We start from the raw sequence: 101056 nt of genomic DNA, 5'->3' as shown, positions 1-101056 counted from the left end.
CTGATGGATGGGAGATTAAAAAAAAATAGATATATATTAAAAAAAAAATCCCTCCTCCTCACAGGTGGGTGTGGTGGCTTAGATGTCTGAACAGCAGAGCCTCCCTACCCTCCGGAGCTTACACTCTGAGGCCTTGAACCTGAAAAAATAAAAACAAATATGCTTAGCAGTGTGCATGTGAGAACTTGTGTAACTGTTCACAGGTCTGGAGCCCGGGGGAGCTCTGAGAACTGTGCAGGGATGCAGAGCAGCACTGGCTCTGGGCAGGCTCCAGTGAGGAGTAGACTGTACCCTGAAACTGGTGCTGGCACTGAGAGAGGGGAGACGAGGCCTTGGAGCTCCTCTTCTTTTAAAGACTGAAGCTGTTTTCACTTTTTTATATTTATTTTATGTATTTACACATGAATGTGCCTAAAGACCACTGTGTGCATATTTTTTGCCATCTCATCCCTTTGCAGGCACCAGGGGAGGAGCACTCAGAAGGGGTGAGAACATCACCCCAGGGGGTTCGGCAGAAATTCGGGGGGAGCATTTTGCTGTGGTTTATATGATTCCTGGAACTGCTTTTTCAGTCCCTACAGATGGGAGTGTGCCTGCACTCAAAGGAGCCCAGGGCTGAGCTGCAGCCTTGTCCTGGCCAGCCTCTGGGATGCTGCTCATCACCCTGGGGTCACCTCTGGAGTCACTGGGGTGTGTCTGGGGATACTTTCCTGAGCCAGAACGCATCTGCAGCTCCTTGGCGAAACCTTCTGCACAACCTGCTGCCAATGCTGTGACAAGGATGATTTCATAGCAGATAGCTCCCAGCTAGTTATTTATAGCCCTATACAGAGCAGGGGCTGGCCCTGGTGCTGTCTGGAGGGTTTCACCCCCAGCGCATCCCCTACAAAGGCCCCCGGACAAAAGCAGAGATATGAATAAGGGCCAAGGATCATTACCTTGGGCAACAAAAGCTGTCCTGGAGAACAAAAATAGCACAGAAAGAGCCCACAAAAGGCAGAAAATCCTTCCTTCCTGCCAGCTCCTCCGCGGGCCTTGCCTCCAGCGCAGGGGAGTGCAAGGGCAGGCGATACCCTGGGCTGAGGAGCCCCAACAAAGAGCCCGGCACAGCCCAGCCCTGACTGCCCCCACAGCCCCTGAATGCCACCCCTTTGTGCGGGGACACAATGCAGGAGAGCCCCACGGTGACACTGAATGAGCGACAATGCCAACATCTGTGAGACAGTTTCTCTGGGGTGATGGAGAGCAGGCCGTAAATCGCTGATGGCCTGAGGGAGGGCGGTCACCCATGGCAGGGCCGCGTGTCCCCAGCCTGGAAACGGGGGTCAAATGCTGCAGCACCCCCTGACAGGGAGCTGGGGAAAGTCAACAGAGAATTAGGGACAGGCAGCAGCCACCAGGCCATTTAACTCATCCTCTTGTTGCCGTCTGCTCTTTGTTCGCCTTAATGCGAATTGACCCAGCGATTGTTGGACTGTCTAATTCTTCAAGCTGCCTGTTTTTTGGTTTCTTGTGTGTATTATTGTGCTTTTTTTTTTAAATGAAATTACTTTCTTCAGCTGCCTCATCTCCTCTAAAGGGTGAAGCAGCCTGCAGGGGTGATAGGAGGTATTGACAGCTGGATGTTTGAGGAATGTGGGTTGAATGAAATTAAATCAAGTTAGGTCTGGCCAATGCAGATATCTGAGCTTGCTCGTTAGGGTACGTAGCAACAGGAAAAGGATATTTTCTATTTAAAAAACACCTACATGTGACCTTAAAATTGTTTCTCCTCTTAATACAGCCTATTTGTCTATCTAATGTAGGTTGTCTGGTACCACCCAGGGACTCCTGTGGCCAGGCCATTCCACCTGGCTGAAATACATCAGGTCTCTAATAAGAATGTCGAATTTCAACTTTGGGCTGAGATAGTATTTTCTTTTCCTGCCAGATGTCCAGCTATTCATTATCAAAGATGAGTTGCCTACTAAAAATAAGTCCTGGCATTTATGTTTCCTAGTTTCCTGAAGATCTTGCAAAGGACACAGAAGCGCTGATTAGCTATCCTGCTGCTAATTAATTATCAGACTTTTAAGAGGCCATGGATATCCATATAGCAGCATGATCCCATGTATTTTTAAACATTCTTTCTGCTACATTATACATCATCCTCTTGGGATGACTCCCCATCTGACTTGGGAAGCGTTACAACTTTCAGCTCTTGTTATTTGCAAAGACCAACCTCTCTTTTAATGGCTGAACCTGTATAAACTTGTGGGAGAGCTAAAACAAGTTTCCCTTATGAATTCAAACGTCAGTATTTAGTGATGTGCAAAATTGTTTTTGGCAAAGTTCCTCTCCAGTCAACACACTATCTCAAGTTAATTATTATAATTTGACCTAAAACTGTTACATGTTCTGGAAACTCTCTGAGTTTTGAAGGGAAATCCTTTGAGTTCTTAATCCCTTAGTATGCCATCTAAAACCAACTAAAAGCTGATGCATTGATCTGTCTTTTGATCTTTTCTCTCTGAGACTATAATAAGACTGCTGATCCATGATACCCTCAATTTGTCAGCAAAAACACTGCATATTTGTTTATTTGTTGTTATATGGATCTTTAATTCAGCTTTGTCTTCCTAAATCTCTTATCTCCCAAGAAAGATGCAAAATGAATTGCAGAGGATCTAAAAATAAAAATCCTTTCTAAAAAGTCATTCACTGATGGAGTTACAGCCAGTAGGACCAGGAGGGCCCATGAGATCATCCAGTCTCATCCCCTATAAAATACAGAGGGCACAGAACTTCATCCCTTTACTTTTGTATTAAGCTCAATACTTTGTGTTTCACTGAATTGTATCTTTCAGAGAGGTATGCAGTTTTAATGTTAACATGGAAAGAGAGACATAATCCCTTTGGGTAAAAGGCTGAGCATGCACAGAAAGTGGGGATACAAGAAGGAATAAGCCCTCCATTCCCTTCTATTAATACGACAATTTATTTAATGTATATTTTGTCTTCTTTCATCCAGTGTCAATAAAACCTTCTGAAATGTGACTTCTTTAATTTCCTCTGACAAATTATTCCATTATTAAGGAAACTGTGGAAACAGCAGCTGATATTCAGACTAAATGAGTTGTATTTCATTCTGTTTCCTTAAAATGGCCATACTGGCTGTTATGACTCTCATTTTATTGCATGAGTGCTTATATTCACCAGTCAGGAACAGTGGTCCCCTGTACTGTAACAGAATTATGGAATTATAACCCCTCAGAGGAGCTGCAGCCCCCCTGCACAGCAAAGGATAAAGATGATCCTTTAAACAGCTCATGCTGCATCATTTTTCTCATTCAGCCCCTGTAAGTTTCTTTTGCCTTGTCAGAAATGAGAATCTCAATCTGCCTGCTTTGTTTCCACCATGTAGGCACTGGAAAGGACTGAGCCACACAAAGGCCACAGTATCTAAGGGCTTGTTCAGTTTTACTCTGGCAGGTACAACTTGCTCAGTTATGCTCTACAAGGCTCATCCTGCACCTGGGGTAGCTTGCTGTGATAACAGAGTTTGCCCCTTCTCATGTCCCAAAGTGTTGGACAAGCTGCTTTGCCTGGACACAGCCACAGAAATGACACACTGGCTTTGTCTTACCCCTCCACATATTTAAATCTGTCCCTGCATGACTCAGAAGAGCCATGCAAGGAAGAGCTCCTGTTGACTGCTTGAGTCACTGGACTTCTGGAGGACCAATGTGACCTCCAGTGGGGTTGGTGTTTGAGCTGAGTAACAACCTCCCACCATGGATTGTGGTGTGAAGCTCACCCTCTGTATGGTGCATTTAAACTAAAAACTTGGAAACAGGGGCTCTCTTCTGCTGAGAATATATTCAGTGTGTTTGAGGCTGCCTGGACTGAGGCTGAACTAATGCAGGGGGTCAGAGTGTCTTGTGGTGCTTGGGAGGGAGGTGGTGTGGGACTTTTGTCATCATGAATGCATTGATGGATTTGCACCTGGCTCAGACTCAGATCTCCCTGTTCTGCAGGGTCCTGCATGCTGCCCTGGATCCATGGCTGGGCTTGCTCTGCTGAGTTCTTTCATCTGGGCTCAAGTTGATGGCATGATCCTCCTATACCATTCCTCCAAAACTCCTGAGAACTTTTCCTATGTGGAGAAAAAGCCATTTTGGCTCAGGGGTAAGTGCAGAGTTTTTTCTCCTCTCCTTCACAGTGTCACCAATGGCCTGTCCAGACTCCCAGGGGGTCTCAGAGATGGGATGCCAGCTGTGGGCAAAGGAAAGCCAGCATGTCCAGCCTGGCCCTGCTCTGCTGGTCCCCATGGCCACCCTGCTGTGCCCCTACAGTGACACTGCTGCCATTGCAGCTCTTTGAACTCACTCCACAGTTCCAAGAAGAAAGGGTTTCTTTGGAATTGGCTTAATTTGCTTCTGAAAACTACTTTTTACTCCTAAAAACAATGGAAATCAGATCTGCTGAAAGGGGTTAAGCACCCAGTATACTCATTGCCTGTTCTTTGAAAACTGTTCCATTCATTGCCTTTCCAAAATATTTCAGGGGATTTTGGTGTCTGTCTGGGTCATTCCATTAAAACCACCATAGTAGAGAATTGAGGGTATGTTCCCTAAGGGCTGATTTTTAAAACCATTTTGATTTCTCTTTTCTCCAGGGCTGAGTGCTGTGGTCAGGAGGCTGCAGGCAGCTCTTTTTTTCCTGCTCTCATTTCTGATGGTCACTTGGAGCTTCCTGGCTGCAAAGAGGTCTTGACTCCTGGAATTTTCTCCTTTAGGCTTTTCCTCAGGGTAGTGGTTGAGGCAGGCTCATGGAAGCAGTGTCTTTGAATTCCCTCACCCTGAGGAAGCAGCTGAATCCCAGTTTTTTATTTCTTGGCGTGGTGCTGTGACTGCCATGGTGTTGAGAGCTTCCCTTGGGATGTGTTTTTGGTGAAGGTGCCAGTGGCTGCTGTGCATCATGGTAGCACACCACATTCAATTGGCCCTGACATTTCATGCTGTTAGAATTCCCTGCTCAATGAACTTGTGTATTCCAAGTGGATTTGTGCAGGAAATTGTTTTTTCCTGTTTTATCCAAGGAGGAGGCAGCTCTGGGCATGCACAGTAACAGAACTTTGATCACCCTCTTAAATACGATGAAAATGTAATTGATTTCAGCAATTGTTTTTTTCATCAAGAAGGAAATTAAAAACAAGTTGTACCTTCAGAGTCACCCTGTTGTTAATCCAATGTTGTGGCAACACAATTACAGCTGCCCCAGTGTGGGGTTGGCACAGCAGGATCCGGATACTCCTGGCATTGGGGATGGAGGGGAGGGTTAGGAAACCTGGCTGTGCAGAAAAACAGGGAAGGCTGCAATGCTTTTGCTAGGGAAACTGTGAGATAATGTGCAGACCTGGAGGGAGAAGCTGAACTGGAAGCTGCCATGACAGTAATTAGTGCTGTGCTAATAATCAGAGGACCATCAGGACTAATATTTTCATAGTTCTCTTCAGTCTGTACTTGAGTTAAATATTTCTTCCTGTTTTTGTGGGTTGGGATATAGCTCTAGAAATCTGTGCTGGATACTGGGATATTGACTTTAGCCATTTATTACTTGTAACTCCATTCAGACTTCAAGATGTGTTTAATTATCCCCTGCTTGATGTGTTGCTCTGGATTTGCTATGATGGGAGTGGAACCATGAGAAACAGAACAGAAATCAGAGCATCCCAACTCACATTGTCTTTGCTGCTGGTGTCTCTGTGCCTTGGGTTTATATTCATCTTTCTGTGCCACAGAGACAGATAGCTCAAAATATACAAAATCTGGTTGCAGGCAGCAGGTTGAGAGCTGGCCTGGGTATTCGGGCAAGTCTGCACAGAGGCAGTGTGGATCCAAGATAGTAGAGCTGTTTTCTTGGAACACTGTCATGAAAGTAAATATATCTGAGTTCCTCAGGGATCAGATTAACTGATCCCTTGTTCCATATTAAGTAGAATTTGTACATTTCCCCTGCCTTTTTATTGTGTCTCTTCGGGGCTGTATGAGCAGCTGCTTGGGCAAGTTCCAAGTGAGTGGGGCTATGCACAGAGAAAATCCAGCCTGTGCTTGAAGTTCTGCTAGGGATATTGATGGGGGACATGAAGATGCCTGGGCTGGGTTTTGCTGTGATTGTGTAGGATCCAAAATGCCAGCTTGGATGTCAAAGGAGCTACAGCAGCAGGATCTGCAGATACCACTTTGGACTCTTGAGGGGTGACCCCTCTCCTCTCTGTCTCTGGGTCTGGCTCCTGTACTATTTCCTGTAGTGGAATATGTTTCCACTGCTGCAGAACCCAGTGGAATCCACAGCAGCATCAGCCTCAGGAATCCTAATGCAGAAAGATCTCCATGTGCCCTGCCTCAAACAGGATCCTCAGGCTTTGCCTGGGGAAAATTTGTAAAAATGTTGGCAGCTGTGAATTCCTAAATCCCTTGGTTTTAAAAATGCTCCCATTAGAGGGTAGCTGTTTTCTCTCTCCTCCCCAGAGTACTGCAGCACTCGAGATGTTCCACCTCCCTCTCCTTGTTAGTTCAGCCATTCTCCTCCTCCAGGGCTTGTCCAGACTTGGCACAAAGGTGCTAACACACTCCTACTGACATATTTCCAAATGAAAGATGACATATTTTCAACTGAGCAGCTTTATCTTTTCCTGCTAACACCTGCTAAAACACAGCTCCTTCTGCCCACATTGGGATTTGAAAACCTGCTTGTTCAAATATTTTAGCTGCCACATTTCAGAAATGCTCTTTTTGCTGCCATCAGACTAGGCAGTGTGCTGTGGGCTGTGTTCCTCCCCACCTGGGAATCACAACAAAGCCTAGCTGCTTTGAATAGTGCAGGATCAGGTTCAAAAAGAGGGAAAAGCCCTGTTTGCTTTCACTTAGCATCCGGGCTGGGGTGGGAGAGGAAACTTCACAAGCAAGCCCTTAGCTGCAAGCACCGACCTCCTGCAATTTAACACCTCTTTCAGCTGAGCTTCCACATGAAAACAATTTGTCCTGACATCTATCTTCCTCTTCTACTCCTTTAGGATGGTGTCTTCAGCTTTGACTCATTTCTCCTTGCCCATCTAAGGGTATCTAAACTTAATCAGAAAGATGATTATTTATTTATTTTCAAAGGAACTGGCATCAGGTATCTCTGGCAAGGTGCACTGCCTCCCAAGCCAATTGGATTGAGCTCCTTCCTCCTGCTTTACGAGTCAGGTCAGGTCAGGATTACCTGAGGTCTCATCCCAAAAATCCTCCAACCTCATCCACACGTGGAAGTGCTTGTGTAAGTAAAGGAAGAGCTGTGGAAGTGATGACTGCAGGCCTGGGCTCAGGAGTTTCAGCCTTTTGGGGAAGGATTAAGTGTTCACAGTTTTCTTCACTGCTCACACAGGAGCCAACCGGCAGAATGACTCTGCTGGCAAAAGGGATGAGTTAAACCTCAGTAATGATGGGATGAATCCCCCTGAACTGAGCTCACTGGCAGCACCTCAGCTGATCATGTTTTATGTAGCAGGTCCCTTCTTGGGAATAAGGAACAGCCCAATGTGAAGGAGATTGGCAGAGTCCTGCCATTGGTTTAGGAAATGAATAACAAGGCCTCCACTGCTCTTCACAATGCATAAGGAATGTAAAATATGATCCTAGATCCTGGGTCCAAAAATTTAGTCAGGGCTATGTCAAGATTTATTTCAGGGAACAATCTGATAGAACCTTGTGCAGTCTCTCAGATTTAGCAACACCACCTCTTACCTTGTCTCCATTCATTGGTCTCCAGCCCAGTCTCCCCAAGCCAGCCTGGAGCTCCACAGAACCTTGTTTGGGGAGCTCTGTGAAGATGGAAGCCTGTGCTGGGAGGGGAACACAGCCAAGTCATAGGGCCACAGAATCTTGGAATGGCTTGGGCTGGAAGGAACCTTAAAGCTTGTCTGGTGGGTTAGAACAGGCAGGCAGGGACACTTTCACTGGACCAGTGCTCCATGCCCCACCCAGTCTGACCTTGGACCCTTCCAGGAATGGGGGTTTCACAGGTCTCAGGGAAGGTGATGGATAGGTGGGGGTGTCCCCACGTGGGGTTAGATGTCACTCATCACTGCCAGAGGACAGGAAACCTGGTGAGCACTCCTTCCTTTAGGCCATGCTTTGTGTTTGGTGGTGGGATAAAAAAACATTCCCTGTGTATAATCTAGACAGAGGACTTTGCTTCCCAGTATGTTTCCTTGAAGATATTAGTGTTCAATAGTATTAATTGGGAAAGGAATGAGGGAAAAACCCCTCTCTAGTTACAACTGCAGTGAGAATTGACTTGCATTGGCTGGGTTTGTTGGTTTTCTAACATTGTCCCCTACAGCTACTGATGTAAGCAGATAACTCTGTTTGTTTCAGCTTTCATAGCTTCAAAGAGAGTTTTCATTTTGCATAGGAGCAGGATAGAATTGTTTTAAAGTGGTGTCCTAAAATGGAATTTTTAAACATTACTGGGTTTGGGTCAAGAAGTTCATTAAAAGAAATCTACAAAATACCATTACATTCCTCTGAGATAAAGATTCCCCCAGCTTCCAGAAAATCTCCCCCAAATATATTGTCAAACCTAAATGTCTTCAGAGGATGGCTGTGCTTTGATGTGGGGACACATTTTGAAAAACTGAAGATTTTCAGATGTTTCCCTCACTGCTTGAAGTTGTATACAACATTTGAAACCTCACATCCCAAACCTCTATTTCTGACAAGTTTATCCATGGCTCAGCAATCCCAGTAAAGATCCTTGGGTACATCCCCTGACTAATTTCCTCATTAAGAAACAACTTCTTCTCCTAAATATATATGTAAGACTGTAAGTCCACTTTAGCCATTAAAAGCAGATCTATTCACAGAACAGATGCATTTTTCAAAATGATTAATCTTTAGGGGGATGGTTGTGCTCAAATCAATGGAGCTAAGCCAGTTTGTCCCCATAGGCCCCTGTTTTAAAATGAAGTGATGAAAATGGGTGACACAAATGATAATTGCCTGATGATTTTCATTGCCTTGAGCTCACTGGTTGCTCTGTGTGTTTTGTGATCAAAGTGAGGCGTGGAAGGGAATGTTCTGCTGTTCCTCACTACATTTCTCTCATGGTTCCTGTTCTCCCTTGGTTTGTTGCAATTGCATCTTTGACTATTCACACATCATTTCAGATCTGGATGTAACTTCAAGTTTTTATTTGATGTGAGAAAGAGCAGCAGTCACGGTGCTTGGAAGCAAAATGCTCTGTTTGTTTTGTGATGCTCACAGGGATTCCTGTTTTGCAGCTAGAACGTGCATATTTCATAGCTGTGCAGACAGCTCCTGTCAATTAATGTGAATTATGGCTCCAGAAGCATTCATTCACCATAAACCTGCACTGCATTAACTCTTGAGTTTCAACCCCTGCCAGTGCCAAATTCATTGCAATGCAGATAGAAATCATTTTGAAACTTCAGCCTGGAAAGACTTTTCTCGTATGGGAGTGCTGTTTCTGATGCTGGGGGACACTTTTTGATGTCTCCTGGGGATACTTTCCATATCAGATTCAGGCTGCAAGCTCCTCCTGAAGCTGTGGCTTCTTGCCTCTCATTCTGTTCCCAGCTAGAGAGGGAAAATCCCTGCCCCTGGCATGGCAATAGTGGCACAGTTTGGTACACCTGGCCTGTCCCTGAGTCTGCCCTAGGCTATGTGGTCTCCTGGCCCTTCCTGAGCTCTGGGGTTTGCCAGCCCTGTCTCTGAGCTGTTCACTGCTAGCCCAGCAGGCTCTTTGAGAGGTAGATTAGTCTTCTGCTGGTCAAGTGCATTGAATAGGATCATGGAATGGCCTGTGTGTGGCTAGAGATGGGATAAGGGTTTTTATAAAGCCCCAAGGTTGCAAAGATCATGAATTAAATTGGTTTTGTCTTCTGGCATTGCAGGCTGGGAACTCTGAAGACCTCTTGGTAACATTTGATACCTGTCAGGGGGGAGAAGATTTGCAGGTGTGAACAAGAGTTAATCTTAGAGAGCAAAGGGAGATGGTTGCCTGCAGGGGCTGTATCCATGCAGTAACTCACCAGCTCCTATCTTTTACTAGCAAGGAATGCAGGATTTGCTTATGTTGACAAGCAGAAAGAATGGAGAGAACTCTTTCTTTTTTGGGTCCACAGACTGGATGCTATGTGTAGGTATTTAGCAGTGTGCTCAGGCACTCAGCTCTGGAGGACAAATGGATTTCAGGTGCTCAGCTGGGCTGCCATCTCCACTCTGCTGCAGGCCCTTTTAGTCTGGTCCTTCATTAAGTCTTGCCTGTGTTTCAGTTACCACCTCTGGAATTAAGGCAAGGGAAAGCATTGAAAGAAAAGCATCCAGGTACATCTTTGCAGTGCACAGACATCCTAATTAGGGAATCCATGACAGCACTTGGGCTGGCAGATAAAACAAAAGTTGAAATGGTGTTTAGAAATTTCTCCCGACTGTGAGGAGAAGGTAACTTCTGCCACATGGACTTTTCAGGCTCTTAGCCCAAGTTCTTTGCAGCACCATCTCTCTGGCTTTCCTCAAGCCAGGGCAATTCTTTCTGAATCTGATGTTTTGATTTCCATATTTTCTTCCATTGTAGAGTTTTCCAAGGCAGCTGAGTAAGAGTCAGTGAGCCAGAGGAGCCACACCAGCTGCTCCATACCATCATGTCAATGCAAAGCAAACCAGAAAAACTGGCTAAGCTGCTGGGGGAAGAGTTTCCATGGGTTGGGGAATCCTCTGGTAGAGCAGAGTCAGTGTAGGACGATTCTCTCTACCAGCACATGGACTGGATTGCAAATGGGTAAAGAGCCAGTAGTGCCTTAATCCTGATGTGTGACAGGTGAACTGGTGTAGATGGAGTTCAGAGGATGAGGGAACCCTCACACACCTTTGATGGTGATTGTGTATTGACTGAGTTGGCCTTGCCATAGTCTGTAGCTCACCAAGTGAAGCCAAATGGATTTGATGTTCACAGTGGACCTCCAGTGCTGCTCTGGTGCTGCTGTGCTGACTGACCTCTGCTGACTCCTGCTGTGCCTGAAGAATCATTCCTTTCCCTTTCCTGTCCTGTAGCTTTTCCATCTCCCAGATGGGTTACAGAGTTGGGGTGTGCAATTTAGACCTACCAGGTGCTTTTCACTGGGTGTGTGAAAGGGAATAAGGAGCAGCTTGGGGAAATATCTTACAGCACAGCAAGGTTTGTTAGCTCCTTCTGACCAAGCAACTATTCCTGAGTGTGCAGCATATTCAACTGCATCATTTGCACCTCATCTATTACCTGCTTGCACAGGTAGAGTGCCTGTAACTACTGGAGAGGGAGTGTGTGCTTTGTGAGTAACAGGAGACAGCATTTGCAACTGTAAGCTTTTGGGGAAGCAGTTTGGTGGGGGCTGGGGTGCCCCCCAGGTGTGGGGATGTGCACAGGGAGGAGAGTTGTGTCTATGAGCATGGCTGTGGCACACACACAGGCACAGCCTGCTCTGGTGTCCAATAAGCCTTTTGTAGGGAATGTGCATTGCTAAATTATCTGGAAAGCAGCCTCCAGGAATTCCCAAGACAGTCTAGAGCTCCCAGCAATGGCCAATTCTGTGGAATTTTCCTGGGACTATGCAGAACTCCTGTTGATGCTGATGCCATTGCATAGAACTGCCCTTGCTTTGGGAGCTGATGTTGACCCAGCCCACACATTTATAAACTCAGAAAGATTTTCATTTACTCAGTGGCCACCAAAACTGGTTTCTTTGCTATGGCTTGTCTGTTGTGGGAGACTGCTTTGTGTTGGAAAGGATATTATCTGACATGCCTTTGCTAGCACCATGTTAAACACTGCTTTGCCCAGCTGTCCTTGCTGCTGCCAAAGGCAAAGTAAAACTGAATCTTGTGGTGATGTTGATCTAATCAAGCTAACGAATATATTTGCTAAGATGAACTTTTCCAAGATGAACTTTTCCACTGTAGACATAATCTGTAGTTCCAGACAAGTTAAAGAGTACATAAATGATTCATCTCTAGCTGGTGTCTGTGCTCATTGTGATTGTAACTACCAGCTGCTTTTACAGAAATGTTTGTTAGAGTGGAGAGAATTGGCCCATTTACCTCAACAGCACTGTTGGTGGGGAAGGTGGGGGAACTTGGAGAAAAAATTACTGCTCTCTCAATTTCTTTTCCAACATCAGGGCAGGTGGGGTATTAGGAAGATGGTAAAAGTCACTGTAAGCACAAAGTAAGGAGCTGAGAAGTGTGCTCTTGCCCTTTCATTGCTGATTTTTGCTGTCCTGACACTGTGCAATGCATACACTTCTAAGGAATTGAGTACATCTTCTATCCTGAGCCAGGAAAGTGTGTTTTGAAATTTGTTTCACCAGACTCTGAGGCCAAGGCATGCACAAGGGCCACTACTTTATCTGGAGTATGGGAGCAGTTATCACTTGGCCAGCCCAGCTCATGGCTGAAATATTATCATTCCCTGGGATGGAGAAGTTGTGCTGCCCCATCCCTGGAAGTGTTCACAGTCAGGTGGGATGGGGCTGTGGGCAGCCCAGTCTCATGATGGCATCCCTGGCCATGGCAGAGGGGATTGGAACTGGATGATCTTTAAGGTCTCTTCCAACCCAAACTGTTCTGGGATTCTGTAATTGCCACTCTGGCACTAGGGAGGCCAGAGAGATCCCATTCAATCTTACAGAGATATTAAGAATTTTATTAAGCACAGCAGAGGTGGAACTTGAGCTGGATTCAAACAACTCACTAAGTTGCTCACTCCTAACTTTCTCCTGCAAGCCAAAGTCACACATCACTTCTGGCAGTCACAGGGGATGTGCCTGACAAGATGTGTGGCTCTGAGGGTGATTGCAGGGCTTCCCTGCACACTGAGCTGTCCAGGGCAGTCCTTGGGACCACAAAGGACTTTGCATGGGACAGTTTGGAGTCTGAGGGAGGAATACATTCCCTCAGCTTCAGGCAGTGACCTGGAGCATTTCAGGAGCTGAAGATGATGAAACTGTGAGGCAATCCAGCAAGATCTGAGGTACTGCCTGCACTTATGCCTGGATGCGCTGATTGGTAGGAGACTGGAGGCAAATTTAAATAAAAACACAGTGCACAATTATGAGAGAATAAATAAAGCTGGATTTACTGCAAGAGTGAAGGGAAGAAGCACAGAGCTGCAGTTTGAGTCGAAATTACAGAAACTGTCTGCCACTGACACTGAGCATCCCACCAGAGCCAACTCTTGAGTAACCAGCTGAGGGTGGCCCAAGAAATGACCCCTTTAGCTTTACTCTGGGACCAGGTGGGTAACTCTGCAAAGGAATAAGTGAAAGGATTTGTAGATATTTAAGTAAAGGGGTGTGGAGGTAAAAGCTGAATCCTGGAGAGACTGTTTTTATTTCCTTTCTTTGGTGCTGTCTCCAGCCTGAGTTTTGATCTCAGCCTGTGCCACAGCAGTCATTTAGAGGTCTGGGGTTGGATGCCATGTGCTTAAACAAAGTAGTGCTCAAATAAAATAGTGAGACTAAAACCAAGAACTCCAGGAAAGGCTTTTTGCCCATGTCTCTTCAGAGACTGTTTGCAGCCTGATGAGAACACACAGAATCTCCAGTCTCAAAATGATGCTCTGAAGAACAACCACCAAATCACAGAATCATTTAGGTTGAAAAAGACATTTAAGATCATCAAGTCCAACCATTAACACAGCCCTGCCTAGGTCACCACTAAGCCATGTCCCTAAGGGCCACATCTGCACATCTTTTAGATATCTCCAGGTATTTAAATACCTCCAGGAATGGTGTCTGCACTGCTTCACTGGGCAGCCTGTTGCTATGCAAGAGCACAAGGTAATTTAAGAGAAATTTAAGCAACAAAAGACACCGTGTAATTAAATTAAGGTATTACTTTCTTTCATATGGCTGAAGATTGAGTGTGAATCACAGAAGTGACTGGAATAGCACCACTGAGGTTTTAGTGGCCATAACCACCACAAATCTAAAAAACTGTTCTACTTAAAGAAACCTAATTATCAGAGAGAAGGAAAGAGGGAGAAGTGCATTCAGAACTGAAACATTACCTAGTTTTGCAAAATGTACAGATATTTTCATGCCTGAAGATTATCTTAATATGTTTACATTATCTTAAATGTGAGTGAAGAGCAGAGTTGTTAACTGTCATCTTTGTTTCCTTTCTTTGAGACCTTAGGTACTGGGACTGTGGCACTCCATGGTGTTTAGCTGAATAAAAACTGTCAACATCTCTTGGGAAGTACTCTCCAAATTAAACTATGAAAATTTAAAAAAAAAAAAGGTGTCCAACTGGTGACTTGGACTGAAAAGTAATCAGAATTACAAGTCCTGCTTCTTTGGGCTGGAATAGTAAATGTGTGGGTCTGTTAGGATAGAAAATTGCTATAAACCCCATGCCCTGCATTGTCTGGCACAGCAGTGTCTTCTGCTATGCCCATTGAATCAGGACTCCTCATCTTCCATGGAAATTCACTCTTTGGTGAATTCAGGGAGGGATCACCACCAGGGAGGTTGGGAGAGCTGTCCTACCTAGCCAGCAGCCCATTTCACAAAAGCCAAGGTGGAAGCCCAGCTGTGAATCCATCCCCTGGGCTGTCCCTGAGCGTGGATTCACATGGGGAAATGCAGTTCCCAGGGTGTCTACATCCACATGGTCACTCAGTCCAGTATTGGCCTGGGTTAATTACAATAATTGCTCTTTGAAGCATATTATGGAGAGGGGATGGCAGATATTTCACTTTAACTGAATTAAGCTCCTTCCCTTTTGCAAACTCTTTCCCAAAGTACAACAGTGTTAGTTTGCTCCTCTTCATCCTGCAGTGAGAATAATTTATGTGGAACGTGTTTTCCCCCCTGCTAAACACTTTTTCTACATTGCTGCTGGCAAAAAGCAACCAGGCTTGTAGAAAGAAGAATTTCTGAAGAATGTGTGGGGTGTTTGGGTGGAGCACAAATGAGCAGATGTTCCCACAGAACAAGAGGGTTTTATGGTGAATGAACAGAGGTAAAGCCCTGGCTCCAGGGCAGCTGGATGTGTTAGATGTGCTCCAGTGTAAGAGCCACAGATGCAGCAGGACTGCAGGAAAAATGACTGCTGGGATGTGACTGAACCCTTGAAATTCAGCATCTGGGCATTTCCTGCTGAGGGAGATTATTGGAATGGTTGGATGTGGGATTACTGGGGTAATCTGTGTCCAACTCACAGCCACCCTCAGTTGACAGTGTTTGTCTTTCTGAAGCAAACTAACTAATGTGAGGTTTAATGTCAGGCAGAAGAATGCCTGTAAGAAACTTCAAACCTGAGCATTTGAAGATGGGCCACCTAAATCCACATTATTTGGAAATAGTAAAATGCCATCTTTTTTGGCTTGTAATTACTTTATTTTTGTGAGTGGTCAAAATGGTGAAATATCTCTTTCACCTCACCCAAGCAAGGTTGAGAAGCCCAGAATGTGATCCATCTATCCCTCCACTCCATGCCAGTGTGCCCCTGTTCCTAGGGGTACTGCTGCAGTGTGATCTGATAGTTAACAAAGCTACTGCTTTAATTTGCAACACATTGAATCTCTCAGCCCTTCTGAAAATATGTGCCTTAACTTCAGTGTCTGTAAACTATGGTAATTAGCTGTAGAAACTCATCTTTCAAGTTTGGCATCTTTGGCACCATCCTAAAAGATTACTCAGAGAAAGGAAAAGCCCCTCCAGTGCCCCCACTTGTCACCCTGCCTACGTCTGTGTTCCTGGGAGATGCATCACCAGCTCAACCCCATTCCTTGAGCTTGCACTGCCCTGCTAAATACCCTGTTAAATCTGCCAAATTCTTTCTTTTTCAGCACCTGTAAGATGCCAAAATAGAGAACTTAATGATTAACCTAAATGTTTCTCTGATTCTCTGATAATAATTTATTTTCTGCTGAAATTCCCACTCTCTGCACATTAGGTGCCCCATCCAAAATCTGCAGCATTGGTGCCTGAACTTCAAGGTAGCTGAGATGAACGGTGTGAGCTGTGCTCCTGGAGTGTTACTGAGAGCTTGGTGAGATCTGGTTTCCTCTGGCTTGTTTGTGCCTTGCTCATGCCTGCATTCTGCACAGAAATCTGGCAACTGTTGAGCTGGACTAAATTGAGATGTTGCACCTCATCTGATATTTAATGTGAACCATTCACACCTTTGAGGCTGGAATGAAGTGTCAGGTTTCAGTCACTGTAATTAGCAGTTGCTTGAAATGATAGTTAAACCCCTTTTCTGAGCCAAAGGTATCACAGATACTGAGGAAAGAAAAATAAACACAGATCAGATCTGAATTAGATTTGATCATTTGGAATTATGTGCAAAATAAGCTGGAAACTTTGAAGGGCAAAGAGATGTGGAAGCTTGTCCCTTTGTAGCCACAGATTCTCATTTCTCAGGGGGATAAGAAAACTGTTAAAAGCCATGGGACTGTGCTTGCTTGCCCTGTCTGTCTTGTGTAGCTGAATTCTGAGGGATGATGTGGATTTTGCATAGGAGTAATTGCAGAATCAGTGGTGGTGGTCGTGTGGTCCTGTGCTTTTAGAAAGGGGCTGCTGCCTTGATATGAGCCATCTGTGAGGAGCATCCCAGATCAGAACTACAGAACAGCCCATTCCTGAGTGAAGAATGAGGTCTCAAATTAAAATGCTGCCCTTTTTTTTTTTTTTTTTTTTTTTTTTTTTTCCCTTTGCAGGATAATCACAAATTGACTTGTCACTGAACAACCCCAGCTATAGCATGTTTCATGGGTCTTGGTTATTGCATGGAGTCACAGTGAGGTGCAAAACCTCCCTGGAGGTGTTTAAAAGGCAATTGGGAACATGGTCTGGTGGTGGGCACAGTGATACTGGGCTAACTCGTGGCCCCAAGGATCTTAAAGCTCTTTTCCATTCCCAGTGATTTTGTGATGACCAATATTTAAATACCAGGAGGCAACATTGCACCTGAGCATTCACCCCTAACACTGCATTGCTTGACTGCTTCATTTCTCAACTTTAATGTTGCATAAACAACAATTTTTCAGCCCTGTTCTACATGCTCACACATGCACAGAGACCTTGCTTCTCCAGTCCCTCCCACACAAGAAAACCTCTATTGGCTTTGCTGGAATAATTTTGCCTAACACCTGAAACGATGGTGTTTTACAGGGTTCCTTGAGGTTGGCTGTAATAATGAGTATGTGTCTCCCTTTTGGAGAGCTGCCCACTCTCCCTGGGCTCATACAGTTTGTACATTCTTCTCTGTTCATAAAATCCATGAGACTGATCTGGGCAAGGCAAATATGAGTTTGTACCCCTGACATGAGGATTGCGATGCATTCAGAAAAATTAATTAGCTGTTGATCAGGCAACCAAAATTATTTTGGATACTGTAACCTCAGAGCAACCCCTTTTGCCAGTAATTGCTTGCCCTTTCTCTACCTTGTAAAAATTTCTTAAATTCTGCTTTTGCATACAAGACTTGGAAAAGTCATGCCAACAGCAATCTGCAATGTTGTAGAGCACTTACCTTTCTGTTTTCTGAATACCCAGTAACAGCCTTGCTTTTGCAATCTCAGTTCCTGGAAATGTCATTAAAATAATTCTCCAAGAGTGAAAACTGATATTGGGGTTTTGCATAAAATGAACTTGGTAGCTGAAAGCTCTTACTGGCTCCTTAACTCCTTTTTAAAAGAAAAAAAATATGATCATCACAAATAAATAATAATTTGGGATAAAAACATGTGTACATGTATCTCCTATGGTCTGAGACCCTTTTGATGAAAAATCTCTTCACAAGTTATCAACAATTAGGGTGAACAGGTGGAGGTGGAAGGAAGTACACCCAGAATGTTTCAGCCCATCTGAGACTTTTTCCAGCTTAAGGCAGAATTGGTCTTAGTAGTAAATATCAAGAAAACTGGTAATATAACAATACTAAAAGTATCCATTTTCCCAGAACTTTTCCCTAACAACAGAACTGCTCCCAGGCTGAAATCGTACCTAACAAGCATACAGGTATCACTATATGTTAATTACAATGTATTTGTTAGCAGCAGGGAAAAAACACTTGCAGAGAAAAGAGGAGTGATGCCCACCTGGCAGAGCTCCAGGTGTATCCTCCTGCCTTCTGCACAGCCATTAATCTCAGCAAAAACATCAATTTTCTGCTGTTATTGACTGCAGGAGGTCCAGCTTCAGACCTTGGTGGTTGCTTTGCCAGATGGAAGTCCCTGGTCATCAGGGATGTATTCACATCCTCTCCTCTCTCTTGAGCTATTTGAAAGATGATAAAACTTGGAAAAGCATTACCTAATTTTCATGTGTTTTTTGTCATATTAATATTTCCTTGGATAGTTTGTGAAGGGCTTTTTGGCAGATTTTTTTTTAATTTTTATTATTATTTGGGTGTTTATACACCCCAGGCTAAAGCAATAAGGATTGTTCTGAGTGTTCTTGCTCTGGTTTTTTTGAAGAGGGAGACTCTGCACAGTCTCATCAAGAGAGTCCAGGTGTTCTCCCAGAGTTTGACCATAAATGCCTTTGGGAGGTACTTGCAGAGGTTTTTGCATGTGTAAGCCATAAACCTCCAACAGAAGCATTCCATAGGAATGTGGATGCTGACGAGGGCATTTCCACAAAAGCATTTTACAATGCCAGATCAAAAAGGCCTAAAATTTACCTCCTTCATCTCTTGTGTAGGTTAGAGTTGGCTGCATGGTTTCTGTCCAAGAAAGAATATCACCAGATATTTGCATTACATATGTAATAAGAGCTCTGAGATGACTTTGGACTACCACAACTTTGAAATTCTCAAATGTAAATGAGTGGCCCTTTCTGACAGCAGCACATTTCCAGTGAACTCATAACTAACTGGAAAAATATTGCAGCTTTCTCAGGAAACCATCTGACAGCTTGGAACTTTCCCTCCTTTAATGAAGGTGACTCAGCTTTTGCCATCCCTGTGCCCATTTCTGTTCTTCTCCTTTTTTTCCATATTGCCTTTACCACTGTGCCTTTATGCTGACATGCTCAGCACTGCCTGCTCAGCAGTTTCCTAAGGGTTTAAGGTCCATGGTCCTGTTGTTATCACCCTGCTGGGATTCCTTTGGCTGGGCCAGGAATGGTGTGGAGGAGACTGAAGCAAGAAACTGCCATCAAATGGGAGAAGATACCCCTAGAAGATTATATTAGACAAAACCCTAGGACTGGCACTGGATATCCTCTGATTCCACTGGCCAAACTGAATCAATTACACACATCCAAGAGCTGATCCTGTCCTGCTGCTCAGTTCTCATGGAAGTGCATGAAGGCAAGAATGCAATGCATGACTGAAAATACATGGGCATCATCTATGTAATGTCAGCATTTAAGCACATGTTCTTCTCCTATGGAAGATGTGTGTGTGTCACTCCAGGACAGGAATGCAACCTTGTTCTTGAACCCTGCAATGTGCAATGAGCATCTGTCAAAGCTTTTTTAGTTTGTTCCTCCAGAATGGACTCAGGCACCATCAGCCCTGGGTCTGCCATTCCCATGGGACAGACATGGATGTGGGACAGACAAACGCTGCTGGGAGGCACAGGAGGATGGAAACAAATCTCTGTCTCCTGCAATGTCAAGAGACCCCCTCTCAGCACTACTAAGCAGGTTTAATAGCAGGGTCTGCTTGAAAACTGCTGCAAAGTCAAGCTCATTTGTTGTTTGGGAGAAAATTGTTTTTTCTGCCTCCTCTATATTACTGGTGTGAAAGTGGAAAAATTGGCTGAAACCAATAAATATGTTTTCTGCATTGCTGAGCAGATTGAGCAAGTGTCTGATGGAAGGTGAGCAGAAAGACTCATTTCTTTACTAAGCTATTATATCTGTTGGGGGAAAAGATAACAAGGAATGATTTCTCTTCTGTTCGGTTTGGGCGCTTTTGGCAGGATATGAGCTACCACATAGAGTAGCATGCTGGCTCCTGGGAAAGTGGCAAGCTGCTGGCTGGATCCTGGTTGTCCAGGCATCTGTTTTGGCTGTGCAGGAACATGTCAGGAGTGCATGACAACCCTCCTTCAAGGTGCTCTGTGCTGTGTCTGTGCAGGATGTGAACATTAAGTTATTCTTCAAAGCGTGTAGCTCCTTGAGGTAGCTTCACTGAGAACATGTAAGAATTCATTTGGGTTTTTTCTCCAGTTCTACCAGTCTGGCAGAGCCCTCAGGGGATGTGCTATGTTTTATATTGCCTTTCTCAGCTTTGATTTTCTGCTGTCCATACTTCAGGTTCTGCTCCTCTCCTATTAAGAGGTTTTTCTGGTATGAGTCAAAAGTTTCACCACTCCTGCTTGTAACCTGCTCTTTAAAGCAGTTTGTAACATCTGGAAGTCTCTCATTACACCAACATCCATGTTGCCTTTGGCTCAGGGTTGGCTGAAGCCTGACCCAGTGCCCACCTGGCATGTAAGGCAGTGGTAATACCTCCCACCCATCTCAGTGAGAACAGAGGGTGGCCAGGCACCCCAGAGGTGAGCATGCATGGCATTTAAAATGCCAGCAACAAGGGCTAGGCAGGGGGTGTTATCACTGGAGAGGATATCTGCTGATTATCCATGATTATCCATCTTGTTTTGCCCACTTTGTGCTGCCTGATTTTCTGGCCAGGTGTGTAGGGAGTGCACCCTGGTGTCCTGGACCTCTTGGTCCACATTTCCTCCTGCTTTTACTGCTTAAATTTTCTGCCCAATGCCTATATGAATGTAGCATTGGGTTGGAAGATGCACTTGTCTTGGTCCCTTATTTCTGCTCTCTTCTCCCAGCTGGGGTCCTTCCTCCTTGATGGAAATGCCAGTTTTTCCTGCACTGCTGAGGAACCTGGAGCAAACCATGGATAGTGAGTGTGATGCAGACTTTGGCCTTTAGCAGAATCATTCCTGTGCCAATCCCACTTGCACATTTGATGAAATACCTTCCTTCTGCTTGCATGCTTTCCCATCACCATGCCAAACACCACCAGCTAAGAAAAAACAAAAATTCTGGGACAGGGCTGGTCTTCAATGGTCACCGTCAAAAGTGATCACCTAGAGGTGTGTAGGGGCAGAATGTCCCCACGAGGCTCTGATTGCAACACTGCACACAACAATGATTTCTGTCTTGGTTTTAGATAATAATCTTGCTGGGGCAGGGCACAAAGCTTTTTCAGCTTGACATGTTACCGACACCTGAGATTCTGTTTGCAAAAAACAACATGATGGTTATGAAACAGAGAAACTGAATGAAAGCTAACATGCCTGAGAAAGTGAAGAAAAAAGAGGGTATAAACAAGAATGACAAATCCTTTCCCTGTCTCTGGTGAGGCCATGGTCCTGGGCCATAAAGCCCATGAAAGCTCCTGGCATCTCCTCTGGCCATTCCCTCCTGTTATTGGTAGCTCTGCTGTGTTGAGCAGAGCCATCATTCATCCTTTATTCTCTTTTTTCATATAAGCACATCATATATTCCTTTTTCTGGAGGTTATATAGCCCCTGGAAGGGATGAACTTGCTCAGAAGAGTCACCAGCAGGAAACACCTCCTGTGAGAGTTTGAAATGGCACCAAACCACCAGGAAACTGCTGTTATGATTCTAGCTGCCTTCTCCTACTGACACTTGCAGGGCTTCAGACTTCTCTTCCTTTTGCCAAATCCTCCCTGTCTCACCATGGAGCCATGACCAATGGAAATAAATCACAATTTTAGGAATTTATTTGAATGTTGCTATGGAACAGGTCATGGCGGCCAGTGAGAGGCTCTATTTGTGTAGTCACCCACAGAGGAAAGAAGACATCTGTTATGCTTTGAAAAATAACTCTTTCATGTGTAAAGGGCACTTTGGGTTTGGGTGGAAGGCTGCAGCCACTGAAGGGGAGATGAGCTGCAGTGGGGTGTTCACTCAGTCACACAACAAGTAGATCTGCAAATTTTCCTTGAGGTTTTGTGCGTTCCCCAATGCACATCACATGCTGCAGCCAAACATTCATCCAGGCTTAGAACTGGATGCATTGTAGGGCAATTAAAGTGAAATATTGCCCTCTCCTCCCCAGGCCACAAGCAAACACAGCTGAGGGTGAAGGCCAGCAGAGGAAGAATGACATCATGAAACCCAAGAGGGAAAGCAAACACCAAGGCAGCACCATGTGCAGGTCAGCACTGCACCAGGACACATTTCCTTTGTCACTTTGTCACTTTGACTTCTGAGCTGTTTGCCCAGCGGATTTCTACTGGGAAAGCTTTCAAGAATGGGTGTGCTATACAGCACAGCTCACTGCAGAAGGATCAGGTTCTCTCCTGCTTTTCCAGTCCTGGTGGTGGCAAATGGAGCACACCATCCCCACCAGCCTGCCCTGATGAAGCAAGTTCCTCATGAGCCAGCAAAGGCCATTTAGCCAAACTCTGCCTGCAGCCCTGCATGGCCAGGGCTTGTCCTCCTGCAGGGCTCAGGGCTGGCCACCAAGTGTGTCCTTAAAGCATTTTAGGTAGCAAGACTCCTCTCACAACACTGTGGTGCTAAAAGAATAGTGTCTTTTCTTACAATGGCAAGGAAATTACCTAAACCCCATGTAATTTTATTTTTTTTTTTATCTAGGATGGAACATAGCTGGTGCCAGTTCCAGTGCCACAGACTACATACCATTGCATGCCCAGCTACTTAAAATACCAAGGTTTGCTACTGTAGGCAGGCTGTACACAGGGAGGCAAACCTGCATGCCAAATCCAGGTGTCTGGGATACAGTTCAAAAGGATCACTTGTAGGAACCAGAATTATATCAAAGTGCTGGAATGGTTGGCACAGATTTTCCCCAAGCTGCAACTCCCTGCATCATCTGCTACCAGCAAAACCAAGTTTTACTGAGTTCTCTTGCTCAGTCCTCAAAGTCAAAGCCAGGGTTGACATCTCTGGGCACACAATGGCTTGTGTGGCCATATATATACCCACTAACAAATACAGAATACTGCCCTTCTACAAAAACTGCTAAAAATTTATTATGAATACAAAACCTGAACTGGCCAGGACTCTCAAAGCAGCACTATAAAAATGAAACCTTCCTGGCATTACAAATCCCACTGCCTGGAACACTTGGTTTTGCAAATGACCCTCACAACTGGGAATAAACCCCAAAATGTATCAAGTTGTTTATTTTTTTTTTTCTTTTGGTAGAAGTAAGTTTCCCATGTTAACAAAAGCAGAATAGTTTTATTTAGTGTTCATCTCACACCTTGGACAGCTGCAGCTGTCAGGCACAGAAGTACAGTATTAAAATAAACTGAACAGAGTTGCTCATTGCAAAAATCACACTATGCAAACCTGTGGATTGTAACATCAACAGTATAAAATGTAACAAAATTGGAACTTTTAATTTTTTTTAAGCTTTTAAAGATAATAGTCCAGGCTATAAAACTATATAAGCATTGAATAAGAAATGTTAAAGTCAACAAGTCTACAACAGATACATCTTGTAAAAACTCAATAAATTATATATATATTTATAATATCTAGTAACATTTAAAACCATGCACAGTTTTGTACATTTTCTTTTTTCAGTACAGGAAAACTTTGCTTCGAGTACTTGGAATGTACACAATTAGCAGACATTTGTAAGAAAATACCAAAAAATTCTTTTTTTTTTAATCCCAACAAAACAAAAATCTATAGAAATCTACCTTCTCAAACTTCCATTGAAGTAACCTCAAACTATAAATTATTTATTTTAGGATAAGGATTCTGTGGCTCTAAGAAGAAAAAAAAAAAATCTTTAAATGAGATGCTGTCATCCTGCTTTCTGCAACATTGATATGCAATATGCACCAGAGAAAAATGAAAAGAAGAAATTCAGGATGCAATTTGCTTTGCCTCTTTCTGGTATATAAAGAAGTACATAAAGAAGTACTTTCTGGTACATAAAGATGTCTTCTGGACAAAAAAAAACAACCCACCCACAAAAATCCTCAGCCCCAACCTCCCCCACTGTCAGCTTGATCAATGCTAACTTGCTTTAGCTCACTCCTGTGCTTTTCCACAGTTATCTGGCATTGAGGAACAAAATAGCACAGCATTCTAAACACCAAAAATCAGGCATCACTGGCACTTTCCAATGTGTTAGATGCAAAAGAAATATGCAGCTGTAGTAGCTCTCCTGCAAACAGTGTCACTATTTTGCTCACATGGCATTTCTGAAGCCCAAAATACAACAGTACTGGCAAAGGGGAGAGAAAAAAAACCTACCCTGCACCATCCAAAGTCAACATTTCACTTTGCTGCATACTTGTTATTAAATCGACCACAAAGAATACCTTCATTTGAAAATAGAAAAATAAACACCCACACCCCCTTAATGCACAGTGGTTAAACTGATGGAAGAATTCTTGGCCCTGTTTTTCTGAAATATGTAAAAATCATCTCTCTGCTGCTATTTGTTTGGTTTTAACCACTGGTGATGTATTGAAAAATAAACTTACCTTTGCTCACTGCAATCCAGGATAAACTAATATTTTTTTAATGAATACATATATATATTTATAACATTAAATGTATTTTGTTAAAGGACTGTACATCTATACATTCTTTCAATATTTCCCATAAACACAAAGGAAAAACTTGATTAATATATTTTTTCTCCATTTTTAATAAGTTAAAAAAAACACCCTTAAGTTTGGTGAAATTTAAAGTTTACAGTAACGCTATGCTATTTAAACCAATGAACAGATATGTTAATGTCTATAAATAACTTTACAAATATACATGTTAAGGTACAATTTTTAAAACAAAACTGTGAAGATATAAAACAAACAATCAAAAACATCTTTTTTTTTTTTTTTTGCCCAGATCAGTATATCCTAGATTGCAATGCTTGTATTTTGAGACTCTCTCTCTCAGTACTGCTTTATGTCGCATTAGTATTATACATTCTTTTCTTTTAATATATTTATTTATATATATACAGGATATATTTATAGATATATACACAGATTCTCTGGAATAAACCTTTTTGATATAAGTTAAAGGCTCTTGCCTACAGGTACCCGTAACTTCTTTCTCCAAGTCACTGCCCGTGGATGGAGCCAAACCTCTGGTGTGAGGGGAGCATGGAGGAGCTGCTCCCCCCACTCACCCTTGGCAAGCAAGAACAGGCAAACCCCAAAAATGAGATTTATTCCTTTTATCCCCCCAGCTGGCTGTTCTCAAAAGTCAGGAGATGCTGTGTGGGCACCTGAGCCAGGGCTCAGGGCACCCTCTGCTCTCAGGTGGGTGATGCTCTGCTCCCCAGGGACCCCACAGGGTCTCTGCCCATGCCTGGGCTCTGCTCCTGCCCCAGCCCTGTGCAAGGGCCAAGGCGCTGACACTTCAGATGACTTGACCATCTCTTTTTACTATTTTCACTTTCATTTCTCCATGACAATATGTGTTTTACTTAGCTCTGTTTTCTCTTCTTCCAAAAAGGATTCCTTCTATGTAGCTGGATAGTACGATCATGAAGCTATAAAAACGACGACAACAAAAATATAGATATTTTTATAAATATATGAATCCCTGCAGGCAACGTGGCTTTTCAGCTCCACCAAAAAGGTTCATGTACAGATTGCATAAGCGAAAAATTTCCACATTCTTTACACCTTTTTCTTTTTTTTTTTTTTGCATGTGTTTCTTTTTTTTTTTTTCTTTTTAAAGGAAGATTTCTTTTTCTCTTTTCTTCGTATTGCAGGCACAGAATGGTTTCTCTGGCACTGGGAACACAAGCAGAGGCTGGGAGGTCAGAACCCCCCAGTTCAACATTCTGCGTGGTAAAGAAAAATCCCTAACAAAATGAAAAGTAAACAAAAAAAAAAAAAAAAAAAAACCAAACAAAAAATCATCTAGGATAGATCATCTTGGCAAGAGATTAGTTCCTTCAGGCCAAACAGTGCTTCTTGACTTTTCATACAGCAATAGGGAGAAAAAAAAACCAACTTAAAAAAAAAAAAAAAACTATATTAAAAAAAAAGTTAATTTTTTGTTGTTTGTTTTTACCCTGAACAGCTTGTCAACAACACAAATCTCCAGGCACCATCACAGAGTTCCACTGGAAGATCCTTCACTAGGGTTTCGGCGCCCCACGCTGGCGCCTCCGCGGGCACACTGCCCGTCCGTCCGTCCGTCCGTCCGTGCCCGGCTGCTCACGTCCGGATGACGCCGTTGCAGGGCGGGTGCTGGGGCAGGCAGGGCTCGTCGGGCAGCAGGTCATGTGCAAAGACCGAGTCATCCCCTGAGGAGCAGGTGCTGTGCGTGTCCTGGCCGGCCGGCGAGTACTGCTCGAAGGGCACCGACAGGTCCAGGTACTCCTGCCGGGGTGACAGAGCCATCAGCGCTGGCTGTCCCTGCTGGGACAGCCACCCCTCCCAGCCCAGCCCTCCACACTCACATCGGTGGATGTCATGGTCAGGACCCTGTCCAGGTCTTCCACCAGCTGCTTGAAGGTGGGGCGCTGCGAGGGGACGGCGTGCCAGCAATCCCGCATGATCGTGTACCTGGGGACAGGGACAGGGGACAGTCACTGATCATGTGCCTGCACACAGGGACAGGGGACACTCAGACACTCACTGATCATGTACCTGCTCAAGGGACACTCACTGATCATGTACCTGTACATGGAGACACTCACTGATCATGTACCTGCACACAGGGACACTCACTGATCATGTACCTGCTCAAGGGACACTCACTGATCATGTACCTGCACACAAGGACATGGGACAGCCACATGTGCTCAGGCCAAGTGACACCTGCCCACCCATCTATCTCCAAATCACCTGAAGGGACAGCTGTGGCAAACACAACTTCTTCCATAGCCAGCTGGGGGGAACAGGAGGGTTTTGTGGAGCCAAGGTCCTTATTACTGATATCTGAGGCATGACCATGCCCTCAGGGCAGGATGACCTGTCCTGAAGGTGACACATCAGAGCTACATCCCCAAGTGCCACCTGCCCAGCGAGGGGATGTGCTGTGTGTCACTCAGCAGCCATGGGCTGAGGAAAGTCAGCCTGAAGATGGCCATGCAATTTCCCAGTGGGGATTCCCAATTCCCTGTTGGGATGACCCAAGAGCCTGGACCCAAAGGCCCAGGGGGTGGATTTGGCCTTAAAGGCAATGGGGAGTGGAGCAAGGTCAGTCCCCACCACACACTCACAAATCATGGGTGCAGTTTGCAGGTTTGTCCATCCGATGGCCTTCCTTCAAGAGCTTGAAGAGCTCCTCAACGGGAATTCCTGGGTATGGAGACCCTCCCAAAGTGAAGATCTCCCATAGTAGCACTCCAAAAGACCAGCTGGAAACCAAAGAAAGATCTTTAAAATTCAATGAGTTTTTTTTTTTTTTTTTTCCAAGCCCCCCCATATCCCATCCCCCTTGCTTGGCTTTATTTCTGTGCAGCCATGCATAGCTAACAAAGTCATCAATAGCATGACTAATTGCCTAGGCCATTTTTACTAGTTACTTGGAGATCTCTGCTGATCCAACTCAATAGCAAAGAAATCCCAGGCACCAAGTCTGAAATTGAAATGAGCATTTAATCAGATAGGTGACAGCCCATCTATCACCGCCAGCTCTTTGTTAGGTCTTCCACCAGCTCCACTGAATGGAACAAATCAAATTATTCATGCACGACTTCACTGAATTGCAGGCTTGGAACCACAGGCCACTAATTGTGCAAGCTGATACCAAAACTTGCTTGTTACAACACTCATTTCACTGGCCAAGCTGGGGGAAAAATACTCCAACAAAAATCAGCAGAGCACTAATGTTACACACTTCAGTCCTGCAGCTGTGCTCTGGTTAAAAGTCCTTTTTTTTCAAAAACATCTCTTGCCTTCTTCATTTTCTTTCTAAAAACAGGGATTATCTGTCTCTGTTTCGCTTTCATGCACACTCACTCTCCCCTTCTCTAGCTTTGATTTATCTGTCATGCCTTCTGCAGCATTACCTAAGCATGGAAACTATGATTTAAGATTAATAAAACCCAAAAAAACTGAAAAATACAGAAATAGAAGATTCATTTGTCCAATTGCGAGCGGTGAGCTCTGGGGAGAAGGCAGGCTGGCTATAAAAATGCCATTATTGATCAAATATTACAATAAAAAGCCAGTGTACATGTGGAGCTGCTTTAGCCCTTGCAAAATTCAGATGTGTTACTGATTTACATGTAAGGAGTGCTCTGCTGTTTGCTTACTGTGCAGAGGCACTATAACACATGAGATAGGATTAGGAAAAATAAAGTAAATAAATAGCAAAATTAATCTGAGGCTGTATTTATTGAATATTCTTTGAACAATTTTAACAGCAGACAGAATATTTCAGGCTCATTCCACATCTTGACTGAAGGGTAACTGTCTGGGGTAAAGCATGGAGGATGCCAAGGGTAAGTTTTTTTTTAATGAGGTTTTTTTAGCACAATATTATTCAACTGCTGGATGAACCACTTCATCTATAAAGTGCACAAGAAATACCTGCTCCTTCCCAGTAATTTTTCAGCAGCTCCCTAGAGATCCTCAGATGAAAGCAACCAGATAACAGCAAAATAAAACCACGTGTGTGAAGATGCAGCTTGGAATCAATTCCTGTACTTTTGCATCCCCAGGCACCTCAGCAGGGAACGAGCCCTGGTCATGCTTAGTCTGTAATATACTATAGGTGTTGATTTCCCTGTAGTATTTTTTTGTTACAAGTGTGGGTTTGCTTACACATCGCTCTGGTGAGTGTAGACCCGGTCAAACAAGGCTTCTGGAGCCATCCATTTCACAGGCAGCCGACCCTGTAATTAGGAAGACAATGGGAACATCCCATCAGCATATTCCCCCAGCCACCACGGCACCATCTGAATCTTCTTTTCTAATCCAGTTTGAAACATTTTCATTAACAACCACATCTGCCTTCCCGGTCACTGGGCAAAGCTGCAGTGGCCACATATAAACAGATTAGAGCATTTGATCCCTGGATCTTCACTGACAATCTTTGCAGTAAATGCTCTCTGTAGAGGACTGTATTTCACTGCCAAGGCAGGTTTAATGTATCACTGCATCTAAATCTTTGCATGGGAACAGCATCCATTCATAGATGCAGTGAACTCTGTGGCAGAGTATGGGACAACACTTCCCATCTCTTTGTGGGGAAAGTACAGTTCACCAAAGTCCAAACCAGTTTAGGTTCAGCTTGAAGAGAAACTTCCAAAGACTGAAGGCAAGGGCCAGGTCCTCTAAGAAACAAATCCTGATCCTGCTGGAGGCTAAAGGAGGAGGTTTGATCCCATTCTACATCAGCATCATAAACACAGACTGTCATGTGAGAAATACAAGATGAGAAAAACTAGATTAATCATAATTCTCTGGGGCTTTGTTTGGCCCCTGGAGGGAGACAGAAAGTACTGTTTTGTGTTTGAGACATAATTTGGATATGGGGGAACTTTGTCCTCTTTTCACCCACTGCCTCGCTGAGGGAGACAACTAGAGATGGGATACAGGCAGGATATATGTAAATGGGATTATGCTCTCAGTTGTCCCCCACAGCTCAAATAGGGAAAAATCCATCTGATCTGTGATTAAAATACCAAAGAATTGTTTTTAATTTATGATTAAGAAATCCTGGCAATTAAGAAATATTTCTGATATGCTATTGAAGTGGATCAGTATGGATGTGGTGGGCTTCAAAGGACTGCTTGGACATTTAAACCCCTTGCAATCCCAAAACCTGCAAGGTTCTGCACTGTCCTCAGTCTTCCACTGCCATCTCCTCATTCTGTTCTAGTTAGGGTTTTTCTTCAGGGCTCAACATCTGCTGCAGGCTCTGAACCAAGACAGAGGGCCTCTCTCAGCCCCTCATTTGTAAATTCATCTCTACAGACAACATAAACAAATCCAGGCCTTGGCCCTTGTCTGGGACCATCTTGGAATTCAAGGAGCTCAAATGTAAAAAAGAGAGAAATGCATGAAAGACAGGAAGATCCAGGTACACAAGAAGTGACATTTCTCTGTGAAGGGCTCTGGTGAGACAGAAGTTGGCTCCTTGGGGCCTTTATGAATAGCAGTGGAGCAGACTGGAAAGGGCTCTATGCCTGTTTGAGACAAACTGCAGTTTCTCTTAGTCTGAAGTGCTGAGACCTCACAACCAGCTGCTAGCAGGATCAGGATCTGTCAGGAAAAAACAGATGGTGGACAGACTCCTGGGACCAGCCTATCTACAGCCCCTTACCAGGTGAAGTCCCTGTCAGATTTTTCCCTCTAGAAAGGGAGACAAGCACACCTTGCTGCAGGGATGACTGTGCTCCCTACCAGGAGAACAGCGTGTGCTTGGCAGCTCTGTACTTACATTGGTGGTTTTCTTGTAATAGTCAATGTTGTGAACGTCTCTAGCGAGGCCAAAGTCAGCAATTTTCATCACGTTATCCTCGGTGACCAGCACGTTCCTGGCTGCCAGGTCGCGGTGGATGCACTGTGGGAGGTGAGCAGCCAATAAAGAAGGGCTCGTCAGGCACCGTGTGCTTGATGAGCTGCTGCTCCATGGACTCCCAGGCTTGTAAAGCTCTGGGCACTCTCAGCTCCTGGCTCTGTGTGTGTGTGTCACCACCCCACTGTGCCTGCTCAGAGGGAGCCACCTCTTAGCAGCACCTGATCAGCAGCCTTGGAGCCCACATGGCTTTTCTCTCCAGACAGGATGCACGGATGAGAAAACAAACTCCCCTCCTCCGTGGGCTCTTTACTGGGATGTGCAGCTGCTTTTCTGTGCTGCTTCCCCCAGGAAGAGGAGTGCAGCATAATGTTAGAGGGGAAAAAGATCTTCAAATTAAGGTATCCCAAATAGATCCAGAATACATAGACTCAGAATGGTCTGGGTTGCTTGTGCTTTTATAGGGATTTTGTGGGTGCTAATGGTCCTGCAGGTGACAGCTGTGCAGCTGCACAGTTCAGGAATGCAGCCAGCACACAGGGACTTTACATATGGATGGAGCCTCCAGCTTCAAAACCCCAAGATACTCCATCCAGCAAAATCTGGCCTCTAAAGGGAGAAGCCTGCAATGTTCAGCCCACACACAGAGCATTCCCTGCCCTTGCACGTGGCTTTGACCGAGGCTTCTACCAAAGGAGATTTCTCAACTCACTTTCTGAGATGCCAAGTATTCCATGCCCCGTGCCACCTGGTAGGCACAGGAAACCAGGTCCTTGAAGGTCAGCTGCTCCTCAGGCAGCTTGCAGGTGTCAAAGGAATAGTCCATTCCAGGGGGGCGACGTGCCCTGAGGTATTCCCGCAAATTCCCCTTGGATGCATATTCCACCAGCACGTAGAGTGGTCCTGCAGGGAAGAGCACGTCAGCACCCAGCACAGCAAGAGCTGGCCACCCAAACCTCATCTGGGCCATTTTGGGCAGTCAGTGAGTAATCACAAAGGGACAGCCAAATCTGAGCCTCCCATGGCCATGTCAGCACCGGGCTGCTCTGCCACATACCGTCCTGCGTGCAGGCTCCGAGGAGGTTAATGATGTTTTTGTGCTTCCCAATCATCTTCATCATTTCCATCTCAGACACCAGGTCAGAAAGGTCTTTGTCTGTGGCATCATCTGGAGAAAGCAGAGGAGGAAAGCAGAAAAATGTCAGGAAGAAAAGAAGTGTTTAGGGGTATAGTTACAACTGCTGTGCAGCCATGTGGGGCTTTGATGGGGAAACAATGCTCAGAATATGGCTGTATTTGGCTTTATTCTACTTTGGGAAGAAAAATCAAAATAAAAACAAAACCTACCAGCATGGCAACAAGAAAGACAAAAGAACAAATAAATGGAGGTAAAAGTTCATATGGAAATCAATAATGCCTGTCATCTTCTGTTTCATCCTCACAATTATTACTGAAAAAAAAAAATTCACATTTTGGTACCTGGTACCTGTTTTTCTTATAGTTTCTGTCCCTCATCTCTAGGGGACAAGAGTAATGATGGTGGAAGGTCAGGGCTGGGAGGGAATGTATTTTTTGGATGAAAAGTTGCAATTTCTCTGCAAAAATAGAAAAACCTATCTACAAAAGTAGAAAAATTAGGGAAAACCTCCCCAAAGGAACTTTTTGGTTTGGAAAGATGGAAATGTTCCTATTTCTAATACCAACTTCAAAAAGAACTGCAGGAAAAGCAAATTAAACAAACCTGTTTCTGATAAGAAATATTACTTTTTTTTAGAGCATCCCCCATGTCACCTCAAGTCCAGGCTCCTCACTTGCTCCAGGTGAACCCCTCAGCTCTCTGTGGTTAGTGTGTCTGGGGGCAGGATGGGAAATGGAGACTTATCCAGAGGCACCCACTGAATTTCCCATTTCTGCTCTCCCTTTAACCTCTCAGGTGCCCAGGATCAAATTTCTTCAATGAAAAAGTTCCTCAATAAGGAGTTTATCAGCTGAAATTCTGCAGACTCCATTGAGATTGCTGCATAGGCTTTTGGTAGAACAGGCAGCACTGGTTAGAGGAGGAGGAGTAAGGAGTGGGCTGATTCATGGAGCTGGCTAGAAGTGAGGGGGATTCCCCTTCTTGCCAGGGATGCTATTAGAGAACTGGGTTAATTCCCAGCCCCTCTTCCTGATGGGATTTGCACTTTTGCCTGCTCTCCAAGGACAGCCCTCACCCCCAGGCTATGTGGGTAAAGGGGAGGAGAGGCTGTGCCTCTCCTGTTGCTTTCTTCTGCTGTATCTAGTTTGCACAAAAGACTTAAAAGAGAGCAAAGAGAGGAAATCTCAGCACAAAATGCTGCTCTGTCCTCTGTGGACTCCATACCTTTTAACATCTTGACAGCAACCGTGATGGCCTTGTTTGGCTTGTCCTTATCAATCCCAATTGCTTCTGCCATCACCACTTGCCCAAAACACCCCTCGCCAAGCGGCTTCCCCAGGGTCAGGCTGGAGGGAGGAACACACAGGTTTGTCAGGGGGTGTGGGGACACTGCAGCAGGCACAGAGACCCCAGCCCATGGCCCTGACTGACCGAGAACGTGTCAATTCCCACTTGGGGTCTGGAGGCAGCTCCAGCTCGGAGACGTTGGCCAGCACGGGCCCGTCGCTGGAGGAGAGGCGCGTGATGCGCACCAGCGGCGTGTTGGAGTTCATGGAAGAGTTGGACTCCAGCGACACCTGCTTGGGTAGAGCAAAGGCAGTGTTATTGCCACCTGTACCTCCAGAGCAGGCACTGCCCCAGAAGCATCACCCAGGAGGATGGAGCTCTGTGCCCACAAAGAGATTTCTGGGAATTTCTACCCGGGAAATGTCCCCACCCTTGCAGAAATCCGCTTTAGGCACTTGTGGTTGTGTTTAGCAGGTGGAAAGGAGGGACAGCATCAGGAAGTATAACCCATTCAATTTTTCTGTCTGTCTCCATTCAGTTGCTCTGCTGCATCTCCACAGCCCATACAGGCTATGAAGTGACTGATCCCATCCTGGCACTCTCAATGCCCACCATGAGCTTGCAGCCAAAGCTTGAAATCTGTACCCCTCACTGGGGGGTTTCACATGGTGTCTTTTGCTCCTTCCCCTCTGCAATTTCATGCAGCAGAACATCTCTAACTTCACAGAGGATCTTCTGCCACTTTCACAAAAACAGCTTTGGGCTCACCAGTGATATCTGTGAAAGCAGGAATGACACAACCAGTGCTTCTTCTCCCCAGATCCCCGCTCCTCAAGGGAGCCTGGACTGGACCTCCCCTGCCAGATGTGCTTTCTGTGGCACCTGCACTGCCAAAACCTCTTGGGCAAGGCCAACAGCAGTGGGGGCTGCTCATGAGCCAGAGTCAGCTCAGCTGCCACCTCAGCCAAAGCTCCAAGGGCACAGAAACAAATGAAAGGGGGTTTACACTTCTAGGCTGCAGCCAAATAATGTCCCTCTTGGACAATGTTTTTCTGGTGGGGCTTCTCACCTAGAGAGAATTTCAAAGAGAAGGAGGGAAAAAAAAAAAAAAAAAAAAGAGGGATGCCATAGGGGGGAATAGGAATCTTGTATCTACTTTCTGTTACCTGTCTCTTGAGTGGGAATTTGGAGACTTTCTGAACAGTGGGGGTGTTCATGGCTTTTTTGTTTGGCATTTTCATCCTCCAGACAATCACCAAGACCAGCACCAGGAGAAGGAGGAAAAAGCCAGTGCCATAACTGAGAATGCCAGTGTACACTGAGCCTGAATCATCAATCTCCATGAGCTCCTCAGCTGCAGGATGACAAGAGAGGGCAGTCAGGACAGGGTGGGCAGCTGCCCACACACAACTACACACATACAGCACAGAGAATTTGGGCAGGGCTTGTTCAGCTACATCAGTGTCAGTGACTTCAGTGAGGGGACTCTCCCAGGCCAGTGGTTTTCCACCTGCAGCTGTAGCTAAAACATCAGTTCAGTTTGCCCTTTTGGGGGTAATTTTACTTTGGGTTTTTAAGAACCCCCAGCCCACAGATTGAAAACCACTGCTCTAGGCTGAAGGCATCTTCACTGTGCTGTCCCTCTGACCCAGATCTTGCTCTCTCCACACCCCCACACAACGTGGTTGGATGCCCTGGATGTGCAGGACTGGGGTTTGCTGCACTTTGCTGATTCAGATTCTCCAGCAAACATTTCCACCAGACCAGTGCCTGTCCTGAGGAAACAAGGGGATTGAACAGCACCCAGCAGTAAGGCAGTGCACAGAGAAAAAGTCTGAAGAGAAAAATCTACTTAATTATTTAATGAAAACTGAGCTGTGCTGGGAAGAGGCTGGAAGGTCTGGCCCAGAGAGGTGGGACAGCCAGGAGGGTGATGGCAGGAGCCCATCAGCAGTGGCCACCTGCTTGCAAGACTTCTTAGAGAGCAGCAAAAGTCAGCTGTGTTTTCCCCTTGTTCCTTTCAGGACAGGCATGTTGACCATGGTGGGACTGATTTTCTGCCCCAAAGGTGTGCTGGGATCAGAGGGACAGTCAGCAGTGGGAAGCTTTATGATGAAGTCATGCTGGTGTGGTTAGCTCAGTAATGGATGGTTCATTGCTGAGCAGCCCCTTCAGCAAGCAGCAGGAGCCTTTCCCTGGCAGCAGCAGGCTCTGTTTCAAGCACTTGGTGGCAGTGCCCAGGAGGACATGGAGAAAGGGCTGTTGGTGACACTGAGGCTGCTCCAGCCTGTGTGCCAGATGTGAAGGGCTTGGTCCTGCCCCATCTCCCCCCACCAGACAGATCTCAAGGACCAGGTGCTGCAGCTCTGCTCCCTGTCTCTCCTCCTGTTGCATGGACAGGGCATTTGGAGCTGAGGTTCCCCAGATGGGCTGTCCCCTCTCATGGGGGCCTGCTGCTGCACAGATGGCTGTCCTTCACTGCATCTGACTTCAAAATAAAGTGCTACTTTTTGATTTTTGGTCAGTTTACTCCTGCTTATTTTTTGCTTAAATAAGAGGTGTGAATTAATAAACTGTAAAAGCAGAGTATGATTCAGATGAGACAATATTGTGATATTCTGAAAATAACAGAGACATTAGTTTTCTAACCAAAGGAAATGCTTTCTCATCCACTGGATGTCAGAAACAGAAACAGGATCAGATCAGCTATTACAGAGCTGGCAAATAAACAGGAAAGATCAGCAGATCCCACTGGCAGCAGGGTTGGGTTTGGAGAACTTCTTAAGCCCCAGTAAAAGTGATTACATCCAAATCACCTGCACAGATAAAGTCAAGATTAGAAATGCCAAAGTTTCCAGTGCCTAAACACATCCTGAGATGGATGTGTTGTGAGATGGACCCAAAAGTGGTCTATGACTGGGTGAATCAAAGTGGGCTCTTTAGGATTTTGAGTGCCTTTTCAGCAAGGGTGTATTGAACATAATTGAGGTTTGCTTTTGCACTGTCTGCCAGGCACAGTACATATGAGAATCAATCTAAATATTGCTGGTACTTGTCTGGACCATGCTCAAGCCTGCCCTGCAGCCAGAGGCAGATTCAGCAGGTGAAGGGGCAGCAAGCTTCATTCCCCCTTTTGCAGAACAGATCTCTCTGTGGCACATTCTGTGCTGGCTTCATTGTCAATAAGAGCTCTGCACATGAAAGGACCACAAAATTGAGGTCACTCTGGCCTCGGGTTTCAAGCCCACTGCAGCTTTCATCAATCCCAGCTGGAGCAGGCAGCATGCAATGCCCCTGGGACCCAGGGCTCCTGTGCTCTGCCTACAGATGACTCTCCTTGACCTTCTGTTTGAGATCACTATCTTGGCCTGCTCATCCGTGAAGTGGAAATAATGCCACAGGCAGGGAAGGGTGTACTCACACCAGACACTTATGCATCTAATTTTAGGGTAAGATATGAGGTCAGACAGAAAGGATCCTTCACAAGATGATCCACAGTTCATGTCCAATTTAGGTGTCCTGGATCATCTGATGGGGAGGTTTTCTTCTCCCACTGTCAGTGCAAGAAGACAAAGCTCCTGGCACTTAACAGTCCTAGCAAAGAGGCTGTAAATACCTCCCAGTATTAGACAAAAAAAAAAAAAAATTCTATTAGTATCATTACTGGAGTCTTAAATTTTGAGATGCAATGCAAGAAGAGTCAGCTGCAAGTATGCAACAGGGGTCTGCAGCAAATCCCTGGAAAAAACACCTGGCTCCAAGCAAGGGGCAGTCTCTGGGAACTTGGCATTTCTAAAGCAAAACCTGGAGGCATCCTGGAGAGGGAAAGAGAGGCCAGCACAGAAGGAAATACCTGGTAGCACCGTCAGCCAAGCAGAGTGATGTGAGAACCCAATAGAATTCCCTGCGAGACAAGTATATTCCCCAGCATCCTCAAAAGTAACATTTCGCAAGTACAGAATCTCTAGCTCCTTATCCGTTGTGTTAACACCTGCCGTCTACAGGGAAAAAAAACACACGTAGAGAAAGAGGGAAAACAGAATAAGCCACATTCCCAGCAAGTGTGAGGACACCACAGGCAAATTTCAAAAGCAGATTAAGGTGTTTTGTTTGGTTTTTTTTTTATTTTTCAATGGCCCATCTTCCACATTTATTTATTCATTCCCCTTTGCAACCTGTAGTCAAAAGCAAAAAAAAAAAAAAAAAAAAAAAGTTCCCTTCACCAGGTTCTTACTCTGTCCCACTAAAGAAGCATGCAAGCAAAAGCATCCAAATGAAAAATTGCCCCCACAATATGACTGACTTTGGGTTAGTGAGGTGAGTACAGGGGTGGGGAAAGAGAGATGGGAAATGAGGAAAGACAGAAAGAAAGGAGAAAGGTGGGGAGATGTAGTGGGGAAAGATTCAAGTGCTGATCAGAGGAATATACAAACATCATGGTTCATGAGTTCATTGAAAAATACAGAATTCTAGAATTTTTTAGAACTTCTTCAGTGGGCATCTCAAAGCCATATATGATTATCAGACCTCAACATTGCAGCAGAAATCTGGCTGACAAGCAGAGGCTGCCTGTAAGCAACTTTCCTGCAGTGGCACTGAATGACAGAGCAGTCAAACCCTCCAGGCTGGAGTCAATCCCCAGAGCCCACGAGACTGGTTCTCCTCTCCAGTTAATGTTTGCTTGATATTTATTTCTCCATTACTTCTCCAAGGGACAGAACTGATTAATTCAGTTTTGTAGGCAAAAAAAATCAAAACAGTTTGGTTTTCCATAGCTTGGAATATCACAGGTCATTAACATGCAAATCTGTTATCAGCACTCAATTGTAAGGAAAGGAAAGGAAAGGAATAAAAGTAGGAAGAGTTGATAGCAAAATGTGACAGTCATTTTATTGTGGGAATTTTTCCATGGCAATTGCTGTATAGGCATTACAGTCTTGTTAAAAAAAAAATTAGCAAGAAAATAAGATAAAGCCATTCAGCATCAGTTGACAGGGTATAATACAAAATGAATAGTAATTTTAATCACTAGATTCTTAAAAATGTTATAGCTCATTCTTGCAGTTGCCAGGGCCTTGGGACAGAGTCTGTGGTTTACCTGGTTTTGGTTTGCGAATGTGGAGCCAAAATGGCTTTTCGGCTATGCCTACGAAATTGTTGGCTCTACACAGATATTCTCCTTCATCTTGTTCTGTCACATTGAACAGATTTAGGTTAGCATCGGCTTCAGCGTTTTTACTGATCCAAGACTGCAGGAATAGACAGAAACCTGAACTTCAGTAAACCAAACAATAGCTGCACGGCACCTACATCAGCTAGGATTGACTGACGGCTGTGCTGACATCCCCAGCTCAGCCTGGGCTGGCACACCGAGCCCAGGACCTGCCTGCTGAACAGGAGCTGCCTTGGGCCCCCAAACCACCTGCAGGTGAGCTCCCTTCCCTTCACACATGCAATTGCTTTTTTAGAACAGACCAGTTTGCCCCTTCTCCATCTGACAGCAGTCAAAGGCTCTGTGGTTCCTTAATAACTCCCCAGACAGGAGCACCAGAGAAAGGGCTTCAGCAGAGATTTGTGTTTGCAACCCGGCTCAGCAAATACTGTTTCAATTATCAGATTCCAAAATAGAATTTGGAAACAAAATATAAGCAGTGGCGGTCTGAAACTCGCTGCTGACTTTGCCTTTCAGAAATTAGCTGTAATTTTTTCCACTGCTTATAGGAGCCTCTTCTTTACTAAATAAAGTGGTGTATATAAATCAAACAAACTTCAGACTTTTAAGCAATGGGTTTATTTCTCTTCTTCTATGCTGCCACAACAGCACATCAGCTTTTTCCCTAAACACTAAACAGTTGTTTTTATTTTGGCTAAAAATGCATAACTGTTTTAAGTGGCCTCAGAAGAAGCTTCAGTTCTGGAAATGAAAATAAAGCGATTTTCTTCTCTGTTTGTGTCTTACACTCTCCAGCCCAGTCTTGATGCCTTCCATTTCCAAGCCTGATCCTGCCAGTATGACTTGCAGCTCATTAAAATCACTGGGGCAGCCAGCTCTGATAGGTTATTAGGAACTGAACCCAGAGGAGGCACCAGAGAGGAGCCCCAGTGTCCATGTCTGGACAAACAGCAGCAGCTCTGACCTGAGCTCATCTCTCAGGATTACGTGCAAGTCTGTCTGCCCTGACTAGTGGGGAAACGTGCCTGCCTGCTGCTGCTGCCTTGTTTATAATTAAACCGGGCATGTTTCAATGCAGAATGTACAATTTAGCCTTTGACAAAGCTTGGGCACAGTGTTGCCAGCCCCCCTCTGTAACTGGAATGCATTTAGTGCTCTTCTGCAAAGAAAAAGGGTTTTTTCTTTGATCACAAATTAGCCCAGGCTTTCAGGAACTGATGCAGGTGATGGCTTGGTTTTGTCAGGCTGTTTAAAACATGGTTTGAAAGTACAGCATTCAATTCATCCATCTGGACTCTGGTGGGGTTTGACACCCCCTTCCCCTTTTAGATGTGGGGGAGAATTTCACATGCTGGGCACCTCTCTGTCTCCCTTGCTGTGATGGAGACAGGGATATTCCCTGTGCTTAAACTGCCCCATAGCAGCTCCTACACCCCACAAAATCTCCTGAAAGCAGAAGGGAAGGGCAGGCTGATTAAAAACAGCCCTATCTCCCTGCATGTAGCACAGCATGGGGCAGGGGGGCTGTGAACAGCACCCTGCTCCTGCCAGGATGCTGGGGCAGGGCAGCAGGGAAACAAATCCACAGAGCCAACAGGCCGGCCCTGAGACAGCAGCAGGATCATTTTATCAGATCTTTACTTAAAAAAACACAAGCACACCACATTTAAAAAGGAATAGAAAAAAAAAAAAAATCCCTGCAAAGCTGGGCCTGACACAGCTCTGTGGAGGCCCAGCACTGGTGCACAAAAGATGCATCCCAAAATGGAAATGCTCCGTGCCCCAGCGCTGATGCCGGCATTAACACAATTCAAAGCATTCCTGATTAACCAGAAGGAGTAAATAGACGTGTGCTGCTCCTATTCAGCAAAAAAACATCAAACCAAACAACACTCGTGCTTTCAAACGCCGGCCTGTGCTCCCCTTCGAGGAATGCGGAGCCTTTGCCGTCCACAAGAGAAGGTATTTGGCAATTCTAATTACCTACCCAGCCCAGCTTCATTTTAACACACTATTTATACAGACTATTTATATGTTCTGTGCCACGGCAAAATGGGGGCTTGTGCTTGTGACACAAGGCACTGTTCGCAGCCGCTCTGCGAACCTCCAAAAGGTAGCACTTTATCCCACGGGGACCACACACGGAGCTCAGAGCTTACAGGAGATGGCATGTGACACAACCAGCTATTCAGAGCGTGGTGCTGGGCTGTGAAACCAGGGGGAAATTCAAATATGCATAATTCAAACACATTTGGGGAGGTGGAGAGAAATAAAAAGTTCTCTAAACTCGCGAGAAGCACATGCTGCCAGTCCCAAAAAACCGTCTCCAACCATTTCTTCCAACCAATCTGTTATTTCAATCTGTGTAATTATTTCCAGGGTCTCTGGCTTTTATTAGAATGTATCTGGCTGCGTTACAGTTCTGTAGATACCGTCTGATAAGTGGTGCTTGCTTTTTTTTAAAACTTCATAGGAAGAGAAGGAGGATGTGTGCAGCAGGATGTGCACAGGCAATGTCCACACACAGGACAGCCTCAGTTTGAAGCTGCAGAGACAAAATCTGCTTTCAGCACTAACTGCAGAGCCAGAAAAACTCCATTTGGCCCTATATATTTTAATAAACACCACCACATGATGCCTTAAACTAATTTTTTAAGTATTTTAGAAGTTCAGTGTGCTCCTCACTGCCTATTCCTTATATTTATATTTACATTGGTTGAGGGGAACCAAATCCTCTGGCTTTGTTATAGCCGTAATCTGAAAGTTGCCTTTCCAGAAAACATTTTAGCAAAGTAAAGTCTTACTATGTACTTTTTGCTCAATTTCAAAAAAAAGGTTTCTCTGAGCGTTGGTAATAGCAATGTGTACAAAATTTAGTGACTGGAACAAGATTATGTTGGCTCTCAGGTGCTGGTAGTTCAGCATTATTTGGTACGTGCATGCTGCAATGTGCTTACTTGGAAAAGGAAGAATGTGTTTTAGTTGGGAGACTTTTATTTTAATAAACCCTGAAAATACCTCCATCGAAGCTGCAAAAAAAAAAGGGTATTTTTACAATTTTAGGTCAAATGCAATCTGACAGCTCTTTCATTATGCTGCATTTCTCACAACTGCCTCAGCTCTTACAACTTTGCCTATCTGTGCCACCACAGTAGTAGTGTTATCTCTGGCAGACAGAAGAATTTGGAACATTCATGTCAGGACATTTTTGCTCTATCCCCTCCAAAAAGCAGATTACTGCACTGGGCAGGCTTACAGAAGGACTGCCCTGAGGGTGAGAAGGAGCATGTACCAACCTTCAGCACTGTCACATACGGGGTCCCATCGGGTCCATATTTGCTGCCATTGACTTCCACGTGTTTCAGCCACTGGATGTGAGGCTGGGCATCGCTGTACACCTTGCAGTGGAACTCCACATTGCTCCCTACCACCACAGTCTGGTTGGCAGGGAGCCCAGCCTGCAGGATTGGTCGGTGGGGTGACCTTTCTGAAAAGCAGAAAAGAGGAGAAACCCTAATTTAGTTATTTTTCCCCAGCAAGTATTCTCTGAAACATTAATCTTCTGGCTTTTCAGGGGAAAGGGTACAAACCAGGTGTGTCCCCCATGGGTGCCCTGATCACTGCTCCACCCAGGGCTTCTCAAGAACCACCTGGGAAGGAAGGAGGCATTTCAGCCCTGCCATTCCTTCTCTGAGCCCTCTGCAGTCCCACCAAGTAATTCACTGATCACAGATACGAGCCCGAATCGTTGCTTTTAGAAGACACACGATCCAACACTTTGTGAAAGAAACCCAACTCCTGCTTCCCATATCCTACCAAGCAGCTATCCAACGCCACCACAGGTCAGCTGTGAGTGAAAACAGTGAGAGAGCTCACCTAACACATCGAGCTGGTAGGTGTGCCTAATGTTGCCATATTTGTTCTCCACCACACAGGTGTAATTGCCCCGATCCGACGGCACAACGCTCTCCATCACCAGGCTCCACTGCTGGTGTCGCAGCTGGGGGAAGAAATCAAACCATCACACTCATGATCAAGCACCACCATCACCAGACCCTTCAAATCACTGAGCTCCCACACACTTGGACCCCAGAGGAAGCCTGAACATCACAAGGATCTGTTTACGAGGATCATTAAAGTATTAATGAGAAAAGGCTTTAAGACAAGTGCAAAAACGATGAAACACACTGAGATTTCATTGGGGGGTTCTATATGTTTCCACAATAATCACAATATCAAAGCCAGCTGACAACTAAATGTGGCACCTCTCATTAGAATAATGACTTCAGTAGGCATCACATAAGATCTATATTTTATGTATATTATATATTTTAATATCCTGATCCATATTTTATGTGTGCGCTATGGAGGCAACAGGTTATGGCATCTGTCTGCACAGGTTTCTCCAATAGAGTCTCCTAAATTCCTTCTAAAAACCAGGAGCAAACATATCCAGCCTCAAATCTGGTCCCAAGGATGCCTGGCCAGCTCTTCTATTTTAGCACTGAATTTTATACTAGCTGGTTTTCTGGATGTGGCTCATGTCCAGAGCTGATGCTGGTTCAGTAGCAGAAGGGAAAGCACACCCCTGACCTGCTGCCCTGTGATCTCAGCTAGAATGATTGTTTCTAATGATTATAAAGGAAATAATGGATATGGAAAGCAAATCTTGAATTAATACAGAAAGCTACCAACAGTAACAAAGATGACTTCAGGGTGCATAGCATGTGAAAGATCTCCAATTCTCTGGATATTAATTTGATGCCTTCTACCACCCAAAGCAGAACATTTAACTTTATTAAACATTTTGAAGGTGACCCCAAGGACACAGAAGCAGGAGATTTACAATAATGCTGCACCATGGGATGTCAAGGGCTGATGGAAAAAACAAGGGTGTAATTGCTCCTGGAGATTTCTTGCTGCAGCAGGTGAACTCAAATATGAAGTCATTTAACCTCTTTTGCTACACATAAATTGCATCCACATGCTTTCTGTAAAAGGGCCAAGTTGCAATCAAAGCCAGAACTTTGCAAAGAGCAGGTTTAAAACCATAGGACTAGACAGCTTAGCTGCAAGATAAGCAAGCAAATGTCATTTTAACAATGTGTAGACCTCTGCAGCCCTGAAAACAGCACTGCTGAGCACCTAATTTTTCAGAGAATGCTGAATATAGCATTTCTTTTCATTTCAGAGTATGGGTAACAGGAGGCTGTGACCAAACACTTTGTACAGACATCTCAGCTGTGGCAGCTCTGACTGCACCTCTGCCCACCCAGGACAGCACAAATGGAAGAGCTCAAAGGAGCAGAACCAACATCCCACCTTTTGTAAAGCAACATCCCCCTTGCTGCATCTCTGTAACTGAGTGGGAATTACAGAGTAAGAGAAGCTCTGAGAACAGAAAGCCTGGACCCTGAGCCCACAGCTGAACATACCAGACTGTCAGAGAAGTTTCAATGCAAATTTGTGGCTGCTCAGTGGCTCATTTCCATACTGGCTTGTCTCACAGTTGTGTCTAAAGGCTTCTTTAAATCCACTTTTCAGTACTGCAAAACATTTGCATCTGGAACCCCCAAGGAAATGGGGGTCCAGACACATGGATGACTCCCTGGTCTGACCTATGTTCTAAAACCAGGTCCAAATTAGGTGTTTTACTAAGGATGCACTTTCAAAACCACTTTTATGACACTTTCAAAGAACTTCTCTTCATCAGGTTTGTGATGGGAACTTTGGACTCTGAATAGAGAAGAACCTAGGGGCACAGACTCATGGGGCAGAACTTGTTTGGAAACTTAGGAAGACATTTTTAGTTTTGAAAACCTTTGGCAAAATATAATAATTCTCATGTTGGGATAGCCACTGCAGTCAATAAAACACTAGAAACATGAAGTGACTTAGTGCAGGCATTTATCAAGTGGGTGAGATACTGGAAATCCCTCTGGTTTATTTGGTGTTGTCATTCTTGGCTCCTTGTGAAACAAACATTTGCAGACACACTTGGAACCTCGTGTTTGCCAGACTGGTATGCAAGTCAGTGCAATGGTCTGGGGAAGGGATAATCCTCCATCTCCCCTCCCCCTCAATCCTCCCTTTTAGGGTCATTTAACACACACAGGCTTACAATATTAGAGATTCCAACACGGATTTAACCATTAATGCTCTTTGGGAAATTTCTTATGATAAGTCATATGAATTTCTCTTCTTTACCAGTTAAGGATGAACTGTAACAAAACCAGGTTAGCCTGCCCTCATGTTTTCAACACTCTCCCTTCTCTCTTGCAGGGTTTATACTGGACAGTCTCATGAGTCTAAATGCCACGTGCAAGGTGCAGATGTGGAAGAGTGGTCAGCTTTCATCTGCTGACAACAGCCTTCTCACAACCAACATTTAAATGTCCTTCACACACTGAGAACAAATGAGAACATTCCCAGCTCAAGGATTTCTGGGTTAAGACCAGATCTCGAGATGAAGCAAGCCAACCAAACCCTGCCAGATCTGGATCTTGCCCATTCTTTTCAAGCTGCCTAATCCTGTTATGAAGTTAAGTTGTAACAGGGAATTTAAATCTTAAATACATGAGATACCAAGCAGGCTTTCAATCTCCTTTTCTGGTTCAAATCTCAGCTGATATCTCTCAGTGTATTTATATTGGATGAGATTTACACTTAGATCACTTATATCTAACTGTGGCTCGTGACCAAAAGCAAGCAAATAAAGAAAGGAAAATTACAGATAAAGATGTCTTTATATCAAGAATGGGACAAAGAACTACACCTAGACAGATAGAGAGCTTAAACCAATCTTCCTGAAATTGTCCTGACATTGCCTTCAATAGCTCTTTTAAGCATTGACTTGTTGCTGGAAGGTTCCCCCAGAGAAACAAAGCACAGTGATGCCAAAGACTCACTACCGTGTTTCAGAGGATGAAACGTGTCAATTTAAACTCAAAGTGGATTAAAACTACTGGAAAGTGGGTAAGAGAATTGCTTTCAGCTTTGGAATTTTTTTTCTGCAGGCATAATTTAGTGCAGCTGATGTGACAGTTTAGTAAAATGCTGTTGGAATGGAGCATGCAAGGCTGAAAACACTTCAGGATGATGCTCACAGCCTGCAATTAGTCAAAGATTTGTGTTTTGTGAATGTCATCTGCTGAAGAGCAGTGTACCCACAGGAGTTTCCTCCCCACTTCTTTACCCTCCATCCTTTTCAGAAGATCCAAACCTGAGCGTGTTCTCAGCCTCATCCAGGCTGGAGCAGGGACAGGACTGAGGAAGGAGCTTTAAAAGCTTCACTGAAGCCATCACAAAAGGCTCTTTCAGGAACAGGTCTGAGCTAACAGGAAAGAAACAGCCCAAAACTGTGGGGAGGGAGGACTTTTTTTGAATCCTTCTCTGGTTTCTGGAGCATGGTATGCTTTGCATGCCCAGTCCCTTTTCAAAACACTATGGATGTGGCAGGCATCAGCACACAGCTTCCTACAAGGCACCTTCTCTCCTTAGCAGCAGAGTCCAGGGATATGTCAGGGCTGGCAGAGTGCAGGGAAAAGCTGCTGTTCAGGAGTCCTTCCTGCTATGATCATTTTGTTATAATCAGCTGCACCAGTTTTATTGCCCCCAAATAAAACCAGGAAAAAAAAAAGCATCTGATTGTGACCTCAAGGGGACAAAGTAATAACAACAGCAGCAAAATCTGAGAAAAGCTGATTTTCCTTTTAAAATCCTACCATAATTCATCACATGAAGTAGCACAGGGACTTCTGGCTAATTAAATAATTTGACTGCAGTGGAGTTTAGTGTCCCTGAGCTCTAGCTGTAAACATGAGCCAGAGCATTTTCCAGAACACCTCATGGTAGAAAGGAAGCAGGGAGAAGAAAGCAGCCAAGGAGCAGATGCTATTACTCTGGCTACAAGAGAATCCAACACTTGACCAAGGGTCAGTGATTTATACCACAAGAATGTTAATGACTACCAGCATGAGGATCCAGCTCTTTGGTGAGGTCTTTCCTATACCTTCAAAGGACACTGAATAGGTTTTCTTTGAGAGCTGGGAGTAGCCATGGCTTGGTCCAACACATCTCAGTGCACTGGGCTCATCTCCAGAAATTAGGATAGAAGTTTCTGCTCCTCCTTTTTCATCCCAGTTCACAATGCAACCATAAACCCAGCCCCGTTTTCACCTACTCCATGAATGACTACTATAGACAAACTCAGAGAATTAGCCTTTGATCCAAAAGGACAGCAGTCCTTTTTAACACTTTGGTGCCAAGCAATTCCAAAGAGTGCAAGAACCACCTTCATCCTACTCTGTCAGGACAGCGCTCTCAAAACTCCCCTTGTTAATCACTGTGCAATACCAATTTTCTAGTTGGTAGAAATAATGAAAAATCAAGATCCAAACCAAGACCTTACCTTAATGCCCCCAATCCTGTGCTCCCCTTTGAACTCCTTGCCATTTTTCAGCCAGTAGATGGAAGGAGTGGGGTTCCCCCCCGCCGGGCATCGGAAGCGAACGGTGTTGGCGGCGGGAACTGCCAGCAGCTTCTTCTCCATCTTATCTGGCCGGGTCCAGAAGGGGACACCTGGGAAAGGAAAAAACAAGCTGAACAGGCCCCTTTCTGCCACAGGATATCAGCTGGTGAGCAGATGCATTTGAGGAGTCTTTGGCATGTGCAGATTGACAGTTAAATTGCTACCTGCTGCAGCTAAGATAAATGGCACAGAAATGCTTTCCAGCTAAATGACTCCCATAGACGCACAGAGGGTGTTAGCATTTCAGTTCTGTGATGAAAGGTTCATGACCAGGTTCTTGTCTTGGTAATGCCAGTATAAATCTGAAGTGGCTGCTTTTAAATCAACAAGTGGAGTTATCCCAGATCAGGATGAGAATCTGGTCTCAGCGTGTAAAAAGATACAGATGTACCTTTGGGACATTAGCAGCCAAGAAGCATAAACAGCAGAAAGATGTTAGAACTGTAAAAGAATGTTGATGGGCCAGCAAGGGAGCAGAAAAAAAGTATGAGCTGAGTGCACTGGAAAATGTTCCTCCTCAGTGAGTACAAATGTAGTGTAGCCTCCTTAAGGGAAGGAAAGAAAAAACTGAGCCAGTGCCAAACTGGTTTATCATGTTTATGTTCTTTAAGTACCAGTGATTTTAGTTTTAAAGATTCATGTTACCTTTGAACAAGGATACATTTTAAAACACGAGTGTTAGCAGGAGATACTTTTTATAATCTGCCTCAAGTACAGCTACGTTCCTTGGCTGGGTTACAAACATTACATATTAACTCCAAATTAAGGCAGCAGCAGCGGCAAACTCATTATACAGGGAAGAAAGAAAAAGTTTTTTAAAAAAGCCTCCCAAGCTTTTCTGCTTAAGGAAACACTGGAGAGCTGCACATGCTGTTTCCCCTGCCACACCAGGGCCACATCCAGCCCCACATCTGTACTCCAACCAAAGCCAAAGGCAGATGGGACAGGCAGTGTCTGAGCTGCAAAAGAGCAAGAAGGAGGGCAAGGAGTGTAAATGGCATCTCCTCCAGTTGGGTAGGAAAAACTCACAGTCATGGAGCACCAGTTGCAGTGGTATGTGTGCTTCTGGCCAAGACAAACCAAAGGCACTGCTCCTCCAAGAACTGCTTTGGAGAGCACGGTGGCCACCAAAGCAGATGGGAAAGCCTTGCTGCTGGCCTCTCCTGCAGTGGTGACAGTGCTCAGAGACACCACCCAGCATCACAGCCCCATCCCAGAGCTGCTCTGAAGCCCCTGTAATCCCCTTCTCCTTAATGACAAGGGGGTACAGTTTTCCCTCTTGTTGCATCCCTTTGAGATGCAAGGGAGCATTTCTCCAGTACTGCTTAGCCCTGATGCATTTGGCTGCATGATACCCATCCCACTGCAACTCCAGGTAAGGCAGTGACTGACCCCTTGGTGTAAATCCCCAGTGTCCCCCATGCAGGCTCCCTGCTGCATTCCAGCTCCAAGAATATTGCAGGAAAGCTCACACAGCCCAGCCAAGGCAATCCATGCAGCCACTGATTTTTAGCACCTCCTGATGTTTCCCCCTCCTTGCAAAGTCCATGAGGAGTTGGATGCCAGGAGCTCCATCCAGGATGCTCCTCCCTGTGCTACAGGCAGCCCTGCTGGGCACACCTCATGTCCCATTAGCTTCCCCACATCTGCAGAGGGATGGCTGGATGTAGGTGCCTCAGTAAGGCCATCCCAGGGAGGGAAACCCAGCACTGAGGGTTTCCATCTGCCCTCAGCCTGCCTTGCACAACAGTGTGATGCCTATCAGAGTCAGCCCCACGTATCAGAGGGATCTGTGCTCACCCATCCTGTGTACGCCTCGTTTCTCAAATAATGAAACTGCCCAAGGCCCTTTTCCTGCCAGGATGGCACCAGATCCAGCAGGAGCATGGCTGGCACAAACAACAGCAAAAGGAGGAATCTCTGCAATTCCCATAGTCCTGGGAAAATCCCAGCCACAAACTTTGCTGTGAACACACAGCACATTCAGGTGGCCTGAAATACTACATGATAAAGTGAGCTAAAATGCAGCCAGCTACCACTCCAAATAGCAGAACTGCTCAAGAATGGAGAATATTCAAAAAACATCAGAAGAATGAGTGCAACTGCTAAAGGAAGAACAGGTCTTGATGGTAAAAGGATGATGCTGTGATAGCAAGAAGGAAGGGCAGAAACCAAGCAAAGACTGGGCAGATCCCCAGGCAGCAGCAGGGGATGGAATGCAGAGCACACTTGGAGTGGTGTTGGGAAGGCTGGAGAGGAGAAGGCTCCAAAACCATGCTGGGAGATGTCTGGTCCTAGGTTTCTGAAGCCTGGGCCATTTTCTGGCTAAATGCCTCCTTTTGGCAAGGCATCCTGATTTTCTGGGGATGTACAAGAGGTTAACAGGGCTACAGGGAGAGGTATGGCAAAGTCCAGGCATGGATGGAAAAGTCCCCTTTGCCATGGAGAGCAGCCAAATAACCTGCTGTCTGTTGTTTGATTAACATATCTGCCCACAATAAATCCCATTTTATGGTGTTGGTGACAATCATCTAGGCACTGAGGTGTGATTACATCACCTGGGCAGGACCAGGTTCCTCCTTTTGCTTTTTGGGGCTCTTCCCTTTTACACAACATCTGCATGTGCTGCAGGGTGACATTTTATCACATTTTTTCACTCAAAAGATGAGTTTGAATCTCACAGGAGATCCATCAACCCACTGGCTGCAAATGCTGTCACTGAAGCCAAGGGAGATTTTGCTATCAGACATCAGAGAGGAGCAAGATGGAGCCCAGGAACGTTTCCAGCTGGGGATATTCTCCATATGGAGCAAAGGCAGGATTTGCTCCTGCCTGCTGCAATTAAACACGACTTCTTCCCTGAGTGCTTTCCCTCGTTTGGGTGCTCTTCTGTGAGATCCAGGGCTTGCCAGGGCTGGGCACCCCTGGATTATTGTGCCAAGACTCAAACAGGGCATTGCTCTCAAGTCAAACTGGAACTGGAAGAAAGCGTCTACACATTGAAAACAGTGCCTTTGTTCTCACTTGCAGGAGCAGTGAACAAAACATCCCTGCTTTTGCTTTGCTCTGCCTCTGAGTCCTTTCATTACCACTTTTTAAGGGGCTGAAAATGTTGCTAACTCTTCTTTTCAAGCAAAGCTTGCAAAGCTCCAGAGAGTTTTGGGAGCGGGAAAAGAGGAAGGATGAAAGACAGGAAAACTTTCTAGACTAGCTCTCTCTAAATTAATTGCCAGCAATGGTTTTGCATGTGCAGGTGTGAAAAAAAAACCCCAACATTATCACCAACCCTTTCCCATCATCAAACACTAAGCCTGACGGTCCGTTTTGTTCCTCAAAGACACCGGCCACCCATCCAACTGGAATGACCAATTAAAAAAAACCTGAGAGCAATACTTGGAATAATTAATACAGCCAAGCACTCATTTAGCAATTAGGAGCTGCCACCAAATTCTGTGGCAGACAGAATCAACCCTAATTGTGTAATTTCCCCAGCTGACGCCTCCAGGACAGAGCCAGATTTAATTGGAGATTATGGGGGCTCTTTGAAGGTGCTGGGGCTGCACAGCAGGAGCTCCAAACAAACAGATACAACAGGGGTAGGGAGCACTGGGGCAGAAGCACAGTGTGTGAAAAGGGAGTTTTGTTTTTGTTTCGTGGCCAGGAAAAACAGCTGTAGAGAACAGAGGTATCAAAAAGGCTCTTTCTGCAAAGGCAGATCACAGTTTGTGACAAGGCTGCAACAATCAAGCTGATCTGAAGCTGCTGGAGCTCCTCCTATTCCTTTCTGCTAAGGGATGCCCTGTTCCTGCACTGCCCTTCAGAGAGGAAACACAGTGAACAGAGCAGGGCACTCCACGTGGAATTTGGTATTTCCAACCCTTAAAATTAACAAGATTGACTTCAAACTCACAATGCTATTGGAATCAGCATTCCAAAGTCTCCTCTATAGGAGGATGAGAAATTCTGTTGATTAACACAATCAAGCCAGAAAAGTAATTTATAAACACAAGGAGCCAGGACAAAAAGATTTTCTTCAGTGATATGCAGTGAGGCAACACTCAGAAAGTCAGCCCAGGATGAATTGCCTCTCCCTAAATATGAAACACTATCAGTTATACTGACTAGATACCTTTAAGCTCTCTTCCAACTCTAACCATCCTATGAGTCTGTGGCATTTTTCTTTTGCATGAAAACATTTATTGCCTTTCCTCCTCTAACTACAGACCACAGCTGTGTCTGATGCCAGAGCAGGGGCTCATATACCCCATTAGTAGTACATCCCCCACATTTTTGGCACAGGAAATAGAGGACCTGGGTCTTTGGGCTGCCCACAGAACATGGCACTGCCTACACCATGTCTGCCTGCCTGGGATGGTCTTTCAGCCCCTGCTCCTGGTGGGATGTCCTGACAGTGGTGGTACCAGGGCTAGCAACACAGCTGCCCAGACTCAGGAGACCTCTGAGGGTTAAGGGGAGGATCTGACATCAAAGAAAGCACCATCAAACACGCTCGTGTCACAAAACACTGGGAGGTTTCACCACACTGACACATTAAGCTAATCAACCATTTTTAAACCAGAAGAGAATCCAACTTTTTATAATGAGACCTTCAAGCAAAGCCAGCCATTACCTTCAGGTCTTAAAACAGAGACAGCCTTAAAGTCAAGAAGACCCAGAAAACAGGCTATAAATACATGTGGTGAAACGTGTGTTTTCCTTTTCAGTCAAGAAAAACTTCTTTCTGTACCATAAGCCAGCTGATGTTTTGTGATACCTGTTGCTAAGAGATTGAGTTCTTTATAAACCACATTAAAAAATGTACAGAATGATCAGTTGTGCTCATCAGAAGCCACACTGCAGTGGGAAAAAGTCCTGACCAAACCAGACCTTCCTCATGTCTGCACCATTCTTCAGCAGGAACCAGGAGCCCTGAGCACCTCTGCAAAGGTGCCTGTCACCTGCCAGGATTTGTCCCCTAATTAGAAGCTATCAGAAAACCACTAACTGCTGCTGCTGGGTCTCCTGGCACTGTAACTCACCATTACTGTCCACACACTGCACACACAGCAGTGTTAACTTATTGCAGCAGCAGATCTGTTTGAAAGAGTCCTGCATGTCCAATGCTATGGGCAGGAGAGATTTTCCAGTCATGTTGAACTTCTGCCAATGTACACAGCAGATTGGGAGTTCAAATGCAAGACATTTATTTATTAAAAACACACACACACAGGCAGCTCACTCTGCAGAAGGATAAAGAGCAGGATAAAACACAACACTAACACCTCTGAAGCCTGTAAAGATCCTGATTAATGCTATTGCACTTAAAGAAAGCAGTCCTGGGATTGAAAGAGATTCACTGTGAAAGCACCAAGCACTGTCCTGGGACTCTTCCTCACAGGAGTGAAAGAAAAAGCCAGTAAAGCAAAGATAAGCTCCCACTTATGGCATCAGTAAATTTGGCCCTTTGAGTACAAATGTACTATGATCCTGTCAAGATGCTGGTAAGGACCAGATTCAGATTCAGATTTAGTTAGAAGTAAAGCAGCCAAGGTTTGAAATGGTATAAAACTGGTGTAACATCACTGTAGTAAAACAAATTATATGTATTTATTCACAGAGAGAGAGAGAGAGAGAGAGGGTATGTAAGTGGACTTGTCTAGATTTACACACAAGGAGAACTTGTAACTACTCATCGATTCAGATTCTCAGCATTAAGTCTTCAAAATAGAGCACTGCTGTAGGATTCCACAGCAGCAATACCACTCTGGCAGCTGTTTCTAAATTTTTAGATAAGTTTCCCCACGCTTCCTTCCTAAGGTCACTGATTTCAACACAAAGAGAGAGCTGCTGTGCAATTACATGAACACCCAGATGAGCTGCACTGCTTGGGAGCCAAAGCTTCTTTAAAGAACAGTCCTCTGTATCCCAGAAAAACAAATTACCTGTATCTTCTGACTCATCATCATCATCCTCATCATCACCTGACGAAGGGGAATCTGGAAAGAGACAAGAGAGAAGTGAAGCAGAGAGAGGATGGGATGTGGGGACAGGCTGCTGGATGAGGCTCCAGCAAGGGAGGACACTCAAGGCATGGCTCACCCTCCCTCCCAGCTCCACAGCCCATCCCCTGATGCTGGGCCAGGTGTCATGAGTCTGCCAGTGCTCTGAAAACGTGGTTCAATGTCAAATACTTTCCCCTGCATACTGTGAAATGCTCTCTTCATCATAAATACAAAAGAAATTCTAAACTGGAAAATGTCTCTTTGCAGAACAAGCTCTCTGACTGCTTTTTTTTTTTCCTTGCCTGTAGCAGTCATTCTGAAGACTTTATTTTCCATGTCTCAAAACTACAGGTCAGCATTTCTAATTCACTTTCCCTGCAATTTTCTTTTAACTCAATATCCCTCAGTCACGTCTCCCTCCATTAACTCCTTGTTCAAACACTAAGACCAAAACTTTTGAACTTCTTGCAATCAAATCTCTCTCCATGGTTTTGATGGGTATTCCATGAACCAGTTCCCTTTAGTTATACTCCTCCCACAGAGGCACCTCAAAACTGTAATTCAATACAGGTAAACAGGTGGGAATTTTCCATCTGTATCTCTCCAAAACATCCTGAACTGTTTCTTTTAATGCTGTCTAACATTTCACCTCCTCCAAGCTGTCCACAATGAAGGCTCAGTCCTTCTTTCCCCACCCAGAGATTACTGTAAATGTAAATGCCATTATCAAATAGCAGCTTAAAGCTTGATTTAGTTTACACAGTTCAGTTTAGAACAGTTCAGAGTCTGAAAGATTTAGCATCACTGATTACAGTTAACTCTTTTTAATTCCAATTTTTAACTTTAATTATTGGTTACATAATCTCCATGAATTTTTCTTTTAAATAAAGGCAAAATGCTAACAACCCAGCAACTTTTACGTTCTGAGACAGTGGTAAAAGAACTTGGCCTCAAACACTAAAAATGAGGAAACATTATGAGTGTTCAACATGTGGCCAGAAATGTAAAGTGCTGCTTAAGATCAAGCCAGGCAGAACATCCTTCATTGCAAGATACACTTGAGTTTTACACTGTTTTCTGACCACCACAGTGGAGGTAAAAATAGAAAAAAGAAAAAGGTGGGGAGGGGATAAAAAAGAAGGAAAGGTAACAACAAATAGGTCTTCCCTGCAGAATCTGGAAGGGCCTTCCAGGCATTTTCACCATCCAGAGAAGCAACACATGAAGCATCTCCCTGCCTTAGACTGCAGGGGCTCATCTGCTCTGCACCCTCTCCTTGGCACAGCCTCAAGAACGACTTTTAACACGAATCTAACTGCAAATCCACAGCTGAGGTCCTGCTGGCAGCACAACTAGGGAAATGCCACGGGGCTTGCTGAAAGTGAAGTGGATGTTTAGGTGTTTTGGCTGATCCAACAGGTTTGCTCAAGTCCTGGCAAAGGCAGAAACTGAGCCAAATCCCCACCAGCATCGACAGAGGAATCAGCACCTTTTCAGCTCTGCTCTCAGATTTGGTTACCCATATATTAACACATGATTATAGTTTACTTCTGCTTTCCAATGAATCCATCATGACCAGAGGAGTAGAATTAATTTTTAAATTAATTCAAAAACATTTTCACAAGGTTGAGGGAAATTTGGACTTTGCTCATTTTTAAGATGAGACTTAGACTTTAAAGCCAAATACCCTGTATTCATAGCAACTGACCTATTCAGGTTACTAAATCACCTTTTTCAAAGGGTGACTGAAAATTTTAAGCTATTTGTTTATCATTTAATAAAACAGCAGTCTTTTGCAGAAGTTGTTGAGTACTCTCACTGCTGAAAAGGGCTTTAATTATGAATGTAAAGGAACTTAATTTTGTTCAGTCACCTGTTTTGTGGCCTTGGGTCTTTTGAAAGTTCTGTTTGCTGGTACCAGCCTGCACAGTCCATGCTCATCACAAGGTGCTGCTCAGCCACTAAATCCAAAGGCTGCTTGTGCATGAAATGGTTACAGAAATGGAGCTTCTGCCAGCAGGGCTGGATATCAGTTTGGGCACGCAGCCTCTACGTGATCCCTTCCAAGTGCTCAGGTTTTAAGGGGACAGTATGTTTGTTTTTGTAAACTAGCAAAACACTCAATCCCCTTGTCTGTCAATGGAGGAATTTTAAAGAGATCAAATCCTGCTATTAATCAGCCTGGTTCTTGGCCCTTTAATGCCAGTTCCAGCATCTGACATCCCCCTGTGCACAGTCAGAGTCACTGCAGAGCAGTCAGCTTGTTGCACTCAAATCTCATGGCTCTGTGTAGGAAAATCCTGATATGCCCCCAGGACCTGGAAGTATCTATCAAAATGGAACTTACATGTGGATCAGCTATTCCAAACACACCTAACCTAGTTTTGCACTTAAGAACACACATCAGAGCAATTCCAGTTTGTTGGTACAGTTCTAAACCAGTTTAACACAGAGAATAACTCCAGCCCCAAACATCAAATATCCACATGAACACCTGACCAGATACCTCAGCTAACTGCTGGCATTACCTTTAAGAATAGGGGACACAAATCACAAATCTCTGATCACAGTCTCATCTCTGCAGTGCCAGGCTGAGCAATCAATACTAATTATGAAGAAATATCTGAGTATATGAGAGGTGCCATTATTGCCACATAAAGCAGGGCTTCAAAGTCTAAAACAAGTGCTGCTGACAGCTAAAAAGTAGGCTCCCACATTACCAGCACTTTGGTGGTAATGACAGTGGGCTAATAGAATCAAAGACTCATAATGTTGTCAGAAAGCAGGTTCAGGTTACTTGCTAGTTCTTAAGCTGTTATTAGCTATTATTAGTGAAGAGGAAAAATACAGAGGCTTAAACTTTTTAAAAGCAGAGGATTATCAGTCCTTCCACTATTAAAAACAATTTCTCACTTTACAAACTTTTGGGGCTGGCAGCTGTTTCATTTGAGCATGTAACCAGCTGCCCTCTCTTGCCTCCCCTGCTGCCCCTTGAACTCAAAAGCATTTTCATGTCACTTAGGAAAAAAAGAAAGAGTAACATTTCTAACAACCTGCAGTTCACTGGATAGCCCCAATAATCATACCTAGCTCAAGAAAGCCTTTCAAGGGCCAAATACTTCTTTAACCATTTAATTGATATGACCTTGAAGAATTCACAGCAATCTCCAGTAAGGTTCAATAAAAAGCAGATGTGCTAAAGGCTTGGTGAAATGAGCTTTTATTCTCATGACTTTTCTCTCACACAAAATTCTATTGCACGAGAAAGCTCTTTATGGAGTGGATGTGATTCACAGTCACAAACATCTCTGTGTTGGATTTTCAGACAGAGACTTAGTTTTGAGGGAACTCAGCTTCTGGAGTAAGGACCTGCTATTCAAGGATTTTCAAAAAGCTCCAACAGTACAAGGGAAAATGAAAGTTTTCTAACCCTGAGATCCACAAGGGGCTAATTCACCTGAAAATTCAAGTTTTTAACCTGTGATCAGGAGGTTTTTTATCTGCTCACAGTGATGAGTATCCATCTACCAATGCATCAGCCTGAAATAATGAAGATGACCTTTGTGTTGGTGGTTAGCTGTCTGGAAACAACAGATTTTTTTGGCACTCTGTGTTGAGTGATCCAGGCTTGGACAGCTTGTAGCTGTTCTGTTCTATGGTACTCATCACAAAGAACATGGCCAAGCAAATGACAGCATGTGCTTTGCTAACACAGCACTTGTTTGCAATGTATGAATCCCAGTAAGTAACTTTGATGAAGCACATATTTTGGATATGCACAGTTTACAGATAAGCTACCTCCAAAACAACCTAGCAATTTGTGATAACTGTGATGGAGGGCAGAGATTTATCAGCTACAGCAGAGAAACAGTTTTCAGGAATTTCCAGCATGCAATTTTTACATGCAATTTTGCCACTGATTTGTCACATAACACGGAAAACATCATTTAACCCCCGTGAGCCACAGTTCAAAAGAGCTCAAAGGCACATGTAGCATTGCATCTATTTGAGTGTTAAGGAGGATTTGAGGTTTAATCTGGCCAGCACCCTTTCTAAGTCTCTCTCAGTATTAAAAATCAAGCTTCAACATTTGGTATGGACATGCAAGCATTCTCCTATTAGTTTGTTTTGCCAGTCTAATCACTGTTCAGGAGTTACCAGGGATGCATAGACCCTCCAAGGATAGACAAGCACCACAAACCACTGGCTGTGCTGAACATGTGGAAGGGCAAAAATTTAAAAAAAGAAGAAAAAAAACCAGAAAATCAGTGAAATAGCTGTATTTCTGCACATACCTGTAACTCTGACTGTAAAGTTTCCCAGGACCTCGTTGGAATGCCTTGGCTTGCAACTGTACAGCCCCGAGTCATCATATGACACATTGATTATCTTCAACAGTTTTTGTCCAATATGAGTTCTGTTGGTAGGTGCAATTCCAATACCATCTTTAAACCAGAAAACAGAGACAGAAGAGCCCTGGGTGTTACAGGAAAGTTCAATGGTATCTCCATTTCCAAACACCAACTCTTCCAGAAAGGCGGTCTCGCTCCTCAAGTACTCTGCAGAGGGAGAAAGAATAAATAAGAGAAGGGTCAGAGACAGAAAGGGCATTTAAAAAAGAAACATGTCTTGTAAGAAAGGGTGTTTAAAAAAGAAATATATCTTGTATTTGCTCCATTGATGCTTCCACATGCCCAGATCTTCCCCTTGCCTGCCAGTCAGGTCTGCAGCTGCTCTACCAGGGTGGCTTTGGCCCTGTAGCAACCAAAACACATCCACCCCACCAGGTGCATCACAAGAAACAGCACAGACCTCTAGAAGAGTCATTGCAACACCCAGTGCTGAGGTGAGGGGTGATCTGGCAGAAATAAGTGTGTGCTGGCAAGCTCAGCCTCTGGACCTCCTTTTGTTTATTCCGGAGTCTGTGCACAAACCCTATGAGACCCAGCAAGGACAGGACACAAGAAACAGAACCAGGGATAAACCAAATTTCTTATGTGACTCTGAGTGACCAAAAGGCAATGCCTGTAGGCTGAAGAAAACAGGTGGAAGGTTGGACAGGAGAACAGGCTGGAATAGCTAAAATAAATGAAACCATCACTAGGTTCCTGCTGAAGTTATTCTGCGTGCAACAAAAGTGCAGAACCAAAGATATTCATACATTATGATTTCACTGTGAAATACCCACACACTGTGAAATACACAGCAGCTCCAGATGCCTGAGGATGTAGCACTGGCCTCAGGCTGCTCTTCTGCCTTGAGGTGAAAGAGCTGGAGCAGGCTATAGGAGAAAAATGTATTGCTTTTCTCCTCTTGTCACACACGTTTTTATTCTTGTATAAATGTAAAGATTTAAAATATAATATGCTGCAGTCAATAGTATTGCAGGGTAGAAAGAAAGGATTTTGGAGGCCTGAAAAGGTGGTGTGTCATGGGAGGTATTGTCTTGCAGGAGGCAAAGCCCACACTCATTGGGATTACTAAAAACCTTTCCCCATACCATGGCAGCAATTCCAGCTCCAATATTTTATGGTTTGGCTAGAATTTTCATGTTGTGGTGTTCATGCAGTCAAAGGTTTAGGGTGTTGGGGTTTTTTTCCCTTTTAATAGAATTTTTCCTGGAAAGCATATACTGAACTTCATGCAGAATCTCTTTGCTATCAGACCAGCCCTCATTGCTACATGTGAGTGTTCACCCATGGTCTCTTCCCAACTGGGATATATCTCTGGTGAAAATTCTGGTCAAGAAATATTCTAGTTTAACTGCTCAAGTTTTTTCTTCCTTCTTCTAGATTATGAGGATTTTTTCACTGTACCAACTTTGGCTTCAAATTAAAAAGTCCTGTGGACAGCTTTGCACTTGCAAGACTGAGTTCTGGTATAACTCTGATGGAATCTCTTGCTAATTTATTCTACAGGAAAACAAACCCCACACAACTGTACAACCCCACCACACAAAACAGTTCCACCAAAGCTGTTTGCCAAATGATCCAGACTTGTATATTTTGGCTTTTGTATTATAAACCTACTGAACAGGAACAAGCCCAGACTAAGCACAGGCCAAACTGTACTGGTTAGCCATTTAACAGGAAATAACTCTTTTTTTGAAAACCATAATGAACCTGGGTTAATGACAAAGCAACAAAGAATTTTTATAAAATGTATACAGGGAATGCTGGAATGAACAGGAAAGTAAGACTCAGCAGATGGAATGGGGTCTCAAGCTTCTTCTGTGGAATGAAGCAGCATCTCTTGTTTCTGACAACTTCATTTTGGCATCTCCACCCTCAATATCCCCAGTGGGTTTCCAGCAGATATTGTAATGCAAAGTTTGGTTCTAGTGACTTTATCCCTACTGACTGGGCATGATCTCAGGAAAGATATAGTGGTGAATTAAAAGAAGAATGCTACTAATGGTCTTAATCTCACTTCTCTTAACTGTTTTTCAAACTTTTGTTTATATACTTTTGACTTAAAAATAAGTAGGACCCAAACTGGAGATCTCTACTGAATATTAAAATGGGCACTCAAATGCTTTTAAGCACTTTGCCAACTGTGACCTTGGAGAACCAATTTTTACTCTCATTCCTTATATAGCTTTCAAGCACAAAAATAAATCTGAAAGCAGAGACAATCTCATTTCCATGCTTAAAACAGCAGGAGTTCAAAGCAGGGAACCAAAGCTCACATCTCTCCCAGGGTGGCCAGAGTCCAGCACCTCCTTCCTGCCTTCCAGCTGCCAGTGCCTGGTGCTCCCAACACCTTTTCAACCAGACACCAGGACATGAAGGAGAGATGAATCTGCTCCCTCTGAGGCCATGGGAGGGGACACAGCCAGGACAGCTGAGCCCAGCTGACCCAAGGGATACTCCAGACCCTAGGACAGCATGCTCAGCAATAAAACTGGGGGAAGAAGGAGGAAGGGGGATTGTTTGGAGTGGTGGCATTTGTCTTTCTCAGTCACTGTTTGAGGGAGCCTGGCTGTCCTGAGGATGGCTGAACACCTGCCTGGGGAAGTGGTGAGTTTATTCCTTGTTCTGCTTTGCTTCTGTGTACAGCCCTTGCTTCTCTTATTAAATTGCCTTTAATAAAAGTTTTTACACTTTTCCAGTTCTCTCCTCCACCCTCTGAGATGGTGTGAACAAGCTGCAGTGTAGAGCTGAGTTCTCAGTTGGGGTTAAACCAGGACACACAGGTATAAATTACCAGGGACTTAACTCGTGTAGGGGTTACAGGAGCCCACTCTTGACACCTGCCAGCAGAGTAGGGATTAACACATTTGCAGCTTTAACAGGCTCTTTGAGAGGAAGAGGCAATCTGGGCTGTGGGCTCCCAAGGTAGACTAAATTTCAATGAATTATTAGTTTAACCAAAGCAGTAATGACTTGAGAACCACCAAGAGATGCATCTGATGGACATCAGCACTTGCAGCACCATCACTGCTCATACAGAGAAAGAGACCATTTTTAAGCTGTTCAGAGGAGCAAAAAGGCAGCAACTGGCTGGAAACACCTTCCACAATGAGGAGCAGTTGGCCCAGCAATGCTGAAATGCTTTTGTATGTATTCACTTATAAGGATAAGACACTTCATCTCTGTAGCTGCTTGGCTCATCCCAGCAATAATTCACTTTCTGTGTGGTTCACAGCTCCAAGTTCTTAAGTGTGTTGGTATTTCCATCAGCTGTCTGCTCCTCTTAGACATCAATACTTGTTTCTGGCTGAGCCTGGAAATGTTTTATTTTGATCTTAATGCATACAGCTCTCAAATTATTTATTATACAGGCATGAAAGGATGAGGAAGAGGTGGAGGGTGGAAGGTGTCCCTGCTAAGGAGATGGAGGGTGGTGGGATATTCCCAGGGAGCTTATGGCCCCCCAGAAATCGAAGCCAACCTAGAGCCTTTTTTATTCCCTCCTGGGTGCCAGGGACTATTTCCAGATGCTGCTGGGGACTGCTCTTGGGCAGCAAAGGCTGGCAGGGAGGGGTGAGGGAGCCCCGGGGTCCCATGCCACCTCACAGGGTGCTGGGTTCTGGCTCCAGAAAAAGTCTCTCTCTTCACCTTTGATTTTTTTCCCCCAGAATAACTTCCCACAACCCTCCTTTTTCAAACACCAAAACGTTCAGGAGTCTCCTGAGGAGCTGCTCTGGTGGGATATGTGCATCCCCCATCATCATCATCATCATCATCCTTTTCCTTCAGTGGGCATCCTGCAGCAGGGCAACATCCAGCACACACCTTTCAGTACCACCACCCCACCCTGAACCCTGGCAATTCCCTAGAGGCTTTCCAGGATTGCTTCACAGCCCAGTGCTGGAAGGACTAAGGCTCAATTCTAAGGGCATCATATTTTTCCCTTTTCAATCTGGACAAGCTGCATTTGGCATGTTAACAAGCACAGGGACAGCAGCACTCCACACACTTCTCTGCTCAGGTTAATTTGAAATAGTTTCTTGTTCTATGGATTTTATTGCACCAAATCCACCGTGACAGCATACATTATAGGATCACAGGGCAACAGCCATGCCAGAGCTTTCTCCTGTTGAGTTTGTTATCCCATTCCCAGGGGGATCATGGATCCAGCCAGCAAGCTGGTGAATAATTGCTGGAGATGTGTGAAAACTTCCAGCATTAGGGGGATGAACATAGCTATGGTGGCCAAGAGCATGTAGACTATCTGGTTTATTTTAAATGAGTGTCCTAACCTGTGTTAACAGAGTATTATTCACCCAGTGAAAAATATTTAGTTGTTTTTCACAATAAGAATGTGTGGCTGTTCTTGGGATGGAGTCATTTCCCCACCTCACCTTGGGACTTCTGCACTGGGAAGAGCAAACTCCTTAGAAGAGAAATAAAGCACTTTTCTTGCCAAATATTGTTCCTTTAAGACCTATCTAAATCTAAGAAGTAGTCAGGAAAAGTGCCAAGTGACCTCAGTGTCACCTCCCCACAGGAACCATGCCATGCACAGAACCCACATCCCTATTCCCTCTGTCTCCTCCTCCCAGAGAGGCAGATCTGGAGGAATATTGAAAACCCTCAGACCTGACACAGCAAATATATCAAATACATGTGTGACACTTATATAAAGTATTTTGTGTGTATATTTTCTATTATATTTTATTTATAAAATAAAAAGGATTATATAAAACATTGTGTTTTCTCTCTTCCCCACCTCCCCTCCCCTTCTGAGGTCAAGACCCCTCTTGCACCACATTTCCCAGTGTCAGGCTGCAGCCATCCTGGGGAGAAGGGGCTTACTCTGGCAATCACAGCAGCACAGGATGCTTTGCTGAAGCACTATCACCTTCCAAAGTGGTGTTTTGCTGGGGCTCACACCCAGAAATAAAATATTGCAAAAGTAGAAATCTGTATCTTTAAACTCTGGTATAAAAATATGTCTTTAGATAATCATATCTGAAAATGGTTTGCCTCCATTTCACAGCATCATAGAACCACAGAATGGTTTTTGTTGGAAGGGATCTTAAATATCTCATCCCAGCACCCCTGCCATGAGCAAGGACACCTTCTCCTAGACCAGATCACTCAAAGGTACTGCTTTATCTTTCCTACATTGCAAGTGTTTGCTTGGGAGAAAGCAGTTCTCCTGGAAAAGCTTAAAACAATTTTAATAATTCTAATAATAATAATAATCATGCAAAGTAGACTGTTTATACTGTATTTTCATTGCATTGGCCTATGCAATTGTTACCAGACATTTCTTTCATAGACATTAACGAGTAACTGCACTGTTACCACCCCGTGGGGGTTTTCTTAGATCTGTTTTAGGAGAAAAGCAAATCTTTTTCCTAGAGAATTAGCAGAACAATAAGCAGGTTTAGTTCTGTCATATGCAGCTTTCTTTATAAACAAGAGATTATGGAAAGGAATAAAAAAAAATCTCTACTGTTTAGCTTGGCTATCCCCAACAGCGACTTTGGAAGAGCTTCCAAAATGGAAAAAGCAGATGTTGCAAATCTGCCTTATCTACAGAGCAACTGTTGACTCTGTTGTGCAAATCCTAATTTACATCTGCATGAAAGGTTTCAGAGATTAAATGGCATTCAAGGAGGAATATTAGCTTTTCTCCCTCCCTCCAGCTCTCCTTTGAATGGATTTACTACTGGCAATTAGCTTTCTGTTCCATCGGCCAAGTAGAAAACAGGATTCATCAGGACTCTACAGTATCCTCCTTTTAATGGACTATTTTCTTAGATCACCCAATTCAGGCACAGAGAGTTTAAAGAAATAAATTGTCACAAAGCTAAAACAGTTACAAAAATACTTTGGCCAGGAGGATTTCCCTCTGATGCTTGGAAGTCCTGAGGGGTACAAAAAAAAAAAAAAAAAACAAACCACCAGAGAACAAACCAAAGGGGCCTCTCCTGGCAACACCTAAAAAGATGGGAATGCAAACCCCTCCAAGAGGCACAAGGATGCTGCTGAGAGCCCAGAACTAGTCCCAGGGACAGCCTTCAGCTGGAAATGGCTGGTTTAAAGAAACAAGCAGTGATGGGGAATTTTTGCTTAAAATCTAGACTGTACAACCAAACACTTTGGTTCCCCATTCAGAACAGAGAAGTGAACCCCACTTGTAACACCTGGTTAGCCCAGTTCTGCATTGAGCATTTTTTCCATTTTTAAAGAACTGATGTGAAACGTCTCCATCAATGGTCCCCAAAGGCAGAGGCAGTGTGGGGGGCAGCAGGGGCAGGCTGAGCTCCCCTGGCCATGAGAGCCCCCAGCTCCTGCTCCCCCAAATCCCTGTGCTTTCCCCAGGGAGGGCAGCAATGAGCTGCAGCAGCTCTCACAGCCTGGGGGTGACATCAGCCCAGCCTGGCAGGATGAGCAGCACACCCTGGCAGCTGCTGGCCCACAGGGCACACTGACACCTCACCCAAGCACGGCGGCCAAACCCACAGCACTGTGCTCAGAGGGATGGGACACCACTGGGCTGATCCTTGGGGGAGCACAAGAGACTCTGCTGTCATCCTTTTGGTGTCTGCTGCCTCTGAAGAGCAGTGGCCAACTTGGCCTCAGCTTTTGCTCAGCACAGCAGGGGCATCCCAGCTTGATGGTGACAGACAGATCCCACCACAAAGCAGCTGATGTTTTACATTTCTGCTCTACATGCCCGAGGAAGTCCAAAAAACCCTCATCATTGCAGCAAGCAAGCAACTACCACGAGCCCTTTCAAAGCCAGTGGCAGCAGCTGTGTAAACTGAGGCACAGAATGAGGTTTCCCAGTGGATTGGGCAAAGCTTGCCCCAGACTCCATCAGAGCAGCACTTGGTCTGCTAAAGCTGAGCTCTTCATCAGTGCATCACAGCATCCCTCCTGCTTCTCTGGACCAGGTTACCTGCAGGGGTCTATAGGTGACACACCCCAAGCAATTAGCAGAGTTTGCCACAAGGACACAGCTTGCACAAATGACTGCTCCACAAAGCAGAGGGAAAGGACAGCAGCTCTGTCTTTAGAAATAATTTATCTTATAATGTTACTCAATGATTCTTCTGTTTGTTTTGGTTTTTTTTTTTAAATATACCTTCCTTCCTAAAAATCTTTCAGAAATTCATTACTGGTGGAGTTTTGATCTCCAGGGTGGGCTTTCAGCTACTTGGTCACTTCTATCAAAATTCACCACCTCTTAAGTGTCCTTGCAGATGAACTTTTAAGAAATATGTAAGTTCTCCAGGCTCAAAAGTTTAGGTTTTCCTCAGAGGAACTTGTCAAGGGATGCAAATGCTCCTGGTTCCCTTTCCAACTCCCAAGCCAGTTTTGCCCTGGAAGCTATTTGTGATGCTTTCTGAAGTGGGCTTTAAGATCACATGGCATCAGAAAAAATTTGCCATAAAGCCCCAACCTTTCCCCTTGGGTTCACAGCTATGCAGCTCCCAAATCCCAGGTCCTCTGCATTTCCCTTGCACTTTTAATGTGCACTCCTCTAATCTTCACTTAATGCAGGCAGCTGGCTGCAAATACCCCCAAACAATGACTTTAATCCTAAGTATCCTGAAGCCCCCCTTTCCTTCCCGCACCAAAACTGAAGGAAAAAAAAATAAAAAGAACAGCCTCAAGACAGCAAGATGGAGAAATCCAAGATATCCACTGGGCCAAAGGATCAGAAAGACACAATGAGCTAAATTTTGCAGGGTTTGCTAATTAAAAACGGAAGCTACCCCACTTTGGAGCCAAGGCAGGGAGCTGGGGGGAGTTCTCATGCTATTCAAAAAATCGGCTTCCAACTGGGACCATATTCACTCCACATTAATTGTCATTCCAACTACGAGTGTCCTAGTTTCAAAATGAAAACTACTCTCTGGTGTAGCTAGTGAAAACTAACACCAGTTTTGAGGCATTAAACAAAATTTATTGATTGCATTTTCCCACCCACTAAAACTTTAATAAGCATTAAACCTGAAACTCCTGGCCCCGTTTCCTCCCTCCAGCCTCTCTCTCCATAAAAAGGGTCAGGCTCCTCTATATGGAGATTAGGACTTAATGTTTGGTATTTGTTTATGAGCCTATCAATTGCCTTTATTTCAGGGGGGAGAAAAGCACATCTTAAAAAAAAACACCCTCTTGTACAGGGATTAAGAGAGGGCAAAGGTTTAGGGTAGTTTGGGTGGGTTTCTTCCCAACTGATTGTGAGTTTTAGATATATGAAGGATCATGTTCACGTGAATGAAAATAAGGAAATATTCCCCTTTTTGTAAGTTTCCCCTGAATAACACAAAATGCTATTTTTCAAAGATCCCTATTTCTCAGTAATAAGATGCAGAACTTCAAGTCTTCTCTGCTGGCTGTTTTCAGCTATGTAAAAGGGAAAAATAATAATAATTTGGGGGCCGCTCTGTCTGCATACTTAGTAAAGAAAACAAAGGTCAAACATTTGAAATGCAAAGGTCAGTGATTAACTCCAGAAATCCATATCTATGCATCAAAATGAATAGCCAGATTTTAAGAGTGCTTAAGTGATTTAAATGCAGAGCCTGACCTGGCTCAGCATCTTTCAAAACCAAGCTTGTTATTTCAGAGTCTCAAGCAAGATTTAGGTGCCAGGTACCCCAGTTGGAGAAATTTAACAGTAATCTCCTTTCAGGGAGTCTGATCCACTTTAATGTCACAAATGACAAATGAAGATTTTGTTATTTAGAAAACACTCCTAAAGCTGCAACACTTTGTCCTTGTGCTAAACTCAAGTCTTTATCCTTCAGCATTATTAGAAAGAGTTGGGAGAGATGGCAAAGAAAAGTAATGTCAAAAATTTTTTTATTTCTCCTCTTTAAAGAAGGGTGCTAAAGGGATTAGACAGCTTTGAGTTCACTGCTCTGTTAAATCAGCCTTAAAATATTTTTTCAGCTTGTTTGACTTGCTGTTTCTGTATACATTTGTGTTTTCACCTTTCTGCATTCAAATCCCACGCTTAGATTTGTCCTCAGCTTCTCTCAGGAAACTTGGTCAGTTCTTTATTTGTATTGAGTCTACAGGCTTATAGAAAACAGACTTGGAAAACAACCCCTAAATTAGCAGGATTCACTGGCTTCCATGCATTCAGCATACACATAGGACATCACATACCATCCAACCTGAATGCAGAGGTTTATCATTTCCACCAGCAGCAGCAGGGCATCAGGTTCACCAGGAGGGACCTTTTAATGGTCTCCTGTAACCCTATCTATTACAGCAGGGTTTGGACTCCCCTTTACAAATTAAGAGAGAGTTCAAGGAAGTCATGCGTGTCTCGATTCCCACTGCCTTCAAGCAGTTTTAGTGTTCCCAAATAATCATCTGCAACCTGCACCACGTTAGCATCCAGAAACTCCAGAAGCAGGGTAGATACCTCTATGCAAAGATATTTTTAGGATATTTTCCTTCCTGCTGTAAGGAAATGCAGACCCCCTGCAGAGGGCCATTTCCAGCTTCCTGCAAGAGGCTGTGACTGGTCCTACCTGCACGAACCAGGGACCTTCCACAGGCACTTTGGGATACACTCCCCATCCTTCTGACTCTGATTTTCTCAGCCTTTCCTTTCCCCTTTCCTTTCCTTAAACACTTATAAATTCTTCCCTGTGCAAATGAGCCTCTAAGAATCAGATGGATGCTGTTATGATGTCAAAGATGGTCAGTACAGCAGGCAAGCCAAAGGAGAAAGAAAACAGCCACTTCTTTCTGCCAGGTGGAAGATATAATGATTAAAACTGAGCCCAGCATTTCTGTAGTAGGAGGCTTCATGTTTGGGTTTCCTTTGCCTCCTAGTTCAAATAATGGCAATACTAACTGAACCTGGGCAGAAGAAAATTGAGTGTGACTCTTCTGTCAAAACTCTAGGGGTTCCAAATTCCTCCTCCAGCTCTCTGCCCTAACTGGAGCAAGAGCTGCTATCAAGATGCACCTCTGAGATACTCCAGGATGAAGGAAAAATATCTGTAACACATTTAAATTCCACAGTACTTACTGTATTTATATTATATCCCAGGAGTGCAGGAGAATGGTTTTACCCAGTATCTTCAAGGCTAATGCTGGTGTCACCCCAAGCTGGATGAACCAGGAGCCAGGAAAGCCTGAAACATTTTTTATGCTTGATTACAGATTTCAAGTGCCTGACACCAGGCCCCCACTGATTCTATTTTGACACTGATGACTTTGGGCTGAGCTGGAACAAACACTTTGCTCACCTCTCACTACATCCACCAGTAACTCAAAAGAAGGAAGGTTGGGTGATGGATTTGTAGCAACTCTGGGCAGGGATGCAGAGAGGACACCATCTGCTGTTTCTTACTTTCCCTCCACTCCCCACCCCACCCCTTCCTTTCTGTAATCAATCAACTTAGAAATCAGGAGGCAAAGTTTTCTTGCAGCCTCCTCTTGCCATCACCCCTGTGAGGCAAAGGCTGAGGATGCAGCAGGGCAGCTGCAAGGTCCAAATGCTGCCTGTGGAGCTGGGAGCAGCATTTGGGCCACTCAGTGGGAGCACTGGGCTACCAGCCCTGCAGCTGGACAAGAGAGGCTTTTGGAATTTTCTTTGGCAAAAAAAAAATTATGCTTTCACAGAAAGCTGTGAATTCATGCATAACACACTGACTGTAAAAATGAAAAGTATTTTTAATTTTTCTCCCCAACTGTATTCTGCTCTTTTTTATACAGTGAATACTGGGACAAGGTGATATTTAATGTCCAGTCCAATCCAAACAATTCCATGATTCTATAGTTCTAAATCCCAGCTAATTTATGTACCTCCATTTACCAGATCCCCTCACTTCTGCATGAATCCCCAGCCTATTAACATAACTATTTAAACTGGACATGTTTTCTTAAACATTCTTCTTTCATAAACTGCCAAGTGACAGTTGTTTACTGTCAACAAGCCTGGGTACTCCAAGACAGGGAGAAAAATGCCCTTGCAAAAGGCAGACATATTGGCTACCAAAGGGAGATTAAAATCTGGTGTTTTTCTCCCTGCTCAGAAATGCTTTTTTCGTACAGATACTCATGATACTGATCAGAAGAGATGGTACTGTGCCTAATTCCAATCATTCTTTTAATTAAAGAAAGGCTCATTGAGGATTTATCTTCACTTGAACATGCTAATTGTCAGGGCACACTCAGAACTCCTTAACCTTCTCACTGCAATTGGTTTCTGCTCTTCACTTTTAGCTGTGATACTCCCATCTCCCAAGGCACACCTTGGCTCATCTTACACAGATCCTGCTACTGGCTAGAAACAGAATGCTTTCCTGGGGGAATCTATACAGGGAGAAATTTAAAAAAAATTTAACAAAAATGAAATCACCAGTTTGTTCAGGCCCTACAGTCTCCACACAAGCTGCTGAAGTATTTTGCTGGGAGGCAATTGCTTGTACTTGAGTCTCGCCCATGAAAGCAGGGTTATTTAAAATAAAATTAAAAAAAAAGAATAATCCTATGGGATAACTTTTTCTTGTGCTCTGCCTGCCTGGGAAATGCCAGGAAAGCTTCTCCACGGGCTCCTGTGTGGTGCAGGGTCCCAGGACTCAGGCTCACCCTAGGGGGAGTATTATTATTACTATTATTATTAACACTTTCCTGGTGCATTGTGCTGCTTGCAGCTCATGGGGCTGATACTGGTGGCACTGATAAAATAGCAGTGAGGATGGGGCAGGAGGGGACAGTGGCCAGCATGGAGCTCAGCTCCTCAGAGGACCCAGAACAGAGGCACAGGGAGGCTGGGTGCTGGCTGTCACCTCTGCCTCTGGTGCTTGTGCTTGGGCTGTGATGCTGCCACGGGCTCCCAGGGAAGCTGGAGTTACAGAAAGCAAGATGGGAAGTGAAGGTCTGTCTGTGTTGCAGCTGGTTAGGGAGGAATGGGAGGTCACTGAAAGCCAGTTCCAGGGATCTCCACCCCCAAACTGGGAGCCCTTTTACTCGCCAGAGTTTCCTCTGCTTGTTAAAATGTTTGGGTCATTAGAAAACTTCCCAAACAATCCCTGCTTATGCTAAATAGCTGCTCCCACCACGATCTGTGAAGGGCTTCAGCCTGCTCTCTTGGAAATCAATGGGGGCTTTTTTTTTGCCTAGGATTCAATAGGCACAAGATCAAGACCTCATTATTATTTTTATAGGACTACAAGAAGCAGAGAATGGCAAAACCCCTAAAGAAAGCAATGACCCTCCGAACTGGGAGCCAAATTTGCTATGAAGGATCTTTACAAGCTCTGTCAAGCATCAAAATAAAATTAAAAATCTAATTCTTGGGATCTTTTCAGTTTTCTGACAGGGAAAGCGGAAGGTTGAGAAAGGCTGGCCCCATCATTTGGATCCAGAGACATCCCCTGTAGCTCCTTTTTGCTCCAAAGAAAAGCCTTGACAGATGTGTATTCCACCTTCCCCAGGGGGAGCGAGCAGGAGGGGATGAGCTGTCAGTGCAGGGTGATGCCAGTTACCCTGCAGTGCCCCGGGGAACTGAAACACCTCCAGGGCTTCACACGACCTCCTCTGGCACACACCACAATGAAACCCCATCAAATCCCCTCTGCAGAGGCACCACAGGGGATCAGACTGCTCCTGGGACACGGTCCTGCTACAAGGACTGTGCCTGCATCCCATTTTTACAGAGCCAGGGGCCTCTTGTGAGAGGAGCATCAGAGATGCTCTCACCCCCAGCACCCTCCTTGGAGCTCTCTGACAGTGAATCCTCCCCTTCTTGCCTATTACTTTACATCACTCCTCCCTCCTGGCATCAGTGAGAGCCCACCCACACACCCCATCACCACAAGGTTTGGCCCCTAGGCAATACCCAGCTATTTTACTGTCTCCCCTACACCCAACTCCAGCCAGGTCAATTCCAAAATGCTTAATAATCCATTATTTCTGGATACCAGTCCAATCCTTATAACCCAGGATTGGTCTCCAAAGCTTTACTGATTTAACTAAGTCAGCTGAAATAATTTAGTGAGATTCCTTGTGAACAGCACAAGGTAGCTCAGTGAAATCCAGGCATAGTTATAAAACACTTCACTTTCCAGGGCAAAACAGACAAACTCACTAACACTTTCATCAGTTATGAAAAAATTGGGAGGCCATCTCTGGAGGTTTCTGGCACACCATGGTGCACTATCATTGCCTGTTACTGCCCTTCCCTAAAAGCCTAATACTCAAGAAACTTAACTGATGGCTTGGCTCCTTGGGTGAGAAGGAAATGAGGGGAAAAAAATCCAAAGCAACATGCTGCCAAGTGTCAGCATGGCATTTGCAGGTGGTTCAATAGGTCAGAGTACAGCCCTGCAGAGCTGGTGCAAGCAGCACTGGGGTCCTGGGGCTGTGATGCTCCAGGGAAGAGCCCTGGGCTCTCAGCAGCCTGAGCAGCAGTGCCTGGAGCAGAGAGCCATCCTGGGCTGCATCCTGTCCTCACCCAAACACTTGGAACCCTTCTCACTCGAGTTATTAACTCTTTTAACCCCTCACAACCTGCAGAAATGGCACAGCCCCAAAATCTCACAGATGCTAAACGTGTAAGCACACGGGAATTGTTTTGCATACAGCTCTGAGTGATAAAGAGATCTACTTCCAAGTTTTAATATAACCTTTTTATTTAACCAACTCGTTATCTTGTCTTGCTCTCTGGATTTGAGAAAGCAAGGCCAGCACACCAGACCTACCTCCACCTCTGCAATAAATACCACCCCTTTCTTAGATTAATACATCTGAAACTGAAGCAGCTACTGGAGAAATGTTTTCTTACTTGACCGTGCTGCTATTCTTCAAAAACAGCTTTGCTACATTGAGTAACCTGAGTGTCACTGCACAAAAAAAATAAAATTGATTTAACTACCTCCTGGCTAGTTCCTATCCACCTGAATGCAAAAGCCCTGATAGCCTATCAGAATAATAGGGCAGGTTTACATCTGATTACCTTTCACATTTTAACTAGTAAGTTTACTAAAGGTTTTACTCAGCCCATATCTCTCAGTTCTTGTTTGCTTTTGATACTGCAGAAACTTCCTGGTCATTCAAGCCAAGGAACAGATACTTTAGGGGTAAGTACACCAGGAATAAGCATTCACTGCAGGAATGAAAGCCCTTCTTCACACATACAGAGCTTTAAATCACATCTATGACACTTGGCAACCTGAGCTCTGAGCAAGGGGACACTGGGGGAGTCATCTTTACTGCAGAGAAAAAGAGTTTTCTTAACAGGACCACCAGATAAACAGCCAAAAGTGGGGGAACTGCTAAGCCAATAAGCTATGTAGAAGACTTTAAAAAAAAAAAATCAGGCTGTAACAAGCTACTTTAAGGTTCTTTTGGCTTTGTGTGCATCTTGAGACATGGTTCCAGCCCAGCACTTGCAGAGAGGTGCTTTCAGATTTACTCTTCCTACAGTCTGGGCTGCCTGCTGCCACATACCATGAGTGACTGTGCTGAACCAGAATCCCATTTACTGAAAAAAATCCCAGTGTAAGGCAAACTTTTACCAGGCACCATCCTCTCTGGCATACAGTCTGGTGCATGTAGAATCAAGTTTATCACTAATCACTATTAAAAGAGATGAAATGGCAAACACTGAAACAGCTACATCAAACCACTCTGTTGAATGGCTTGGAGTCAGCAGGCAATTTCAAGGTTGGAGTGTTTTTTTTAAGAGTCAGGAAGAAAGGAAGAAACAGGTATGCAGAGTCAGACAAACTCCCAGGACACATGAAAAGTTACAAGCATGTAGCCCTTGAGGGACAAGACAGAAATCTACTCAAACAGGGAAACATAAGAAAAATAGCCAGATTCATTTTTTATCTGTGTATCAGGTTCAGCTGAGCTGGGAAAAACCAGGGAGGGAATTTTGACTCTGTTTTCAGTATAAACAGAAAGTCATATATATTATATTATAATAATTATTATATTTCAGTATCATCTGAATTTTTTTATAAGCCTGATGGGTCTACCTTATATATAACAAAAATTGCTACAAGTTAAACCATGATGACAACACAGACACTTCTCCATGAAACCTAATGGCTTATGCTCAGGCTCCTGCTCTGAATCCTGCACACTTCAATGACCAGTCAGAAAAAGCCACCAGCAGGCCATGCCCTAACCTTAGGTAAAATTAAGGTGCAGCAAATGCCTGCAGTCACAGCTCTGCATGCCAATGAGAGATCACTGCCAGAAACACTTTGATTCAACGTTTTTATAAACTGAAAATTTTATTAATTGCTCAGAAAGCAGGCTGATTCCCTACCCTTTAGGATCCCTAAGTAAATAGCAGATGCACACAATATGTATTCAGAAAGAACAGCTTTCTAAACATTTAGGTGGATATCAAAGTTCACTATTATTGACCATATTTTAAAAGGAAAAAATTTGTTTCTCAGCTTTACAGAAGTGGGGGGAACCCTGTTCCAGCTTTTTGAAGAATTTCAGCTTTGTGCAACCAGCAGACTGGGTCCCACTGTAAGGAAATGGTCTGGATCGAGTGGGAAAGCCATAAATCAAGACTTCTTTAGTGATCACCTAATTTCAAAACCTGTGTTCCATCAGGCTTTGGGACAGGTTCACCTTCCCAAACAGCACTGACGATTTTTTTAAAGGAGTTGTAAAAGTTAACATACCAATCAGAGTGGCTTACTTTAATTGCATGATTTAATTAGCAGATCAACACTTTGCTACACAATTTTCAGATCTACTTTCATCACGTTTCCTACTCAGTGGTTGCTAATAAAGTCTTAATTAAAAGAAAAAATCCTCAGATTTAATTGGACTGACCCTTGTCAGTATGTGTAGCAGACATCATGTTATACAGCTACTGTTGAATGCATTGAGTCCATCTCTGCACAGGAACAGGCTATTTCACTGTTTGCTAGGTAAGAAATAGATTTTTTTTTTTAAAGCAGCAATGTTTCATCATCATTTACTTGTGTCCTCTTATTTTATTGCATGTCATAAAATATGTTAGTCTCAATATTAAAGACTTAATTAGCTCTTTAGCTGCTGCTGTTCATAAGAACAAATGGATCAACTTTTAATCTCAAAACTATCCCTCACAGCTGAATCTAAAACATTTCTGGTGTAGGGCACGAAGAAATCTGCACCACCAACATGTGAGAGACTCTTTGCAGAGAGTTTGAACGCAGAAACCCCAAGGCCAGCTCCAGGAACAGCCAGTGCCATTTGGCACCCACTCCAATACCCCTATAATTTCAGGATGAACTTTGAAACGCTGAGACAGACAGAGCAGTGGCACAGATCAGCATACCCTACACCTTGGAGCCCTTGCTGAGCTCATGCTGGAAGGCTGCAAGAGCCCAGTTGCCATCAGCTGCATGAAAAACGCAACCAGCACATCACCCCTTCCTTCCACACAAAGGAGTCACAGCATTTGGTAGATGCCCTCCCATTAAACTGAAGCAAAATCCCAAAATGGTCCTTGTCCTGTTCTTCTGGCAAAAAAAAAAAAACCTGCCTGTGTAGTATTAACCCTGGGTGACAATTCCACTCATTGCACATGGAAACTTTGGTTCTTGCTCCTGACAGACTGGGAGAGCTCTCCCCTCCCCTTCCAGCACAAACCTGATCAAACATTAGCAGCTCTCTATACAACTCTTTCAATGCACTCAGACAGCCTCAGCAGCTAACTAGTGCAACACAAACCCCAAAGAGCCCAGAAATTGCCTTTTTCACATATACTGTGTGCAGACACACACACACAAGCCAGCTCCAGGAGACAGGATGGTTATCAGAATTTCTTAAAAGTTAAATGCTGCTGTTTCAGTTGTGCTGCTCTCTAAGAAAACAGCCAGCATTACTTGACATTCACAAATCGTACGAAGTAATATCTTTATCTGAATACTAATGCAAATTGGACGGGCTTTTTTATATTGATGTCTATTCTGTGGCTGCTGAATAGAGTGACCGCATGCTCAAGGCTGCAAAGGAGTTCACTGACCTCCCTAATCATCTCTGTCATAGCCCCTGAATGACATACACATTCAATCCTGCCTCGCCTCTCTTACTTTCATTCATAAAAAAAGAAAAAAAAAAAAAAGAAGGAGGGGGAAATTTGACATTGTTCTTCCTGCAGCAGTCCCGAGAACGGGAGAGAAGAGAAACTCAGCCCAGATGAGGCCCCTGGTGTTTTTAGTTTAGCTTCTATTCAGCAACAGCCCCGCCATCTGCCTCCTTCCTGCCAACAGCCGAACACCTCCCTGCGGAGATGTTAAAACCTGCACCCCCTCCACCTCCACTAATAGCCAGTATTCATATTAGCAAACATACACATACCTCGAGAATGCCTCCCTTCAATGTGTGTTTTATGTAGCTGAGTATAGGCACAAAGCAGTAGCTGTTATAGCCTTCACAGCCCCGTGTGGAGAATTAGATCACTGGGGAAAAATCCTTCCAAGCCCCTTTATGGAAAATAAGGCCTTAGACTGTAAATGCAAAGCCCAGCGAACAACAAACCTCAGTAATGAGCCAATACCCCATGGCCCATTTGACTAGGAGAAAGAATTTGCTTTTTCCCATTCAATTCAAAAAGACTGAAAAAGCAAAATGTGTTTTTACTCGGCTCTGAAGGTTTATATTCTTTACAGTTTCTTTTGCACAACCTTTCCCCCCCAGGTCGGACAGGCAGCGGGTGTCCCCTCGGTGGCTTTGGCACGGAGCTGGGGAAGCAGCGCTGGCTGCAGCTTCCCCACGCACGTGGGAGATGGTGGGACTGAAATTCTCTCTATCCCCTCACAATCCGTGTCCACCGGAGCTTTTGACACCTCCCAATGACGGGGCAACTCTTGAAGACATTGCTAGGTGTTGGGGTTGGCGGGAGCCCTCCTGGTCCAGGGAGGAGTTCCTCTTCCAGGGAGGTGACAGTGCCACCTCTGCTCTGGGGAAAGCTGACCCAAAGGTAAGAGCCTGTTCCGAGGATTTCCACGGGAGCCCCTGGAAATCCCAACCCATTACTCACTTCGCAGTCATCAACAGAGGGATGTTTCCCTCCGTATGACCTCCAAGTAAGCCACAAGTATGTTACAATTGCAAAAGCGTCCTAAAGCTTTAACCTGCAAAAGCATCTTGGAGAACGGGAGCGGTTTAGCACCACTTTAACACACTATCAACCCCAGCTATGGACCGAAGGTGACGGTGAAAGCCCAGGGACAACTGAGGCAGCCACCGAGATTGCTCCTCGCCCCCATGGGATCGGCTGTGCCTAAGTGACAGCACCAATATGCGCTTCAGGCCAAGCCAGAGAGAACTGGGGACACTCCGCGCCTGTCACTCGCACCCTGCGGCCAGCACAGGCTGCCCGCTGCCCTCCGCACACCGACCTCATCTGCTCCGACCAACTCCCTGCGATGCTGCCCCATAAATCAATTCTTTTGGCTGTGAAAAATGAGCCAAACGAGTTACACTAAGAATCTGGTGTTTTATTAGGACTTTCTTGAAAACAAACCCAACCCCCGGTGTGATTTATAGCTTTAACCAAAAGGGGTATGAAAGTAATGCCCCTCACCCCCCAGCCTCCACGAAGTCCATTTATTCCCCTGTCACTTTTTTGGCAAACAGGCTTCAAACCCTTTCCTGAACAATGGAAACTTTCTGCCGGGTACATGCAAACCGGAGGACGGGGGGCTGCGAGGGGGTTCCCTTCCATTAAAGAGCTTTGAAAAATAAACAGGGACTCAGGTAGCAGCTGAGGCGGATCAGAGAGACACGATGTTTCAAACCCGCCGTATATTACTTGGAAAGAAGAAGGAAAAAAAAGAAAAACCCAGCTTTTGTCCGACGTGCTAACTTTTTTTTCACTTGCAACTGCAGTGCTGCCTCTCCAGGGGAGATCGGCACCGGCTCCCACAAAACGCAGTTCCCTTACACAGCCGCTTATTCAGCTGCAGCACAGCTTGTGCCTACCCGGAGCTGAGGCAACTCCACTTTTGCTCCCAGCATGCGGATATAAACGACCTTTCCTCACTTTTCCCACCAGAACACACGCAGTCAGAGCATTTCCGATGTGTGCCGAAGATGCGCCGCTACACACGCACGCAAGCATCTTCCAGCTGTTACCCACTGCCCCATGCACCGCCTCGATGGGAGAGGGCTCCTGGCAGACAGGGATCCTCTTTAAAGCACTTTGTCCCTCCTGAGAGCCTCCGAGACTACCCCGAACCACGGCGAGGCGGAACAGCCCCGGCTTCGCGTTCGGAACTCCCGCGGTCTCCATCCATCCATCCATCCATCCATCCATCCATCCATCCATCCATCCATCCATCCATCCATCCATCCATCGCACTCCGCTCGCCCAGGGACGGCGGCTCCAGCGCCGACCCGGAGCCGTGCCCGCAGAGCACGTGTGTGCGCGGCCGCGCAGCCCTTACCTGCCGGCTGCCCGCCGCTCCTCGCCGCCGCCTTGCCGCCGCCCTGCCGCCTCGCCGCCGGCATCCCGCCGACGGCCGCCGCCAGGCACAGGCACCAGACGGAGCCCCAGGCCGCCCGCATGCCTCCGGAGCGGCGCCGGGGCAGCGCGGCCGCCGCCGCACCGCCCGCCTCAGACATCCCCCGGCCGCCGCATGCTGCCGCCGCTCACCGCTGCGCTCCGCCGCGCTGCCGGGACAGGAGAGAGGCGCTCAGCGCGGGCAGGAGGGCGAGAAACGCCCCCGCCCCCGGTGCCCGCGCGGAGGAGGAAACAGGAAAAATAATAGTGAAAAAAAAAAAAAAAGGCGGAAAAAAAGTGGTGGGAGCAGTAAAAAAAGTGCAGGGGCCCGCGCGAAGCCGTGCGCCGAGCGGCGGCGGGGCGCCTACCTGCGCAAGCCCCGCGGCCGGCCGCGCACCGCGCATCGAGGGACGGAGCGAGGAGGGAGCGAGCGAGCGAGCGCCCGCAGGAGCCGCCGCTGCCGCCCGCCCGCCGCCGCGGCGCTCCTGCGTCTGCTCAGCGCGCAGCGGGCGCGGAGCGGGGCGGCCGCGATGTCCCCGCCCGCCGGGCCGGACCGCCCGCCCCGCCCCGCCCCGCCGCCGCCGCCGCCGCCGCGGGGGGCCGCGCCTGCCCCGCCCCGCCCCGCTCCGCACTCCGCGCCCCACTCTGCTCTGCTCTGCTCTGCCCTGCTCAGCGCCACGTTCTACTCCGCTCTGCCGTGCTCCACTCTGCTCTGCCCCGCTCCACTCCGTGCCCGTCCCGCTCTGACCCGGTCCGATGTGCTCTGCCCCACTCCGCTCTGATCTGCCCCGCTCGCCCCGCTCTGCTCCACGCTCCGCACCGCGCTCCCCTCCTGTCCTGTCCCGCTCCGAGCCTGACCCGCTCTGCTCACCACCCCGCTCCGCGCCGCTCTGCCCCGCTCCGCGCCCCGCTTCACTCCGCTCTGCCCCGCTCCGCTCCCAGCCCCACGCGGTTCTGTGCCCGCCGGCACCCGCTTCCCGCAGACCTGAAATTGGAGTTGGCGCAGCGCTCCTAGGGTGGATCCCGAGTGGCTCCGCTTGTCCCCTTCTCCTGGCCCTGGAACAGTTTTCTGGAGACAAGCGGCGGGAAGCGGGATCCGTGGGTTGGGGACAGCTCTGTGCGTGCAGCACTTCGGCTCAGCCTGGCACTTGAGCAGCAAATGGCCCTCGCACCCATTTCCCCAGCATGGCTGTCACTCTGCACCCCGAAGTGAAGCCACCCGCTTCGAGCGCCCTGACTTCACTCCCCCGCACCCATAATCGCTGCGGTACATTGATGGGAATAATTACAGACTCCACGCCGCTCTGCGTGTTCTCCTCTGTCAACTGGGCTAGGTGCTTTAATAAAGTCTGACTGAATGGATCTAGTCACATTTACAGCTACCAGTACAATGATCTAGTCACTGTCACAGTTGTGGTTCGGGGTATTGTGGTCATCTCAAGACCCCCGACACGCCGAGCTGCTGAAGTGACACGCATCACTTACTGCTGACAGCAAGCTGAGCTGCCTCATACAGAGAAGTCACAGCTCTGCTTTAATCCCACTTGACACAGCAGCTCATGCGCTGAAAATAGACGCAAATATTATCAGAACTCAAAATGCTCTGCAGAAGGGGCCAAAAAACCCCGACCTGCGTAGGAGTGCAGGGGAGGATTTGTGGGGCAGAGGAAAGGCGGGCAGTGCGGAGTTTGGCTTGCAGCGAGGGCGAGCAGCGGGGATCGCTCCCGGCCGCCGAGCAGGGCTCGGAGCTCGCACTGTTGTCGCTGCAACCGGGATCTGTCTTGACACCTTTATCAGGCACAGAGACTGTGACATCTCAATACTGGGGCATTGTGTGGGGACGCATTGAGACGGGGCTGCGGCGAGGAAATCCTACATGTCAGCGGAGACTCTCGCCGGTGACACCGTCGGTTTGAAATGAAAACAATGGAGGGAAAAGCAGACGTATAAATAAAATGTGCTTGTTTCACCGTCACAGAGAAGGCTTGGCAGCATGTCAAGCTGCACGATGTTTGCTCTCATAACTGCTGTGCTGGAGGTGCCAGAAAATCACAAAAAATTTAAACAACAGCAGCATAATTATAACACTGAACAAGGAATTGTTTGCGTCATTATTTTGAAGACAAAATTGCAAAAGCAGAACCAAATTCTGCTCTCAAGTAAAGCCACCAGGGTAAGATTTTTGCTGTAGCATTATTATTCCTATTGCTATTAAGTGTTAGTATTGTTACTATTACTACCCCAATTTTCCAAGAGGAAAGCAGCAGAGGAGGACCAAGAGCATTCCTAAATTCACAGATAGAATAAGAATGTCCGTGAGGGTTCAGAGTGGTTGTTCACACTGTGGCTGAGTTTTAAAAGTGCCACAGTGATTGTTCCTTTCTGTCAGGTGAGGGCAAACGCTCTCCTGGAGTAACAGGATGGAAACAGCAGACCTGAACCCAGAGAGTTTTAAGGTTGCTGGGAGATGAAAAGGTCTGCACCGTGGATCAAGTTAGCTCAGCCCTTTAATGGTTTTGAACTGGTTTTCATTTGGAAAAAAAACAAGAGCTTATAACATTTGGAAGCCCTTTACAACAGGAAATCAAATGGGTATTGAGATAGTCCTGTAAGAAGGACTTCAAGGTTTGCAGTTTTCCCTACAGCAGGATATTTTTAGGTTTCCCATTTATTAACCATGCAGAACACTCCTGTGGAGTTGGGGAGCACAGACCAGATTAAGTACAGATTTTTTGATGCTGCTTTGTCACTGTGGTGGCCACCGTAAGAGAGCCCAGGATATAGTGCTGTGCAGCAAAAAATGCAGCTCTGGACTGTGTCTCAGCCACTTTCTTACTATTAAAATTAAAAAAAAAAAAAAATCCATGTACATAGGCTAGTAAAGCCTGCACAACACAATTGCATTTATTTCAGTACTGCTATGCCATATATTAGCCCCAAAGTTTTTCTTCCCCCTGAGGCTAGGAGCATGCACCCCCCCTCCTTGCAGGGATACTCTCTGCCAACATGTTTGTTCTCCTTTTACCCTTTATAAGAATTCCCTTCCCAGAACTTTATATTTGTTTATGCCCTTAATATCCAAAGCTGTCTGTGATGAAAATCAATCCCCTTGCAGCAGCTTGGGGATGGTGAGTGGTTTCCCTTTTCTGAGTGAGTGACTCCAAGCCTGTCACTGTCCCACAGCTCCATCTGCCAGACCCCACTGGGGGCTCAGCCACTCAGACTGGCTGCCCTGGGATAGGTTTTGGGGAGCCTTGCAAGCCCTGGGGGCATTTACATTGCTAAACCCCCTCCTTCCCTTTGTGCTCCCCAAAGCCCTTCCTTAGAGGGAGGCTGCTAATCTCTCTGTATGAAAGTGCAACCTGTTGATAGTCTCAAATTAAGTTTAATGAAGGCTGCTGTCAAAAAAATTGGAGCAAAATTGGCTCCAGGTGTGAATGCATCAAGCAATCCCTTCTGCCTCTGTCCAGGAGATGGGGACTGGACAGGCTGTCAGAGGCTTGTCCCAAAGCCCTTGGGACTGAGGCTCTGGAGAGGCATGAAGGGAAAGAGGTTTTATTCATGCCAAGGTCATCCTTGGTGACATTGCTGTCAGAAGGTGTGCAGTCACCTCCCTTCCCCTGCAATCCCCCTCGTGCACTGTGCAGAGCTCTCCCCTGCACATCTGAGCTGTCAGGTGTGCCATGGCAGGCAGAAGGCTCAGGCACCAGTGCTGGCTTCAACAAGGACCTTGTAAAAATACACTGGGGACTGGTGCCCTTGTACATCCAATTCAGTTCCTGAATCAATACTGAATTGGAGCAGAGCACTGAAGTAGGTGAAACTTTCATTCAAATTTTAATATGCTGGCAAGTTTGATCAGAGACTCAGTCACATGAGCTGCTGAATCGTATCGGGTTAGGCACACACAATAAATATTGCCAAATATTTCTTATCAAAACTGGGTCTTGTGAGACAGACTGAGTGTTATGGCCTCACAATGCTGTAACAGGCTGTTCCTTCAGCCCAACAGAATGCTACGAGCTCACATGAAACTGAATGGAAACACTGGTTCAGAGATCAGTCTCAGTGTGCATGAGTAGAAGCCCAAGCTGTTCACCCTTAGCATTCAAGGGTTAAACAGCATCAGTGAATGTCAGCACTGGGGTATGTTTTCCAGAGCTCATGTCACTACCATTTATATCAATAAGGTGCATTGGAATGGCTAAACCACTTTTTATTAGCTAGCCAGCCCTTAGAACTGCAATTCCAGGCTGGTTTATTGAATTTCAAGCTCAAAAGTCATGGTTGCTAAGATTAAGGATCCAAATGATTGTCAGGGTAAACACTGTGAACAGTCAAGCACCTTGAGAAGGATCTCTCTGCCTGCACCCTCTGTGAGCTGGTTGCAGCACAATCTTATCCTGTTGGATTTGTTTCCCACTGAACAGCATGGAACAGACAAGGAATAGAGGGCTCTGCAAGGAGTGAGTGGGTTGTTTAATTTGAAGTGAAATAAGGAGGAACAAGTGAACTGGAGAGGCACATTGGATCTCTTCTACAAGAGCTGCATACGGGGAGGTGCTGGCAGAGGTAAAATAATTTGTCAGCCTAGAAAGCAAAGCAGGCAATTGGAGAAAGCTGAGAGATGAAAAAAACCCCACCAAAACAACAATAAATAAACAAAAAACTGGAGCAAGCCTGTGGAGGGTGTGAGAAGCAAGGATTTAAAATCAGACCTTGAAACAATGCTGACTCAGCACAGCAGCTGTGTGTGTGCAGCCAGGGCACTGCACCAGGGTCACAAGTGGCTCTCAGAGGTGTCACTGGCCAGCTGCAGGGGCTGCCTGTCCTTGGAGTAAACCAAGGGAACATGCTGAAGGCTTGAGAGGACAAGACAGAGATCACTGCTGCCTGCCAGACCTCTTCATGCCACGGCCACATAGGATATTTCAGGCAAATGTGTGTGCAGCAGGGCTGCTCTTGTGGCTGTAGCAGGGCACCTCACTTTGAGGGGCATTTGAAATGAAGCCACAGCCTCTTTAATCCCTTAGCAGCCTGTGCAGATTGGTGCCTGCAAGGAGAAATCACACACTGCCAAGGTGAGCTTCTGGGAGTCCAACAGCTCCCCTTGAAGTCCTGTCTCCTGGATGTGGCCAGGAGCACCAAAGGGCACCAGCTGTCTGTGCTGCCCATCCACCCTGACTGCTCACCCAGCAGGGGTTACAGAAACTTCCCTGTCTGCAGCCTTTGGAGCTCACTCACATTGTGCTCTTCCCCAGGTCCTGACCCTGCTGTACTTTGTGGTGTCTCTCCTTCCTCCAGGGATTTTCCCCTGTTCTGCCCCACTCCAAGGTAGGGAAAGGGGTGAGTAGTGAGTGGCATGGGAACTTTCAGAACAAGCAGCCACATCCTAAAATAAATACATGTTCAGGTCATCCATCTGTTAGGGACAGCAGAATTGTGGTCAGTATTAGCCATTATTGCTATGACTTTCAAGCAAGCTCTTTCTCAGTGGAAGATTGACTTACCTGGGAGGAAGCTTGAATATGGGGACAATACAGTCATTCTGTATTGTCAATCTGCTTTAATACAGACTGTACACTCCCTCAAGCCAGTGCTGACACAGTGCTGTGTCTGACAGCAGCCCTGCCACATCTAGAAAATGATTTGTGTGGCTGTCTTCTTGCAATTCCCCTGGTAGTTTTATTTTTCCAAAGGGCACAGTGTAAGCTCTGCTCTGGGTGATTCTGTTGCAGAGATAGGGTAGGTGGATCAGACATGTATCAGCATATTAAATATACAGGACATATTAAAGAATTTGGTAACTCTACAGCTTTTACTGGCCTTTGAAATAAGAAGCAACAGACATATGTATTCCAGATTCAAAATGCATGTCCAGCAGATCTGCAGAGGAAAAGCAGTTGAGGGTCTTACAAACAGAGATAATCCTGTAGGGGATAGTTAAGTGTTATTATCCCTGTGGTACACTCGGTCATTCCAAAGCCCAGGAAGGCAAAATGCCTTCCCAAATATCAATTCCTGGTCTGCAGCTTGGCTTGTGGGACCATGTCCAACTCTGTCACAATGAAGTGATAAGTACCTCAGGGATCCTGTGCTTTTGCAGGAATGTGATCCCCCTCATGCAGGCTGTGCATGTCCAGATCAAACACGATGAAGAATGCAACCTGTGGTCAGGGAGGCTTGGCCTCCATCAGCCTCAAAAGGCCTCTGAGTAGTAATTGTGGCATAAATAATTTCATTCACCATTAAAGGAAAAACACTTGTGGTGTGGAAAGCAGCAGTTGCATAAGATATTGGATAAGAGGCAGGTAGGCATTGTCTTTAAGACATTTCATGGAGCCAGTGCTTTTAATCAACAAGGGAAATGTTTGAATGTTAATAGAGCTAACAATGAAACCAGAGTCGTGTTTTGACAAGTATTTCCAAACATTCCAGGAACACTGTGATGCTCTAGCAGCCTCTTTCTTAGGGAGGGATTGATTGCTTGAGTTGCAGTGCAATGTTCAAACAGCCTTTCCAGAGGAGCTGGGATGTGCCATGGGCAGGGCAGGTGGTGTCTTGGTGCTGCTGAGGGAGATGGGCAAATTAATGGTTTTAATAAATGAGTGCACTTTCTTCCTATGCTGGACAAATATCCTGTAGGCTTCTTAGAAGAGAAGTGAACTCAATGCTGGGAGCTTTTCCTGTGATAGAAATTATCTTCCTTACTATCCTTTTATATGAAAAAATTACTCATTATACATTTTTCCAAAACATGGTGATGGCTCTGTCCTCTATTGCACTTTGCCCCAGTTATTTTGTGTATACTTTTAACACATTGGCTCTATCTGTTCTGAAAGGAAGCCCTGACTCATTCAAAACATGACCAGAAAATAACTGGGGAACAAGTGTACAAGTTTCCCAGCTAATTTTGCTTTAGGTCAATGGATCAAATGAATCATTAATAAACATTTGGAAACCCTGAGTGCCAGGTACTGGTGATCCTGAGCACTTTGTAAAAGATTCACCTACAGGTCAAAGGTTTTTATTTATGGAGAAGACCCAAGGCTTACCCCCAGATTTGCCATTAACTGTGTGACTCTAGAAACTCCCCACCCTCTCTGAGCATCTCCTCTCTCTGTGACACTCTGTTGCCCATGTAGGCTGAAAAACACATGATTTCAGGTGAAGTTAGCAAACACCTGAATTAGGAATGTGATGGATCTGAGCTATGGTTGATAAGAACAATGTGCCTCCAAAATCTGACTTTTTGAACTTTTTTTGAAATTTCTTCTGGCTGGCAGTGCCACAGGTGGGTCCAAGGCAGGAGTCCCATTGTCCCTTAAGGCTTCACTTCTCCAAATTAGAGCCTTGCTGGAGGTCAGGATGTGTGGCCTTCATTTCATACAGCACCATTTCTCATTTGTGCATCATCATTAAATCTAAAGATTACAATTTCATTGCAAACCTCACCCAAATATGTTTTCAGTAATAGGGAAAGGTAAATAGATCCTTCTGAAAACATTTTTAAAGCATAACTCCAGTCTTCCTTTTAAAAAACCCCAAATAGCCAGAGTAGCCAGTGGTTTTCAGTCAGTGGTTTGCAATCTTTTTCATTTGCAGGCATTTACCTTTTTTTTTTTTTTTTTTGCCAGCAGAGCTTCAGCCCCTCATACAGTTAAATTAAAGCCTACTGACAGTATGCTTATTTTTCTTGTGAAGTTTTAGACCATTCAGAAGTCAGTGCACCCCAAAGACCTACCAACTGCAGTGAAACAGATTGAAAACTGCTATCTACTTATTCTTCTATATCTAAATAGGATGGGTTTTGCCATATATTTATGTGAGCTGTCAGCTTCAGTCTCTATAGTGTCTGAGGTTTGTGGGCTTTCTGGTTAGGTGGGACAGACATTTTCTCCAAGGCTGAAGGCAAATATTATTCAGCTATTTTTCAATTATTTAGTGATGTCCCTATGTGGAATGGAACAACAGCTGTAACTGGGAACTATTATTAATGGACAAAATCAAGTTACTCCTCTTAATCACTAGTTTCTGAACTTGTGGCAATGAGGGGGAAAAAGACTTTAAATGAATCAGAATAATAGCAATAATTGCCAAAAGCCTAATCAGAATAATAGCAATAATTGCCAAAAGCCTTAATGTACTTAACCCAGAAATTGTTTCTTAGTTGCTCATGGTGGGCTCATGGGAGGCAAACAGCACAGATCACAGATCCTGGGAATCCTGTAGCCTAATGCTGGAGAGAAATCCTTATTTTCTGTGTGAAAAATGCACAAGGCTGGGCACTTTGGAAGCAACAAGGAGGAGGTGGCTGCAGCATCCACTCTGTCTCACACAAGCCATTTGATTGTGACAGAAAATTTGTGTCCTTCTCCAAATTTTAGGAGTAGTATTAATCATTTGCCATGGTAGGACAAAAGCATTGTATTTTGCCAGGAATATATTTGCTGCTCTTTCAATTAAGAACACAAGTAGGAACTTGGTTTAAAAGGGCATATTTTCTCTGTGGCTGTTGATGCCTCAAACCATAGAAATATAAAAATATTTGTAATAGTTTGTATCTTACTACAGAGTGGAAGGGGGATAATCACTGTCAGGCTGATTTCTGTGCAGACAGCTGTGCAGCTCATAACAAGAGATATCTGCACATGTAAAAAGGATACCAAAATCAAATTATCTGAACTTTGAAAATATATTCCTTTTTGCAGCTGACAGTGCTAAAGTTAACCCGGGAGCCAAGCACTCTGTCTGCAAAGAAAATTAAAACCACTATTTGCTTCCAGCCATATGACTGGTTCATGGAGTAATAAGAAAGACAAGGACACTAGAGTAAAGTTATCATTTTTTTTTGAAGGCTGTGTGAAAAAAATCTCAGTCAGTTCTTTGCCAAAATAGTTTTGTAAATACTGGAGACGCTTGATTTTATCCACCCTGAATTCATCAAAATGTTGAAGCATGTTCTCACAGGTAGCCACAGTTAATCTGTGTAATCTTGAAATGGCTTCCAGCTTTTAGAAGTTTACATTAAGTAAAGATTATCCAATTATAGTTTTCCTTAAAGATAAGAAAGATAAGGATGACAGAGAGACATGCTAGATGACTGAAGTATGCTGCTTTTATTTCACACTTTTTGCTGTATGTTGTGAGATGATTCAAAATTAAAGCACCTATTCAACTATGCAGGAGGGTATGACATAACACAGTAATGAAACATAAACACAACAAAAAATTACAATTGTGGTCATCACTGCTGGTATCTCAAACACATTATGGCACAATGGATATCATCCAGAGTTATACATTAGCTTTCAAAATGCCTCACATCATGTTTTTATTTCAGCCAATAAATTACTTGAGGCCTGACTCAGCCACTTGAAAAATAAATGTTGACTTTTCAGGAAATTGTAAGCATTACTGGAAGGTCTGAAGTCTGATAAACAGCTGGCTATGGATGGTTTTGTAGGAGGAATATTGTGTTCAGAGAAATTAAAAGAGCATTTGGGAGTTTGGTGGCAGGAAATGGACTCATATGCTAACTTGGAGTTCTCTTGGTCTGTTACTATGTGTGAATTACACTGTATTTGCTTCTACCTCACTTCAGCTTTAAAAAAATACTCCTTTCGTAAGCAGGCTTGGACAGATTTAAGAAACCAGGTGAATATTGGTCCCAAGGAGACCAAACATTAAGTTAATATCCATTAAGTTAATATCCATTAAGTTAATATCCATTCAATTGTATCAGTAAGGTATTTTATGGAATGATTTGAAAAATCAATATTAGTGTAATGTATCCAACGGGTAATAAAAACAGTGTAAAACAAGGTACTGTGGATTGTCAGAATTAATCTCCCAGCTGAAAATCAAAGAAAAACCTACCTGCAAGTGGAAACACAGGATATACCTTAGGGAAAGGAGTTTCTCCTGAGGATGCTTGTTCCCAGCTGGCCAGGAAGGCCAGTGGCATCCTTGTACCAGCAGGACAGGAGTGTGTCCAGCAGGACCAGGGCAGTGACTGTCCCGTGTGCTGGGCACTGCTGAGGGCACACCTCGACTCCAGAGGGGTCCAGAGAGGGACAGTGGGACTGGGGAAGGGTCTGGAGCACAAATTTTATGAGGAGCAGCTGAGGGAGCTGTGGGTGTTTAGCCTTTAGAAATGGATGCTGAAATGCCAACCACATGCTCAGGCCTGAGAGTGAACAAGGAAAATTCTCCAAATCAAACATTCTCTTGCAGCACTTTTAACGTCACAAGTGTTTGGGTCTTTTTTTTTTTTTTTTTTTTTTTTTTTTTTTTTTTTTTGTGGATGACGCTGGAAAATTAGAGATCTTCAATTTAACTGGTGTCAATGAAATTTTCAGGGTGAAATTCATTTTGCCAAGACACCGTGATGCTTGTTTGGGGGGAAAAAAAGAGAGAAAGATTTGGACTGTAGCTTCTTCCTTGTCAAAGGTACTGGAGTGAGGAAGACTGAAAAGTGTTATTTTTCCTTTGTCTTTGTCTGGCTTCTTTCATTCTGTTGCACTCAGTATTTTTCTCTGCCTTCATTTGAAATGCTTCAGCCTCACCTGTGTGTTTGCAATGACCCACATGAAAGGGAATAAAAATGTTGTGCCATTTTCACACCTGCAGACTAATCTTTATTTATACAAAGGTTCTGTGTTTTTGGGACCTGGCTGTGCTCTGACACCCCAGGTCACCACTGGCAAATTCAAATTAGAAGTTATCTGTGGGGAATAAGGTGCTAGAGGGCACTGCCTGTCCTATGGCACTGAGGAGCTCAGGGATTCTTGAGGACTGTTCTGAGAGAGAATCTGGGGAAAGAGCTCTGGGGGATCCCTGCTGAGTTCTGCAGATCCAGAAGAAGCAGAGAGATCATGCCTTGCTGTAGTCAGATGTGTCACTTTTGCTCTGGTTCACCTGGTGGTACTTGCTCTTTTTTGTGTATCCCTCCTTGGTCTGTATTGTAATTTTTACTTCCCAAGGATGTTAAACCTTAAAGGGAAGGCTTGAGGACTGCAGTCCAGTGCAAAGGCAATGAAAGGTAACCCTTCTCTTCCTCAAAGCTCTAAGTGTGGCCTTTTCACTAGGGCAGAAAATGCAGGAGGTGAGCTTCAGGGAATTTGGGCCAGAATTGATGCAAAGTCAGCTTTCACCTCACCTCTCCATGTTCACCATGAGTATAGAAATAGCCAACAACAACTCTACTTTTAATTCCAGATGAAAGACTTTGCAGATGGAGGAGCTGAGATGAGGGTGAGCTTCTCAGAAACGAGAGAAGGTGCAAGAAAATGGGGAGAAGCTGATGGGGTGGATGGGGTGAGGGTCTCTGCTTGCATGTTCCTCACAGGGATCTTTTCCACTCAACATTGCAGTGCTTCACCTCAGCAGTGCTGTGTGCCAAGGGAACACCAGAGTTCAGCAGAAATGCAAGGACTGTGTCCAGAGCAAATGCAAAGGTGAGGAGAAAATAGGGCAGGCAAAGCCTCTGTGGTGCACAACTCCACCATGGGTGTGTGATTCTTCAGGGTCTTGCAAAGCAAGTCCATGTGAGTACCAGGTGTCCTTTGCCCACAGATCTGCCTCAGGAAGTGGGGCTGTTTTCTGACTCCTTGCTCTGACCTCCTTGGGATGCTGTGAATCTTCCAAACAGGAGAGGATTTGTTTGTTTGCAGTTATTTTTCTCTGAGGCCCTTCCTCGGGATTTTGTTAGCATTGCAAATTCCCATTTCACAATCTGCATTCTTCCAACAGGCAGACAAAGGCATTTGAAACCAGCTGCATTTATCACTAGTGCTCCATCTGGATGTCAGAGGGCTGGATGGGTCCTGGGGCAGGGGTTACATCACTCCATCCACCCTGGGAAACCTGGCTGGCTCACCACAGCTGAGGATCCCTGGTGGAATTTAACCTGGGGAGGGTTTGGTGATGATCTGATCAAAGGCAGTCTCTGCTGAGGCTGAATTCAAAGGGCTGAAGGATGGGAGCACTGTGCTCTTGGGACATGCTCTCCTCTTCCCCAGGAGGTGCTGGAGCCCTGCTCAGCCTGTGTCACAGCAGTGCTGCTGCAGATAACAACCATCTGCATACTTGGCAGCCTTGCATGTCCCCCCCTGAGGCAATCGTGCCCCTTGGATGGCCTGTTAGACCAGGTTGAGGCAGCTGATAAGATTTAAGAGGTGAAAGAAAAGCCACTGGTTTGCTCAAGGGCCATCCTGCAGAGCAGTGCTGGGGGGACTTTGCTCCAGCTCTGTGCTGGCAGCTGGCTCTGCCTCAGGGGATGTGAGCAGCACCAGGGAGGCTGCTCTAGTACTGGGAGCAGGACTGCCTCCATGCAGACATGTCCCTGGGGGTCCAGCAGGTTTTAAACTCTCCAACTAGTTACCAATGAGAAGCAGACTGGGTTTGGGTTGGTTTGTGTTTACCCAGCTGTGCTTCAGTCACTCTGCTTTAGCTCTGAGGGCACTGAAGGACAGTAGTGGAAACAAGCTTTAAAATTAATTATTTCCTTTTGTCTTCAGCTTCTGCTACCCACTTACAAGACTGAAGAAACTCAGTTTGGATGCTTCTCTCACCATTGGGTACTTGAGACAGTTTCTTAGTCAGTCCTGTCTGGCTTGAGCTGCTCTTTGGATGTCTCTCCCTTTGAGGAGTGTGTTGCAGCCATCCCCACCTGTGTTTCCTTCCAGGTGACAAGACAACTTCTGCAGATGTTCTGCTTTCATGTTTGGCATGTGTCTGCTGTGTGCTTCTCCCTTACTGTGTGGTGCTGGGGTCTCAGGTCTGATGAACTCTGAGAGTCTTTCTGCCATCATTGCTGTGGCTGGAGCATTGAGCAGATTAATCCAAACTGTGTAACTTTAGCAGCAGCCAGGTTCAAAGGTAGTGACAAAACCCACCCAAAGAAGAGGTGTGTGGGCAGCTGCTCCACTATGCTTTTGGCTTAGACTGCTGATAATTATATGTTTAAAGCTGCTTCAAGGTATGTCTACAGTTATCTCTTCTACAGCAGAGCCTTTGATCAACTTCTGCACAGTCTGAAATAAACTCCTTTAGTCAGATATATCATTCTTCCCAAGGAGTTTGCATCCAAAGTCCTTTGGCTGCCTCTCTGGACCTTCAGAGGATTTTTTTCTGGTTTTCTATCCATTTGTTAACATGGGAATAACATATGAACTGGAGCCTGAGTGATGGCAATTTAAGCTGTAGATTTTTGAGGCTCAAATCTTGGTTAACACTGCTGTGCTGACTGTGGATGTGATTTCCTTCCAGACATTCCTACCGAGCTGCACATTGCTGCCAAGATATGTAAATTGCCTCACTTGGATTCCTTTGCTTTCTAACATCACATTGAGTTAGGCATTACCTGGCTTCTCATTAAGTTTGCTTTTTTTAAATAGCTAATTATTTAACTTCCTTTTTTTGCTGATCTGGACAACATTTTGAGCTCTGTTTATATATGAGTACAGCTCTCATCTAAAAACTGTGCTGCTAGTAAAATCTGAGTGATGTAGGGCACTGCTGCTGAGCCACATGAGATCTGTGTTACATCTATGTGTGATTTTCTCCTGGTAAAGTCCTTGGCAATGCCAAGAGGGAGAAGTGAAGAAAAATAACCTTGTGTGATGTCAGTTGCCTGTGTGAAAGCATTAAACGATGCACTCTGCACCTTGGTATAAACATTAGCAGTGCTTCTTCATTTTGCTGGCACACAGAAACAGGGTGAATCACCACCATGGCATTACCTGAGACAAATACAATATATTTAACAAGTCCTTCAAAGCCAGTGACCTCTGTAGACATGCCACAGTCAGGGCTGCTGGTCATATTTTACCAACATCATTCCTAGAGTGAAGTGTCTCTTTCCTTAAATAGATCAGCTGACCTTAGGAAAAGAGGCTGGAAGAGTAAAGCCCCAGTAATGGTTTATGGGTGGAGCTCACAGGGAAACAACCCAGCCAAGCATCTCAGAGCCTCAAATGGGAATCAGTTCCATCTAAAACTGACCTTGAGAGATTGTTCTCCAAACCCTGTGTTGCAAAAGTGTTAGCTGTTCTTGACAAAATGAAGGTAGATATTTGATTACAAAGCTTTTTCTCAGTTGTTTAATTAAGAGAATTAATGATTAATTTCATCAGCAGTTTCTGGGCTGTTTTGTCAGTGCCCTGTGGCTGAAGGACAGCAAAACTGTTTGAGCCTTTGGCTGGGATCAGCCACAGTTTATTGTGCATTTTGCTTTTGTCAGCATTTCCAATAATTGAACCAATTTCTGATAGGAATTACTCACCCTCCCTCTTCACCCAGCAGTCAATATTTGCAGCAGTCAATTTTCTTTGGTACACTGATACTTTCCTGTTCATTTGGATCCCTCTGTGCTGCATCTGGGCCACCATGGTTTGGTTTTTCAGAAGGAAATGAAAATGCAAGTCTGAGGATGCACAGATGCTTTAAAGGCTTGGCTTTTGGGACTCTCCATTCTTCAGAGGCTGTGGATCTGCTTGGAAGATATGCCCATGTGTCATTTGTTTGCTTGTGGAATTTGTATACTTAACTTCTAGGCTTCCAGAAAGTTAATCAGTGTAAGAAACAGTGCTGAAATCTCTGGTTTACTTTGAGTTCAATGTTTTGTCCACCTGTGAGCACTTTGTAAACTCCTCACCTGATAAAAACTGAAGGTATCAGCCCGTGGCTCTGTTGAAGCCCTGCCTGTAAAAGTGTCTAAAGCTGCACCCCATCACTGGCTGCAGGTTTGTTTTCATTGGGGAGCATGAGTCAGTCTGGCTCTAAGTTTATAAACTACAGCCTTGTATCCAAAAGTGCATTTGGAGAGTGGGACTTGTCTCACACAGTTCTGAGTGGCTACAGGTAGGCACTTTATAGGGGCAGACATCCCCTCCAAAGGGTTGGGGCTGGTTCCTCTGCAGAGGGAGTCACAGAGCCCCTCAGAGTGATGGAAGGGGATTTTCAGGCTCCTTGGACTCTTTTGGGAAATGCCCTTGAGTGAAGCATTGCTGGCTCTAGGTCAAAAAAGCTGATTCAGTAGAAGTCTAAACTTCTGTCCTTATGGTGTTTGGGAAACATCCTGATTTACTTAATTTAAACAAAGGCAGATATCCGGTTAAAATCCCTGGAGCTGCAGCCAATAAGTGCCTTATTTCAGCACGGTGCTTGCAGCAACAGCTACCCAGCATAAAAACATGGTTCAGGGGAATAAGAGCATTAAGAAAATAAATGGATGTAATACTTGAATTAGACACAGATTTGGAATATGTGAGGAAAGATGGAGCGAGCAGAAAGAGCTGACAAAGAATAAATAGACAGGACCTGGTGACAGCATGCTTAAGCCAGGCTGCCTCACAGGGTGTGTTTCTATCTTGTATTTGATTTCTTCCCTCACACTGTGTAGGTGAGAAAGCCAGAGGTGAGATGCCAGACACCTTGACAAGAATTTGCAGAAGGGTGATCCATGGTGTGGAGAGGGCACGAGGAGCTGCAGGAGATTTCACTGTTGTTAGTGGATGCATTGAAACAGGTTGGATATTGGCAGGTTAGGGACAGTAATAGGGTGTATTTGAGACAGATTATTACCATCTCAGGTTACTCTTGCAAGTGTCCATACCTGCAGGCCAAAGGGATACTTCATATCTCCACTAAGTACCTCACTAATAGGAATGGGTGTCATGGCTTAACCTGACCCAGCAACTCAGCCCCAAGAGATGCTCTTTCACCTCTCAGAGGGGTGAGGGAGAGAATCAGAAGAGTAAAAAGGAGGAAATTCATGGGTTGACATAAAGACAGTTTAATGGATAAAGCAAAAGCCCCAAACAAGCAAAGCAGAACAAGAAATAAACTCACCACTTCCCCAGGCAGGTGCTCAGCCATCCCCAGGACAGCCAGGCTCCATCACACTGACAGTGACTTGGGAAGACAAATGCCACCACTCCAAACACCCCCTTCCTCCTTCCCCCAGGTTTATATACTGAGCCTGATGCCACATCCATGGTGTGGAATATCCTTGGTCATTTGGGGTCAGCTCTGTCCCCTCCAGCTCCTTGTGCCCCCCCAGCCTCCTCCCTACTGGGGTGGGTGAGGAGCAGAAAAGGCCTTGGCTGTGTGTGAGTCCTGCTCAGAATAACAAAACACCCCTGGGTTATCAGCTCTGCTTCCAGCACAAATCCAAAACACAGCCCCATAGTAGCCACTGTGAAGAAGATTAACTCTATTCCAGTCAAAGTCAGCACTGTGGCCCTGTCAATACATATTGTCATGGGTTTGGAAAGGTAATAAGAGGCTAGATGTCATTACTGGGCTCATACAGGACACTTGGCATAAAGACCCAAATTCCCCAAACCCACTTCTTAATGAAACAAGTATGTGGAACTGTAAAAATAATTGTGAACACCAAAAAATCGTAGAAGACCTTGAGAGGTCAATGAGTCCTTCCCCCAGGCTCTCCACTGCTAAATGAAAATAGTTGATCTTGTCCCTGTCTTTGACACAGCTCTGGGTCACTGCTTTTGGAAGTGAAACTGATTTGGTAGTGGGGTAGGGAGGAGAGTGATTTCTTCGTTTATTTTCTGCCTCTTTCTAGTGGCTGGGGCTCACCCCTGATTAGGATATCTTGTGTGAGAAGACAGTGTGCCTGCAGCCTGGAGTGGCACCCTTTGTCCCTCTGTGGCTGGGGCTGAGGAGATTGTCAGGAGAGCCAGTGGGGCTGCTGAGATGGCAGGATCAGACTCCGTGTCCCTTCCTTGAGCACTTTGTGGGGACTCTGGCACTGAGACTGGAGTCTTTTCTTTGCCTCAGGCTAATGATATGAGCTGGAGTCATCCTGGCTCTGAGGTTAGACTCATCTGGTATGAAAAAGGCAAGTTCAGAGCAGGCCACCCTCAGACTCCAAACAAGAATGCTGTCGCTCCGTTTATGAATTCAAGATGTCAGGGTTTACATCCCCAGATCTATTTTCTGCTATGGTTTCTATTCAAGAAGGGCTGTGCCTGTGTAATGAGGAGCAGCTGATGAGGTCTCACAGCTCAGCATTACGCAACCAAAATCAATCACATGTTGTGCAGGAGCCCCTGGCAGGGCACAGTGAGGAGCTCGACCTGGGGCCAGCCCTGTTTTGGGAGCCTGCACATCCCTCTGTGTCTGTCTGACAGCTCTCAAGTATATGGATAGGGACAGGATTTGCTGCCTTTTTTCTCACAGGGCAAGTTGTGAAACCTGTCCGTCCTGATTTTCTCCCCAAAGCCTCTAAAATCTATTCTGCCAGGATGTTCTGGTGTCCTTTGGGACAGAGCTGTGCTCATCTCCCAGGCAAGGTAGGTCTTGTGAGTGTAGATAATATCTTTCATTAATCTTTTATTTTGGTCTAATAAAAAACCTCACCTCTCCCCACACCTGCTTCTTCTCCTGAGAGCACTGTGGGTACTACAGCACCTAACCACTCCTCCTGGGATCAAAAGCCCAGACCCCACATCAACCCTCCTGGAAGCAGCTCAATGTGGTCTCTCTTAATCCCCTTGATCTCCTTAATTCCCCCAAGAAAAGGGTGCCAGGGAGCTGATGAGTTGATCTAGGTAAACAATGGCGTTTCATGTTCCAAGAATGATAAATAAATTGCTTCAGGTCGAACCAAAACAAATTATTTGCATTTTCTTGGCAAACTAAGGGAAAAAAAAATGAAGAGATTCCTGTAGGGTCAAGACCAAATATTTTCTTCAGTCCAAACCCCAAATGTTTTATTGCATTTATTAACCTTTTCACTCAACTTTGTTTTCTTTTGATTTATATTAGTTTGTAAAACAAAAAAGCTGTTTTGAGACCCGAATGGGAAAATGTCGAAATGAAACATTTTGTATTTCAGAAAAAAACCCAACCCATTTTGTTTAGAAGATTTTGAAACAATGTGTTTTGAAATTTTTTCAGAATTCTCCTCCCGCTCTATTCTCTTTGTTTCCTTTTTTTTTATTTCCCCCCTCTGGCTGAAACTATTAGCCCAGATCACCCTGAATTTGCGAGCAAATTAATCTTCCAAAATCTTTAATTTCAGTTTTACTTGCTGTTACTGAAGAGAAAAAACCCAACCCAGATTAAAACAAGAATGAAATGCCCTGCAGTACCTCTGAGAATCAGCTCTGGATGCTGCTGTCATATGGATGGGGAGCAAGAGCAGCTGGGTACCTCTGCAATGGATTTTGCATTGGCCCAGGACAAGGACAGTAGATAGCTCTGCCTTTAAAACCTCTGCTGTAACCACTGCAGAGAACTTTTTCCTCACTCTGGGGGATGTGGGACCTGGTTGGGATGGTGACTCTCATACTAACTCAAAGTAAGGCATCCCCAGGGGTAGAGGTGATGCAGTTGGTGAGATTGGTCACTCCAGAGATTGCTGGTATCTCTGGGAAATTGCTGAGGAGCAGCAACTTTAGCTGGTTTGCAATCATGTAATTGTAGAATGGCTTGGATTGTAAAAGGGCCTTAAATATCACCTTGTTTCAACTCCCTGCCACCTTGCACTAGACCAGGCTGCCATAAAAACGGGTTGTTCTGTTTAAGCCATTTTCACAAGCCTCATGGCACCCCAGGCCTGCAGTGCTGCCTGGAGCTGATCCTGGCTGCTTGGCCTCTCTAAAATGGCCAAACCCATGTTGGTGAAAGCCCTGGGATGTCACCACCTTGGCAAGCACAGTCTGGGATGCTCTGACTTCACAGCGAGCTTCCCCCTGTGCTGTGTCCTGAGCAGGCAGCCCTGGGTATTTTGTCTCTAAACAGGACAGCCTCTGCCAGCAGCACCCAAAACTGAGAGAGAAGAGGCAGAGGAAGAGAAGGAACAGGAGCATGTCCCTCAGTGACATCACTGTGTCATACCATGCAGGCTATGAGAGACAAAAAACAGCTTTGGAGATTCCTGCCTTCACTCACATCCAGCTGCTGTTCAGACCTTTCTCTGCTCTGTGCTGGTATTGTCCCTGCTCTGTTCTTGCCCAAAAGAAGAATGGCATGAAATATGAGAGCGAGAATAATTACAAAAAAATAAAAAGAAAAAGCTTTTTTTTTTTTTCTTTAAATTTTTTTAATAAAGCGACAAAGTAACCAACAAATTGGTTCTTTGAAACTGATGGGATAGGAGTCAACTGGAAGCAATTTTTGCTATATAGCCTTAAGACTATTTCCCCTAAGACCCTGGCAAGCAAGTCATATATTTTCTTTTGCATTTATAAACAAGAAATTGCCTTTTTATTTTAGAATGTTTGGGCAAGTAAGCACAGATTAGTTTGTGGGACAAAGGGTGGTGGCAGTGGTGGGGGGTATAAGCATGGTTAGGGTTTTTTAGCTCTGGTGTGAGAGAGCTCAGGGAATGCAAGGAGGGGTGTGGTGGGAAGGGATGAGGTTGTGTTGTGTGTGATGGACACACACATGGACATCCATGGTCCTTGCTGGCATGGAGGGAGAGCCCAGCTGTCTGCAGCTGCCCCAGGGAATTTTTGGGTCTGAATCCTTGCTGCTGGAGCCTTTTGCTTATTGTCTTTATATCCATAGACCACAGCACTTTTTGCCACAATGACAGCAAAATTCATCTGCAAGCTTTGGAGCATTGCTGTTGTAGGGGAATTTGGGTGCCTTGATGGCTGTAGTCACAAGAGGAATGGTATTTCATCTGTGAGAGCAGAGTTAGAGCTCTACAGAAGCACTTAGGGAGCACCAAGTGGGAAGATGCATGGCTCAGCCATGGCATTGGTGCTTCACCATCTGCCAGTCCCCCAAATCCCAGCTTCACCAGGGACTGGGACCTCTGCCAGAGCTCTGCCATCACACCTTCTGCCAAAATTAGCTGACTCAGCCAGCATCACACAGGAAGTTTGTGGCAAGAGGGTGAGTCCAGAACTTGCCTCTTTCCCTTTCCCTCCTTTTCCTTTGTCCTTTCCCTTTAATCTGCTGCTCCACATGCAGCACAGTGGAGCACACATGCCTTCAGAGGGTGTAGGAGAGGACTGAAGGAGGACAAAAGGAAGACATTTGGGTTGGGTAACATTTTACATCCACTTCACACCACTTGGAATAATTGCATGCAGTGCAGAGCAGTGGAGAAATAGGCTCCCTTACTATGGGACTATTATATTACATATCCCATAAAACAAGCCCTTCATTTTGCTCATTAAAATCAGGCATGCTTGTTTGTTGGAGTTCAGCAGTACAGTATTTCTTCTATTTGTGGGTTTAGCTATAAAACCAAAAGAAAACTTTTCTTATGGTTAATTTTCCTTTTAATTGCTCATAGCAGAGTCCTCCTGACTCCAGACCTTTTCTATAATTACTGGACTGCATTCTTGCCCCCTGTACCTCTTTTATAGGGTAGGAGCACTATTTGCCTCTCCTGGGTCCAGAATCCTTGTTGAGATGAAACTGTAGAAATGCAAACACAAATCAAGGCTCTCAGCTCTTGTGTGTTTGTTATTCTTGTAGTCAAACTGAAAATGGCCTTTTCCTTTTTTCTCCAGAAATAGAATAAATTTTTAAAAATCCAGTTACGATACTTTTCTTGCATTCTGGGTTTGCAGTTGGGTGAGAGGCTGTGCTCTGGATGCAGTGAGAGGTTGGGGACTCCAAAATGGTTGAGAGTTCTGCTTTGGCCACCAGGTTGGCCATGCAGGGCTTCATGGCAGAGCAGAGGGAAACTCAGCACTCCAGCCCTGCCAGGCTCCCTGTCCTGCTCCAGCCCATAAACCCTGGCTGCATTGTCAAACCATCTGGGCAGTGCTTCACAGTGGCACCAGGCTGGTCTTCAGGGCTAGCTGGAGATGTCTGCTCTTTGAGGCAGTGAAGGACCTCAAAGGAAGGCAATATTTGGGATGCTTTTTATCAGCACCTCCATTGCAGAAGGAAAGCAGTGCCCCAGCTCCCATCCCTGTTAGCTGTGCCTCTACTTCTCACCAAACTCCTCCCCTCTTTTTTGGATGTTGTTCATGTCTCAAGTAATTTTTTTTCCCATGTGCTGGAGACTGATCTCTGCTCATTACAGCTATGAAGAGTATGTGAAAAAAATTCTGTTTAATTCTGTGCCTGGTGCCACAATGATTCCAAATATGAGCTCAAGGCATAGCCTCAAGACTGGTGTAAGCCAACCCACAGGTCTTGCACCTTAATTTTCATCAGCCCAAATTACACAGAGTCAAATTCCCCTTAATCTGGATGAAATTCAGTTACTGCTGCCAGCAAAGTGGCCAAGGATGCCCCAGGGCTGAGGAATTCCTGCCATGGGTGAGGTCAGCCATGAACAAGTATGACCAGCAGTAGTTTAGATGAAAAGAGTTGATAAGCTCATATCAGCTCCTATCTCTGGATGGATCTGTGATTACTGGAACAGGACAGGTTCACCCAAAGGCACAGCAGCTGGGACAATGAGGGCAGACTCTCACAGCTCTGAAGGAACTGTGGACATCATCTTTCCAAGAAAGCACAGTGATCCTCCATGGACATCTCAGCACAGAGAGACAAAAGGTGAGGCACAAGCTGAGTGTCTCTCATGGTTTGCTCCAACCAGAAGCAGCCTCAGAGTGGCTGCTGTGGTGCTCTGGTGTCAGCTGGCCATGCTGTTGGGTTGAAGCTGGGGTCTCTGGCCATGCAGGGACACCTCCCAGGCTGCACAGCCCTTTCCCAGCAGTGACTGCAAAACCCATCTCATACCCAGCCAGGGAGGGGATGAGTCTCCTCTTGGGATGTGACACTGGGACAGGACTCTGATGGTTCCCATTTTTCACCTTGGTCAGCTGCACATCTGGTCTCAGCTGTGGATCTTGAGTCTCTCTGCTTGTGCTTTTGCCATATGTCTCTGAGCTTGTGACAGCTTGGTTCGTGCTCCAGGGTAATGCTTATTTACTTGCAGTAAGTTCAGCAGTTGCCAGGATAGGCAAGTTATTTGCAGAGTTTCTATTTCCTAATAGTCTTATAATGCAGCCCACTGTTGATAGTTTGTTTGAAAAGTCACTTTTCATATATAAACATATTCCAGTCAGTTATTATTTGCTTTTCTAAGTCCTGTTATCAATAGAATTTATTATTAACACCCCTCCCCACTCCATTTGAAAATGTTGCTCTGGAATATTTGTGTGTCTGAAAATGATAAATATTGAGATTTCTGCTTTTTATATTTGTGAAAGGGCAATTCATTTATTCAAGCACTCAACTTTTGACCCGATCTTTGGAGTAGTCACTTCTGCTGGTTGAATTATTCATTGTGAATAAATTATGCCATGGATTTATCCCCTCCTGTTTGTGAAGCGTGTGCTGAGTAATCCTGATTTCTGAGAACAGAAGCATCATTTGGGAGAATCCACTGAATAGTTGCATATCCGTGGCAGCCACAGTCTGCTCACCTTCTTCCCTGTCTGCTTTCCTGGAGACCTGGCACGGGGGCACAAGAGTCAAGACAAGACCCTCTTTCTGGGAGAAATGAGACACATCAGCTTGAGGGGGCTGGGATTGAAACCCACAATCAGTGGAGCAGATCCTACATCCCACCTCCAACTCCTTTGCTGGAGGTTTCCCCACTTCTGCATTTTGGCCCAACATGTATAATTTAAATCCTAGGGATGAGGGAGAAAAAAGGGAAATCAGCATAAAACCTAAATGCAAATCCATTCTGCAGGCAGCAAGCTTGCAAGCAAGGTCCTAAGCAATGTTTTTTGTCACTCCCAGTGAAACTCCAGGGCTTTCATCTCTAAATGCTGGCAGAGCTGCAGATGAAAGGCTCCTGATGTGGAGCTCAGCTTTTGATCTCCCCATTGCCTGCATGCTCAGCAGCTCCACGTCCCTCTTCCAAAAGAAAACAAGTGTTTTCTTTGCCTCTCCCCATTTAATATTATCCCAGTTTACTCAAGGGATGGACAGCCCTATTTTCTGAGGGTCAAATATTATGATAGCTTTGGATATCAGTGTTCTCACAGAACCTCTGGCAGTTGTCTTCCAAAAGAACTTGTCCTTTTTAAGGAATAAACTTTCCTGGATATTTCAGCTTTGATTCTTGCTGGGTTTTGGGAAGGGTTTTCTTCTGAGGGATGGGGTTCAGAGGTTTATTTATTTTTTCAGAGGGAAACTGGCTGTTTTGAGACAGCTCCTAAATGAAACATGGAGCACTGCCAATCTCTGTGGAAGGCAAACAGCCTCGATGATGCTGAGCTATCACTTGCTGTTGGAATTTTCAGGGCCAAGGACTGAAAAAGTGAAGTAGGAAAGATTTTCAAGGGAAATTTTGTGTATGAGATTCACTGCTGGTAATGGTCTAAGTGAGGGCTGCTCACCACTTAGAGGTCTTGCAGGTAGAATTAGGGAGAGAGGAGCTGATTTTCCATTGTTGCATATGGTATCCTTTGCTACTACAGAAATGGAATGTAAACCTCTGATATGCCAGAAATCTCTGGTCAGGACTTGGTATTGATTTACACCCACTTAGCACTCAATTTGTGCTGCCTTAAACATCTGCTTAAGACAGTGGCAAATCAGGATGATTTTGTGGCAGTCCTGAGTCAATAGTGTAATCAAGAGTAATGACCTTGGAGGACTGGCTTTTCTTTTTTTTTTTTTTTTTTTTTTTTTTTTTTTTTTTTTTTTTTGTATATGCACTTGCTCTTGCTCCTCAGTGGAAAGGGATTTGTTGTGAGGCAGGACCAGCAGGTGCTCAGTGCATCTCCTGGCACAGCAGTGCTCCCACCCCTCCAGTGGCTGAGCAGACTCATCATCCCCTGCTCTATGTTAAAACCCTCCATAAAGCAATCCTCTGCCTCTAAAAGCTGTGACTCCAAAGTAACACGATGCAGAAAGCTGGTTTTAATTACAAGGAAAAGTGTATTTTAAGAGCATTCAGCTGATGCATCCTAAAGCCTCCCATTAGGGGGGACCAGTTATATTTTCACACCTGCTGTGTTACTGAGGGAAACTCCCAGGGATTGCTCTGATCAGATGATGTTAATGCACCATCTCAATTAGGACTTTTGGCAATTTTTACTAATACATGACATGCATTTTTAAGCCCAGTTGAGTAAGGCTCTGTGTCTCCAGTAGTGAGGGGGAGTAAATTGGTTATAGGTTAACTAGGATGTGAGAAGAAGCACTGCAGTGCCATGGCATCACTCTCTGGACACATCCAGTGAAGTGGTTAAAGAAAAAAGGAGTAACTTGTCTTACATTAGTTGTGCCATTTCTGGGATCATGCTGAGCACATCTGCTCACTCCTGAGGACTTCTATCTTTCCCTTGCTGATGGACCAGAAGACAGATTGTCTCTGCCTCCCTGAGCTTCTTCAGCTTTTCTCTTTATTCTCATGTTGGGGGCTCCTCCCAGGCTTCCCCGAAATCCCTGCAAAGATGTGGGATGTTCACTAATGTCCAGAGCAGTCAGTGAGTGAAATACCTCAGAATCAGCACACATGTACCTCCAGCACCTGGTGAATGGGAAGGGCTGAGCTCATCCCTTGTCACACACTGAACCCAAACTCAGTTCCCCTTTTTGCTGTGGGATTCTCAGCACACAAGCAGACCAGTTTTTCTTCCCTCTATCTTGTCCTACAGCAG

General features: G+C 45.0%; 1 protein-coding gene and 1 long non-coding RNA gene across 7 annotated transcripts; one reads left to right on the top strand and one right to left on the bottom strand.

Annotated features, from left to right (window-relative positions):
- The first annotated feature begins 1822 nt into the window (after positions 1-1822).
- On the top strand, positions 1823-5104 carry LOC306802856. Its single transcript, XR_013774495.1, has 3 exons — positions 1823-1883; positions 4017-4167; positions 4658-5104. It is a non-coding gene; the product is annotated as an uncharacterized lncRNA (long non-coding RNA).
- Positions 5105-26018: 20914 nt separating this feature from the next.
- On the bottom strand, positions 26019-76998 carry FGFR3 (fibroblast growth factor receptor 3). 6 transcript variants are annotated; one of them, XM_079307411.1, is made up of 18 exons: positions 76856-76998; positions 76432-76657; positions 56885-57148; positions 52530-52583; positions 46468-46637; positions 41934-42057; positions 41354-41544; positions 37983-38133; positions 34045-34238; positions 33029-33174; positions 32822-32943; positions 31517-31627; positions 31172-31362; positions 30382-30504; positions 28761-28831; positions 27212-27349; positions 26447-26552; positions 26019-26366 (listed from the first exon to the last, which is right to left on the bottom strand). In XM_079307411.1, the coding sequence occupies exons 2-18, from the start codon at positions 76607-76609 to the stop codon at positions 26202-26204; spliced, it is 2499 nt and encodes an 832-aa protein (XP_079163537.1). In that variant the 5' UTR covers positions 76610-76657; positions 76856-76998; the 3' UTR covers positions 26019-26201. The 6 variants fall into 6 exon arrangements, with proteins under 6 accessions (XP_079163537.1, XP_079163538.1, XP_079163539.1 ...); XM_079307412.1 differs by having other exon boundaries at positions 33029-33177; positions 34051-34238; XM_079307413.1 differs by having other exon boundaries at positions 34051-34238.
- Positions 76999-101056: the final 24058 nt, after the last annotated feature.

This window comes from Erithacus rubecula (genome assembly GCF_903797595.1).
Source record: "Erithacus rubecula genome assembly, chromosome: 5".
NCBI lineage: Eukaryota > Metazoa > Chordata > Aves > Passeriformes > Muscicapidae > Erithacus > Erithacus rubecula.
Note: the sequence above shows the minus strand (reverse complement) of the source record. Positions and strands in the feature narration are given on the sequence as shown.

Excerpts from the sequence above, each read along its gene's own strand:
- FGFR3 (XM_079307411.1), bottom strand. The coding sequence starts at position 76,609 with ATGTCTGAGGCGGGCGGTGCGGCGGCGGCCGCGCTGCCCCGGCGCCGC. Across the intron at positions 46,638-52,529 it reads TGATGAGTCAGAAGATACAG|GTGTCCCCTTCTGGACCCGG; the intron begins GTAATTTGTTTT and ends TTCCTTTCCCAG. Across the intron at positions 26,367-26,446 it reads TGACCATGACATCCACCGAT|GAGTACCTGGACCTGTCGGT; the intron begins GTGAGTGTGGAG and ends TCACCCCGGCAG.